Source organism: Xiphophorus hellerii, chromosome 15 (genome assembly GCF_003331165.1).
Source record: "Xiphophorus hellerii strain 12219 chromosome 15, Xiphophorus_hellerii-4.1, whole genome shotgun sequence".
NCBI lineage: Eukaryota > Metazoa > Chordata > Actinopteri > Cyprinodontiformes > Poeciliidae > Xiphophorus > Xiphophorus hellerii.
In genome coordinates, this window is record NC_045686.1 from 23,044,682 (window position 1) to 23,171,257 (window position 126,576).

Genomic DNA, 126,576 nt, shown 5'->3' on the forward strand with positions numbered 1-126,576 from the left:
AAAAAAATCCAATTCAAAACTAAATTCCGTGGCACTCTAATGTGGTCAAATATATTAGAAAAAAAAAGAATGACGAATGAATAAAAAACTTGACAGATGTTGTTCTTTAATTACAGTCATTTGAGACTAACATCTAAAAATCTACTTGTTCAATGTGATGTAATTGTGAGAATTGCTTAAGATTAGTTTAAGTTTACAGTGGATCATTGAATACTCGCGGTTCAGAATTCAAAAATCTTTGAAAAATCTTCCTACTTCCTGATTTTTATCAAATCAGAAGGCCGGAACACCTAGCCACAATGCTACTTGACGCACTATTGTTTGGCACTTGTAAAACAGCCAAACAAGGAGTGAGCTTAATTTGATTAATGGTCCGTTCACACTAGTCCTATTTAGTCCACTTTAATCAAACTCTAATTTGTTGCCTAGAAAGTCTGGTTTGTTTGGAGACATTTGAATGAATAATTAAACTTTAACCAAAAAACAGGACTCTGCCAAGCATACCAGAGACCGCTCCAACCTAACAACTACGAACTATAGTGCATGGCATTCTGGGTAAGGACCACCAAATCAAACACGCTAGCCTAGCGCTACCGAGAGAGAAATAGCTTGTGGCTTTTTATCACGACAAAAAAAAAAAACAACTTACAACCACTAAAATCTGCTACCTCTCCATTTTTGTCAACATTGTGTAAAGAAGAAAGTTGCGCTCAGTGTCTTCTTCATAGGTTTTTGTGTCGTTTCGTTCAGTGGTTGCTGGTACAGCGCCACCACAGGCGAAGGAGGGAACTGGTTTTTCAAAGGGTTTGGATTGTGTGACAGTGCAGCGTGAGAGAGAACTATAGCGGCAGAAAATTGAAGAAATGTTGCCACTTTAATCTCCAACATGTTTTAGATTTTTGCGTAACATACATTAGAACAGATGTATGTAAACTTTTGAATTCAAGGAAAGTTACAAAAAAAACAAATAAATAAAATCTATTAAAAAAAATTCCCGCTACGTTTTACTGGCATTTAGCAAATGCAAATAATTTTGGTAATTCTAACTATGCTAAAACGAGAAACGTTTGGTCAAATTTTACTTTAGACAGTGAGGAAAAAAATAAATATGTATTTTTATTCTGTGTTTTAGCTGTATGTGGTGCTTTAATGCAAGAGGTAAAGATCGCCAGAATCTTCAGTGGGATCAACAGAGAAATAAAATAAAGTGAAATAACAGACCGCACTATATGTCATACGCTTGGTAGAGTGAAACGGCTGCAGGTGTGTTATATAAGCTAAGCAATAAATAAATTATATAAGTGACTGTTTGGCAGCATCGTCTAATGAGGCTACAAATACATACACAGGAAGGCTTGAGGTGGTGTTAGAGAAAGAGAGACTGAGAAAGTGTAAAAAAAAAAAAGAAAAAAGGAAGAAGGTGAGAAAGACAGGGGGTGAGGTGAGAGGGGAGGAAGAAGTGAAGGAAGAAGGTGTGGAGCAGAGGGGAGGGGGAAGGAGGAGAAGGAAGCATGAATAATCCATCAGCGGATTCGCGCCATGGATTAAAACAAGGTGGGAGCCAAAAATATCCCCGGCTAAGGCAGCTTGGCGCACTGACGCTGCAACGGAGCGCAGCGTGACGGCGGCCGCTCCCGCTGACAGCTCAGGAAGTCAGACGTTATGGGGGGATGAGGAGGAGACGCTGGGATGGTAGTCTGTGCTCTACAACTCCTGGTGTCACCAAGACGACGGATGAGACCTCCTATTCTACCTTAACACTAAATATAGTTAATTTTAGACAAGCATCTGGTTTTAGCTATATACTTCATATTGATTTAGTATTTTTACGCTATGTCTCGTTAAAGCCACGACATTCCATGGATTTGATGTAATAGGCCAACACAGAGTAGTTTCTCATCTTAAAATATTTCAAAGTGTGTTTTAAAAAAATATATAAAAATCTGAAAGGTGCGGCATGTAACTTTAGAGCCTCGAAATTAAACCCAGTGCAATAATTCAGCCTGTTGTGTGAAGGTTTTGGTAGAGATTGGCAAACAATGGAGAGGGTTAGCAGGATTAAGTTACAAAATTTCTTGTTAAAAACTGGGCTGCATTAAATAAGAGGGCATTAATTAGAGAAGCAGCCAAGAACTGTTTCCATTAATGTTTTTCTATGTGCATTTTTGAAGTGTTGCATTAGAAACGGTTGATGGAAATGGCTAAATTCAATGTAACTTCCTCAATTTTGCAGGTCTGACGTAGTGAACAATCCCCGCCACCAGTGGGCCTGTGCCTTACCAGAGGCACAAATTAACTTGTAAACATTTCAAAGTCCAAACTTTCAACTTTGGATTGGACAACTCTCCATTTTACTGAGATGTGTGATGCATTCTTGTTTGCCACCTCTGCATCTTTTTTTTTTTTTTTACCCCTCCAGGGGGTCTTTTTTTTTGTGGGCTCTAGTGTCCCTTATATGACAGTAGGCTGACAGGAAACAGGGAAGGAGAGGGGGGAAGACATGCGGCAAATGTCATCGGGTCCGGGAGTCGAACCCACGACGGCCGCGTCGAGGACTCAAGGCCTCCAAATACGGGTCGCGCTAACCGCTACGCCACCACGGCGCGCCCTGCATCTTTTTTTTTAATGTTACATTTAAAAAATTCTGTGAAATTGTTCTATTTAACACCAGGCTGCCTCTGAAACATTTAGCAACAAACATGAATCCATTAGAAAAGATTTGCAACCTAGACGATGAAGTAAAGGTGCCAAAACCTGAGTCCATGAATAATTGTCACTAAAATGTGTACTAACTGATATCTGTGCCATTTAGAAACACTAAAAAAAATTGAAAACAAGAAGAGAAACTACTTCTTTATGGAGACTCCCAAACTGATCCTACCAAAGTAAATGAGCTCTCCCCAGTCGGGAACCAATTGTAATCAAGTATTTATGAAGATAATTCTTTCAGGATCCAAACAGCAGACATCAGATTGGAAAATTAACAGAACCAGGGGGATGGCTTGTGTCATAATCTGGTTTTAAAATCTTGATCTCCGTTTTGCAAGATGCAATAAGCTCAAAGTAAGGCATAAATTAGGAAGTGTGACAAATGAGACAGTTGCTGATGGTGAACTGAGATAGCAAGCAATGCTAAACCAGCCTGTTACATCTAGTCACACTAATCAGAAATACCATCCAGATGAGCTCAGCCAGAATCTTCAAAAAAAAAAAAAAAAAAAGAAAGTCTAGATTTAAAGTGTGTTAAAGTATTGCATAACTCATCTGACATAATCTGATCACTGACAAACAAAGAAAGACGTAATGATAATCTCTATCATGGCACCTGAAACTTGGTTCAACACAAAAGGCAGTAGGAACATTTTGTTCTTAAATGTCCAAAACTTCAGCTCTCATTCATGTCATAGATTAAGCTCATTGATTGTCATGGGATGCAAAGGTTGACCAGTGTGGTCTTATCCAACAAAGGATATTTGTTAAATGGTTTTCTCATATTCAGTGGTTAGGCGTAGACATTTCTGAGACCACAATTACTTCCTAGCAGTAAATGTTAAATAGGCTTCCTCTCAGTCTTCCTACCCTATCCTGTTTCCTCCTGTCCTACTACCTGGTAGCTCCATACTTCACATTCTTTGTCCAACATGTCTGCTGTCTATGTTCTGCACACATTCCAGCTACAAACAACAGCTGCCTCTCTGTTTTTGCCACCAAACCGCTAAACCTGAGGCATCCGAGATAACTCCTTTCTCCTGTCCATTTTAGTTACTCACAATAAAAATCTTGACATCTTCAGTCATGCCACTTTTCAGATCTCCTTCTTGATCACAACATGTCTATTTCACTCTTCTGTATTAGTAAACTTCATTCCCCTCTCAGAATTAATCTCCAATTCATCCATCTAGCTAATCTAAACCTTAAGCTAGGTTACCCTTAAGCTAGGGTAGCTAGCCCCTAAACTAGGTAACCTAGTTTTGCAGATAGCTATTCTAGCCCCTAAGCTAGATCATCTAGTTGCTAGCTAACCCAGCACCTACCTAGTTTAGTCAGATCCTAAACTAGCTAGCTCGGTCTAGTCTCACTATGGATTACAAAATCTGTGTTGTTGGCAAACATCACGGATTATTAGAAACTTTCATCCTCATTGTCTTACATGTTCTCCATTGGATAGTTCTACATCACACCTATAGCTAATATCAGTGGAAATGTTAAAACCGATCCCTTTGATTACATTTTCTGACCTTTTCTTACTTGTGTTTCCTGTGTTTTTCTGTCTTACAGTAGACCCCCAGTTCTCATGGGCATCAGGCACCACAGCCGCCCGGAAATACCTCAAATCTGTGTACCCTTGAGATCCTCTGAAAGACACTTACAGGCGCTTATTTTAACAGCTCAAACATCAAATATACCTTGATATGCATTCATTTGTACAGCGGAAACCGTCTGCAGTCTTCCTTATTTCTGCTCTTTATGGTACAGTCAATCAGCGGTAAGGAAATAAAAATGGCACTTCTGGATTGGTTGATTTGCAAATGCCAGCCAATAACGTGTCAATTAGAATTGCACAAAGGCATTTCAGCTAGCCAGGTTGCATGTTCTTTTTCATTTTGTAGATCTGGCCTACAGAACAGGTGGGTTTTTCGGCAATAATTTGGTGTCACGTTCCACAGAAAAATCCACAAATATTGAACTGTGAACAGGCAGGAGTTCACTGTCTGTTAACGTTCACTGTCTAACTGTTAGGTTCTATTGCAGACATGGTAGGGCAGCTGTGGCTACAATCCAGCAGCTTGTCATCATCGGCGTGTGAATGAGTGTGTGAATGGGAATTACTGATTTCATTGCTAAGCGTCTTTGAAACGTGCTTCATAAGACTGATCTCATTTCATTTCTGAGTAAGCTAAAGTTTACACTTTAAACAGAAAAAGCAGAAACACATTCTTAACTTAGTCAGTGCAGCAAAACACAAACTCATCAAGAGAAGCATAAATAGAAAGCCAATTATTATTCAATGAGCAGAATTTCCTCAGGACACTGGTCATTACGCTTAAATATTAATGATAATTAAAATAACATAATGTACGCAAAAAACACCTCTGGTCCAGGTACAGTAACGTGATAAATCTAGAATATTGTTTAGTAAGAAAAATAATATTTCATTGGGTTGTCCAATTTTTTTCACTGTGGATGGATTGATGGATATCAAATTATATTTCACATGGTAAATCACTGCACTACAAGCTATTAAATACATTTTTCATGAATGCAGGCAGCAACAGCCTATTTCGTGGCTCCACGGCGTTACGTACAAGATAGATGAGTTACAATAAAACAGTGATTTGTCCTCTGAGGCTGTAGTAGAAACAGCTTTGCCGCGTAGATCACTCCGAGAGCAAATTGTGATTGCATAATTTTATTGCCCTGCACTGTGGAGATGCTGTGCTGTCCTTCGGCTGCACAAACTGAACGTGTGCTGATAGTAGATGACACCGTGAGAAATAATATTAACGAAACACTATTCCTTTATCTTCTTCGTCAGTGGTCAAATGTGTTCTCAAATGAAGGTTGTAATGTAGCCTGACTACGACGTCACACAACAAAACGAAAAGCTCGCACCTTTAGAATGAATTAGCCATCAGCTAACACTAGGCGATGATAAAGCAACGATGCAGCTCTATTCCCTCCGCCAGATGTTTTAGTGCATGTTTGCACATAAAAATTTATGGAATAAAGCTTCAGCCTCCAGAGCATCTTTGAGTTGGCATTTTTAATAGAAGACTAATTGCTAACTTTTACTACCAAGAGAGAAGACGAAAAGACGGTGCTACAAAAGCAAGTTTAACGTACTGTGACCAGTACGAATTCATTTCATCTGCCTTGTCTAACCACAATAAAGGTTGCATTTTTGAATTCAGATAAATTCATATTGCTGCAGTGATGTTGGCGCCAGATGACTAATCACCGTCATGAAGTCCAAATGACACGGATCTTTCTCCTATTAACTTGGATTCCTCTTTTAGATTTTCTACCAGGCCAATCAGCAAACATCAGGAGAACAATGACTTTGATTTTCTGTGCTGCTTAAGAATAATAGTCTGCCTGTAGTTTTAGCAACAGCAGCAGAGGAGGTGAACGAAGCCGCTCTCTCCGTGTTGGCCCCATCTGGTGACATGGGGGAACCCCGCCCCCATAAAAACACATGTTGAGATGATATTAAGTTGTGGCCACAACTTGTTATAATGAAGTCATTCCTAAGATGTCCTAAGATTAAATCATGGCGATTATTTTTTTCTCCCGCGCCCATGTCACCAGACGGGCTCCTTAGCCAAGCCAAATACTGAAATAACATTGTGTAGTCAATATCCTGCAAGCTTCGTAGCTAGAATCCCTATTTCTGAGGTTTCCTTTCCTCCGTCATAACCCTATTACATGCATCACAGACAGAGAGTACTAACTGGGTAAAATTTCAAACCTCAACAGAGTCCATACTTCCAAGAAGCAATTGTTTCTCAATAGCTGAAAAACCCAGAACCTCTGTACAAAGCACAGCGCAGAACAAGGGGCTGGTTTTTACCAGGCTAATGCTACACTAAAACACACAATTTTTAATGGGAACAGAATAACACTTAATTATTTTCATTATTATTTAAACAAGGACCAAACTCATGTCTTGCTACTCGACAATACTTGGAAAGACTGTGACTCCACTTACAGCGGCAACATTTGCTTATAATTACCCTATAAAATAACAAAATAGAGAGTTAGGATGGTAAACTTTATATTATGAAAATAAGATGTTAGCTACACGTGTCCCATGCAGATTCCATTAACTTAGATTTTTAGAAAATTATTATGTAACTTTGCTATGCCTTGTAATTCTGTGGCTGCTGCTCTTACTTTGGTATGCTCCCTCTTGCTTTCTGCACTACAAATACAACAATGATCCTGTGTTGTCTCTGGGTTTTTCACCGTCTCTGGCCCATTCGCCCCCCTGGCCATTCATTCCCATATTTCACACGTACATGTCGCCATCGTTTCCCTTCCTACTTCTGTGTCGTAGCTGTAAACAAACCATTTCATATCCTTGTATTTAAACAAATGCCTATATATATTTCTTTTTTTTTTGGTATTTGTGCTTTTGAATATGCACCATGGAGATAAGGAATCATAAAAAAATGTTTAAGATTTAATATTACACCCTGTTCCCAGACCAGCTGACTCTCTTAAAATATTAGCCATTATAATCTCTGATTACGCCAAGATAACTGTTCAGAGTATCTGCAATATTTATCAGTAACATAGAGTAAGCATATTTCCTCACAGAAAACCATAAACAGAATATAGAAATTTACTAGAAATCATTGCTTGTCAAAGAGGCTGCGAAATGATTCCAAGGCAGATTTAAATGTCCCCACAGCAAGAAAAGAATTGGGTATAAAATTTGTAAAACTGCATAATTCTTTCATGGAAAGGTGTCCTTTCTGAACATCTGTCTCATTTTAGTCTGACTTTGAACCAAATGTTGCTACTGACAGAAAATAGTGTTGGAGAAAACGCAAGCTACGATTGTTCTGACGTCCTTAGCCTAGCCTAGCATTACGCCAGCAGTGCTCAAATTAATAGTATAAATGTTTGACTTTTAAAGCTATTCATGTTGACGCTGTCCCACCTGCTAACGGCTGTTTAAGCATTTTTCATTACCAGAACGTGACTTTTTTTTTTTTTTTTTACAGTCAAAAATTATCTGTGAAAAACTGTCTGGGTTTCTGTAGTTATAGTCAGTGCTTAGTTACAGATTAGCTAAGGTTTGGCTAACCCTTCATACATAACGAGTTGTATATCACATTTTATGCTAAAATAATGCCTTCCCCTCATTATATTTTAACAGCTTATGATAAGATGATAATGATTTAGCATTTTTTCCCCTAATCATTTTAAATTACTTTCTATGCAAGTAGGCAAATTTTGCTGAATTCAGTATAACGTGCAAACACTTGGAAAAAATTGTAGTCTACTAGGAAGTAAATGTTGACTGCAAAGATCTTAAAGCAGATAATTTCGGGAATTACGCTTGAGAAGCATTTAGCAACGAGTCTACATAGCTTTGCTACCAGGTATTGCCTGCTATAGAGTGAAATACATCAAAGGTTTATATAATTTTGACTATATTTTACATGTCTAACCTACCGTTTTTCTGCTGTAACGTAGCACAACTGTTCAGATTTTTTGAACAAGCTGCAAAGGGATTTGCTTCCCGTAAATGTTGTGTTGTCAGTTCGTGATGATAAATGTGTCAGGAAACATAATATAGACATTCATGGTGGCCTCAAAATCCATTGAAAACAAAACAACAACAAAAAAATCATTGACACAGCTGTGTAACAAACTGGACGTAGCATACTGGTAACATTCCACTTTTTATTACTGGCCTACTTTGTTCATCTTTTTTTTCCTCTTTTTTTGGTTTTTATAACAAAATTCCGTCGTTAAAAATCTTTCTGTGTTATACTTTTTATAGAAAATATTTTTAAAAAAGAGCAATTTACAGTTATCTTACACTTCAAATGTCCTCTGGCTTTTTGTTTTGGAACAGATGTGACTCGTTTTGTTCTTTTGCAGCACAAGGTGTCACAGAATATGCATCACAACAACAGAAGTCACCATAGCTCAGGGGGAAAAAAAGGAACTTCTAAAAATACGGAGACTTCATACAAGAAAAAGAAGAAAAACAAACAAAAAAGGAAATACATGCATACAAACAACACAATGCCATGCGAACACAGTTCATTTTTGGGAAGTAAATTAGTAAAATTTGCATTTCAGTACCGTTATTCAAACATTTCATGCCATCTCGCTATATATACATGACATGGGTTTTACAGTATGCGACATTCACTGCATCTGCTGTGGCAAATGGCTACAAAAAGGCCTAATTCTTCTGCAGGGGCAATGTCTCGTCGATGAAATTGCAACTTCAGTGAGAAATTCACACAAACGTTCTAACCCCGCTAACAGTGTTCATTCATAGTAGACTATTGGGAAAAAATTTTCTCTCTCGCTGTCTCTCTCTCTTTTTTTTTTTTTTTTTTTACTTCTGTCCAAAATTTTGAAATCAAGTTAAGGTGCACATAAATGTGGGCTCAGTAATAGTCGGATAATTAATAACTAAAATGTTTGCTATCCTTCGTGAAACAATGCATTTTCCACAATGAAATTTGCTTCTGCATGAAGATTGCAACGCCGCTTCCAAATGCGGTATTAGTGGAGCTGTACAAGGAAACCTCACCGTGTTGGTGCTGGTACAAAGAAACAAAACAGGAACTCTTTCCTCTAAACCAGCTTTAGCAGCCCTCTAGGAAGATATCGACTGGCATCAGCTATATCTGCGCACATATGGGGCCCCCTCTATTTATTACATGCCACCAGCTAAGACTTGCCTGCCAGAGGTCATCTGTTGGGGTTTGTTGTGGGAGTTCAACAGGGACACTCATCAAGCTGTGGTAGAGGAAGATAATGCTGTTTACCCTGGGAGGTGAAGGTACCCATTTTAGTATGTGTAGAGGACAATGTAATTATTACTTATGCAATTTTATTTGATGTTTCGCAGCAAAGAGAATTCAGTAGTTGCTAGGCATGGGCTTTGTTCTATGTCAAATATACCAAAGGTTAAAAGTCAAAACGAAGTCGAAAACTGCCAGCCTGGTCATCATTTTCCTTTACCTTCCTATACAATTCTCATCTCCCTTCAGTGCTCCGTTTGGGGTTTCTCCCATTGAGCTGGATTTTTCCGGTAGGATTTCAACCAATCAGCGAACACAGGGAGGAGTCTTGACTTTGATATTCTGCGCTGTTTTAGAATTGGAATCTGCCTGTAGTTTTAGCAATGGCAGCAGAGGAAGTGAACGAAGTCATTCAATTTGCTTTGGCTATGCTCCCAAATTTTTAAATGAACATTTATAGCCGTCCTGTTTGGCTCAGCACTTCTATTCTGGCAGTGGTGGATGGATTTTACAGCCCTGGCAATTGAGCCATAGCATGGAGCCAAATCACTAAACCCCAAATTGTTTTTGTTGTCATGGCCAAACGTTGGCGATTGGGTAAAATTAAAAACTTGAACAGAGTCTACCCTTACAGCAAGAAATCATTTTTCAATGCCCGAGTGTCCAGACCCTCTGGTTTGGTTTTTGGGACTGGTTTTTACCAGGCTAGGAAACTGCTAAAATGTCCTAAAATGTCACGTTCCCACAGTTGAAATTTTGTTCAAAGAGGAGCTAATTACAGTGTCATAGATAGAACTTAAGAGTTTTCTTTTATTCGTTTGGGGTTTAGAGTAGGGCTTCCTGCTCCATCCTGCGTGCCAGAAGAAGAACCAAAATCCTCATAATGTTTAGAGACAAGGTTAAGCCGACTGCTTCTGAAACAGATCAGGCACATTGTTTTCAAAAGAAGGGATCAACAATCACTGTTTTTTTTTTTTTGTGGGGAGGTTCCGAGGGTTTTGAAGATGTTTGGAATAATTTTGAAACAAACGTTAGCAACAGGCTATGTTTTGTTAGCATCTATGAAGTAAAACAAATCCCCCAACAGTAAAGTTATTATTTTCTGTGACGTCCATTCGGGGGGAAAAAAAAGTCAGTCAATATCCCCCAGCTATTTTTGGATGTTTTCAATTATTTTTCTTACATTGATAGTAGAATCTGAAATCTGGTGCTTTTGTCTGATGTAACTGTACCATCAGCTGTTACTATTTCTTCCTTACAAATCCAGGCCTTCATTTTGCTCATTAAAACTTGTTTTTAAACCTTTTCAGTAGTGAAAAACAGATAGAAGCACCAGACATCACTCATAGTCTACACAATAAATCTACACTACTAATAAGTTCAGCAGGAGCATATTCTATGTTACTGCCCAAAATAATAATTGTATTATCATGGGTGTAATATTCACTATGCTATATTAGCAGAAGTAGGAATATTTCAAGTATTTATTATTTTAAATTAATTCAATCCGTTTATGTTAATTGGTTTTTGCTTAAAATTTGCGTATTAGCATCGTTATAACCTGAATCCCTACTACATTTACTTGATGTTATCACACCAATACTGGCCCATGCCAAGTACCATACAGTATATAAATGTTTTATTTAGTTATATTACCCTTTGTCGTTCTTACTAGCCAGCTTTCTTGCTTTTCTCTCTGTTTTTCTGTTTAGAATTTTAATGACGCCGTGCATCAATATTACCTGGTCAAAAGCATAAAAGTAACTCAACAATTTGTAACTTTGGCTCTATTTGTTTTGTCAGTGTAAATGGCTAAAGGGGTTTAGATGTAAAAGTAAAAAAAAAAAAAACATCCAAGAAATGAAATTTGTATTAATAGAAATCCACAGCTTTCAGAAAAAAACCCGACTTCATTTGGAAGGAACAACCTGCTAAATAATTAGAAATTACAATGTGTATTTTGTAGGGATTTTTCTCCAAGGTAGTTTTTTCCCCTCACACTACAAGTCATAGTTATTTACTAGCCTCATTTTTTATTGTAAAACCTGCATCATCATTTTCAATCAACAGCAGTCAGTTTTGGGATGACAGGGTTTCTATTCATGGTCATTTCTTTTCTCATGAATATTTAAACTTACTGATATTTTATTTTTAATTAAAAAACAAACAAACTAGAGAACAAAAGCCTCTGTACACTATTTGGCACCGTTAATAGGAACTGAACCATGTTCGAACCTGACACAGAGACAATCACCAACCGCACCGTAACTGAGAGTTTCTGCTGTGATTGATCCGCTGAAGAGCTCAACATAATAAGCCGACATTTTGGTTTTAATGTTTTCAATGCACAACACTGGAGTTCTGCCGTTAGGCTTATTGCCTTTGAAATGCTGCTGCTGCACAACAGTCCCTTCCCACCGGCTCTCGCCCTCTGCAGCTCACTGCAGCATTTTCTGGCCCCTGCCTAAGAATTTCTACAAACTCCGGAACAAACAGAATTTTCTCCCTCTGCTTTGGCTGAACCTTGACAATTCTATCCTCGCAATTTAATGTGGAAGATAGTTCTTCGTAAAGGACACAGTGTAAGCTATCTGCCAGGTTCAGCTGTTGAGCTAATTTTGATGCTACAGAAAAGCATACAGTGGGCTTTCGGCCTACTGTATTTTTCTCTCTGCACGTGATTTGGTTTTGTCTCCTTTTGCTGATATTGAGGGGTTAATGTAAGGTGTGTGCAGAGCCGTCTTTGTCTGTTTTATCTGCTCACATATCACTCTTACTGACGCGTCTCAGTGTCCGCCCCTTAAGGAACTTCTATGATCCTCATCTGTTTATTGAGAGACGACTGCAGGAGATGAACACACAACTGGTAACATCAAAGCCCAGATATTACTGTATTTCTGCAGAAGTTTTCTTTAGAAATTTAGCAGGCAAGTTTTGGTAACTAAATTGTTTTGTATTTCTAGGAGTTGGGGAAAGCTTAAGTAACCAGTTTGTGCTAATGAGACACACTGTTTGGACCGAGGGACTCAATGATCGACCAGTTGGGGCTGCACTAGAACCCGGTCAGCTTAGCTGCTGTTGTTAGGGAGCAACCACTCGGTGGCGGACACCGTATGCTCCCCTGCACCGTAAGAGATGCCTCACCATCTGAGAGTCTACCAGTAAGCCACGGTTACAGATCACTGACGTTAGTAACTGCTCAAACGTTTGTCACGTGATCAGGATTTTCCCTGACTTCGATGCACTCTATCTCCTCCCGTTCCCTCTCCCGCTCGCGTTCCCTCTCCCGCTCTTTCCGCTTTGCCCGCTTTTTCTTCTTGTGCCTCTTTTTGGACGGCGGAAAGAAAGTCAGGAAGACGGGCAGGATGACAAAACAGTGCAACAAGGTGCAGCCCGCCGTGAGCAGGGAGCACTTGAACAGCGTGTAGGTCAAATTGGAAGGCACAAACACTAGAGGCATGATCCCGATCACGAAGCAGGACGTGTTCTGCAGGATGGCCGCCCCATGCTCCTCCAGTGCTAACTTGATGCACTGCGTCCTCGTGTGCTCAGTGGCCAACACAAAAGTGTACAGGTGTGGTGCACAGTGATCCATAGCGAAGTTTAGAGTATAAATAAGGCACAGGATTGAAATGCTGTCCATGCCGACGTTCCAGAGGGTCATCAAACCCAAGACGCCCAGCTCCACGGATGTAACCGTGAGAATGAGCCAGAAGTTTCCCAACGGGTTGATAACCAGGAAGAACGTGAGGATGAGGATGGTGAGCACGCTGAAGCCTGAGGTCAGGATGGGCGAGATGACGGAGGAACTGTAGCGGTCCATGAAAACAAACGTGGGATTGAAGGCAATGAACTTGATGCTGTTGATCAGCATCAAGGGGCGAAGCTTCTCCAAGAGCTCCACCACCTCCTCTCTCTTCTTCTCCGTGGTTCGCGCTACCAAGTACATGCGCGAGGCGATAATGTCGTACTCGTCTGTGTTGCGGTTTTTCGAGAAGATGATGTCCTCTGTAAAGTGCTGGTACTCCGGGCTGCGCAGGAAAGAACCCTTCAGAATATTGATGAAGTCACTCTTGGTCGACGCGCTGATGTTCACCACCCGGAGGTAGTGGAAAAAGTTGTCCATCCAAGAGATCTTGTTGAAGCCATGACTGAGAGTCTTCAGGTGCTCCTGCACAGTGGAGTTCCAGTACTCGATGGGCTCGTAGATGTAAAACCCAATCACAGGACTGTAGTTACTGAAGTACTTCTGCTGGGTCACGGCGTACGAAACGCTTGGCGAGTTACTGGCCAGCAGGTTCACTATGTTCGATCCATCGCTAATTTGTAAACATCCCATGAATGAAAAAGAAGCATAGATAAGATAAAGGATGACCACGAAAGGCTTGACATAGGTGTTAGTAATCCACTCAGTGTAATGCTCACGCAGGAAGTGCTGGATGAAGTGATTTTGGTACGGCACGCTGTCGTGATGGGTGGACAGGTCGTGGCCGTCGCTCATCATGGTTTTAAACCATGTCGGCTGACGGTCCAAGTATTCCACTGAGGGGATCTTGCAACAGAAAACGCTGTGGTAGCGGTTCTGTTCGAGCTGTCCGGCGAACACCAGGCAGGAGCCGTAAAAAGAGAAAACGTAGAAGTAGTTGACCAGGATGGCCACGCACATGCTCTGACAGAAGATTTTCACCGACTCGATGTTGGTGAAAGGGCTGGCTCCCATGCCGAAGGTGATGATATAGAGCGAGCTGGTCATGGTGTAGCACACCATCACGTCAGCGAAGGCGTCGGCCACGCGCTCCTTGAAGGGAAGGTTTTCCCTTGTTCTCCTCCAGCCTGCCAGAAGTTCAAAGACCCCTTTGGTACCGTGACCTGCAGAGGAAATGAAAGAGGAATGTCAGGTTATGAACATAGAAGTAGCAGAGTTACAGTATTTGATGTGGTCATATGAGTCAAACCACTCAGAAACATGGTCACCTATCTGACCCACCAATCCACATTGCTTAATTTCTACACGGGTATTGGATGAATGGAATATAATAACATTGTACTTTTTTCCGTCCTTTCCATGGTAACATGGATAATTTGCAAAACTGAGATTCCCTGCTTTGTTTGCAGCTCTTGTGGACACAAAGACCGTGAAGTTTTAAAAACCCATTCCAAAAGGACAACTTTTAAAAAATTCAGATTGTAATATATCCATGTAAAAATAAAAAGGAGTGTACTTTAACAGCAATTAATCAAATCCATAGAAGCCAAAGGCGCCACATTAAGTCATTCACCCATTCAAGCACACGCTCACATGGATTGGTGGGAAGCTACTACATAGTAGCCACGGCTGCCCAGGAGCAGTTTGTTATGGCAACTGCGGATGCTGTGTGTTAATGAACTGTGAATGGAAATATTTTATTTGTGCACAGATATTAACAGCTTAAATCTTTGATCTTACCATCAGGACGGTGCAGTTTCACACTGATCGTGATGCGCGTGTTTTGAGAAAAACAATCTCAGGGATAGGACTGATTGACTAGACACTATTGGAACTAAAATGCTCAAAATAATTTATTTTTTTATACAACTGACACAAAAAAAATAATAATTAAAAGACACACATTTGCATGAAAATCAATAAATACGGACCCATTCTTATTTCCTAAATTGTTGCATTTCTTCAAGCTGCTGCGACAGCAGAGACTCTCGACCTCACCAGACCAAAACAACAACCTGGTGAAGGAAGTTTAAGGTTGTTTTCACACCTGATTGTCCGGTAGACTTGGTTCCACTGGAGGCCAAAACTCAAACACTTTCAGTTGGTGTGGCTCACTTTCGCACTACAGTATATACTTAGTATTAGATCAATATAAAAATTCCCAGTACCGCGCACCCGTAATAAATATTGAGTCAAAATGAGTTCCACTTTTCTATAAACAGCCAACAGCTTCTCAAAGAAATAAAGTTTTTTATTTCATTAAAAATAACTAAAAAGAAAACATATATTTAATTAAGAACAGCCAGTGCAATTTGGATGACAAATATTGCTTTTGGCAAATTGCTAAGTGGATCAAATATTTTCCGACAGGATTCTGCATCTTTCTCACATGGATCTTAGAAACTATGTCTCCAAGATTTGCGTGAATTTGGATGTTCTCTCTGTGCAAGCGTGGGATTTCTCTGGGTACTCTGGATCCTCCCACAGTCCACTGTCTAAATTGCCCAAGGTGTGTGTAGGGGTGTGTGTTTTTTGTGTGTTTATAGCTAATCTCTTCTCCTCCATCTATTTCCCTCCAACTCCCCGATTTGATGTCAGTGATAACTATTTCCTGTAGACCTTTATGGTATGCAAATCAGCAGAAAACCTTTGCTGCACCTTTAAATAAATCATACATTTGTTTTATATGCTTTGTAAGCATCTTAGCACCGTTCCTTTCCACCGCCTTCTCTCCTCTCCTTATACGTGAGCCGTAATTGTACTTGGGGGGTGATTACGCAACTGGATCCAAATCCGTCTTCTTCAGGTCCATTCACTGGAATCCAATCTGTGGGCCTTTTCACGAGTCAAAAATACAGACAGAAAAACACGGCGTACAAAGGCATAGTGCAAAACCACCCACGCTGGAACACCCATTCACCCACACGCCGTGCCGGCGTTTGAAAAATGCACGAGCCGCATGGCTGGGAGTAAATGTGCTTCGGCAGGAAACAGCGAATGCACGATCAACTCCATGTTCCCGGGTCGCATGAATGTTTCAGAGCGGTGAACGCCGCCGCATTTGGAACACCCCAGTCATCAGTCTAAGGATGTCCCTGCGTTACGCTCGCAGGCGGACGGATTCACTACCCTTGAGGGCGTTCTACATTTCCCCTTGTTTGACACAGATGGGGAAAAGAGTTAATTAACTATAAAGGATTAAGCCTATGTAATGAGTCAGCTAGATGACGCTTCCTGCTTTTAGTTTTATTAAGCTGTCCTGCAAGTCAATTAGTTAGTGTCACTTGGTTTAGAGAGAAGGAAGAGAGGGAAGAACACCAGAGGCCTCCGCATGCATCTCCCTACTCAGATTATCCAACAGGATGTAAAGAAGCATGTCATTTTGTAGACATGATTGAAAAGGATCTATAATTTATTATGGTGATTGATTTCAGGCAGGTGGAGGTGGATAACAATAAGCAGCCCATCTGGAGATGAATCCCTTGCTAGAGTCATTACCAACAAGGATTTCTGCCGTCGCTGCTGAACATTCAACAAATCAGGCTGTGTCACTTCCAGTGCATCTGGAAAGTATTCACAACCTTTGCTTAATACCTTGTTGAGCTTTTACAACCTCAAGCCTTTCTGAATGTTTGGTTCATTCCTCTTTGCAGTTCTTCTTCAGCTCCATCGGGTTGGATGGAGACCTCTGTCAACCATGTTCAGATCTCTCCAGAGATGTTTAATCAGATTCTAGTCTGGACTCTGCCTGACATTCACAGATTGCTTCTGAAGCTTTAGAGATCTTCGCTATGTGCTTTGAGTCATAGCGACTCAAAGTCCCAGTCTCAGGTCAAGATGCTCTGCAGCAGGTTTTCATCCAGGAAGTCTCTGCGCATGCGCTTGGTGTTTACTCTTGCTGGGAACAACGTCAGAATGAATGAATCAGAATACCTTTACTGTTATTGTGCAGAAGCACAAGAAAGTTTCATTTTAGTACGGCCCGTCCAAATAAAATACAAATAAACAGCATAAGACATGGGTAGACAGGCGCCTGAGGCTGCAGCCATCATGGGAGCCCGACCATGATGCCGCCGAATTCCTACCTAAACTTTGACCTTTAGTAGATGCTAAAAGACATAAACCAAAAACGTCTGCAAAAAGTCAAGCGTGAGGTCGGAAGGAACTGAACAATCATACGGTGAACTCCGACGTACTAACATAAACATCACATTTGATTTGGACAATGGGGAAAGTGGATGTGACACACGGCAACAGATGTTGTTTTCTGCCGTTGATAATTACTGCGTTAACAAAACTAAGCCCAGTCACCATGATGTTCCCTACACAAAGCCACGCAATTTTTCTGCGATTTTATGACCGAACAAGACTCCAACTCCGCAGTGGAAACCCATACTCTCCTTTGATCTTGTTCTCTGATCCGCGCACACACACTCCGCAGAGCAACGCCGAGTACACAGTCAGCAAAGAGAGCAGCCCGACTGTACTCTCCCAGTGATGTCATCTTGTTTTTGGCAGCTGCAGTGAAAAACTTCACCAATCTGACTCAAAATCACTTCTGCACACAACACACTTGTTTATGCTGCATAAAGACGAGGTTGTTTTTTTTAAAAGCCAGGAATTACCATGTAACAATGAGCACACTGCATCTCTGATGACAACATTAACACATTCAGATGTCAGGAACCCTGGCTAACTTTGTTTTCCTTTAGTGGTACCTTCAAGGCTGCCGAGTGAATAAAATATCCACAGTTCCTTTGTACTTCAGGGAATCTGTGTGTTGGAGTGAATCTGAGTTGCTATGGCAACTGGGGATGCAGTGTGTTAATGCACTGTAAATAGAAATGTTTTATTTGTGCACAGATATTTCCTTCAGTCAGCTTATCAGAATGGTGCAGTTTCACTCTGATCATGACGCGTGTTTTGAGAAAAACAATCTGAGGAATAGGACTGATTGGAATCAAAGTGGTCAAAGTAATTGATGTTTTTATACAACTGACACTAAAAAAAATATTAAAAGACAAACATTTGCATGAAAATCAATAAAAATGGACCCATTCTTATTTCCCAAATTGTTGCATTTCTTCCAGCTGCTGCTACAGCAGAGACTCTCAACCTCACCAGACCAAAACAACAACCTGGTGCTGGAAGTTTAAGGGACCGAAATGGTGACATCTGTTCCATTTTCAGCTGCTGTGGTTCGCTTTCACACTGCACTCTGCCAAACGCACCAAACCATTTGAGAAACCTGTTCACCTCCTAGCCTGGGGTGGCGCTGCAACAAGAAGCACAGAAGGAAAAAATACAAAAACCTGAGCGCAACTTACTTCTTCACAAAATGTAAATAGAAAATCTGATTTTATCTGTTGTAGGATTTCTCTTTTGTCTTTGGTAAAAAAGCACAAGCCATTTCTACCGCTAGCATAACACTTGCAGGTTTGTTTTGGTTGTATTTACCCAGAATGCCCTGCGCATTAGTCAACTACCTGTTTTTAGAGTGGTCTCCAGTCCGCTTGGCACTGCAGATATGCATCTGAATCGAATCAAAGTTCACTTCATCCACATCGAGACCGAGGTTTGTAGGTGGACCAGAGTTTGCTTTTTTTTTCTCTCATCAGAGTTATATTATTCACAGCTCCGTATGTGACCTGGACTTTCTAGTCAAATGAATTAACCATACAAAGTGGACTAAACAGCGCTGGAGGAAATGCAGCCTTATACTCTGCTAGCATGGTGAGTACATCCAGAAAAAAAACAGCTGACCAGGCTAACAAGGTTATGGTTCAGAAGTACTTTCTCTATGAGACAGACTAACAAAAGGAAAAGCAAAATAATGTCGCTTGTTAGCTGTGCTAATGCTACAAGGCAATGCTAAAAGCTAACAGTGTGACTCAGACGTTTGAGAGTAATTTACAATGGCCAATACAGCTCCTGTATTTGTAACATTGACATCCTAGAGCTTCTACTAAATAGTGAGATGCTGAAGGTGTGGACTCTGTTGAAGTTTTACATTTTACACAATCGCGAATGATGTACGAAATGCACCAGTTCGATGAAGTGAACTGCAAGTAACCCAGTGGGGAGTCCTTTACAGTTCATCTCCGCATCTTTGACAGCAATAAAATGTCTTTGATATTCCTCTTGCTCTGAATTTAATTGATCCGTATTTGTGAGTGTGGCTAACATGGACTGACTTTGTTAATTTCCTCTGCTGCTAATGCCAAACTACCCCTCTATGTAGAGGCAGAATACAATTCTAAAGCAGTGCAGAAAATCTGCATCAATCCTTGACAACTCTTCCTTCTGCTCGGTGATTGGTCCAGTTGAAATTACAATGAAGAAATCAACCTCAATGAAAAAAACCCCAGACGGATCACTGAAGGGAGATGAGAATGGTACGGCGTAGGAAGGAAACGGCCACAATCAGGCCAATGACGAGTGTATGTAAAGTTCTGCCTAGCACTGTATCAAAACATCCTGTTTAACTGTGAGATCATCATTGCTGGTCACTGGTCTAAGAAAGTTTCCCAGCGTACAACTGTCTGTCCCTTCCGAGTCACACTCTGATAATGAGACTCAAGCGTCAATTTAACTTTGCTAATCTTTGCCGACAACTCTGACAAACTTTCGCAAAAACAGAGCTTCAAAGTTCCCATCCGTTCTTCCGACTCACCTGTTCACCTCTTATCTAATCGAGGAAAAGCTTGATTAAGGACTAATGAAGGTGAAGGGTTAAGGTTGGTGACCCTGTTACGCAACAGGATGTGTGCAGACAGGGAGAACAAATGGAAACTGGAGCTGATAATTAACGGACAAAGAGGCAGGAGGTGCTGCAATCCCAGCATTCTCCCCGGTGCAGGTACAGCGCTGAACGGATTGTAACAGGGCCGTTTGTCTCCGTCTGTCTTGCTGGCTATTTTCTGCCGCAAAGGAAGTCAGGGGGATAAAAGAAGTCAGCCTTACAGTCTCGCACAGTGACCACGGGTCTTCTGTAATGGCGGTCCTTGCCCTCTTTGCCCTCATCTCCCTCCCCAGCCTACAACAGAATTCTACCAGGTCGTTAAGCAGAATTACTGCCCTAAAACTTCTGCGGCCGGCATGTCCCCCTCAACACATCCATCACATGGCAAGAGAGCGTGTGAAGGGGTCCCGTTCGCTGTGGATTCCCTCGATACCGGCTGCCGTTAACAGCGCCGGCCTGTCACACAGGTGATGATGACAGAGGAGGCAATATCGCACGGAGGAGGTCTTGTTGCAGAAGACCGAACTGAACTCAATAAAAACAGATGGGGTAAGAGATATTGAGGACGAACACCGGGGGGACCCAAATGCAATCTTCACATAGCAATCAATACCTGGGTGATTTTGTTCCATTAGAAGCCCAGTGAGCTTTTCTGCAACAAGGAAAGGACATTTTTCCCAAGGAAATCTTTATCGCCACCATTTTACCTAAATGTCCTCTTCTGGCTAATTGCAGCTGTTAGCACGCATATTAGTTTTAGCTGGAGGAGATCTTAACCGAGCGGGGAGGTATCACTCAGAACTAGTCTGTAGACGGTTAGTTTCTTTATCCGGGGAAAGTAGAGGGAAGAATCAGAAGCTGCTCTGGGGAAAAACATCAGACTGCAATCACAAATAGTCATAAGTTCAAACAGCTAAATCATCTCAAAGGCACTCAAGACCCGATTTTTCCAATTTAGCAACAAACGGCAAAAGACTTCAGTGTGAAGTCTCATATAAAGGTCAAAGACATCAGGGTATTTGCAGGAGAAATGATTGTAGGATTGATCTTTCTTTGCATTTTTTAGAGGATATTAGACACAGGCCATATGGCATTAACAAATTTGTCACAATATTTAGTAGCATTTATTAACAGAATGGTAAACATGATGGGAAAAACACTGGTAAACTATGAAACACAATTGCTGCTTTTACAAATAAAACATAGTTGGGATCTGATAGGCCACTTTTTCCCAAACCTTTCGGTGCCATGGCCCCTGAAAACCTTCAGCTTCTTGCTGTGGGAACTTTTTGCGAACCCACAGACAATGATATTACATAAATATAAATTTTTAGAATGTTTTTCATCACTTTTATTCAATATTTACTCATTACATTTGTTAAGCATAAATTCTGCCTCAAACTTTCTGATTTTTAGTCAGCCAGGAGCTATTAGCAGGGCAATTGTTTTTCTCTTCTTCTTCTTAAAAACGTGTCCATTTTGCTCTTGCTGTGCTAGCTACAGGAGCAAAGCAGCTTGATAAAACTGACTGCCGATCAGAAAGAAAACAACATTTCAGGACATTATTTTAACTTAGATTGTATGATAATGAATGAATAATGAAAAAAATATTTAAAAGTACTGATTAAAAATGGTTTTAGATTCAATTTCTTGATTTTTAAATGTTGTTTTTTTCATTTCTACTCTCCCACTTTCTGAGGCCCTCCTAGCGTCCCCTGGTGGCCATGAAGACACCGGCGTCATCATGACATGTATAACCTAAAGCTTTAAACCTTGGGTTGTGGTGCGTGTGCTTAAACCGAGCAACGTGTTGCTTCGTGTTTTCTGGCAGAATCCACTGAAGGAGTAAATGAAAGTGGAGTTAGATGAAAAGCCAAGCAATCAAGCTGATTACACAACATCCTCCTGGGAACCCAAAACCTGTGCAGCAAATCTCATGGAAGTCTGTCCAACACTTGCAAAGATGTTCCAATAACATTGTGGCTCTGGAGGAAAAGCTCCAGGATCAGCAAAGCGTTAAGACTCACAGTAGGATAATGATCCAGAATCATTTAGAACTGAGCGATAATAGAGAAACGGAGGTTTGTCTCTGTTACACTCAAAACAGGAAGACACCTTGTAGGTTTGATGAAGTTGTCTGTGTGGTGTGTCAAAGAAAATAAATAATGGTTTCTGGCACCTCTGGTAAAAATATGCTAAAAGCAACATATGAATCTTGTACTGTACTTGTACTGTATTTAGTGACAATATGATAAAGCCGTTCAGTCTAACATGGTTCCCCAGACTCTTACAGATCTCCAGCATCACAGATCCACTGCTGTACTTAATAATGGGTGTTTCCCACAGCAAACCAACACGGGGGTTTGTGTTTAAAGGGGCAGTATTATGTAAAATCGACATTTTTGAGTTTACATCATGTTGTACTTATAATGTTATTTCTTCATCAAAAACATACCCGGAGTGTTGACTTGGTTCTTTCATGCAGGTTTGAGAAATCCTTTCATCTCCCATGACAACCATTCAGCTATACAAAACGCCTGGGTGCACATAGCGTTTGGGGACAAAGCCCCTCCTCTGAGCTGCATATTCCAAGTTTCTGCCTCACAGAGCAGCCCTTCCTCACAACTCCCCCCACTCAGCTCCTTCACACTAGCCAGCAGCAATTAGCAAACACCTGGTGGAAATGCTCATCAGCTGAGCTCATCATACAAGCACAACACTGGTAAAAACATTGTTAAAGGGTTAATAGAAGAGCCAAGGTGTGATGCCTTCCTGAAAAATGAGTTTCAGAAAGAGCAGGAGTTTTTAAAGAGACAAAGGCCCAATTTTGAAGGCGTTAAATTACAAAGTCAAACAAAGACAAAGGTCATTAATAAATGCAGTGGATTGACCTTTCCGTTGATTGTCAGATGTAATAATCACCTGTAGAATCGATGATCTGAAAGGGAGTTTAGTCTTAACTCCACATGCTTAAGTTTGTGATGCACAGGCTATGAATCTTTTACCATAGAAAAACCTGTAATTCTTTTCCTTTCATGATGTGATATTTGAAAAGAAAAATCACTTTTGGCAAAAAGTGACGTAGGTCATTATTTTTGGATGGTGATGATAAGTTTAATGGAAAATAACCAGACGATGACGCGACTGAAGTTAAACTGTTTAGCACTTTCCTAATGATACCTGCCTCTAAAGCTACATACATCCAGTCACACGCACACCCACACATAATGGATCTATTGTCAACTTGTGGTTACATTCTTCGCTCAGGTAAAATTGTAATTGCACCTACAACTTGGACCACATGAATGATTTCATCCTGATTAAAACAATGAGTCATTTTGCTGATTTTATTTTTTGGGAGGTGTGGGGGAGGTTTATACACCCTGTATTTATTTTTTAATTATTTCTTTCTATATTGCAGCATTTAGTATTTTAAGTGTAAAGATTGAAACTATGTAAATCTGCAGTGACAGTAAACCTTTTCTTGTTTTTGGAGAAACCAGCGATCTTTGAGTGCTTTTCTTTTTAGTGAAACTGGAAAATAAACCTGGAGTGAATGCCGAGTGATTTAAAAACTGCATCCCTGCAACACGGCGGCAACATTATACCAGATTTTGAGTAGGAGTCTGGCAGGGCTTGAAACACATCTTCTGGAACTGCCCTGAGGTATGAAGCAGCAAATTTAGGGTTATTTGCATTTTCAAGCTCTCCTCTGTCCTCCATCCTACCGCTAAGAGAATTTCTGATGCAATGTGTTCATTTAAATCTTTCATAAGCACACATCTTTCCTTCCATTCTTCAGTGTCTTTTATTCTAACCCAGTTGTTCACTTTTTTAAATTTTCTGTACTGTTTTTTTAAGTTTTTTTTAATATTGCATGTATGTTAATCGCTTTCAACAATATCGAAAATCATCATCAATAATGACGCAGTTGACATCAATTACTGTTTCCCACATTTTGATAACAGCAAAAATCCAGCGTCAAACAAGTGTTTATGTGTATTGTACGGCAAAATAAACCAGAAATACTGCGGCAGCCAACTTCACCAAAACTATGTCCAGCCCGTTCAGTCATCCAGCCACCGGTGGCGCTGTTATAAAAATGAATTGCTCCCAAAGCCACTGCTTGATGTGGCTTCTGCACCCTCGCTGCTGGCTAAGCCTTCCACATCCCAAAACCTGATGGAAACTTGACGTGGAGTTATCAAATTCAGCGGTAAGTTGCTTAAAATTCATGTTGTTTGTATCCTTTTTGTCAGTGGTTGTTAATTTTACCTCTAAAAATCTGTTTTTAGTTGCCGTGTTGTCTACTTTAACACTTCCATGATCAGGGAACAGAAATCCATTGTGAAATTTGGCAGTTTTTTGATAAGGTTGTGAATAAAAACATTAAGATCCTGTAATATCTTAATCTTAATGTTTCAGGATCTTAATGTTTCAATTTGGCTTAACTCACATTTATCCACTTATTTATTTTTATAGTGTTTTGGAGATATTTTGAAATGCTAATGCTTGCAGCACTGTTATTGAAGTGCCCATGATACCTGAGGTCATCTTTGGTTTATGCGTATTGAATGTATTTTTAAAGAATGACTTTTTGTCTTGTTGTGCAACATATAATTATTGAATTATTGAACAAGTTCATTTGTAATTAATGTAAAACTTAGTTATAAATTTAATTCCAAGATGTATGGAATTACATCTGAACTATTAATACTAACTTTGTATCTGATTTTTTAACTGCTGGACTTATAATATCATTTATGGGTCATGTTCTTTTTGGTTTTTTTTACCAGAACCTCTGTTTTTCTTTCTCCTTATATTAGATAAAACCAGCCAGTTGGGTCAGACCTGACGGTTTGGGACATTCAGTAGATAAGGCACTCCTGCCGACTTATCTGTTCTTACTCACACATGCAGGCATGTACACAGAGAGCACGGTTCTAATGGTGGATATTTTTCAGAAGCAGTGTCCCCGTAATCTTTATTGATAATGAAGTGCATCCTTAGAGTATCTATTCAGAAGACAGACCAATTATTATTATCACATTATGGATTATATATAATGCATCAGTGATGTATCTATTTAGGACAAGACGACAATTATGTCGTGCTATGGACTGACCCACGGTTGTAATCTTACTGACACATTAACAGAGACTTTTCTGAGCATGTACCTGCCCCGCCCAGATTTCCTCTAATAAATTCACTGAATAGGAATCACCTGATTCAAATCTTCCTTTCAGGGGCAGTATGGTCACTGTAATCAAGTAACTATGTTACCATCAGTTGCTATAAATATGACTTTGTAATTTAACATCTTGAATTTGGGCCTCTTTAAAAACTCCTGCTCGTTATAAAACTCCGCCTTCAGGAAGTCACTACAACATGGCTCCTCTATTAACCCTTTAACAACATTTTTAGCAGAGTTGCACTGAGAAGTAGCTCCTATAATTAGCAGATGTTCAGTTCCACCAGGTGTTTGCTAATTGCTGCTGGCTAGACTGAAGGAACTGAGTGGGGAAGTCACAGGAGAGGGCTGCTGTGTGAGGCGGAAGCTCAGAAATGTGGAAACTGCAGCTCAGAGGAGGAGTTGCGTCCTCGAAGGCGGAGCTAGGTTCACTCAGGTGTTTCACACAGCTTGATGGTTGCCACAGGAGATGTGGTGCTGGATGAGGACAATATTGGAGTGGGTCAGGAAATGTGTGAGGTCTGTGAGACGGCAGTGAGGTGTGCTGTAGGAGTGACAGAGGAGTTGAAGGTGGAAATGGGACTGCATCAAGGATCGCTCTGAGCCCCTTTCTTGTTTGCTTTGTTGATGGACAGGATGACAGATTAAGTCTGTTCATGGAGACAATAGTCTTCATGAGCTACAGTGTTTGCAGATGACATGGTTCTCTGCAGTGAGAGCAGGGATCACGTAGAGGACAAACTAGGTAGGTGGAGGTATGTACTGGAAAGGAGAGGGATGAAGAGTAATAGCAGCAAGACAGTCCAAGCAGGGTGGAATGGGTGGAGAACAGCATCAGGTATCACCACGCATGGAAGGAAAGCTGTACGAGGTAATAGTAAGACCTATAATGTTTGGTTTAGAGACCAAACATTATTTGTTTCCATTAACCATAAAATTGCACAAATCCAGATCAACTTGTTAAATGGAAATGCGCTAATTTCGAAAAGACATGTTTTTTGTATGAGTTTGAGGATAATGTGATGTATCAACTGTATTGAAATGTGTGCGTGTCGCAGTTCTTCATCAAAAATACTTTTCAAATCACATGAGTTATGCTTGTTTGCATACAGCAACAATGTGCCGTTAGCACTGGCCTCCTTGGACAATGTGCAGCTGGCTTTAGAGCGCTCACAGCATCACACAGTTCATAAAAACTTGTAGGTAATTTGAACATTTTCAATCCATAGCTCTTCTGTAAAATCACAGACTACAATTTCCCCAAAATGCAGCATATGTAGCCGCTCTGAAGTAGGCGGGGCTTGTCGCTCTAATGCTTTACGCATACGTCTCCTCTGATTGGCTCAATTATAAATATATCTAAGGTAGCTGTTTACATCTGTCGCTGCCATGATTTTTAATGATTTATTGCATAAATAGACGTTTTCATGTGGGATTTATATTGGAATTAGTATTTAATGGAAACGCCGCAATTGCGAAATTTAGTTTTTTCATCAATAGGCAGGAAGCTGATGGGAAGACCAATAAAGTAGAATAATGGATGTGGTGAAAGAGAGCATGAAGTCGGTTGTTGCGAGCGTAGAGGACAGAGAGAACAGAACCAAACAGTGACAAATGATTCACTGTGTAAAGATACTCGACACAAACAGAACCAGTGGAAAGACAGACTTTTGTGTTTTTTCTACCAGAGCATTAAAAATCCAAATTCTAACATCTTGATGATGCTATATTTAGAGGGGTCCTTTGGAGAGCCTGCTTCCTGCTGAATCCTCCATTAAAAATAAATTACCTTTCCCCCCAACACACACCCCACCGACACATCTGCTCATTGACTCATCAGCCGAAGTGGCTCTCATCCAGGTCAATAATCAAAACACTCGCACAAATAGCTATTCTCCTCCAACAGGAAGAGAGCAGATAATTCAACCTCCTATTATTAATTATGGTTATTTGCATTCACGATCCTCATAGAGAAATATTTAAATTGGATAGAAAACGTACACACAGTGTTATGTGATGAAAATCTTTCAGCCACACAGTCTTTTGGGGTCAAAAACCCAAAACGCTCTCAGATAATCGCATGTTCACTGAATTTTTCTGGACCAAAAGTGCAATGGAGCAAAGCACAGCTGGTTGCCACGGGAGACTCAAAGATTTCTAAAACATGCAGGGAAGAATCAAGGGAACACTCCAGGTATGATTTTGATTGATAACTTTATCATTTGATGTAAAACTTAAGAAAGTCGATTTTACATAAATCGACTTCCCTTTAAAATGAAACATAGTTGAAGTACTTTCAGTCCTTGTACAGGCAGTGGAAAAGTATTGAGCTAATAATGGCTCCTGGTTTCTGGAAAAGCTTCCTGAAGTCCTCAAGATGAAATTTACTGTGAACTGGCGCTATATAAATAAACTGAATTGAATTAAATTTAAATCCAGTCACGTTTTCTTTACGTTGGGAAATCTGTTTTCCTGCTAAGTCACGACTAATGTCATTCTCTCAATTTGAAGCCGTTAGCATTCACAGCATTAGCTTAGGGAAGACCTGATCTGTTTCCTGGGCGCGTGCTGCATCCAATCAGGCGGTTTTCTTACATTATTTTTCTGCTACGTGTGACGCGTTTATGTTCACGTTCATGTAAATCCATCAGCCACCTGCCTGTTTGGTCATGACAAGACACATTGACTACAGCTGATTATATTTATGAGACTGCATCTGGGTCAGCCATCTTCTAAACCTTGGCGCTCTGACAGTAATGTGAACATCAATACCTTTTACATAATGAGGAGGAGGTGCAGCGGCGCTCCGGAACGCGTCTCTGTGTGGAAAGCTGCACACACACACACACACCAACACACCCCCACACACACGCGTTTATCATGTTTTACTTGTTATAGACGTTTTGTTTGTTTCAATGATAAGACCTTGCTGACGCATGGTCAGCCCAGGTTCCACTCAAACTTCCTCAGTGTTTGCAACAAAATACTTCAAACGTTTGTCTGACCATGATTCAAAATGGCTGACGAAGAGGCCGTGCAAATTGCACCAACGAAGGACTCTGCGTTGTTTTTGTCAAATTTTGAGGTTTTCCCAGACTCAGTTCTTTGGAGCTTTGTCGTTCCGTCTTGTGTAAAAACATGAGCTTGTGAATTTACGGCAGATATTCCAACAATAGTCAGGTTTTAAACGGTAATATCAACCAAATACAATTCAAACCCTTTAAAAATCTTGTTCACTTTCTTGCCTGTGGTGGCGCTGCAACAAGAACTACTGAGGGAAACATACAATATCTCTGAAGAAGACAATTTCCCTACTTATGAAATGTAAATGAATGGAGTGTCGTCAGATTTGAGCAGTTGTAGGATCTCTATTTTGTCTTTGGTAAAAGAACCACAACTTGTGTGTTTGTTTTGGTAGTATTTACCCAGAATGCCCTGCCATATAGTCTGCTTTCTGCGTTTGGAGCGGTCTGTGATCTGCCTGGTGTTCATATGTGCATTCGAACCACACCAGAGTTCACTTCAACCGAATCCGAACAAGGTCTTTAGGAGGACTAGAGTTTGCTTGTTTGGTCTCAATCAGAGTTTGATTGCTCATTCACACCTTCCTCAAACGAACCGGACTAGAACAACTACAGTTCAGTTAAAGCAGACTACACAGGGCTGGTGTGAATGCACCTTCAGTTCTACTGTAACAGAAACTCTGATCACTCTGGCATTTCATCTGGAATGCTGTGAAAAGAACCAAAAACCGTAAGAACGACATAAGGCACAATTTATTGGTTTGGTAAATGTAACCTCTTAAAAGTTTGGAATGCATTGATCATGGAAACCAGCCCTCAACTACATGCAACCCAACTAAATGTCAAATTCTAACACTTTATAAGTAGCATGTAACTTCAAAAAAGCACTTGTATCCTCAAAGTTAGAACCTAGGATCAAATTGAAATATCAGAAGGGTAAAAATGAAGTTGAAATAAATCCTGACAATCTAACGGTGCTTTTGAAAAACGATCTAAGAAAATATTGTGTTCTCTTGGATTTACCTTTGAGCCCTTTTACATTACAAACTTAAAGAGATGTTCCAATTATAATCTGAGACACTTTCCTTATTTGCATTTACCTGCAACTTTCTCTTGCTGTCAGTGCAATTACATTGGAACCGTTTTTTATTTTTTATACTCCACATACAATAACGTTCACATTCTCCCAACACCAATTAGAGAAGCAGACATGAGTATTTAACACTGGTTCTATGAGGCATTCAGAAGCTAGCTTAACAGAAAACGAGATGGACAAATCTAGTACACATGACAAAATACAACCTTTTGTTGCACATAGCAACATGATTTAAAGGCAGTATTTAGTAAAGGCTCCAAATGGCTTGCTCTTCATGAAATAGTCAATTTGCCCTTTTAGGTCCACATCATCAAAGAGCACAGCTCAATGCAGTGAAGACTGCTTGATGATTCCTCTGTGTAAGGGATGACAATGACCCAGAAGTTGTCATCCAACCATCAACAGGTGGTCACTAACGGCCACAACATCCACCGATTGATCACCAGCCACCCAACGTAACCTATAGCAACCGGCCGGAATCCCCAACGGGCTCTTCGGCGTCAGCAAAGACGGCCGCTGTTCTTGACTGTCACAGTATGAAGGAATTTCAGTCAGTTCCAACATCACAGCTGAGAGTGGGAAAACATGAGGAAGCTTGTATATCACACAGCACCACTGACAGCCACATCACAGGGTAACACCTATCTGAGAGGAAACAAGAGGAGAATTTATGAAAACATCCCTGCCTGGAACCAAAACCCACATATCAGATGATATGTTCCTATTTTTTCCCCTCCTTTTATCTGACATGTTTTTACTTTTCTCCAAATTCAGAACTTTGCATAAACTGAGGGTGTTTACACACATCATCGTCCCCTAGACTCGGTTGGGGTTGGGATCCAAAGCTGCAGCATTTGCTGCATTTTCAGCCGGTGCGGTTTGATTTCACTCGAGCCAAACCCTTTAAAAAAACCTGTGCTCGGCTCTTGCCTGTGGTGGCGCTGTATGAAGAATTACTGAAGGAAATGACACAAAAACCTCCGAAGAAGACACTGAGCGCAACTTCCTCCCTCACGAATGTAAAGAAAAATGCAGTGGCGTCAGATTTTAGCGTTTGTAGGATTTTCCTCTCATCTTTTGCAAAAGACGACAAGCTATTTCTCCTGCTGTTGACAGTTTTAAGAAATATATGTAAAAAACATATTTTTATAAAAATTATCTCAGCTTCAATTAAAAATTTATTGTGCAAAATGGACATTCGGTTTCTTTGATGAACACAAAGACTAATACACTCATAAAAATGGGAAAATTGTTGCATTTACTGTATTTTAACGAGGCATGGAAAACTTTTAATCGCTATATTTTAGCATTTCAAGCATTTTAACAAGTTCTACTGACTTTCCGATGACTGACTAACCCACAAACAACTCTGTGTGGAAAAAAGGACCTCCAGGGCTTTGAGTAAAATCAGGGATTTAGTTGCTCCTACATTCAAAACAAGTCAACGCTGTGTATGCAGTGAACTCGTTTGAAGAACCTGCTCTGCTGTCTTTCCTGTACTCTGGTCCCCGACTGTTTTTACACTTCTAACAGCCGTCACATATCCAGAGAGAGAAGGAAGTGACAAGCTCAGCTCAGCAGTAATTGGCCAACTGGCAGGCAACACAGCGGACAGGCACCAGGGAGGAATAAAAAGGAACTCTTTATGAAACAGAGGTCCAGAAAACTGCAGCGGTGCCGTCGCCGGACAGAGCCGCTCTGCTTCCCCGACAATTCAGAGGCCACACATGTCATTAGTTGGATTGTTGAGAGGGAATAATGGATTAGTTTGACTGGGATGTAAGTAGGCTTTGATGAACACATGACACAGCTGTATGTTTAATGAGCTGCACAGAGCTGCAGGAGGCAGACGGCTCACTTTTACTACTTGGCTCATCAGTCTGGCTCTGTCATCTAGAACTGCAGCAAAAACCACTTGCTTTGTTCTTTACATGTTCCATATATGTAACCTCAGATTTATTTATTTTTTACTGCCTAGGAACATTTCTAATTAATATCTCGAATTTTTTTTTAATGATTTCCATTTGTAGACAGTTTGAGGATATTTATTTGTACAAGATTAGGTTTAGAATATGTAAACAAAGAATGAATTGACCTAATCTAATTAGGTAAAATTAGATTAGATTAAATTCATTGTGATTGCACAGTAAGCAGTACAATGAGATTAATAGTACAGCTCTGCTTAGAGCTTTTATAAACAGTCAAGACACATAGGATCAGATAGAAATATGATCTGTGAAAGAAAATAAATACAATAAAAACAGATTTTAATCTAATCTAATTATGACTAATTTAATCAGGGGTAATTCGATTCTAATTACCTTTTAACTAATGATAACAGGAAATAATAGCAAAAATGGTAATTTGTGTGAATAAGAATTAAACAGATTAAACTAATTGATTTAATCAAAGAAACGTGTATACACATCAAGAAATACGTATTACTACAGGTTAAAAAACAAAGTTTAGGACAGAATTTGTAATACGCCAATTGATCAATTTATGCTAAAATTCATCGAATCTTTATTTGTTCAGGTTGTTCAACCTGACTGATAAAAACAACCACAATTTTAGTTCTCCAAAGCTAAAAAACAAACTACAACCAATGTCAATCAGTGTGAGAAGCTTCCTGTGGATATTAGGATGCAATAATAATAGTAATATAATATTATAATAATAATACCATGTTCTCTTCTTTTGCTTCAACCTGAGCACTTCTACTGTCATCTTCTAACTTTTCCCTGGAACTTCTGGCAGTAATCAGTTTAACAGAACTTGCGTTCAGCATGAAGTAGGTTAAAATAAGCTCACGACATACCAAACCCTGCCCTCATGATCAAGAAAAAGTGAGAAACAAAAAGGAGAAAACCTTGGAGCAGCGGTGATCCTCCCCAGGAGTGGTTGGCCTGATAAAACAACTCTCAACATCTGGCCAACAACTTATCAAAGAGCTCAGAGAACAATCAGGAACATCTAGAGCACTGCATGCCTCACCTGCTTCAGTTCAGGTTAAGGTTCATGATTCAGCCTTGAGAAAAAGGGAGCGGGCATAAATGGCATCCTTGGGACAGTTTCAGAGGATTGCCAAGCAACATCCATTGAAGGATACGAGGGAGCTTCACAAGGAGAGGACTGAGGAGTCGCCGCGTTCAAGAGCAACTATGATCAGACAAATCTCAGACATGGGTTGCATGTGTCATTTCTAGGAGAAAAGGGAAGTAGAGTAAGAGACTTGTAGTCCAGTCAATGATGGACCAGTAGAGTAGTAGTCATCTACTGGATCTGGTCCACTGTGTTTTCTAAAGGGGGAAAGACTTTTCCCCCAAAGGGTGACACATATGTTCCTGGCTCCACTTATGATTATACTCCTCTACTCCAAGCAGTTCTGTGATTGTAGTCGCCATGTCCGCCGGTCCATTGTAGTGGTTCAGATGTTTGGTTTGAGGAGTTTCAAGGTCTGGCCTTCGTTCATGCAATGACGTAAATCATGGTCCAGTCTACGAATGCGGTTCGCAGTCAATCAAATCGCTTTCTTGCAATACATTGTATTGTAGATGACCTGAAGGCAACCATCAGCCTGGGCTTAGATTACCCCTCACCAGAACCACACACTGACCTCCTCCATGCCACGGAGCACTGATGCAGCAATTCACGCAAAAAGATTCCCAACCAAGTATGGTGTGCATAGGAAGGAAGATACTTTTCAGAGGTCTGAAAAGTATTGATCTCATGTAATATTCTAATTTTCAGAAACAAGCTCCTGGTTAATGAAGCCAGGCAGCATGACAATGATCTGAAGCACACCACTAGACCACTTAATAATTTAACAAATATACCTAGAGTCTTTCAAAGTTTGTAAATATGATTTTTGCTTTTGGCTTTAGTTTTGTCAAAACACAGCAATCATGCATACCTGGGTAGAGTGAGAGGCCAAGAGATTACATTAGGATAAGATAATTAGGTCTATGGTGTATATCAGCAACACAGATGAATCACGGGGATGTGCAGGAAGAGGTGCATGTGTGTGTTGTGCAGCCCTGCTTTAGCAAAGTAACTTGTTAGGATTTAATCACCAGATACCTGTAGCTTCAGGCTAACTCCCAGCATCTGCTGCCTCAAAGTAGTTCACCATGAGGAATCTGCAATGACGCTACTCAGCAGAAGGATTCTAAGGTGAAACAAGGTGAGACAGTAAAGGTGTACAGGGAGACTGCATGAAGAAAACAAAACTGCAGAGGTTCTCTTGGTGTAAGCCTGTAATCCGGTTTTTGTGCCACTGCCGGCAAAGACATTGAGCTATTGCCAACTATCTCAAATATTCATATGGTTTTGGGGTTGGCTTTTACACTGTGTTCCCCTTAGAGGAACGTCCCCTTATTGCACTTTAGTCTATCTGAGAGAAAAACACACAGCTAACTACAGAGGGACCTCAGGGATCCTTGCAAACTGATCAGGAAAAAGTTAGGCTGAAAGACTGAAGCACACATTCATTCTAGTGTTGACAGAAGGTCATGGCAAAGATACAAAATAAAGTTAATCTCTAATGAAAATGTTATATCATGGCAATATTTAAAACCCCTTAAACTTCTGCCACATTAGACGGTTATTTACATCCAAGCGTCTTGCTAGGTAGAAGGAAGTGGGTGAAATGTCCAGAATACTATCAGTCCACTTCAAACACCTGGAACACTTTTGCTGTTACTAACAGGTCTGGGGACACTTCTGCTAATCTGCTAATGCACAATTAGCAAAGCTAATTTTGGGGTTAGCATGTTTGATAACTTTGAAAACAATTAGAGCACTTAGCTTACCCTAAATAATTTTTCCAGATAAATTCTGCAAAATAGAATTTACTTGGGTACACACAGTGCAGAATACACACACCGTGCGAACAGTTGAGATTTTATAGTCAAGCATAGCGATTACTTGTCGTGACAAACACTGTCAATTCCCACAATCCGAACGAATACTAGAAAGTTTTCATTCGGTTGGTGCTCTGTTCATGAGTTGTAGTCTCATGAGAAGATATAATCTGAATTGAAGTTAGTGCTTTAGCATTAGCTTCTGCTAAATACTGTTTATGTCGTGTTTTAGTACTAGAAGAACTAATATTTATGGTTAGCGCAACTAACGTTTTAGTTAACAATGCCCAACACTGTTTGCTAAAAAAAAAATAAAAGCATTTAAACTTAATTTGTTGTATTGGTGTGTACACTGTAATAGTTTACCCAAAGGCAGTTTGTCCAGGTTTAAATAACACTCCTCATTTTGCAGTGGGTATTTCAAATGTGACAGTCATTGTTTCAGACTGTGACCTACCACCACATTACAACCGTGGGAATAATACATTTTCTGTTAATAGACATCTACCTAATGCTAATGTTAAACCAGATTCAAGATTTAGAACGTAGTGTTTGCTCAAACAACTGTAGGATTCTGAGGGGAAAAAAATACATAATAATTTTTCAAATTCAAATTGACCAAAATGTGAGTAACCAGGGGGGTTGAGTCACGAAGGGTATCCAGCAGCAAAACCATTGTGCATTCAGCTGTGTAGTGGGGAGGCTGCAGTAGTGGTCGGTGTCAAAAGGACAACATCAAGGTTTTGATTTGATTCAGTCCGTGGCGGAGAGGAAGGATTGAGAGAAAAATGAAAGGTAAGATACAAGAAGGAAGGATATAAGGAAGAAGAGGATGAAGAAACCATGGGAAAGAATAAAGTATTTGTGCATTTTTCTTTGGAATGCAACTTTGAATTATTCGCGGAAAATTTGCCTGTTTGTACGTTGTTTTATTTCAAAGCGTGCATCTGAAATATTCAAAAAAAATGCAGCATATCTGAAACATTTGCAAGCAGCCAATCCAGGAGCAGCATTTGTTTTGCTTCGTTGACTTTCATTGACTGGCTGAACACCCCCAGAGTGAAGACCAGGAACACGGCGGACGCTAGCTCCTGTCGTAGTGCAGAAACAGTTTCCACTGTTCGTATGAATGGGATAAGGGATATTTGTTTGGATAATTAAGAAAGGTAACAATGAGTGTTTTTAGCGTGGTATTAAATATTTGCCCACTATTCGCAGGCCAGATGTGGTCTACAGCCCAAGTGGACACTACTGGTTGATGTTTTTGTGACAGACTCACATCGTTGTGAAAAAGCCTTTCACCTGTTGCAGATTGCGTCTGTTAAATTTTTTTTTTCTTTTTCAACAATAGTAGTTCGATCTGTGGATGGAGTACAAAAAGACTAAATGAAGGTTTTAGAGAAACCTCATCCAACTCTAGAACCAAACCCGCTGTAGATGCTATGGCGAGACCTGAAGAACATGCCAAAGACAGGTGGCCAGTTTTCACAAACACTTTGACTGTAGTCATTGTAGACGGCACTTGCTGTTAGTTGGGGTGCAACGATGCCTAAAACTCACAAGAAGAAACAAGATTTTAATATTACTTTCAAGAAAACTTCAAATATAAAATGATGCTACAAAAAGGCCTTTATTCTTCATTTTTATAGATTTTGCCACCAACCAATCTTTCGTTTTCTGATTAGTTTTCATCTCTTCAGACAGTTCACTCACTGTGCATGGTCTGCTGTATGACATTTCCCAGTTGCTATTGACAGAGTAGGCTGTGACTGTTGTGTAGCTTAACGTACCCTTACACATCCATCTAGCGGTTGTTATGGCAACGCTTTCCTCCTCTTTTTGCATCTATACTACTTGGAGTACTTACACATTTTTCATGTCTTGTCTGTCGCATTTATAATTCCACCTGGAAACTTCAAATTCTGCAAAACAAATGATCCAAATGCAGTTGGGACATCTATTGTTCCAGCTTCTTCAGGCAAAGCCGCAGCTACCGCACGTGATTTACCTCAACGAGAAATATCAGGATATCATGTGATCTTGTCATACAAGACCTTGCTCCACCCCTGGTTGTTAGGTTATTGTAATTTACAGTTCAAGTAGAGCTCAGGTTGGTTTGGGGAAATGTTCCCTAAAATGTGAAAACCTTATTGTTATGTATTCTTCACTTTTTTTTTTCTTTTTACTGACATTAAAATAAAAACATTTAAGCAAGAACCGAAGAAAATCGGTAAGGGGGCATATGCTTTTTCAGAGCTCTGTAATCATGTCCTCTCCATCTCTCCCCTCCCATCCAGCCCCCCCACTGTGTATCTTATCCTTCATCCTCCTCTCTCCCCCTCCTCGTACCAAAGCATCGCTCCCTCTCATTGTCACACACACATTTCTTTCTCTGTTCTTTTCTCCTTGACATTCCCTTTTAGCGCCTCTCATCACCTTATCACACCTCTCACACCCTCCTTCCTCCTCCTCCTGTGCCTGTAGGTCACGGAGAGCTGATCCAGCCTCCTGTTCCTGAATCTTACTTAAACTTGAGCTGTGTCAGCCCGCCTGCAGCAGAGCTGTAGCAAAACCCCTGGGATCCCGTGACCTTAGAAACGCAAGTTAGACAAGCAAGCATGGTACGGCTAAAGAACGGAGTCGATGAGAAAGGATAATAAGGGGAAGCAGAGGGGAAAAGCAACAAAGACAGCGGATTCAATTAGCCCAACAAATAATAATTGCCATACATGAAGACTTTTTGATTTTCCATTTAATGTTTTTTTTTTATATATATATCTTGTGATATGAAAAACACGACAATGTTTCTTGTCAAAGTGAAGTTTGTCTCAGAAACTGTATAGTTAGGGTTTCTATCAGTGTATTATAAGCCTGGCAGGCCAAAAGCCTACCAGACTAAGCGCTGTTTGTTTATTTTAAACAGGGTTTTTATACACCAGTAACATTAAAAATGATTTAATATAAGTTTATATTTGACGCACTGAACTGGGCGCAAGGGGATGCTCACCAATAGCTGTCCGTTGCCATCACACGCTACTATTTCCAAATTGTGATGCCTGGTCGTGCAGCTCTGAAATTTTGTAACTTTTAACATTTTTTAACACAAAAACATGGGGGGCGCTGGTGGACCGCCCTAGTGCCCCTAATACCGGGCTTAGCAAGTTTTCTGGGCGAAACTCTGCTAATTGCATCACAAATTTATTTTCGACATGTCAAATCGTGCAGTTATATCGTCAATGGAAATGCAGCTACTGAGAAAGTTCTGCTACTAGCAAGAAACCTTTGGCATCCATGACAATTTTATAGTTTTTCTAAAACCACAATCTGCCAGCTTTATGTCTCTGTTCTTCATAGATCCCTCTAGAATAAGGCCACACCAAACCCAGTCTCAGGAAGACCGAGGTTTCCACTCACCCATGGCAAAAAACGGGATTCCCAGCAGTGTGGAGTTGAACTTCCCATCCGATATGAAGAAGATCCCTGCAGCTGTCACGTTGGCGATGCAAATGGTCAGCACGCCCAGGAGGCCGAGGAAAGGCTTCCCCCTCAGGCAGTCCCGCATGGAGCTGGAGATGGTGGCAGCCAGGAGCACCAGAACCAGACTGACCAGCACCTCCCCTTTGGACAGCATGCCGGTCTGGTGGAAGTCCCGCCAAAGGCTGAAGGAAGTGAGCGACTGGATGTGGAGCTGGTCGGTCGGGTGCGGCGCCTCTGCCGTGGACAGTCTGGTGACCAGAGCGCAGAACTCATTCTCCCAGCGCTCTGCGATGACGTCCTGCACCACAGGGCCGATGCTACGGAGGTAGTATGTGATCTGGACGGCCCGGGCAAACTTGACCTGCTGGTCCCGACTGTTGGGTGAGAAGGATACCCCTCCAAGCTGGTGGCCGATGAAGGACACACGTCCATCCTGCAGAGAGTTCAGACATTTCAAATTAGTTGAAATCACAACTTTGGATGTGATACTTAGACATCACTCAGTGTAGCATAAGCCTGGTGGCCCATCAGGCTGAGTATTGTTTGTTTATTTAAATAGTTTTTGTACACCAGTAATAGTGACGGTGAAGATGGATTAAGCTAGTAGTTAGATAGTGGACGGGTTGAACAGGGCATGAGGAGATGTGTACCACTCACCTGTTAGACTCAAGCTATCATTTCCAAATTATGATGCCTGCTCTTACACAAATTTTTTTTATAACTTTTAACATTTTAACACAAAAACACATTGAGCCGCTGCTGGACTGCCAAAGCACCCTACCACCAGCTAAGCATTATCATTTGGAAACAATAGTGTGTGAGGCCAACAGGCAGAGATGGTGCTATTGGTGCGAACCCTGCACTCCAAGTTCAATGCATCCTAAACCTAGCTTAATCCTTATTTACTTTCACTATTGCAGCCCTGTAAAAAACCTTATGTAAATAAACAAATAATGCTCAAATGCTCGCCTGGAACTTTAACTGGAGATAGACACCAGCACCTCCCGACCCAACTAGGGACAAGGGTGTACAGAAAATGGATGGATGGATGCTCAACCTGTGGGGAGAGGGGCAAGTAAAAGCTGGCGGCCCGCCAAGCAAACGGTTAAATCTTGTGCCTGCAACACTATGGAATGTTGAAATGCTTCTAAGTGTTATTCTCATATTGTTGTTATCCACTTCGCATTTTTAATCCCATTAGTGGAATATTACAATTAACGGAACCTCCGACATTTTACCGAGCCGTCTTGTTTACTGTACAACTGCCATGGCAACAGTATGTTTGGTTTGGGATCACTCAGAATCATCAGGGTGGGACAAGTTGGACTGGTTTTGTCAGACTGGTGGACTATTGTCCACCTAAAACTATATACACTTACGATTAGCAACACTGTGCAAGCTTGGGTTTCACTTTTATCTGTGTAATTGTACAATGCTCAATTAGCCTGTCAATGATTTTCCAACAATACTTACTCAAATAAATCTCAGCAATAAAATAACAATTTTGGATGAATATCAAACATTTCATTAAGCTTTGATACGGTGAGTAATAGGACAGAATAAATGTTTCTTCAGTTCTGCCTCCTTCTCTGTTCTTGTTTGTGGAAATGGACATAAAGAAGAGAATGGGGAGCTAGACCAACAAAGTTAGTGTCCAATCAAGACCCATTAGTTCAAATTTATTTAAATAAATTATTCTACAAATAAAACTTAAATAAATCCTATTAAATCAATATATAATCTAGGCCTATTTTTACGTGCTAAGTGTGTTATCAACTAAACAATATTATTTTTGGTTTGTTCAAGACACTTCATACTTAATATTAAAACCTAGTTATAGTAGAAACAGTTTCAACGTCACTTGTAAACAATTCAAATCATTCCCAATAATTTCACTTCATTCCAAATAACACAGCCCATAATACCAGCTTCACTGCGCATTGTTTGACCAATTCCATAGGATTTCTCCGTTAGCATGGCTTTGTTGCTCTGCTCTAATGTATTTTTAATTTACCTGCCAGCTACTAAAGATCAAACAAAATGAAAGTACAGCAGACAGCAAAAACAGCGGTATATATCTGAAGCGCTTTCTCCCAGGAGCAGAGCTAAAGTTGAGCTCAGCAAAAAGAAGCCCCCCATTTTTTTTTAATACAAAGTGTCTCCATTACAAGTGCAGAAATAAATCCCAGTCGTGACATCAAAGAGCGGGACGAGGCATAAGAAGTCAGGCAAACGAATTAGCCCAGACAGCCTGTCAGCCGGGCAGGCGGAGAGAAGCGGGATTCAGGAACACGGCGAAGTGTGGAGTGACTGATTCAGCGTCAGGAGGCCAAGATGAGGGTCAGCCAGGGAGAGAGAGACAGAGACAGACAAACACCACTTCTGCTTCACGGCAGTGGTGTGACAAAGTATGTCACAGATTACCAATAAACTTTTAAAATCAGACAAATTACCTGAGTTAAAATAAAAGGCTCTCTTTCTATTCTCTATATTCTGCCGATGTAAAAAACAACAACAACAACAAAGAAAAACAATTTCCATTAAATAACAAATTAAATTAAAATCACACGTGAATAAGTTTGTTGACGCGATGTGTCATTAAAAATCATGTAAACAGATGCATGAGATATATTCATAATTCAGTCACGTACCTGTCAAGTCTCCCGTTTCGAACAGGAAGCTACCTTTTTTACCCCCCTTTCCCGCCGTGCTCCATTATTATTATTTTCCCGTTAATATCCGGTATTGTGCCGTCAGTTACGTCACCCGCGCTTAGTTTCAGTAGTAAACCCCCACCGCTCTCACCTTAGTTACTCCCTCTCCCATGTTCAGTCATGGCTCTAGCGCTCATCCATCAGCCAATCAGAGAAGAATCGGCGTCTTAATCAGCGGCTGGAGCGACAAGCCCCGCCTACTTTAGAGCGACTATGTATGCAGCGTTTGGGGGAAATTGTAGACAAAAATTTTGCACAACGTCTATGGATTCAACACGTTAGAATGATGCAACTTTTAATGAATTTGATAAGAGCTCAGGTGGAGCCAGCAGCACAAAAACAAACCACCAACGTCCTACCACTTCCTGTTATATTGTTTATCGTTTTCACCAGTAGTGACATCTGGTTGTTCATCATGTGACTCGTAATGCAAAAAAAGTGATTTCATTGCAGTTTTGTAAAATAAATCTAATTCACTACGGCTGAAATATCACCTCATCCTCACCCAAACTGTTCTCTTTCTAAGGTGAACACATTAAACCCGCCTAGTCACGGTTCAGCATTTCATGGATTCATTCACCTATTCTCTCTATACTGTGGTTTCAGCAGAACCTGGGTGAGGTCTTTTGAATTTTCTTTTAACAATAATTGTTAAAAAATAATAATTTTAAGCTATATTATACCAGTTTGTTTTAGCTGCTGTCTGATGTTATTAGTTAATTCTCAAACGTTTAGTAAATGGTAAACAGACTGAACTTATATAGCGCTTTTCCAGTCATTTTGACCACTCAAAGCACTTTACACTAGAGTCACATTCACCAATCGGTAGGCAATTTGGGGTTAAGTGCCAGGAAGAAGCTGGAATCGAACCTACAACCTTCCAATCACAAGACGACTACGCTACCATAGAGCCACAGTCGTCCTAGAATGCAGAATGGTTTTTTGGGGGTGGGGGAGTTTGTTTGTTTGGTTAAGAGTTAAACTATAATTAATTTGCTTGGTATTTTTTTATAGTTTTGAGTATGATTCTGAGTTAACCGTTGACACTGATTTAATGATCTTTTTTTTAAAAAGTTAAAGTATACCATGGCAGCCATATGAACTTCTGTGCAAACATTTCAGCTCAAAGCTGAACATGACGCTCGGCAGTCGCAGTGACTTCACAACTTCTGCCATCACACACACTGTGTGAAAATGCCCAGTCACACCGACTAAATCACACGGCTCAGTGTGTGAACAATTTTCAATGGAGAACACTTTCTGTCATCTCACACACTCGGCACCAAGATCAAATTCCCACTGTACTCGGGGTCTCTCGCTCGCGAATGTTCCGAAATGGCAAAACACCACTTGGGCTGAGACATTTTAGAGATAATAGCGTGTTGTGATCTGAGTTGCTCTGAGTTTTCCATTAGCGCAAGAGGACAGAGAGACAAACAGGATTTACAGAACGGCAAATGAAGACGTGCCGGTCGGCGCCTCTTTTTTCAGTGGAAACACGAAAAAAACGTCAGGCTTCAAAGGGAGCGGATTTAATAACAGCAGCAAGCAGGAGTGACGAGGTACCCAACACCGTACTGGATGTCAGCTATGTGGAATGAACATATGATTGAATTAAACTGACTTTTCTGTAAAGTGCCTAGAAATTACATGTTGTGAATTGATGCTAAAGAAATAAGCTGAACTGAACTGAAAGGATACATGAAATTAAACACAGGCTAATGAAGATCCAAAGTAAATTATGTCTAGCATTTGAACGCCAAATGCCTAGTTTGCATGGCAACATTTTTATGTCGACTTTTGTCCCCATTTCCCTCTCCTGACAATCTTAATGACGCCCCGATTATCAAGATGGCTCTAAAGAGAATCTTAAGAGGTTTTCCTTAAATGTGATTTGTGTTATCGGGGTTATTCAACGTGTTGGATTGTCTTGTAGTGTTCCACGAAGCCAAACGAGAGCCCAGCCTGTCGAATGTGACGTTGAGTCGATCAGAAAGCGAGGTGGCGGAAACACGAAGGCGAATCTAAAATACAGGAGACAAAACAAACTGCCATGGCGCACCAGAATGTCTGGTGAAACATCTTTCTATTGTTTTTTTCTCTGTAACATATATTCTGCACTCTGTTGTCGTTACTTCTTCCCAGTCGGCCATTGTGAACTGTCGTTTGATCGAGAGGTTTCACGAGATTTCCCGTCTGACATCTGAATGTTTGAGTGAAATGGGTGTGTGTGTGTGTGGTGTGTTGTTCCTGTCATGTGGCTCAGCATTACACAGTGTATGACCAAACCTACGATTTCCTTTTTTTCGTGTGCCGTGTGGTCTCTGGGGTTTTGAAAACCGGCAGACAAATTTTTAAATCTTGCCATGTGAACCAGGCGAGAGAATGTCAGCAAAAGTCCTTGGATGGACGGACGGACGGACGGACGGACGCTCATTGAGCTATCACATACCAAATGTCCAAGAGTAGTAGACTGCTAGCCTGGCCGTCACCTTTCTGCATAATTCCGTTCAATTCTCATCTCCCTTCAGTTCTCCGTCTGGGATTTCTCCCATTGAACCTGATTTTTCTGGTAGAATTTCAACCGGGTCAATCAGTGCACAGAAGGAGAAGTTGTAAATGATGACTTTGATTTTCTGCGCTGCTTTAGAATTGTAGTCTGTCAGTAGTTTTAGCGATGACAGCAGAGGAAGTGAAGGAAGCCGTTCAGTGCCTCCATATACTGAATTAACACTGACAGCCATCTTGTTCAGCTGGATTCTTCTCTCTCTCAGTCTGACGGTTGTTTTCAGAGCAGGTCATTTCCAGTAAGCTTCACAGCGTTGCACTGGCGCATGAAATACATTACTGACAAACTTTGTTACCTCATTTAGTAACTTTTTAGACAAAAAAGAAAAATTTGTGTTGGCTAAAATCGGAATCGGCAGGTCAGACTTTTTAAAGATCAGTGATCGGCCAGAAAACTGTAACAGATGCATCCCAAGTTAAATTAATGCAATGGAATCATATGCCAATATTATCAAATGACAGCGTATTTTTTTTGTTTACCATGACTGAACTGATGTTATGTAATCTGAACAATCTGGATTCAAATCTGGGTTAAATGTAAAACAAAAACAAAAAAAAAACACAAACTCAAGCATAAGAGACATTATAAGACTACACACCATGAACAACTGTACTATCTTAATCTAATTCATCTAATTACAGTAATCCAATTACTCTTGTCATGCGTGTGCAGTCGAATTAGATGAAAAATAAGTCAATTAAAAGTATCTCCATCACCTCAGTGTGGGGAGAGCTTGGAATAATTAATGTGTCTGTTCTGGAACATGGGAATATTTCCAGCTTATTTTACCCCCAGAAATTGGAGGAAAAAAAGCTATAAAACTGCTACTGTAGGTTCCATGCTGTTTCGTTGAGATGCTTGTAAATTGTAAGAAAGGATTATTATTACTGTTGATAAGCTGTCCCTCCATTTTGATGGGACTGTAAATACTAAGATAAAGCCTCAGTGATTATTTACATACATAGTACAAAATACCAGCTGTTTACATGTAATATTTGCAAAGCATTTTCATAAAGAATAACACTAAAAAGTGTAAGGACAATTCTTTTTTTAATAAAAGTAACTATTTTTGTATTTTGGTGGCAAACTAAGAGCTTCTTTTAAGTCATTTTCTACAAAACATTTTACGCTCCATTGAAAATTTGTGTTCATTTCCTTTGGTGTGAAAGTTTGATTTTCACTATTTGGAAACCTAAAAACAAAATGAAAACTCAATTTTCAGTAAGCTGAGCTAAATATGTGAATTTGTTTTGTGTAGCTAAACAAATTTTGTTCAGCTGGACCAAAGGCAAAAATGTCTGTCCCGTGTGTAAAGGTCGCTAGGCCAATGTTTTATGTTTCTATGGAAAAATGTGAACAATATGGTGGGATAAACACATCAGTGGTTAATGAGTTACTTTAGTAATAAGTTACAATATGTACAAATGAATAACATGCAGTCACAAACTGAAACTGTAAAACATGGTGTTCCTCAAGGCTCAGTCCTAAAACCTAAAATGTTTACTCTCAATTTAAATATTTTTATAGCATCAAGTATTTGGAAATGTATGTTTGCTGATCTCTGCAAAGAATATGGATGAACTAATACAGATAAGAGAAAAATGAACCTGCTGGGTTTAAAAGTGGTTTGATTATAATAATTTATCCTTAAATTAAAAATATAGATATATTTCCTGAATTTATATTTTCTATAATAATATAAAGCTACATATAAATGGAGTTTAAACTTTCTGGACAACAGACTTAGTTGAAATCCTCACATTGAATATATTAGAAATTAAATTGCAAAAACTACTGGAGTATTGTTTAAAATGAAATATTTATTAAATGAAGCCTTGTATGTTATATACTCCTACTTGGTTATGCACTATTTGTCATATTGCTCATGCAAATAAAACAACTATTGACATACTAAAGTTAGTCCAAAACCTATTAGAATTATTAATAAAGTCATGAACTGATCAACTTTTCACTCAAAGTAACGCTTCGAAATCGAAAGACGTATAAAACACTGTGCATAATGTATAAATCATTGAACAAATCAGTAATTATTTAAGCTCAGTAAATATAACTTATGAGGTTTGTTAACATTTTAACCTGCTAGAGAGAAAAGTAAAGAAAAAACTAGATGTGTTTTAGTAATCAGTGTGAAACTATGGAATAATGAGCTCAAATTATGAGCTTTTTTTTTTGGTGAGCCTTAAAACGACACATTATAAAAGCTTATACTGTTATGTACATGTACATGTATATGAATTGTGTAACCATGTACGCCATGTGTGCAGATTGTTCCTTTTCTGATAAATTACTGGTTCATTAAAAAAAAAAAAAAGCATTTCGTTTTGTTTTGTTTCTGAAAAATAATCTGAATTATTCTACATTATTTAAAGAAAACCAAAAAAAACCAAAACAAAACAATGCGGGGTTCGCGTTGCACTGCCGACTCCTGAATGAGCTGCACATTGTGCAGGACTTTCAGGGCGAAAAGCCTCAAATCTGGTCATCAGGCACCGGAGGCACGCGCCGGCCTGCCCGGTCTGGATGTTCACCTGTAAGCCCGGCGTGGAGCGAAGCAGCTGCGTGTGTGCAGCGCAAACCCAGCAGCAGAGCTGGGAGGGGAAAAAGCAGGAGGGAGACACTGCATCAAAAAGAGGGAGAGGGGCGGGGGGAGGGAAACGAGGATATCCCTATGCGTGTGTGCGTGCGTGTGTGGGGGTGTGGGTGTGGGTGTGTGTGTGTGAGGAGAGACATGCAGCCGATCAATTCACCTGCAGAGCCTGCGACCAGCCGGCTGCTCTGCTCTGCGCTGCACAGAGGCTTCCCTCGCCGATGACAAATGCAGCAATCTGCAGAAGGCGCCCCGCGCGCCGCATTCCGTTTCATTCAGAAATTAGAGCGCGCGCGCGCGCGCGTGCTCAGACAGAGCTGGCCAAGCTGCAACACGGCGGCGTGCACGCGCGGCCCCGGCCGGCAGCAAGCGCTCACCTTTAGAGTGGTGTTGGGGTAGCTGAGCGGCACCTTGTGGAAGCTGTTGTTGGACAGCACAGCCTGCTGGATGTCCTGGAACACGGTGACGATGTCATCCAGGAGGCAGCGCCGGTCCCCGTGGCTCAGCACGCACAGGTGCGCGAACGTGTAGTTGAAGCCCTTGTAGGCGACGCGCAGCTCCAGCACCTGCCGGTGGACCTGCAGGACCTGGTCGGCCAGCTCCAGGATGTTGCCGCCGGACCTGGCCAGCAGGATGAGCCGGCCGTATCTGCCGGGCGTGTGCAGATCCGAGTACAGCTTGTGCTTGGACTGGTCGATGGAGAACAGGCTGTTGGCGAGGCTGCGCTCGATCTTGGCCAGGCTGTGAGTCGGGGCGACCAGCACCTCCAGGTCCCGCTCGGGCTTGAAGCGGCTGAGCACGGTGGAGCCGAAGATGATGGTGAGCACCGCGGGGACGGTGAGGAAGAAGACGGGGTGCCTGCTGACGAACAAGCCGAGCCAGTAGAAGGAAGCCCTGAGCCCTCTGTGTATCACTTGCCGCAGCATCCTCCACAGAATCCGGCTCGCAGATGCCCCGTCTCCTCCGATGAAGCACATGTGACATCAGACTCCTGTTTTCTTCGTCTCCCCCCAAGCCCCCCTCCACCCACTCCTCCGACTCTTGTGCCTGGTGGTACAAGAATTACCACCAGGCTATACGACGGACGCTCGCGCGCGCGAGCACGCTCACGCGCACACACAACACCTGGAAGAAAAAAAAAAAAAGAAGGCAAAAAAAAAAGCAGCACTGCAGCAATGCGGCCGGCCAGACGGGCGGACGCGCTACGGACAGGCGGCCAGTTAGAGGAGCAGCATCTCGCCGCGTCAAGGCGATCCGAGTCGAGCCGAGCTCAGGCCATTCCGCCTCCCGGTCTGCTCCGCTGCACTCCGGCTGCAGTGGCAGCGACGAGCCGCGGCGGTGCGGTGTGCATGTGCGCCTCTCCTGTCTGCCTGCACAGACCCTCACAGCGGCGGCGGCGGCGGGCGCCTGATTTATGTACATAACGGGGAAGCATGTGGCTGAGGGTGGGGAGGAGTTAGGGGAAGGGGTGTTTGGGTGGAGGGAGGTGGGAACTGGGGGATTTGGGGGAGGGGGGCAGGAGGGGGTGCAGCGATATTGCCTGGTTATTTTAGGAACATAGGAGGCAACATGAGACAACATGAGAGTTGTAAAACGCTCCTGCAGGTGGCTGAATGACCACCAGCGCTGGCAGGAATGAGTCAGTGTTGCCTTCATGAATGGGGGAAACCCAGCTTGTGCTGCCTCTGCACGCCAGAGGAGGACTGGGGGGGGGGGGGGGGGGGGTCAAGGAAGCAAGACCCACCTGATTATATTTTCTGAAAGCGTTTGTATGCTTTTGGCCTCATGAGTCACACACAGGGCTGGATTCAGGAGAATAAGAACCCCTGGGTTCAGAACCCTATCTGCGTTCCCATGAAGCATAGAACTGCGCAAATTAAAATTAATAAACACGTCAATTACGAAAAAAAGAAAAATCACGTTTTTCGGAAAAATGTTTTTGCGCTAGCCTGGTTTTTCAGCCCTGCGGAAATAGACGTGTTACACAAAACTGCAAAGGAAACAGTTTTTTTTCCAGCATCACAGTCAAGTGATCAACAACAAACAAACATTTTCATGCGTGATTTCAATTTTTTTTCTCATTTCATGGGAACACCCCAATTGCAAAATTGTGTTTTTTCACCATTTTTCACACATTTGTCATGAAAACGCAGCTACTAATAGGCATATCTACATAGATTGCCCCATGTTGTTCCCAAAAACTTCACAGTTTATAAATATTTAAGTGCTGTTTATTTAACTTAATAAAAAAAATCCAACAACATTTAAGAAAATTGCCACCTGTGGAATGAGCCCATGAGCTTAATATGAGTTGCAATGTTTGTAAATCATGCACATTAAGATGGGGAAAAAAAGCCACCCCCATCCAAAACTTGAGCCCTGGGCTACTGCCCCTTTAAGTTCTTTCTGAAGTCTGTCCCAACTCATATGAACTTCCACCCCTAAACTTTTTGGAGTTAGTGTCCTAGTTCAATCCCAGATTAAATTTCATCCCACTTTTAAAAAAACAACATCTCTATAAAATTCAACTGTTTAGAACAAAAATATGAACTTACTGTTACATAGCAGAATATTTGAAAATCCAGTTCAGAACATTTAAGAGATGTTGCATGTACTGCTTATGATATGGAGTTCAAATTTATAAATCATCTTGCCCTTTTCAACTCTTTTTGAGGCTATGCAGTTCCTCCATGATGTTGCAATGATTTTTGTGATTGTTGCTGAAGGTTGAGGTAATAGAGGTAATATCAATACCACGTTGGTATCAGTAACAGATCAATACTAGCATGGAAAGATCAATACTTTAGTTTCAGATTCCCTCTTGAAATGTCAACCCAATACCTCAAAAAAATATTTAGTTTTTATTTGTTTACAAATGGATTTTTTTGTACTATATTTAGGAAAAAAGCACAAAAAAGTTTTATTTTTCTACTGTTTCTGTTTGTCATGTCAGCATGTTATTAAAGTATTTATAAAAACCTTTGTCTAAATTCTATCCTTGGTTTTTAACAAAAAATAATTCAAACAAAACACCTAAAGGTCAGATGTTTGATGATATGTCAAATATAAATAAAAAGTATTGGCATCCGTATCGGTATCCGTATCAATATCGGTGATACTGGCCCGACATTTAACTGGTATCGGATCGCACACCTCTAATTGTTGTGGAGTAAAATTGCTGATTTTGTGGCATCCTTTTTCAACAATTTTGCAGTCAAAGTTGCAAAAAAAATTTAGCCTTCACTTTTTCCATAACTTGACCTTACTAACGGTTCTCTTTTGGCTGCACATAACCTTCCTAACAAATAAATGAGATTTGTTAGTGCAAATAACATTTTCAAGTACCTTTTTGAAATAGCTGTCTTCATATGAGGCAAATCATTTTTCTATATTCAGTGGCAGTAATATGTCGCTGTATTGAAGCAGCTCCGTTATGTTATTGTTCTTTTTGTCGACTTTTGTTCATAATTATTCTTTTTTGGCTGAGGTGTTGCATGTTTGGACAACTACGCCCTCTGGCTTTGGTTGCTGTGTAACAAGAACCGTAGCAACAAGATGTCATTTTTCCCACTGGGAGCTGCTGAATATCATCTCTAAAGCGTAAGTAATGCCTGAACTTTGAACTTGAAAGTTGAACAGCAGGCTTTCTGGACACAGAGAGAAGGACAACAATAGTCTTCCATCAGAGGGCCCTTTATATTCTTTGTAAGACTGACTGCTACTGGAGACCCTGGCTGCCCAAGGCAGCAGCACCTACAACGAATATTGTAGGCAATCAGGGTCCTACTGCACTCTTGCTAATTACCAATTAAGTTTTTCACTGTTTCTGCCCATACTGCCATAATAAGCCATAGATATCACATCTGCATTCAGATGTTTCTTCACAATCTATGAAATTTGTGGAAATGTGGGTCTATTGTGTAGTTTTCTGTAAGGAATTAACAGGATTTATCCCTCTGCATGTGTGTGTGCGTGTGTGCGTGCCTATGTTTTGTCTTGGGTCTGTGTCACTTTATAAAAGTGATTTTCCGCTTGAGTGCTTGTTTCCCAAATGCTGGTGTTGTCCTGTAATCCTGCAGGGTCCTCCAAAGGTGTCACATCCTCGTTGCTAATCAGAGCCATGCATCAGCACCTTCGTAAACACACCCCCACACGCACACACACACTGCTCACAAGACAGACTCTACACTGTGATTTTTAAATGCAGTTTTATACACTAGCTAGCAGACACACTAAAACATGCCCCATTTGCTGAACACATCATCAAATCTGTTTTTCACTCCTTGGCTCAACAAACGTTTTCATTGTGAGAGTTCATCTAACAGTGAAATGTTCTGATAGCATTACTTACACTGAAGGCATATTATGACGATACTAAACTGATGAACTGTCGCTCACCTCAGCATGCCAAATGCTGGCTGATTTGCTGTTATTAACAACGTATTGGGCCAGCGTTCCTAAAAATGTGATAAGAAATTCAGGTAAGGTGAATAATAGTAGCTGTGTTTCCATTCACCATAAAATTGCACAAACTGGAATCAGACAAACAAATTTGCTTAATGGAAACGAAACAATTTTGAACAAAACGCCCATTTTGAGCTATGATAAGGTGTTTTTATGACTATCTAGATTAGTGTACTTCATAAAACTGCAATGGAGATTCAGCCATGTGATCAACAACCAGATTTTACTACTAGTGGAAAAGATGAAGAAGACAACAGGAAGTGGTAGGAGGATGATGACGCAACTTTTTAATGACTTATCTCGTTAACAATTATATTTCTTCTTATTTAATGGAAACACAACAGTTGGGAAATTGTAGGGGGTTTCCTTTCAACATTAGCAGAATATTGAACACATTTTGCACAAATTTGTAATGGAAACGCTAATGGAAATCTCTTCACAACAGCAACTGATAGTGGGATGTAATATTTTTGGCAGCATTTAGCATTTTGTCAACAAAATTGATGTGTTGAATCAACTTTGCTGGGTAACATGGACAAGTGTAGTTAGATATCCCCCAAATTGTGATCACTCAACCAGAGGCATGTCTAGATTTGTTTTTTCCTTGTGGGGGCCAAGCAGGAGCACAGACTGTAGATGGATGGCACACAAAAATTACAATTTCATCTACATGTACTGCAGTCTCAGATTACAATGAATAGTTGGCCAAAACTATTTAGCAAAACAAAACATGGATCTGTTTAGCATGTGAATACCTCTGTTTTCGGATTTGAGGTATTCCCAAAATATCTCTAAATAACTAGTCACACGATTATCCTGTTTCACTTAGCTTAGCTTAACAGCACACAACTCTGTTTTTAGTGTTGTCATGCTAATTGAACTTATCAACTTACAGTTAAAAGTATTGAGCCAATTTTCCCCATTTCTCATTCATGAAGTTATTTTTGTGCAGTAATTTGAGTTTGTTTTTCCTTATTAATATTAAACATCATACACAATAACCTGCCAATGGAACTAGAGATGGAAATAAGCCACTTGGCTATAATCCCATGCATCGTGTGGCCACACTGCTGAGCTGGGCAACCCGGTCATACTTTTAAAAAATAGCATGGATAGGGGTACATATTCTCGAAATGGATGGTTGGATTTCTTTAACAATGACACGGGAAATAAAATCCAAAAACCAAAATAATTTTCCTCTATTTGCTTCTTCCACCTGGAGGAAGCAAATAGAGACTTCTCCAGATTCCAGGATCCCCATTTAAAGCATCCAACAATTACGCATTGCAACTCCTTGCTGCCTCACAGCTCCCTAAAGTTGCTTCCTGCCACTTTAAGCTGTGGAATAATTATATCCTTGTGATTCCAGAATCAAAGAGAACACATGTGCTGGTTTCCTGAAAATAGCTGGCAGCCGGCACAAAGAGCATCACAGGAGTGTCATCTATCCCGATTCCCAAAATACCTCTAAATAACGAGGCTTTATGATTCTATTCCTGTCTGCGCTCCATCAGCAACGCAGGCAAGAAGTGACAGCTAATGAATGCCTTCTCCGCTCTTCATGGCAGCACATCTAAAACCGCTGAGTCCGCACAATGCGAGACCTCCTGCTGCACATATCAGGTGTTGTCATTTGGTTTGACACAAGAAAGACTCAGTCGATCTGCACTGCAACACGTGCCGCCACGCAAGGTCCACCCAATTATGTCAAGAACAGAAACTCAGATGTTTTGTCACCGAATTCTTTCCTTCTGCTCCCTTCACCTTCTGTTCTCATTAACTATTCATCTTGAGTAAGTTTCATCTGGTTGGAGCTAAAAATAGCCGCCTCCAGGATGATTCTCTCTGCAGAAATCTGAATAAGACAAAACTATTTCATCTTGCCTTGTAACGTGACTTTGCTTAAAAGAATTAAGTCTACAGGCTTTGCCTAATAAGGACAGCTCTGATTAAACCTACTTGTCCTCCACTGCTCCCTCCAGACTGGACTCTAATGGATCCTCTACTGGTCATGGTAAGCCCACTTCACCCAAATTGGGGGTGATTAAGTGGCAGTCGTAGCGCTCTGTTGAAATCATCCCTGATTGTCCTGAAAGCGTCATGGAGCACTACAAGCACCTTCTTTCTTTTCTGCTCTGTTAATCTTTATGATTAATGGGCTTCACTTGAGGTAAATATACCGCAAACATGTTTACGGTAGACTTAAGAAACTGCAAAACAAGCCAAACTTTCAGGAGGCAATGTGAAACAAAATTATTGATCCGAAATTGATACGGACTTGGCATCGATATTTTGGAACGATCCGCCCAACTCAGCTTGAGATCAAATTACCTCGATCTGATTAGCCAGAATTGTACCAGGATGATGAAGCAAACCAAAGAAGGAGAAAAGCAAAATGACTTCTGTCTCTAACTGATTTCATAAGTACTGTTGTCCTAGTTTCATCACTGCTCTGACATCATTTTACCTTTAGGAAGAACATAAAATTCTTCTTACAGTGGAACTAGCCGCTATTAATCGTTTCGTAAGTTGAGGGTTTTCAGCTTCATAGAACATACATTATCTGTGTCTCGCCACCTAAGCAGCATTAAGCTACAGGTTCATTTCCCACCAGTTCATTACTGGTTTCTAACAGTCGCTCTGTCAGTCCTGAAATGAAAGGCCTGTGGCTGCTTTTTTTCACACACTCATGCTGGTAAACCTGCAAACACAGGCCATAAAAACCTCCCACTACCTGCCGGGGTCTCTGCCCGTGACATGGCACACTCTAATCTGACACAGCATCTTTTTTAGTTGTCCTTTTTTACATGGTCTCCATTCAGCCAGGGTACATCTAGAAGGCGGGTTTGTGGACTCATTTTCTCGTCACTCACTTCCTGGTTTCACTACCCCACAGGTTTACTGTCCCTGGCTACCGGGCAACCGCGCCTCCGCAGTTTAAGGTTCAGTGGCTTCCTCAAAGCCTGGTAAGTGGTGCAGGGGGAATTATACCCCCATACCTCATTAACCCCCAGTTCCCTAGTCAGGGCAGGGAGTTAAACTACAGCCATAATTCAGCAGCTTTATCCTCCAGGCAACTGCATTGCCACAAGTTTAGCTCTGCTGCTTTTGCGTTATTAGCGGTGATTACATATTTCAAACGTCGTCCACACCAGAAGTGGTATCTTCCGTAACGGCCATGTTTTGGATTTCTAAACATTTACAGCAAATTACGACTTTTCCCCTTTGAAATTTTCCATCTGTTTTTGCTTTTCTGAATCTTCTAAATGCTTTAAAAAGCTGTTTTTAAATGTTTACAGTCCTGAAACAGCAGCTCAGCTTCAGCAGTGGCACAAGGGGTTTAAAAATTAAATGGACTGAACTTGTATAAATTTGACTGACACTGACTTCATATTGAAGCAAAGGACACAGACTCATTCACAGACCAATTTTTTAATTATTGAACAAATTGGGATTCAGTGTTTCACTAACACCATTATAGCTGTGTTTCCATTGCAAATGTGCAAAACACTTTGTCAACATTCCACTAATATTGATAAAACACAAATTCGCAATTGTGATGCTTCCATTAAGTAACAAAAGAAATTAAAGTCACAAGTGAATAAGTTAGTTCATATGATAAGTTATTTTAAAACATGAGGCGCTGTCAACTTTCTGCCATTTCCTGTCGTCTTCTTCTTTGAATTTTCCGGCAGTGGCAACATCCAGCTGTTGATCACATGACTTCTCTGATGCGAAAAAGTCCATTTTCCATTTCTGTTATTTTGAGATGGGCAAAAAACCCACCTCATCCTTGCGCTAATTGCCGTGTTTCAATTAAGTGAATTTATTTTCAAAATGTCAAAACGCAGTTATTGACAAGAGATGGAGAAAGCTCAAAACAAACTAGTGTTTTAATTGAACTCTCTTATTTCTTAGTGTATGTCTAACAAGATGCTAAAGATCTGATATAAAACTCTTTCCTATTCTTGTCCCATTTTCCTGCAGTGTGTGTGTGTGGGGTTATGCGGGCGTGGGTGCACATGCGTTTGTTTGTAATACCTTGTGGGTACCATTTTCCTGACACATACTATGTTGTGGGGACCCACTGCTCCTTGTGGGGACCGATGCCTGGTCCCCACAAAGGGAAACACTGTTTTTGGTTCTGGGGTTACATTTAGGACTGAGGTGTGAATTGAGTTTTGGAAAGGGTTATGTCATGATTCCAGCCCTTCAGCTCTACCTTAACTGTGCTGATTACTCATTACCCTCACCTGCTCTGAGCTGCTCCCTATTTAAACAGCTGCTCGTCACCAGCTCAGTGAGAGATCATCTGTTGCCACTGTCACAGCTGTCAAGTCTTGTCTCATGTTCCAAAGAGTTTTCTGATCCTGCCTGTTTTTTGACCACAGATCTTCTGCTGTAGGAAGTCCTGTTGCTGAACCCTGCCTGTCTCTGACCCTGCCTCCTGCCTTCTGGTTATTGGATTTTCATTGCCTGAGACCCTCCCATGCATGACTCAGCCTCTGATTGGTGAATTTTGTCCCTGTCTTCTGTTTGTCCCCTGAGGCCCCCCCCCCGGACCTCCCATTGTCCACTCACCCAACCCTCTCCCGGCTGGACTCTTGACCCCTGAGGATCCCCCATCCCATCCCTGACCCACCAGTGTGACCACACCCTTCTACATCATTATTTTTGTAATAAAACTTTTGGTGAACTGTCCTCTTGTTTTGTCTGCGTTTTGAGTTATGGATGATTTTGCTTTTAACGTTACAGGTTAGGGTTAGGTATGTAATGATTAGGATAAGGTTTAGGCTGTAGAAATGAATGGAAGTCAATGGAAAGTCCCCACAAAGATAGTTTTGCAAACATGAGTGTGTGTGTCTGGCCTTGTAAGCTTTGAGCTGCCATGCGTGAATCCCCATCAAGAGGATGGTGAGTGGACAGGCTGGGAGGGAAGAAGAAGAAGTACAGTTCCAGTTGTTTGAGCCGTTTGGCTTTCTATGTCTGAACCTTTGGGATTCCTTTCAATCGCTGACCAGAACACAGCGTGGAAAGTGAGCTAGAGTTGGAAAATACAGGAAAGCACTTTCCTGAGAAATATATCGTCTCTCGTTAAACGACAGGGGGCCAGTTCTGTCTGAGCCTCGTTAATCACCGGGCGCTCGTCAAGGCTGTCTCACCACCATGCAAACGCAGCGTTTCTGGATATATATGGCCCTCCAAGCTGAAGGGGATTTTTCAGCACAACCGTCCTCCATCTTCCTCATGCCTCATCGGTCTTCTACAGGTTTTCTCCATCTGATCATTTGCTTTTATTTATTCTGTCCTTTGATGGACAGTATTGCCTTGTGGTGTCCTAGTGGTGCTCTATGTTGTCAGTAACTGCGTTTCCATTAATCAGAAAATTGTGCAAATTGAAATTAAGAAAAGAAATTTGCTTAATGGAAATACGTCAACATAAAAAAACCCTCACATTTTCGATAAAAAGTTGTCCAACTAGAACGAGGTGGTTCTCAGGTAACTGTTTACATCCGCTGCCGTAATTTTTAATGACTTATCGAATAAATAAGATTATTTGTGTGATTTTATATTCATTTCTTACCTAGTTGTAACAGCTCAATTGCAAACTTGTGTTTGTTGACATTAACAGAACAGTGATAATGGTGCATCGAGAAAGAGCAAATGTTCCCATTGCAGGTTAGAGAAACATATCTATTTACATACAATCGAAAAAACACCTATCCTAATGTAAAACTTTTTTTTATCAAAAAATCTTTTTTTTAATTGCTGTGTTTCCGGAAAATGTGTCTGTGAACCATGTGACCTACAAACTGGACTCAGTTCTATCAGGAGAAATGGGCCAAACATCCAACAAACTACTGTAGTTTTTGACCCAAGTTATAGCAATTATACTAGCTAAGAAACTGAGGTAGACTTCGAAATTTTTGATTATTCTGATATTAAAAAAATAATACTTTAATGAGCTAAAAACAAGAAGAACTTAGCTTAACAGTGAGAAACAATCTATGTCCTTCTGTAACGCCTCTTGGTTTCAAATCAGAAGACTGTAAGAACCTTTTTTTTGGAGGTTATTATTCCTCTTTAACAACTTACCTGAGCCCAGCACACACACATTTACACGCACACGCCTACGCACACACTCACCTATCAAACACACGCAGAATTAAAAAGCTAATGAAAAGCTAAAATCAAAAGCCATTCCCCTAACTGCTCAACACATTATGCTAAAAGTGACTGAAACAAATTATGGCTGTCTAAATAAATGACTTTAGGAACGCTCCCTCTAATCTTCCACAGCTGCACACTTTTCATGGTTTTCATCAGTCTGGCTCATAGAGCTGGGTGGCTTTGACTAAAATGCAGCCATATTGTTCATTATTTAGTTAATATTTAGTTCAAAAGCGTCTTATGGAAACTACAAAGCATAAAAAACTATACGGGAGATCTGGAGGTATTTCAGTAGTTTGTCTTTGATGAAACGTAATGCAGATGATGGAAACATTGGAAGGAAAACTTAAAGCTTTCCAAGTGTAAACACACTTTGTCAACGTAAAACGTGTCCCATTATATTCTCTTCATGTATCCTCTGATGCATTCTAGGAACAAGAGTTTTCAAACCAATCTGGTCCAATGTTGAAAATGTATTTTCCCCTTAATAGCTCATGGATCAACTGTGATTGTTTTTTATTCTTATTTTTTTTTTATTTTTACTGCTTTCACAGTAAAAATACTGACTTTTAATCCCAGAAGATTAAAGTCAGAATTCTTTTTTCATTGTGGCCCTAATCCTCTTCCATAGATGAGGTAAACCTCGCCAACTAAATGTGATCAGTCCTAATTTCTATATCCATTTGAAGGGGCAGCTTTTCTTCGTTCAAAGCTGCATTTCCACCTATTCCATGAAAGATACAACATCTGGTGAAACGTGCTAAACATCTTGACAATGAAAAGAAAACTTGTGTACGTCTGAATGACTGCTGCAGTCCTCAGGACCGCTTCATGTTTCAGGCTCATCATCAAACTTCTGGAGTTTCAAACAGGCTGAACATGCAGGAAACTCCTCAAACGCCTGGAAAAAGAAAACATTTTTGTTTCGTCAAACACATTTGTTTGAGATGAGGCTCAGCTATAAATAGAAGCAGTTTAAAGTTTTTGTCGGCATTGTATCAGAGTGACTTCGCTCTTCCGTTTGACGCCAGCTGCGAGATCAATAACTCTCCCGTAAACCAGCCGCCACGTTAGCGCAGCGTCTCCTTCAGCCTTTGCTTGGTTTCGGGTCTTTGGCTGAGTTTTTCTGACGTCTTCCTGCTCCGCATGCTCAGCCGACGCCGTCTTAATTGCGAGGCGGCGCCGAGGCACAGATGTTGAAATAGTCAGAAGCTTTATTTTTTATTAGAGTGAACATGAAACTGAAGCAAAGTGGGTGAAGGCAGCTTTGATGAAAGAACTGGATGGGGAACTAATCATGTCTTATTTCACTAATGATGCTCTTCATCAGTTCAAAGTGGGGCGGGCGGCATCTGGGAATGAAGAGGAAAAATGAGAAGGAATCGGAGGTAAAGCTCTGGAATGAGGTCACCTTTAAGTTAGTTTTCCCTGACTTGTAGTTTTGTAGTTGTAGTTCCACTATGACTTCCTCCCTGTTCCATTGAAACAGTGCCGTGTTCCTGACATGCTGGCCTCTTTATTTGGATCGAGTCAGCTTTGGCAGCAGTCACTGGCAGAAATTAAATCACAGGTTTCCAGACCCTGTAAGGAGGGGAAAAAAGCAAGCTTATTTTTCACCGTCCGACGTTAAATCCAACAAAACCTTTTCCGTTTTAGGCCTTCCTTTTCCATAAAATGGTTGCTTTGAAGATGACTGTGTTGCTTTTTTCTCTCGGACATTTTGTCTCTGCAAAAAAACTTGTTTTTTATAGTTGCAGCCATCAGTCATTTCTGAACCATCTTAATCCAGAGCAGCAGCAACCTGGACAAGCTAACACTAAAACACACACACACCCCTGCACACCCCTACTCACGCACACACACAAGTGTTTGGATTCAGGTGTTTTTCAGTTGGACTATGTCTTGTATTATTAACTTGTATAGTTTTCAGTCGTTACATCCAGTATTTATGTTGTTTAGCTTCTTGATTCTGTTTTTTTCCTCTCTTTCTGCAGACTGCTAGCGTGTCGTCGTGTATTCTCTCCATCTTTCTTTACTTTCAAGCTTTTCCCTGCCAATTCTCTCCGTCTTTTCCATCTTTGTGTCCATTGCATTCGAAATGAAGCCGATGCAATTTCTAATAGTTTTTCTTTTTAAGTATCTATAATTACACAGAATTACACAGAAGTGTTATTGCAAAAGCCGTTGTGAAAGTAAAGGTTCAAATGCCACCGCAAAAACACCGCAAAAACACTTCCATGGAAGCCAATGGTTCATGGCTGTTCGGGTTAAAAAAATGAAGAGTGCCACACTGACGAACGTTAAAAATTAACGAAGAAAAAAACTGAGGAAATCGGAGTAATGTCTGATAGAACATACAGGCAACGTGGGAAACAAGGAAACAGAAATGAAAACAAACCGGAGACAACCCAACAGGAGAAATGACCGAAAGGTTAGAACACAGACGCAACAAGGAAAAGAAATTAACACACACAAAAAAATGCTTTCCAGAATCGACATGAACTGAGATATGTAGAGAAACATAACTAAACCTTGAATAAAACTATGTCTCAAATACTAGCATACTACAAGGAATCTGAAAGCTGAAAGCTAAGGAATGAACTGAAGGTTTAAAAAAAAATAATCAAAGTCAGACAAATCCTAAAACACGGTGGAACAGTTCTTAACACACGTCAACCGACAGCAAGTACAACAAATGGCTTGGTTTAGGGGGCAGAAAGCGTTTTCATGGTGGTGTTTGGTTTCTGCCAAGCAGCCAGGAGGTCAGCTCTGAGCGAGAACCAGAGAACAATGTGGGTAGCGACTTATTAGCACCACTGAACTCCTCTACAGCAGACTGCAGAGAGTCTCCACACACATTGCCTTGGACGCTTCTGAGTTATTTTTGGCCTGATGTTAGGCTTTTTACAGCAAAACCACATGCTGAGCAAAACTTCAATTCAAATACCCTTTTTGCTGCTAAATTGTTGAATAAAAAGCAATATGAGCTCAAAACAAAGATCTATAAATTGTTTTTAATCTGTTTTTTTTAGTTTACTACTCCCTCAAATTGGTTTAAAGTACTGTTGTAAACATTTCTCTAACTCCAGATTATTCCTGGAACTTATTTGAAAAAAATGATTCTTAAAGATGTGGATGCTAATGTTAGCATTGGCGATGTCGGCGCTGCTGCAACATCTTTAGCATTCAGGTGCTATTTTGGGCTTGAATAGCTTCACTGGTAGGCTAACTCCATTTAGCACAACTTGAACAAAACAGCTGTCTTTTCCAGCAACCAATTAGATCGTTTTTTTGAAGCAGAAATCCCCCCCATCCCCCCGCCTTCTGTGCGTCACATATACGGGCGCATGGGAAACAAGCAAATCCAAAGGTTCTGACCCAGGACTTTTATATTTTAAAAAAAAAATGCTGTAAATTTTTTACATAATTAAGTAATCGCGTCTCATCACATACATTGCGTGTAATTAATTAATTGAAATCAATGCTTAAAGGTCCGGCCCTAGTTTTCAGCGTAGGCCAGCAACAAGTAAAGAATAATTGTGAAGAGAACAGAATTGGATGGAATTTGTAAATATTTTAATTAGATATGGGTCTTAACTTTGACTAGGTCATTCTAAAATATGAATATGCTTCAAATTAAATCATGCCATAGAAGCTCTGGGGGCATTCTAGGGGTCATCATCATGCTGGAAAATGAACCTCCTCTGTGGGGAGGACAACTATTTTGATGGTGGCACTTGACAAAATGTAATGTTGGTTACTGGTTTCCCAATTGTATGATGTTTTTATAACATTTTTTTCAAAAATGTTTTTATGATGTAAAGTACTCGCCTTGTTGCTAAAATGTGCTAGAATTAAATCTCACAGCTGCCCAGTCAACAGATTTTCTCCTCCAAAGTTACGATGAACTTCTTGTCTTCTCCTCTGATGAATTCTCTCCTTCCATGGCCCGTCGCTGTCGGTGGACCATTTCTAGGTCTGTTTCCTCTGTTAGATGTTCAGAGTTTGGGATCCTGCTCTATGATCTAACTCCACTTTCAACCTCTCCGCAACTTTACTATTTGCCTTATATTTCATGATTTTTTTTTTCATTCATTTATGTTGGTACAACTGGCTCTTAATGTAATACACGTGCAGAAGTTGTATGTGTATTCAGAGATAAACCTGTGTTGAATTGAATTAAGGGTCGAAATGTTGAGACATTAGATGTCGCACCTGTTCAATAATAACTAAACACCAGGGGCTATGTTAGATTAGGGGAAGATGGAGAGTGTCAGGCACAGATAAGCAGGAACCAGGGAAATTCAATAAGTGCTTAAATGACAATTCACCTTCCAACCATGCTGTGATTACAGAAAGAGCCAATCCGGGGAATTAGTGATCGGGTGGAAAGGGGATGTGATGATATTGTTTTTGGTGCTGCTAGCGAAGCTGTCAACATGTCAGCAGCACTTTGACAGGGTGTGACAAGCATTCACATCTCCGCTAATCGATCGTGACACTGTAGCTGGGAAAATATCCAAAAATTGCTGCTTTCACGGTCGGTGGGTGTTCGCTCGCTTCCAAGCAGCTGCACAGAAGACAACATATGGTGTCAACATGAGTTTCACTACAGAGGTGCCTGGATTGCGGCATGATACAGAGATAATTTGTTTTTCCAAGTTACTAAAATACAAACTTTTTTTCTTATATATATTCAGATCTTCCTTTCTGATCCGTGCCTTTGGGTATGCTGCAGAGCCGGCCTTAGTCATGTGTGAATGAGGAAGGTAGTTTTCGGCCGTTCTAAAAATCACTAGTTATGCTAATTCTAAGTTATATTTAATTTGTGGAACTGTTTGTCTTTAAACTTTGACAACTTTATTAAATATTGTAATATACCATTCATTTTTAAATGTGTGAAAGGTCGCTCACTGGCATCTCTGATCTGGAGGTTTCGTAACTTAAGGCGAGTCTCGTAAGAACCATAAAGTATCTCTACGTAAAAACTCTTTTGGTCAAACTGATTTTGGTTGCCCAGACTCCAGCTTGAGTGTGAGGTGTAGCTTTACATGCTGATTTGTCCTTGAAGGAAGTGAGGAGATCATGCTTTACTGAGAGCAGTACCATGGAGACCTAACAAACAGGCATCATACACAGGGACTTAGAAGCATTCTGAATATTCTAATCTACTTGCAATGCGACTTTCATCTCAGTGTCACAAGAATATCTTAGTAATATTATGTGTTATTATATTATAGAGCCAGACAGGTAGCTTAGCAGAAGTGAATGGAAGTAGCTGAAAATCCCAATTTGCTAAACTGAGCTACAGTAGATGTCCAGAGCTTGACTGTCACCCAGGTTAATCTATCTACTGGTAGTTTTCTCTCAACAAAACGCTTTTGCTCATTTAAACTCACTTCAAAATTATGCTTCAAGTGTTTTTGGCAGCTTCTCTAGTGTTACAGTCGACTTCATCATCCATAATGTTTTTTTTAAAAAAAAAAAAATTAAACTAAATTAAGCCTCTAAAAAGGATTTGGTGTCAGAAACAGGTTCTAAAGCTCCGCATCTGTGGCATCCTTGAAATATCCCGGTCCTTGTGCCAAGAATTAGGGCTACCGAAGCAGCTGGAGATGAATTTCATGCTGCAGTGTAAACAGCAGAAGAAAGGAGCCCTCATTCATTTTCGCTTATTTCAGACGGGATTAAACTTGGCACCTTCCAGTTCCAAGTCGCTCCTTCTCCACGCTGTTCAGCCGGTGTCATTTCGCCACGATTCTCCGAGGACCTCATCATCCTGTGATGCGTTTTCTCTGGGAGCCAATCCATCCCTGGCAGGGCTGACAGATGTTTGCAAGGACACTGGCTGCTGGGAAATAAATCAGATGAATTCCACAGCATTAATGGTGCACGCCACCTAATCTGAGGCAGATCAAACGGCAATAGGAAAGCCATCATTATCCAATCGGCCAGCAGCCGAAAGAGTTGGCTTTTTTTTCTCAGGGCTTCCCACCTGAGAGGGGCTCAGTCATCAACGGCTAACGGTAACGTTCCTGCAGCAAACAATACAATGTTGCACTCTTTCACCTACTGGCTTCTAACATCTAACTTTAACTTTGTTTAACACTGAAATCAAAGGTGATACTTCGCACAAAACTATTTCAGTTGAGGAAAGGCAGCAGGAGCCCTGCTATCTCTAGTAGTTACTTCTATTTCTTTTAGTTGTTTTATATCAAGTTCCTTGATGACATAGTGAGAGATTAGAAACTACTTTTATCATGAATTTACTTTAACAATCACACCTGGGTATGTTGCTGGTTGTTTTCAATGTTTCCATCACACGCCCACCCCCACACACACTTTAGGGCTACAATGGGACTTGGATGTTTGACTGTTTTCCTTTTTTTTGACACTAAAACCCACAGTGTTTATGCCAACCAGTTTATCAAAAACAGAAACGTAACAGCAACTTTAGAGTCATTTGACTGAGTCTAAATTGGCCTAACTGGCTGAACATTTTCCCTCAAAGGATCAATACAGTATCTGCCTGTCTGTTCAGATTAGCTTGTGGACCCTGTGGTTTGGTCGGGGCCAAGCTTATCGGAAATCTCTCAGGATAAATTGATTGGTTGGAATTCCTATCCATCATGGTCACTCAGGCCGTGCTGCTGCTGTCATTGGCGTGTTTCTGATATTATTGACTCTCTGCTGCCATCCTGATCCTCGTGAGGAAAAAGAGGAGAAGACACATCCATCGATTGAACACAGACTTGGACGTGATGCTGCCAGTCTCTGGCTTTCCTAAAAGCTTTGGGGGTTTTGTGGTTTCTAAAATGTCCAGATGTCTCTGGTTACTTTTTCTGGATGTTTTATTTTCCCCAGTAGAGTATCTTAGTGCCCTCTGGCTGGAAAATGTTCATTATGTTCATCAGAGAGACAGCCTGGGGGGCAAACGGTCTCTGTGGGGACAGCCTCTAACAATAAGTAGCACCAACCAGAGAATTGTGTCCAGAATGCGTGGGGTCTGCAGACATGCGAGTCTTTTTACTGCAAATGTATTTAATCAGGCCAACAATAAACAAACCAATTCTAAATAAACATTACGACCGCCAGTCTCACATGTACATATAAACTGCAGATGGAAACGAGTGGGACAAATAAAATGAGAAAATGTTGTGATTTCAGTTTCACTTCAGTATTCCAGGATCATGTTTTGACAAAATTCTAACATGGCTGAACACGCGACATCTGCCTGATCACCTCATTTCAAGACAGCTTTGTAACTCTGCAATGGTTCACTTCAACTTATCTGAAGTTCTTAATCTTCATTTGCACATTAAATCCAACAGTTTGCTGGGAACATATGAATATTAAAAGCATTATTTCACATTTATCCATCTAGCATTAGGTTTTGGTAAGCTAGCCTTTAAGTCACTTGCCCTGTATGTTGGCATTTAGAAGGTGTTTTAAATGGGTCTAAACATAAAGAAATAATAACAAAATAGAAATTCAGTTTTGTGCCTATTTTTTGTTGTGCAACTGGTAATCTGCCTGGAAATCCAGGCAGATTTCCAGGTAATCTGCCTGGAAAATAAAACCAAGGTCAATAATTTCAAAAAAGAAGAAAGAAATTAAGCAATTTTAGTGAAACATGAAGTCCTGCGATGAGAACCCCGAACATAAAACACAGTTCATCTCTATGACATTTAAGTCCTTTTAGTTTCTTTTGTTTTCATGTGTTCACTATGTTTGTCACAACACGACACACATTGATCTACAGGAGTTGCTTTTAAATCAGTTTTATAAACAATTTCTTCCCAAAACTGACCTGGAATATGAAAAAAAACTCATGCAAAAATAAAGGAGTTCAGTGTGGGTTGTAAAATACACCTTGTGCAGTTCTGTTTTGAAATAAAAACACATTCCACACATTTTGTTCTTTTCATCTTTTATTTTTCTATCCAAAACCCAAGTGTTTTGTATCATACAAAAATAAATGTCTTTTTTTAAATTTTTTTTTATTCAGCGTATTATGGAAAATACCCTTTACTTTATGAAACAATGGTTGACACCCCTGGCAGAAGAGGAAACTCAGGTTTTCAAGAAAATGGACGCTTACCAATTAATCATAAGTCAATAAGTCGATAAGATAAATCAGCTTTAGATTGACTCCAATCAATAACTTGCATCCCTAGTCAGAACCTCTGGATGTGCTGAATAATAGTGTTGTACAATAAAACATAATATTGTTGCACCCACATGAAATCTGCCTCCCTCTCCTCAGCTACCGTGTCAGTTTGTACATCAGGCTGGTCCAGAACTGACAACCTTGACATTGGCAGGGAAGTGGACTATAACTGCCTCTATCAGCACAAACACACAGACAACCATGAAGCCGGAATATTCATGAGGATGACTCAACACTGATGCTGGAGCCCTAATCTCATTACGTCCACAAAGTGGACGAGGCTGAAGACACTTTTGGTGAATCGCACATCGTGTCTCAGGTTAGGAACAAAACCAGTCTGGTTCTGAAGTTTAGCCCTTTTTACTAATGCAGAACATAAACGAGGCAAAATGAATCACAGAGGAGGAATGTTTCACTTTGGATGTATTTCTGTCCACTTTTTTTTTTTTTTACGCTGCACCTGCAGTGACTGTAGCATCAGCAGTGACCGCCTGTCCTGCATGATTTCATTCTGTTTGACTGTCAGGCAATTCAGCCACTTAAATACAAGCTAATCTTATTAAGATCTAATGAGTGAAAAAAATCCCAGCCATAATTACTCATTATAAAAGTCATAAACATTTTCATGTGACCATTGCTTATTCTAATTATTGCCTCGTTTTGTTTGTTTTCTTTTTGCCCCTGGTGTGACCCCTTGCTGTCTGTCCTCCACTGCTGAAAGCCACAGCACCTTTTTGTTTGTCCAGAGGCTCATTGGTAGGCATCAAGAGGGCCAGCTGGATATTACTGCTGCTAATGAGGAGTCACAACTCTAATGCAAGTGTGTCTGAAATGATAATGCACCCAAGCCAAGTGATGGCCGGCAGAAAGGCCGGCCCACAGAGGGGATTTCTCCCCGCCGAGACACAGCGATCATTTTCATTTTATATTTTTTCAAATCATCTTTCCATTCTCTTACTTTGACTCACTTACTCCTTGCCTTTCTCCTTATTTCTAAATCACCACGCATGCCTACTTACCAAACCTACTACTCAGTTTATTATCCTGCAAACCGTGAGCTAGCAGTTTTCATTATTTCCTTTCATCATTATTTTTCTTTCCATGAAACGTTAACTGTTTAAAGTTTCCTCATCCTTTTCCTTCTTAAAAAAAACTTTCATATTCCCCTTTTTGTGTTTCACATTCCTGTCTGTTACTTGTTTTCCTTTATGACTTTTGTTCCAATTTTTAGATAATTTTTTATTTATTATATTTATCTAATTATTCATGTATTTATTTATCTATTTGTTTATTTAGTTAGTTTTTCATTTAGTCATCTATTTATTTGCCAACACACTATTATCACAATCTTCGATTTCCTTAATTTCTTGGCTCTTTCTGTAGTTTTTTTTATTGGGGCCTGCCCAATACTACCGTTAATGCGGCTCGTACCGCTGCGTGGCCCCTCACAATATATATATCAAAACGTGCGGCTCAATCCCGTGGGGGGAGCTATTACTTTTGTTGGCATTTCGAGTAACTGTGGCGACATAATTAACAAAAAACGAGCCAAATTTAACTCAAAACAAAAGTCTAACTGACACAAACAGACTCAAAATAGACATAGGATTTAGTCTGACCGTCTGAGCTGCTCTTTAGAACCACAGTGATGGCAGAACGTCAGAACTACAGACATGGTGGAACAACTGCTATAAACTCATTGCATCTCTGAACGGTGCTGTTTATGTTATATCTTATATGCATATAATCTAGTGGTGGCAAAAGTTTTCTTCCAGAGCAAATAATGTAAGAAAGAAACAACAACATGGGTTTCCTTGTGATAATGAGATATTTTTTCTCATCATCTTGAGAAAACCACATGAAAAGTATTTATATTAGGGAGACGTTTTCTGCTCTCCTTCTAATTAAATAAATTGTCTAAGCTGTGCTTAAAATGCTTCTTCCACTCTGTGTTATGTACGATAGTTTCCCACTACAAAGCAGCGGCTAATGTGGTTATGTTCAATGTGGATGGTGTGTGTTTATTGTGCGGTACTTTGATGGTGAGCACAGTGTGTGTGTGTGTGTGTGTGTGTGTTTCTTGTTCATTTTCTTTTCCTATCAGTTAAGTGATCCATTTTCAAGCAGAAGATCAATTTTTCCCCCAGTGGGTATTTTTGACTTCATAATATTAAGCCTATGACTGTTTCCAAAGAAAGTATTTCATATGCAGATGGTTAGAAGTAGAACTTAAATTAAAAAAAGATCAATCCACATTCACTGTAGAAACACAAGATCTTACCAGGTTTTTTTTTTTTTTTGTCGATTTTGTAGTGCAAATGTCTCCGTCAAGTTGAAATAAGACAAAACTAAAATATCGCCATGAGCCTGTTTTCACTCAATAATTCATTAGTATTGATTCAAGAGAAGTGATAGCATCACTGGTGGATTTCTCCTCTTCTCTTATAATATGAAAAAATGTCTTGAATCCAAAATACAGAAGAGAGAATAACTACCACTGGATTTCAAAAATATGTTTTTTTTAATCGTTTTTTTTTTTTTAATTATTGTTTAAAATATTCTACAAACTGTCAGATTGTGTCTTTGTCGTCTGCCATATTTGTTTACTCTGAAATTACGCTTGATCATGAGAAATTTTGCATTCAAACATTTCAGCCCCAGTGTCTTTATATATATATATATATATATATATATATATATATACAGTACAGACCAAAAGTTTGGACACACCTTCTCATTAAATTCAATTAGAAAGTGTGTCCAAACTTTTGGTCTGTACTGTATATATATATATATATATATATATATATATATATATATATATATATATATATATATATATAATGTGTCTTATTTGTATCTAATTATTATCAAACTAAACGTCTAAGATTTAATTGAAAAGTTGCTGCATGGTTGTAGGTTCTGTTTACTCCAAAATTCAAATGAATGTAGAAATCTGATTAGAAAATGAGAAAACATAAGTTTTGTATCTAGCTTTGTTTTGTTTGTCTGTTTTTTTAATGAAAAGTGTTACCTACTGTAGTCAATGCTCACAAAGGGTTAGAAAAAATCTTTTGGTGATTTTTATTGTTCAGCATCTTTAGTTTCTCAGAACCATCTTGAGCAACAAAAATCTGACTGGTTTTCATCGCACTGCACTTCATTAGATCGTACCAAAATAAAACGGGTCAAAGCAAACAAAATCTTAAAGAAAGAGGAATAAGATTATTAATCTAATTTACAAACTCATCTACAGTACATGGGCTGTTTGTGAGCTCTTTGTCACAAAGGACAAAGTGACGGCCATTGTAGATATATATAAAAAAATAGAAGAGTAAATTCCCACCAAAAACCTCAGAAATATTGAGACTAATCTATGGAATCTTCTAGAAAAAGATTGGAAATTTTTGATTTTTAAAAGTCAAAAATATGGCAGAAAAGAAAAATCAAATTTGGAGAAAAACTGAAATGTCGGAGTTTCAAAAGTTGACTTTTTTTTATTTTTGATTGTTATCAGTTTCAAAGGTTGGAACTTTTTAACTTTTTGAAACTCAGAAGTTTCCAAGATTCCTCCAAAGGATTTTTGAGACTAATCTCAAACCTTCGGGGTTTTTCTAGCCGTTTCTTGAATTTTCAAACTCAGAAATGCCCAAGTAGTTGGCAGAAATTGACTCTTCTTTTCTTTTCTATTCGCAATGACCCTAATACTCTGCCTTAGATTGTACCTATCCTGCATCGGTTAGGTACAATCGATACCTAACCGATCGATTGTACCTAACCGGTTGACCTCAAACCAATGCAGAAAACAGGGAATTTTCTTTGATGCCTTCAAAATGTGTCTACACAAGCAAATATTGACGAATATTGAAAATAATAATAATCCAAACATATCTTGCATTCTGAAGAAGATTTTTTGTATCTTGGGTCAGCTGATAAAGGACATGTTATCATTCACTTAATCATACATGGCCTTAGCTGTTCTAGGTAAAACCCATCATAAACCACTTTGCCCTTTATGAATATATAATCCAAACAAACAGCAGTTGCTGTTTGTCCTGCAGTCAGACGTACAGAGGGAAGACTTGAGGAAACAGCGTCTGTAAAAACCCATCCCCACTCGGAGAGGGCAGCATCTGCTCTGCTCTACAACCTGATAGCTCACCAGACAGCCTGGCTAAGCAAACCATGACTGATGGGCGAGCTCTGCGTCCCATGAAGGAAATTCTCATCATATCAAGGTCAGACTGGGGGTGGCACGGCAGTAAACCATGTGTGGATATTAAACATTTTACATCCAATACCTATGCAGCCGAAACAAAAAAGGATTTGCAGATCGTTATACCTGAATATTAGCTTCACGATGCATGTCAGTTTGGTTAAAAACAAAGTTGCAGATCATAACTGTGGATCACTGTTGCTACATGCTGTTTGGGTGTAATGTTGCCGATCTTTTAATGTTTACAGTACGCCTGCTATGTGGCTAGATGTTATGACCTCAGCTTTGTCTGACTGGCACAATGACCAAACCATAAAAAAAGGCCTTCAGGAAAAAGATCCGATGGCTGTAAGCTGATGATCTCTGTGGAGGCGGGTTGTAAAGTACCTGGTATATGGATGATGTATGGATATCTCATGGGTTTTGTCAAGGTTGCTGAGGTGTTCTCTCTGACCAATGAGCTGTGGGAATAGCCATTAAGCCTTGGAATTACCCACACGTCTCATTTTTCCTCATCCTTTTGTTCTTCACTTGGTTTGCTTTCTCTGCTTGTTTCATTTCATTCATTCTGCAAGGAGAAAGGTTCCACAGTTAGGCCATTTCCTTCCGATCGATCTTAGAACATATCTAAAAGTAGATCATAACATTCTCCCCCTTTATTGTCGTTTTGCCCATAACCAAATTTGAGGCAAAGAAAGCTCAGTCTTCAGCATACCTCGGCTGTAATGGGTAGTTGACCGTCGAAATGAACAAGGAACACAACTACCACTCACTGGATTGTTTCTCTTTTCGTACCGTTCTCATGATACGGTGAGACTGACGCCAACAACCAGGCAGCATTCTGACTCCCTTAAAAGTCGGTGTTGGCTTTGAACTTCAGCAGGTTGTCTTCACCACATCTAAGTGAAAACCACTCCTGAGTTACATCTCTGCAACAATGCAAGTACAAATCACAAATTTACAAGTGCAAACTTGTCAAAATCAAGAGTCATCCTGCGCACGCGTAAAAAAGCAACATTCATGGTCCGAGACGGTGGTCGCTCCCTACTGATTGGTGGCGGTACTGCACCAAATTGTTGTATGTGAAGTGTGATTGAAATCAAGACGAGGAAAGGAGACGATGAAGAAAGATGACTGATGGAGAGAGTGAACAAACTGGGTTGCAAACGTTTTTTTTATCTGCTTTGCACATCTGTCACTTACTTGTATGTCTTTTTTATTGTGTATATTGTAAAGTAGGATTCAAAATTCCATGGCATTTTTTATGGCCTTTCCATTGAGGTAACTAATCTAACATTATGCATTTTCTAGAGGTGGTTAACTGAGATTTTGAACACTGCTCACAATCTGGAAATGCCAAGCAAACGGTTAGAGAAGATAGAGAGAGAAACTCATCCCAGCACGTCTGTTTTTACAGACCGTCCTCTCCTTTGGAGTAACTGGAAGTCTTGCGTAATCAGGCAATGGTTGCTTACTTCTGGTTTCCTAGAAGTTTTCATTGGAGACTCGAACTTCAACAAACTTGAATCCTTATGGTTGTGCCTGATGAAGATTGGAGTGTGTCCTTTCACCAGGGATTGCTCGACCCACCGGTCTGCATGGAGAAGTGAACTATTTGCAGGAAACCAACAGCAGTAGCTACATTTCCATTGACCATGTAACTGGTCAATTGGAGGATGATGGTATGACATGTTTTTTAGTGACTAATGGTGTAAAACGTATATACGTGTGATTTTGATTGCGTTTCTTGTTTCATGGAAAAACTGCAACTGTGTTTTTTCAACATTAGTGGAATAATGACAACATTTGCGTACATTTGTAATGGAAACACAGTTACAGATGCTGATGTCCACATCATGTCATGTATGCTGCCTTTGATCTCGTTGAGGAATAGGTGAAAAGAACCCCTATAAAGTAAAAGGGCAGTTGTTGAAAATAATACAAATGATTAAACTCAGGCTGTTGTGACCAGTGGAGTTTTAAATGTTTAAACTCCTTGCAGGTTTCAGTTGGAAAAATTAATATTTATATGAACAGTACAGTCAAACTCAGGTTAAGAGTGAAATTACAGTTTTTCTGCTCCTGGAAATGACTCCGGCGTCACTCAAAGTGGAAGCATTTTAGTGCTGCCACTTCATGTTTCGGCTTTAGTGCTCACGCATTGACATGGATACATATTAGACAAATTGTTGTAGCTTCTTCGACACACAAAGCATGACTACCTACTAAACGACTGGGATGTAGTGAGGGAACAGCCACTCTCAAGGGGAAGGCCCACACTAAGGGGCCCTAACAGGCCAGAGATGGCCGAACAGAAAAAAAAAGAAAAAAAAAGAACCCAAAGCAGTATGGTTCAGCCATCAGTGTAAATCAGCGTCTAATTTACACATTTCCATGACAGACTGTCGGGCCGCAGTGAAGATGAGACGTATTGACAGGCATCAGTCACAGGAAAGTGCGGTGAAGCTGTAGGTGAAAGGTCTTGTGAAGGACAGAGGCTGTGAGGTGGTGCGGTTACTCTGGACTCCTGGTCCTGTCTAGACGCTCGACCACCCCTCACCCCCCACTGGATGTCTGCTGGTACCGATTTAGGTTGTTTTCAGACATCTGGGTCAGCCATTTATAGACGCTGTCCTTCTTTCTGAATCCTCAACAGGGAGGCAGGATTACTGATGGCAGCCGGCATGCTGACCTTAACACCCTGGGAAAATTGGGAAAATGGGCCAGTTAAGGTGACTCTTGTTCATCTCTGGCTCACAATAGATCTGCTGTCTGTGTATTAATATTTCCCTTTACAAGACCTGATTATAATGGATGAATGAATGAATGAATAATTTTGACAAAGTTGACTACAGTTGCTAACAATGTCATCAAGCAGTCCTACAGTGTAAATGTGGCTAAATGGGAGGGCTGGTAGTACTTCCAGTGAGCTGCTGGGCTTTATGGGCCACAGGGGCTTAGATTTCAATTGGCTTTCATGTGAACCATGTGACTACAAAGAGCCAATCACACGGCCTGATCACAGACTACTGCAGCAGCATTTAAAGGAGAAGTATCATGTATTTTCCAGGCACAGAGTGCCATTTTATAGCACTGTCTGTTAACTTCAACTGTTGTAAAAATTATATATATATAAAAAAAATATGACTGAAGAGAAATGACTAACTAATGTAAACTCCGTTTTCAGGAAGTCATCACAACATGGCTTTTTACCAGCATTTCACTGAGAACTAGCTCCTATAATGAGCTCAGCAGACGCACAGTTCCACCAGGTGTTTGCTAATTGCTGCTGGCTAGTCTGAAGGAACTGAGTGGGGGAGTCACAGGGTAGAGGTGCTCTGAAATGTAATTTGATCTTGCAATTATGTTGAGTTATTGGGATTCTTTCAGTCAATCGATATTTTACAAAACTGAAAAGGTGGCAAAGATTCTTTTTTATGATGAACTTAGCAGAGAGGTGTGACATGGACCAGGTGGGGGCGCCAAAAAGGCTGAACCAAAAATTGTCAGTCATGGGGAATCATTAGATTAATAAGGCTGAATGTTGAGCTTTCTTCTTCTTCTCCACTTTATCTAAACATGTCTGAGTACACAGCCACCAAATTCAACCAGATTGTCAAATTAAGTTTTCCAGTGTTTATTTTGGACCAATAAACACTGGTCCAATGTTTATTTATGTTTTATTTTGTTAATTTCTATATGTGACACCTCTTTGTACAATATCTATCCTACCTTAAGAACCTGAAAAAGTCCAAACTAGATGGTTTGTGGTTTTTATGAAATAAAATAAATGCATGCAAACATACATAGTTTTAACAGCTCATGATTGGATTGAAATTACATCTTGGACAAAAATAACAGAGATTCTTCACTTCATTACCAGAGGCCAGTTAATTCAAATAAAATTCAATTTCAAAAAATACTTCAAAGGGAAATTAAATGTTGTTGTAACTCATTAATTCAAAGACTTTTAGTGATGGCAGGAAGGATCTCTTGTATTACAGTGAATTTGAAGAAAACACTGATTTCCTGAGAAAATAGCATCAAGTGTTTGACTTAGCAGCTTATTTTTTAGAGATTCCGATCCAAAGATGACAACTTCTGTCTGTTCAGAATTTAAAAGCAGAAAAATTACAATCATCTAGGTTTTTATGTCCATGCTTGTAGTCTACCTAACTGATTGGATTCATCAGGATTTGTGGATGTGTCTATAGCTATAGACTATCATCAGCATAACTGGAAAATTATCTCACGTGGTCTGGTAATTTTACTAGTTGGAAGCACTTAAGCAAACCCATGACGTGGTGTGCATCTGTTTAGTAAAGACAGATTAATGACATCTAAAATGTGGCAGTGATGAAAGGAAACAGTCCAAACAGAGGTCAGGTTCTAAGTTACCTTCAGTTCCTTTCACTAACTGAATATGAATTTCAAAATGATATCACCAATACACTAATTGAAGGTTTAAATCAAACCAAGGAAATATTTACATCGCGTATTCGCAGATGTAGCTTGAATGACAAAGTGCCGCCGACCCCAGAGTTGACAATTTCCTCCCACTTCTCCTTTAGAAGTCTATGAGAACTAAAGGTTTGCTATCACATTTAATTGGCCAAGTCAAAATTCCAAAAGAATCAGGCTCCTCTGGTCCCCACGTCTCTGAACAGCAACACAATTAAACTGGAAAGAAAAGGATTACTACATGGACAGGAAGACGCAGAAGATGCTCGGGTGCACAAGAGAGTTCATCCTTAGTTCATTGAAGTAAAAATGAACTGCAGGAAAGAGGCAACCATCTGCTCTGGCCTTGTAACCCAGAAACACCTTTGACACATTTCAGCTTTGAGAACACTTGGGTACTTTTGACAAAAAAAAAAAAAAAGGAAAGAAAACCCTGCTTGAACATTAAGTACTTCCTGACAATTGAGTTGTGTTTTTTGTAAGGCTTGTGAGCGATGCAAAATACAACTTATGAGGGCTCCAGATCTCCCCTAAAGTTTTGTTTTTGTGTTCCTGTGTCCTGAATGAGAGAGAAGTCTAAAATGATGGAGTGGGGCACCAAGAGTCCAGTCTCTTCAGGAGCTCAACTTGGCGGGTCTTGTGGACCATGAAAGGTCTGTGCGGAAACAAAAATCAAAAAAACCACGTGACCATGCGTCGACAGACTGACTTCAATCTGACCATGGTGGATCCTTAAGCCCTGCCTCCTGGCTCTGATTGGTCATTTATGACTGAGTGGTGTGTTTCTGCATATGGCAGCAGGAGTACAGGAAGGATGAATGAAGAGATTATCCGTCTCATTTTATACTTTCTGGATATAGTGATGCTATTAAATGTATATATATATATATATATATATATATATATATATATATATATATATATATATATATATACAGTATATGTATATATTGTTTGTAAATGTGTCATACTGCAGCTTTAAGGTTGTTGTTCACTTTGAAAACCCATTTGCACCCAAGTGTTAGCTTCTTGGCTGATATTATGTGATGCTGCTTTAATATTTAAACAAAGTTATTTTCCTCAAATTGCCTCAAATGTTTTATAAAGTTCAACAATCCCAAAAGCCCCATAACATGATGCTCCCACCCTCTTACTTCAAATATGAAGGCTTGCATGCTTCTTCCTTTTTCTCCCAAATGCAACAAAGGTCAATATGGAGATCAATGTTACATTCAAACCACAGAACATTTCTAGAAAAACTGAAGTATTTGACGCTGAGTTTATTTACAAACTGTAATCTGGCCTTTTATGTTGTTTTTGAAGTAATGACTTCTTCCTCCCCCGAGTAAAGACCTTGTCAGGTGGAGAAATCTACTTTGCCTGATTGATGACACAAATGGATATCTCTGTTTACTGCATGACAAGCACAGTGCAGTGCTTTGTTATGACTGTATGACCTCCAGAAAGGCCGTTTCCTGGTAAGCTAACAATGCTCTAACATTGAGGTCTAACACATTGCTTTGCATTCTGACCTCTGAGTGAGAGTAATGCACTTAAATAACGCAGCCCCATCACTCCCATCATTCACAAAGGAGCATCCAAATAGAACTTACTGAGGTAAGAAATGTCGGTTTACTGTAGCTACCAGGCAGCCAGCTAACTGCCCCGCTGGAAAAAGTGAAAGCAGCAACAGAAAGAAAGGAGTTGCGCTTCTACAATCTACAATGTACTTGAACAGTATTGTGACGTGTAAGCTAACACGATTTTAACAGTGTTATTAAAACAAACAGATGTAATATGTTCTCCTCTGTACAAATGCAGCAGTGGAGGATCTGATAGCACCATCTCATTACCACCAGCGTCTGCTTTTCTAACCAAGGTAACACGTCTGGAAACATTCAGGTGTCACATCTGATGTGCAAACATGGTCATTTCTGAATAAAACGTACTTTCATGTGTTCGGGCATAAACACATGCTAAAATAAATTTTAGTGGGAAAACAATTGTATTTAGAACGCTTACCAAAACATTTAATGTTTTAATCCATAATAAAAAACCCTGAATGTATCCTAAAGGCTTCCTCACAGTATCCCTGGAGCCAGGAGTGAACTCATTGCTGTTTCACAAAGGCTTGACGCCGTCTCCTCAATGGAGCTGTGTGGTGCTGGAGAGTAAGCTTAATTATTGTGTCCTTTGTCTTGATTAGTCTTCTATAAAAAGGACATCCAAGTTGGTTCACTCCCCGTCTACACGTCCTGCGAAGCAAGAAGTGAGCGACTGCCAGCACCAGGCTGTCCAAACCCACTTCCTGCATGTCCTTCCTGTTACACGCAAGGTGAAGGGGAAGCAGATCCAGTACAGTTAACACTCCATCTATGAGCAATACAACACAATCAACAAGGTCTATTACTCTATGGACATGTGCTATAAACACAACTGGCTAAAGTATCTAATCCAACCTTTCAAAATAGAACAATACATAATAATATTGCTATATTATATACTTATTATATTAAGTACTACTTACTATACTTTGTATAGTATAGTCTAGAACTATACTAGTAAGTATAGTTGTAAAATGTATAAGTTGAGCACTTCGTCTCCGTTCAATTGAAGTGAACTCTGGTCTGCAAACAAACCCAGGTGTCCGTTTGGTTGAAGTGAACTCTGATGCAGGTCGAATGGATATGTGAATGCCAAGCGGACTGGAAGTTTCTCCAAAAGCAGGAAGCAGGCTACAGCGCAGGGCATTCTGGGTAAATACATTGCTAGCAGGAGGAGAAATGGCTCATGGTCTTAAACCATCGACGAAAGAGAAATCCTACAAACAGGTTTTTCGATGTGTCTGACACAGTCAGTGTTAGACTTATTATGTTTTGTTATCTTTCTTACATTAGTAGTTTTATATTACTAGTTGTTTAGTTTTAAGGTTTAGTGTTCTCACCCCAGAGAGGAGGAACTTGATAAACTGTGTTTAAGACCTTTCCTTGAACTCATGCATGTTTCCACAAGTGTTCTTTAGGGGGCTTTCCTGAGATACGTTGTAAAACTGTCTGTGTGTAGAGTTTAATTATGTTTATCCTTACTTGTTGTCAGTGTAGCCCCCCCTGTTTTGTTAAGATCAGTCACCCACATTCCATTCACTCCCCTTCTCTGCCAATAAAAAGACAAGTTCTGCAGCAGGATGGCAGAACGCAAGGAGATCGGCTTGTAGGAGCTGATCCTCTGTGCCTTCTCGATTCTTGCGAGAATTTGGTTGAAAACTCAGTAACGTTGTCTGTGGTTCTTTTCTGTAACTTGAGAAAATACGTATCAGTCAGTGTGAAAGTGAACCTCAGAAGAAAGTCCAACAAATGTTGTAATTTTGGTCCTCAATAAAAACCAAGTCTATCAGACTATCAGTATCCACATACACTTCCAACCACAGGGAAGAGGTACACAGTTATACAACACTCAGCTTGGTTAAAGCAGAATTACTAGTGTTTTATTCTGAGTGCTGCTGTTTTAATGAAAGGAACTACCAGCAGCATGGGCGGCGTATTGCTCTACTGTTGGCGTTTCTAAACGAGGCCGAGCTGATGGCGGAGAGTTTTCCTATTAAAAACTGAGCACTTTTCATATATTCAGCTTATTTTGCCAGCCTTTGCTGAAATAACCAATTTGGACTGTCTCAGTGCACATAGTAGTAGCTGCCGTCTTTATAGAGGGAACTGGGCTTTGATTGCACTGTCAACTCTTCTTAATTCATTTTCACAAAACAAGTGGCAATTTAGGTTTTTGCATGCTTGAGATTGGAAGTGCTTTCATCTCCCTCCTTTTGCGTTACTCCGTCCTCCACTTGCTTTGCTCTTCTACGTTCGTGCCTTAATAACAAACATTTGAAAACGGCAAATCCAAATATTGCCCCTCTGTTCTGCCGAGACTTCAGAAGTGTCTTGATGTCTGAAAACTGAAGCTACAGCGCAAAGGCTTGCGTGTGTCCTGCTTAAAACTGTTGACGCCGTTTATTACTTCAAGTTGTTGAAAAGGGCCTTCGTGAAAACTGAAGCGAGCCGCGCCGTGTCCGTGACGCCAGTTGTCCAGGACAGGGCGTCTGCAGCGTCTTCCGCCGCCACTCAGGAAACCTCAAGTGCTTGTCTCACCGGCGGCGTTCATAAGCCCCTCGCCCCCTACTGGGAGGTCTTTAAAAACACGCTGCGTCCAAACAGAAGCACCCGCTGACTGGAATGCCAGACTCACCATGTTGAAGAGATAGATTTGGGTAATGGTCCAGAAACAGTCTGTCACACACTGAGAGAATGGGGAAGAAAGGGATTAGGACCCTGAACTTCATGGGTGTTATATAATAGGAGGATGAGGAGGAGGAGATACTCTTCTCACTCCCCTTTATTAGCGGAAATGTGTGAATCACACAGTTCCACATGTGATTTACATGTGAGAAACATTTTACACAGTGTGAAAATGTGTAAATCACATGTGGAAATGTGTGATTCACATGTCATTTCACCACAAAACGTTCCAAAATCACATGTATGCATGTGCTTTCACATATGATATTTATCTTTCACACATCATTCACATGAAAATGTTGTGTGACCACATATGTGGTTTTCATGGGATTTTCATGGGATTTGTTTGTAAGGCCGACCCATGTGTGGCGGCCTCTGTCGCATCTCTTTCCCGCTTTCACAACCCTCTTAGTGTAAAATATGTTATATACTGTATATATATATATATATATATATATATATATATATATATATATATATATATATAACTTCGATTTTGTTTTGTACTATTATTTTTCTTGGTATTTCACAAAAAATTCTATATATTTATCACTTAATTGTCTTTATTAAATGTGATAAAATATATATTTTATAAATATGTTATTTATACAGTACAGACCAAAAGTTTGGACACAACTGTGTGTCCAAACTTTTGGTCTGTACTGTATATATATGATTATGATATCATAGATATCATAAAACATCTATGATGTTGTAATTAGTGTGAAGTACTTCGGTCAGTTAGGATCATTATAAATGCAATATATAAACTTTAGTAAACCTTTAGTCTGGTCAAGTCAGTTTGATTATTTTGTTAGGGCTTCCTGTTTTTATTGTAACTTTATGTTTGTGTTTTGCATAAAATAGGTCATGTTTGTATTGTTGTCTGCCTTAGGAGAACTGGTGAAAATGATCTTTTGTGCCAACATATTAACATCGATTTTTATTTCTGACAGGTTGTTTAATATGCATTGTCCAATTTTTTAAAATGATTTCAATGTTAAAAAAATTTTTAATTACATTACAGATGGATGTCAGTGTTTACTTGTCAGATGTATTCCATTGTTGACATATAACATTTCAAAAATATGAATATATATGTTGTACATTCATTAAATATATCTTAACTGTATAACTATAATAACACAGTCAAGTACTTAAAAAAATATTGAGAAATGTAATATGGGTATGACAGGCAATCTAATGGTGTTGACGTGTGAAAGAAAATGTGGTGCACATGTGATCACAAGATGCAAGGAACATTGAACACATGAACAAAATACTTGACCACATGTGGAAAATGTGACCCACATGTGATCACATGTTTGCACATGTGAAAGCGTGATTATTTTTTGTGGATTATGTGAACCACATGTGGAAAATGGGAGCCACGTGTGAAAACATGTGATTTTCGTGGGATTTTTTTGTAAGGGAACCTTTTTCGAATGCGACCCAGGCCGCTTGAATATCCAATACGCATCCGATTCAAATGTGACCTAACGTCCAGGTCGCATCCAACCGACTTGAATGTCACTGTTACTCGACAAATGTTCCTATGCTGCGCCCTCACACACCCAAGCAGGAAGAAAGACAACAACTATCAAGTTGTTAATGTGCCGGCTCCAGTCAGATAACCACTTTAAAATCAGAAGATATGCTCCACCTTATTAGGGATTTTGTATAGGTTGGCAGATCATCACACCGACTTTAGTTTTTTCAGGCCCTCTGTCCGTGGCCCCTCCTCCCATCCATATTGGGTTGTTTTGGCATCCAGTAGCTGTCTTTTGAAGCTGGAGGAGGGTAATGTGGGGATTAGGGGTTTTGTATATGTTGTGTGTTACTTTCAGGCTTATGTCCTGATTTTTCCTCACTTATTGGTTACTCAGTTCCCCTGTAGTGTCTTACCTTTGATTAAACCTGGCTGTGTCTTGTTCCCTGATTATGTCCGCTTGTATTTAGTCTTTTGTCTTGTGTTCTGTGGTTTTTGGTTCCTTGTCAGTTACCGTCTGTCATTTGAGGTTTTTCCTGTGCTACTAGTTTACGATTCTGTCTGATCGTGATCACAGTTGTGAGATTAAAGAAGTGTTTTCATCCTCACCGCTAATCTACTCCTTCTCAACTCCTTCTTACTACTAAATATGTAGTAAATTAAATATGTTACTTGACCCTAAACATTTACTTGGGAACTGAAGAATTCGATTCCAAACTAAATATTTAGCTTAATTTGGGAGCAAAATATATTAAGGCTGCAAATTTTATACTTTGTTTGGAATCATGTCATACATAAATAACTATGAATAACTATAGTGAAAATGTGACTTTGAAAAGTGAGCACCCATTTTTTTCCCCCACTATCCCAGACTAAATACACCAAAAATATTGCTGCTAATTTTTGCCGTGTAGCCTTACAAGCTGCCACTGCGTGTAAATGCTGGTACGTTTTGGGAGAAAACATTTTCAGGTTACAGTTCAACAATGAAACGGGAGGGCAGCAAACTGAGCAACTTTTCATTGAGTCTCCATAGCATAATAATTTTATTCAGAGAAGAAGTCCCAGCTACACGGTAGCGTGGCACACACTGGGACAAATTAAACGTTTAGACGGTGGCTTCAAAGACTCCGTTTTGCTGTGGTGAAACATTAAAGAAATTGACGTCTTCAATATTGTTCTTTAGAGAAAACAATTCCACTGCAACTCTTCTGCCATGAATTAACTGGAACTTGTAGCTGCAGCTCCGAACAGTCGATACGATAATGAGACTTCTCTTCGGTCTTCGTCAGCATCCTTTTATTAGAATTTATTGGCCTCATTGCTCCTTTCTAAATATGTAAAATATGTGTTGATAGACCTTTTCAGCACGGTTAGAGGTTTGAATCTGCCTTGAACAAACAAAACTTTTTTTCTTTAATGTTTACGTGCTTCAGAGTCTCTCTGATGCTCCAAATCAAAATGCATATTCTCTCTGCTTTGAAACATAGTTTGTTTTGTTTGTTTTATTATTTATGTTCAAAGACTTTCCATCGTTGGTGTAAAGTGTCAAGGGCAGTCGTAATAACTGTTGGGGGTTTTAACATTACTGCCCTGCTGGTGGTCAGGCAGTGAATAATGATAAGGCTCTGTGCAGTGTGGAATTTGTGTCTGATCCAACTGCTGTATGGCTGACCTTCAGATCAGGCCTGGACTCATCTGAAGGTCAGCATGCATAAGCAACCAGTCTGGACTAAAGAACCGCATTGAGCCGTCCTGATAAGGACATTTTGTCTGCAGTCATCGTAGAGTCCACACCTCTATGCTGGAAACTGTGGTTTGCGTTCGGGAGAGGAAGTGCTCTGGTTTAGAGTTTTGGTTGGGTAATAAAATAAACTTTAGAAAATTAGCAACACCTTCAATCTCGTTTTATTGTAGTTTTATTTTCTGTTTGTTCATCCAATAATCCGTTTCTACACCTGGTGCCAGTGTATGTAATGTTTATCAAAACATATACCATCTGAAGAAATGCTCTGCTCCCGACCAAAAGCAACCGATCAGAGCCAGGAGGAGGGTCTTAGTGCTGTCATTCAAACCAATGTACTCGCTGCTCAATGCGCTACTAGTGGAGAAACAACTTACCGTTGCAGAAAAACCCGTTTAACCGCCATCCTCGGTGGCTAGGGTAACTAGCATTAGCATTCACAACAAGCTAGCTGCAGCCTAGCAAGAGAGCAAGGAGTGTACAGGGAGGAGGAAATGAGCAGCACCAACAGAGGGTGATTGACAGCATTAAGGCCCGCCTTAATGGTGGTCTTAGCATTAAGGCCAGCATTAAGGTCTTAATGCCTTAAGGCCTACTGGCTCTGATTGGTTGTTTCTAGTTAAAACTGGGAGAAGGCAGAGGAGCTCCATTTTTTTCAGATTATTTATCTCATACTGTACTGTCACAACATGGTGACAGTTTCAACTTGTTCTTTATAAAAGTTACATACTGCAGCTCTAACTTTTAAAACAGCTTGCTAAACTGTACTTGCATGATGCTGTAGCGGCATGGTGTTGTCCAACTCGTTTTAAAACTGCAGTGTAGAACTGAACCTGACGGCCCAAACTTTTCTGTCACTACCCTCCCAATCATGTTGATACATTTCATTTCGAGGATGTTGGATTTAACAGTCCACAACTCTTCGTACATTGACCCAACTTTGGAGGCTTCTCCCTCTTCCTCTAACTTTTCCAGTTTTTCTTCACTCCACCGCCCCCCACCTCATCTTCCTGCTCAATCCGCTTGCTGCAAAGTCAAGGGACCCAGTTACAGTTGAGATAAAACCCCAAACCACCATCTGTCCTTCTCTCATTAAAGTTGAGCATATGTTAATGCAGCCTCTCTGCAGCCATCGCATGCTGCTTGTAAGTCAAGGACAACATTTTATTGCTTCAGGAGATTGCATCTTCCCCATATGCTTTGGCAGTTTGGCTACATTACAGTATCTTCCCTAATGTCTCTATTTGCTTTTGATTTTCTTCTCCTGTTACAGCAAGATACATTTGCCTAATAGAGAAAAAAAAACATCCTTAACCCAGTTCCTTATCCTTCTGCTGTACCTTTGTCTATTCTCCAGATCCCTTGTGTGCTCCAGATTGGCATCCCACATTTACCAATTGTTTATCCACTATAATACTTGGTAGGACTACTTAAAGTCAGTATTTATACTTCTTTAGCTCAAGAATGCAAAACAGACTTTATTTATGCATCACTATTGAGAAAAAAGTTCAGTAGGTCAACATGATGTGAAAATTAAAATAGATTAATTCAATTAAAACAGTTTATTAATCTCAAAGGGAAGTCTAATGTAATTCATGTTATACATGTTTTTTAATAAGTTGTTGTGATGGCTGTGGGTGGGGTAAAGACCTCCTGTAGCAGCCTGTATTACAGCATACCTGAAGAAGCTTCTGACTGTAGATACTCTGTTGTCTCGTAATTCTACAATATTTTGACGTTGTTACAAATGTTTGGACTGCTTTCTTAACAGTCAAAAAAACCACATGTATAAATGTTTTTTTATGCACAGTTTGAAGCATCACATTAGAAATGGTTGATGGAAACGGCAAAATTCAAATGAACTTTCTCAATTTCGTCCAAAACATTTGCTGAACAAGTTCTGATGTAGCGAACGTTAATATCACACGACTGATCGGCTGTTTCTATTGGAATTGCGTTTTATTTATTTGTCTCCGGACAAAATACAGCATTGCCAATACCAGTTGACATGACAGAATAATTACAACTTTTCCAATAGCAACATATTCCTGGAAACATCTGTCCATTTTTCTGAGATGTGTGGTCTGTGCTAGCTAGAAACCTCTACTTCCTGTTTATTGCAGCCATGCGTAGCATCAACATCTGACGGAATGACCCTTTATCCAGCCTGACTGATTCTCTCCAAACCAGTAGATGGAAACACGCCTCATTCACTTTTTTGCTACATGGAAGTTTGCTTAAATTTCGCATGACACTTTGATAGAAACAAAGCTAATGAATCAGGAAATGTTCACACTGTTAGCTGAAATGAACTCAAGTAAAATGCGCCACCTTATATTTTATGACTCTGGCAAATATTTATAAAATACGGACTGTTCCTTTTCATGTGAAATTCTGCTGCAACCTAAAGAGTAAATGTGAAGCAAATTAGGGGATAAAATCTTCACGCTACAACGCTAACGCAACTCTTTGTCTTCTTGGTTTTATACCAATGAATATATTCCAATGCAGTTTTGGTCAATAACTTCTCTAAAAGTATGTGGAGCCTGGGTTGTAAGTATTTTTCTTAAACTTCAAAAACTGGTTTTACAGAGCTTTCCTGCAGCTAGGATTTACAGCTCAACACACACACACACACACACACGCCCGCACACACCCCCCCCCCCCCCCCCCCCCCCCACACACACACCATTTGAGAGGTGGAGACAAGCACAGAGATGATCCAGTCAATGAAATGAGACCATCTGCCTTCCAGTCACATTTTTCACTTTCTCTAAACCTTTTGGCTGGTTTTCAGAACTGTTTGGTTTTTTTAAACATAATTTAACTTTGTCGCACAAAACAGTCATTTAAAAAAAAATAAAAATAAAATACAGTGTTTCTGTGTGAAGCATATAATTTGTATTTCACCGGAATGTGAATTCTGCTCCTGGAAGGTAATTTTAAAATGGAAAACAGAGCAGGGGGAGGTGACAGAGTGATTAACCCCTTAATAAGCCCATCTGTGCACACGGCTCATGTAATATATCTCTGTTGAGGAATCATGCCTTTTGAGTAACTGAGAAGCTTATGGAATATTAAAACATTTAATGTAGCATCACCTTTTTGGATTTACGCCAAAAGGTGAATTTTGGCCTAAATCCTTTTTGCCAAAAGTCACCTTTTGGCAAAAAGTAACTATTTTAGGAAGGTGGTGATATTTTGGTATTGATCCAATACCAAATCAATGAAAGGCCAGTATCACTGATATTGATACTTTTATCAAACTTGATTTGATAAAAGTATCAAATCTGCACCACATGTCACAATTAATTGTGATGATTTGATTATCGACATAATTTTTGACTAATTTAGTCATCAATTAACTGATGATGAGAGTATACAGACTCAACAACAAGCCATTTGCTAAAATAGTAACACACCCAGAACTGTAACTAAGCCAAAACGGTACAAAAAAACCCCGACATACCATTTTGCAATTCAGCCACATCTTGTTCAAATTCTGCATAAAAACAAAAGAAATATTCTATTAAGCACCTCTTGCTATTTTGTTAAGAATCAACAGATCAGCCCAAACTGTATTGGTGTGAAATCGAGCAGAAAGCTCTGAGGTTTCCACACGTTGATGTTAGAACGATTTTGTTTTAGCTGCAGACGCATCCACTGCTACAACTGAACAAGTGTTCATTAAAGAAATGTTTTTAATTTGGCAATAAAATCTCTTTCTATTTAAAAAAAAAAAACATATTTCTTTGTATTTTACATATTGCATAAAATAAACTTACAGAGGTTAAATGAAAAGTCAGCAGAGTGCGGCATTAAAAAAATATACAATCAATTAATCGTCAGAATAATCAATTGCTAAAATAACCATTAGTGTGCAACATTACCGTTTGGTTACTGAGGTAGTAATCATCACTATTTCACCTTTGACTTATGCTGGTAGGTGAAAGGGATTGAACGTGCTGAGCCACCGTGACACAGAAACGAGCTCTGAGTTGCAGCTCTGCCCTCATCCCACATTTACAGCTTCTTCTACCCCCACAGAGCATTAACTACTCATTAAATTTCATCTTTACAGAACTGGGGCATACATGATAACAGTTAAAAACACGTTTCTACTTGCTCAAAGGTGAACGGGATTCCTGAGGGCTCTATAAAATTAACAACAGCGATGGTAAAAGGCAGCCTTTTGCACCTTTTATAGCACAGTACATTCGCAGGTTGGAAGAGTGATATGTAGGGAGACTCTTGGTGCCGCTCGCTGAGCAGTTCTGCTTTTTTACTTGATAAATGCACTTGTCACTAGTAAAATGATGCTGCTCGCCAAGCTATTGATTTTTGCTTCTTGCAGCCTGGGTCCCACAAGGCCCCTTTGCTCTAGAATCGGGACGGCGGAACAAAAAGCCAGAGAAACCGAAACAGGACCGTCTCAGAGGAAAACGTTGCATGGTAATAAAACGAGGCAAACAAACTTAAACCGACACGTCCACGTGGCGAAAGGACAACGTAGGCGTGTGGCGCGTCGCGGCGCATGAGCTCATACTCTGAGACTTTGACATGGCTGGCTGAAAAAGCTGCTCCGGCTTCGCTCACGTTGTGACAAAGCCTTTTCCTCATCCTGCTGTGATAATGCAGGCGCCCGTGTAATGATGTGGAGCAGAAAAGGAGACCCCAAGGTGAGCAAGGGGAAAGCCCATGTATCACAGCACAGCCTCCACCTTCACACCTATTCACAGGCCATCAGGCCCCAGTAAAAAAGAAATTGCTGCACTTCACAGTTCAGTGGAGGGAAACAGGCCAGTTGTTTGAAGCCGAAGCTCATCTGGTTATCCAAAACGGTCGTGCACACACACATTTAACAAAGCATCACACATTCAAAGGAAAACACACACTATTATATATCTATATATCAATTTAAAAATGTATCATATTAATCACACTCTAGCACTGTGATTAATCACCATGCTTAATTTTGTAAGCTTGAAATGTAAAAAAATAAATAAAAATAACACGTCTTAAAAATGTAAAAGAAAAATTTTATATCGTCTCAAACCGAACAACTCAATTTTCCAGATTTTTATATTCTGGACGATTCAAAAGAAGTCATTTTGTTACAAACATTATCTAGAAACTAACTATAAACATTATGATGCTAATGGTAAAACTTTACACCGAGTCCGAGTACCAGGACCTTTCCTGGTGTTACGTACGAGTCTTCATTTCCCCATCGATGCCTGTTTGCTCATTTCTTCATAGATAACCGTCAAAGACAAATGTCACATCGGTTTAAAGGTTTGTGAAATCCTGATGTATAAAACTACTATTTAATTGTTGAAGAGAGTTGTTTTCTCTGGAAACCAGAAAGACTCAAATTCTTATTACTAAAGGTGTCTATGTTCTTATTTTCATCTTTCTGCCAATGCTGATGGGCTGATTCATCTGAGGCCGCCGTTCTCTTCCCATCATGCAGTGAGAAACGCTGGTGTTTTGCCACCAGATTTGTTTATCTCCATTCCTTGTTAGGAATCTGTTTCTGATTCACTGAGACCACAGCTCAAGCTTTATTCACTACGTTTCAGCAGGAAATGCTGGATGTATTGATTTTCTGGTGCTGCCACTTATGGGCCTCCTGATCACACTTCGACTTTTGATTCGTCTAGTTTGTACATTGTGGTTAAAGCTCCATAGACCTTCTGCTTAGTCAATATTTCACAGTGCAAAGTTTCCATTTTCAAGGTTAGTTTATTTATCTGACTTCTTGGCCTCTGCATACAGTCTAGAAAGTTAATCCAGTTTATGTCACATGATTTATTTTTAGCTTTCCTGCTCCACAAGAAAACGAATTGAAAGGAAAACTAATGTTTTCAGCTATTTCTGTTGAACTCGTGTTTTATTTCATTTACCTCTGTTTTATTTGATTTCGGTTTCTTCTTTTAACTGATTTCTTTCCTCCTCTTTGCTCCTGCAAAGCCCATCTCAGAATCCATTTATCATTGTTCCCCCTGGAAACAATATGGCTGGACCCCTAACGTGATTAGAACGCTGTGATGTAAAATGAATAATTAGAGCCCTGAGCGTAAATCCTCAACAGTTCAACATAAATACTCTGACCTGTATCATGATATGTTACATGTTTTTTTTCTCTCATAGTTTTAGTCCCTATAACCTTTTATCGCACATTTGTGACATGCTACCAACTCCATATTTGGCAGAGACAATCATTCACAGTAACATGTCCTGGACGAGACCTTCAGTTCTTGGCTAACGCTGCTAATCTGCCTCATTTGCTTTTGCCACTTCGCTTTAAATCTCTGTTATTTGAAAAGTGGATTTTAATCTGGTTAACTTTCATATTAAAATTGGTTTGATCACTGAAAAAACTGAGTGAGGAAAAAATTTTATCACAACATGTAATGTGTAATTAATACTAAGCAAATTTCCCTTGGAAAAGGTAACATTTTCTTCTTGATACGTTGTTGTTAGCCTTCGGTGCACGAGGAGTGTGATGGAGTCTATGAAGCAAACCAATAAAGACTGGTCACACAGCACCGTGTTCATTTTTTCCCTTCTCGTTTTGTTTCTGAATCACACTGCACACGGCTCCAGAAATAGTCCACGCTCCCTGCCTGCATATAAATCACTTACTTACAGACCATGTTTGGTTTAAAACACATTAAACACTGGCTGTTTTTGACGCATCATTTCATGAAACAAAGTGCCACAAAGCATGAGGCATTTCCACAAGCCGTTGATGCCATTTGGATGAGAAGCTTTTCTGTGAGGTGGTTTTCAAGGTAAAGTGGGACACATTCATATTTCCCTTCTGAAATATATATAAAGTGATGTAGCTTCCAAGTTGGGCATGAAAACACTGGAAGAGCCCCGGGGGGCTTCGAGAAGTCTCCAGCACACAGGAGTAGGAGGATGCCAAAACCGTAGAACTCATCCTGATTGGAAGAGATGTTGCATAAATATTAAATAAACATGAATGCAGAGAATTGTGTCCGAGTGGTGCGGTTGGTACAGCCGAGTTAGTTCAGCAGAGCCTAGTGTCAGTTCAAAAAGCAGAGTGTAATATTTGTAGTAATTTTGATCCAAAAATGTAACTATCCATCGATTTGTGGGTACATTGCAAAAACACAAACTCTTACCAAGTATTTGTGGTTTAGTTTCCAGTGGAAATATCTTGCCACCCTTGAAATCAGACAAAATTAACTCACAAGTGACTTTTTTAGCAAGAAATAGGAGCCTGCTTTAAGGAAATAATCTCTTAATATTGATTAAAAAGTTCTAGTTCCATTGGCAGATTATTTCACTTGTAACAAGACATTTTCCCCATGTTTTAAGTTAATTTATCTGCCAATGGAACTATCACTTTTTCATCAATGTTAAGGAATTATTTACTTAAAACAAGTGCTTTTTTCAAGTTGATTAGTTCATTTTAAGATAGTTTGTCTAAGACAGTCTCTCTAGACAACTTGGCAAGATTTTGTACAGACTCCCCTCACCCCCAGCCCTTTGGGCCAGCTCCTCTGGGGGGAACCCAAGATGTTCCCAGTCCCTCCAGCGTGTCCTGGGTCTTCCCCTGGTCCTCCTCCTGGTAGAACGTACCTGGAACACCTTCCCAGGTGTTCCGAGCCACCTCAACTGGTTCCTCTCGAAGTGAAGGAGCAGCAACTCTACTCTGAGTCCCTCCTGGATGACTGAGCTTTTTACCTTAACTTTATGGGAGAGCCCATACGGAGAAAACCCATTTTGGCCGCTTGTGTCTGTAACCTCGTTCTTTCAGTAATGACCCAAAGCTTATGACCCTAGATGAGGGTAGGAACTTACATCGACTGGTAAATCGAGAGCTTTGCTTTTTGACTCAGCTCCCTCTTCGTCGTGACAGACTGTTATAGCAGCCGCTTCACAGCCGACGCTGCACCAATCTGCTTGTTGATCTCCTGCTCCATTTTTTCCTCATTTCCAAATATTTATAACAGAGAAAAACATGATGACATTTGACTGAAAGCCTTGGGCTACTATGCGCTTCCACTGTTTTGCCTTGCACTGAATTGCGGCAAAGCTCTAAAAAGAAACAAAACCCTCATCTGAGACATCTCCACACCATAGGAAATGTTATGAACTACCAACTTTGCAGAAACTGTATAAACACACCTTTTCACCCAAAAGAGAAGTACAGATTTTTCAATAAGTTTCTCAGGATCTCCAGAAAGCAAATTGGGATCTCAAGAAAGTCAGGTTTGCTTCTTTTTTGTTTTCCTCCATGTGCCCTTAGGGGCTCCGTATCGCAGTGTTCAAAGTGTGTGAACACTGCGGAGTAAGCGGGTGTAGATGGATGGATGAATATCCATGTCCAACTTTAATGTTTTAAGTATTCAAAGTATTTTAGGCTAATGTTTTTTTGTTGTTTTTTTGTGTTTGTATGCCTGTGATTTTCATTTTATTTGGATGTTTACATATTTAAATTGTCTCTACTGTCTGCAACACAAATCTACCGAAGGGTGTCACTAACATTACCTTACCTTTTCTCTAAAGAATTATAATTTTATAAGTTAAAACTACAGAGACACATTGTGGCAGCCATAAACAATATCAAATTGTGCTTCTGTGAATAGAACATCAAAAACATTAAACCTTTCAGGAAGACACAAACAGACCTAACATTAATTTGACAAAGTTAATGACCATTAACTTTGATGACCATATTGGAAAAGATTCAATTATCTGAGTTATGTGAACAGTGAAAAAGGGGGGAAAAGAGCTGAAACGGTAACAGTCATGCTGATCGTGCTCGCTACTGTATTATTCTAATCCCTGCAGACAGAGAAGAAGACAGATTTGTTTCTGTGCCGGATCAATGGCTGAGTCTCCAGTGGCACTTTCTCTTTCATTTATCTCCGCCACTTTGATTCCATTGTTGGAACAGAATGGAGGGCGTTGCCACGTGAATGCTGGGGCTCAGCAACTCCAGCGCTTCTTCAGTCGTCTCCTTTTATACGAAGGGTTAATGACATGAAACTGCCGTCTGGCTGTCACAGCACAACATGTAAATCTAATCATGTCTCTTAGAAGTTGGAGTTGTTATGTTGACCATGATTTACTACCACACAGAGTAAGAGGAGAATAAGTCTTTTTTTTTTCTAAAGTACAGCACAGGGAAAAAGTTACAGACCAACTTAAACTTGATGCTCACAATGTCTTTCCCTCTGTTATGTCGTGCTGTCAATCAAGGTCAAGGTCAAATTTATTTATATTGCATGTTTCCAACAGCATAGGCTGCACAAAGTGCTTTACGATAAAAAAAGAAACACTAAAAGGAATCAAAAGCCAAACATTAAAGGAAAGAGCTTAAAAGGCTGTTAAACTAACAAAGACGGCTAGAAAGGAGGAAGGCACAACACAGGCAACATTTGGGTCAATGTGTACTAAAAACCAGATCATAAAAGTGAGTCAATCAACCTCATCGACGCACTGCTCAATGTACTAACGGAAGAGAAACAACTTACCGTCACCAGATAACTGTTTATCCATCATCATCGATGGCCATGCTAGCTAGCTCACGGCAGACATTGTTGTGATGAATTAGCTGTAACGTACCAGAGAGCAATGGGGGAAGGTCTGAGCAGCGTGTACATAAGGATGATTGCTAAGGCCCTCCTCCTGGCTCTGATTGGTTGTGTGTCAGGTCTATTATAAAACTCAAAGAAGTCAATTTTACATAACATCCCCTTACCACCTAAAACTGCATCAGTGTTAATTTAATATGACCATAAAAACAAAAAAATAAATAGTTCTGTATTACCAAAAGAAAATCAGTTGAATAGTTTCAGGTTGTTCATCCAGCCTGTGACATGAGCCCATTTCAGGACCTTCCACCTAAAATAGCATCTCTCATATGTCGGATGCCAAACAGGATCCGCCGGTAAACTTCCTATCCATGCTAATTCCAAGCAGTAACCTCCCAAGAAAGAGCCATTGCCTTTCCCTTTAATGACAACATGGAATTATTGTAATTATGTGCGGGCTCATCACTGCACATTATGGAAGCGCTACCTGCCAGCTGTCCCCCACACAGTGAAGGTCATTGCAAGTGCAGGATTAATCCTTATCATCCACAGGGGCTCCAGCAGACCGCCTTCCTATCCTGAAACCACAAGATGTCTGTTTTTCTTTATTAGCTTTTGGATAACAGAATTTTTTCTCTCTCTCTCACACACACAACACAAAATAAAGCCCGACCCCCCCACCTCGAGGAGCCATGATGGCTTCGTTTCCCATTGCCAGAAGTCGTGTCTAGAAGAGCCCGGTTTACTTAGAAACGAAACAACACAAAAGCTTTGAGCTTCATAATAAATAAACCGAGATGACACTGACGTTTTTATCTCACCACAGACCACCAGGACACCTGTGGCTAAAATCATCCTGCCAATTCACTTACTAGGAATTTCGTCCTGACCAGCAAACCATGAAAGACTTTGTTGTTTGGTGGAAATCCCTGCAGTGGCACGTCTGAGCAGCGGGGCAGGCGGTCTGCAAGAGATGAAGTGGCTGACAGCATTTGCTCCCTGAATAAAGTTTTTGATTTATTCTTTGCTGTCAACTGAGGTTATTTGAAAATTTTAAATCATTTCAAAATGTATTCCACTGTAAAACCCCCATCAGGCATACATACAAGCGTTGTGGGAAAAGTATTTTTCCAAAGACTTTTTGATCATCAATCTCTCTTTTTAATTTCAGACAAAGATAACTTAACACTGTTTTTAATTGATGATTTCCCCTGTATATGTTGGAAGGAAAAACAACAACAAAAACACCCGGACTAGTCATGCCAAGTCAAACAGAATCCAAAGAATCAACAACTAGTCCAAACAAAACCAGAGAGAAATCATGCTTCAACCTGAAGAGAAGGAGGCTAAACAACCACAGCTTTCAGAGCAGTAATAATACTAACAATTATATCAACAGAATATATATATATTTATTTATAGATATAAAAACAACAAACTTCCATCTGAGAAAAAAAAGGGAGATAAATAGGAGGAATTTTCTTGAACCAGATCCGATTGTGAGACGCTGGTTAGTGCAGAAGTTAACGAACTGATGTGGAAAAGGTAATTCAGACTTTTAACTAACCGCTGTTAAACTCAGGTAGAAACTAAAGTCTTGGAAAAAATCTACTTATGAGAGTAATTTTCTACATTGTATTTTTTTTTACTTTGGAGTAATATTACCCTGAAGTATCACTACTTTTATTTGAGTAAAATTTCTGGATACTTTACCCACTTTGACTAACTTCACTAAAGGGAGAACAAATATATTTTAACCCAAAGTGCAGCCGATACACAGTTTATTAAAATTATAAAATGCTATACATAGCCCTTGAAGGTGGGTCCTATGTCTCTTTAAAAAGCTCCTGCTCTTTCTGACTCCACCTTCTTTCTGACTCCGCCTCCTTTCTGACTCCGCCTTCCTTTTGATGCTGTTTTCTTTCAGACACCACATATAGCCCCTCATCACAACATTTGTCCTCTATATGCCACTTAAAACCGCAGCATTGGGATGAGAAGTGGTTTGTAAAATGACCTCAGCAGATCCTCAGTTCCAACAAGCCACTGCTGGCTTTAAGGATTTTAGGATTACTGAGGTTAAAATGTTTTTGTAACTGAGACTCCACCAGTGAGGTGGGAGGACATCAAACAAACACCAAACTAAATACAATATCCAAAGCAATTAAAAGTAATTACAACATACAGTATATAACAGCTAAACAGAGCAGTAGTAAAGAGCAGATGGAGTTGAGAGCTTTTTTGGCTACTCAACATTTCAACATGACAATGCAGATACACTGAAAGGGTTAGGAATAATCAAAAAGAACATGAATCCAGTCTTTATAATCAGCCAAGTAGCAAAGCTGATGAGATGAAGGCTCTGCGTTCCTCATAAGGCACTCTGCTTCCAGTCCTCCATACTGGTTGTTCTTGCAGTAAATACTGGTGAGTTATATAGTTGAAGAAGAAGACGAATGAGTGCATAAAAAGGGAAAGTCTTGCATTAGCAGATGGGTAATGGATCTGAGCTGCCCACTCAGCGCCGGCACATATATCACCCCACGTCACTCTGTCTGTATAAAAAGCACAGATAAATAAATTAACAAAAGCCATTAAAGTGATTTGACTTTAGAATAAAAAGGCAGAGTTCAGAGTTGTGAAGCGGGGTTTTGTGAGATACATGTTAGTAGTTACTGTCTGACCTGCAGCTGCTGTTAAAGATCAATTTATGTCTTTACCCCGGTTCATGATGTGAGCGATCAAAAATGAGTCATGCAGTTAAAATCAACCAACCTTTACTATCCTTGATATGCTTAATATCCAAAAGATATCCTTTGGGAATCAGACAGAAGGTTCAGTCAGATCTGGTATATTTTCTGATTACTCAGTTATGTAGATTCCAGCTACGCCGTAAACAGCAAAGCAAACTCTTCTGGAAAACTACCACCACGCCTGCCCACGAATTTCAGGTGACTTTGAACAGTTTCAGCTTTATGAATCACACTTCCTGAAAAAGGAGTTGCTGCTTCCGAGATTCTGTCAGTCCAGGTGGCGAAACCTGAAACCCGCATGACCTCGGTTTTTGCCTGACCAGCGCAGGAATGTGGGATATAATATCCCAGAACAGTCTGAGCCATGACACTACTACAGCAGATCATACTCAGTTAATTAATGTCAGCTTCAATATCTGCAAACTAACATTATGAGGCAAAAGAACAAATCTAATCCCATATAATATTAGACAAAATATAATTCCACACTGCCAACAGGGTTTTATGTTTGCAGACCAGGACTATTCAAATAAACCACTCCGGGGGCCACAGAACTAGTTCCTGTGATGGATGTTGTGTTCATTGTTAACTTTAAGACCCGACCTGTGAGTTCCAAGGAGTTCCCCATTCTGGCCAACAAAGCTGTCTCAACGTTGCATATACGGTATAGTTTATATTCCATTCCAAGCGTTACTTTGTGAATGTGTTTGTGAAGTTTCTCTTTGATGCCTTGTCCTGGTTCAATCTACCGCGTACAAATGCGCTGCCTTTCACTAAGATCCACTGTGACGAGCCGTCAGCGCGAACGTTTGTGTTAGACTCCACTTAATGCCGAACACAGCCCGCTTAGCTTTACTGCCTTTGATCTCCGTTTTGACTAGCAGCAGGTGGGAGAAGTTTCCTTCCACCTTCCGATCCGTTGCCAGTGATTGATTGCAGCACACCGTCCCACCAAACCACATTAGGAATTGTTTGCAGGTGCAAAATGTTGTCGATGTGACGACGAAGAAATCAAGTGGGAGGAATACTTGTTTCTCTGGGTCGCCTCTGGAGGCAACATGGATCTCAGTCGTGGAGGCGGTTCTTATGTTGGCTGACTGACTGCTGGAAAAAAGATGTGTGTGAAATTATTGGTTACCTTCATGGAAGAGCATGGGGCCATTGTCAGCTTGCATCGAGATGGGGCTAAAACCGTTGATATGAATGTTGCACTTGAAGGAAAAGGTTCTCTAGATCATGAGCAACATCGAGGTGAGAAGTTTAGTTGCAGAGAAGAAAGCGTCAGGTCGCCAAGAGTGTTATTGCTGTCACTCACTTCCCAGTTGCACTCAGAAACATTAGGGTGCATTCACACCAACCCTGTTTAGTCCACTTAAATTGAAAGCTAGTTTGTTTGCTCAGAAAGTCTGGTTTGTTTGCTAATCAAATTCTGATGTGGACCAAAAAAGTGGACTCTGGTCACCTAAAAACTTAGGTTTTGGTTCAATTAAAGTGAACTCTGGCACAGTTTGAATGTATGTGAATACAAGTGAACCACTCCAAAAGCGGGAAGTGGCCCACAGGGCATTCTGGGTAAATGCAACCAAAACAGTACCTTTCATTAAAATGTCTTTTCATTACCTCTGCACCAAAATCACCAAACAAAATCTGATAGATAGATAGATAGATAGATAGATAGATAGATAGATAGATAGATAGATAGATAGATAGATAGATAGATAGATAGATAGATAGATAGATAGATAGATAGATAGATAGATAGATAGATAGATAGATAGATATTTGTTTGTAGTACACTTTTTATTCTCCCAAGGATTAAAAATTGCAAAGAAAAAAAATTTGAATTGGTAAAAAGTTTGTAATCCAATGGTATTTAGAGAAATCACTTCCTCTGAATTGCCTTTTCTTCCTGTTCCACTTCATTGCTCATTTCAAAATGTGTTTTTTTTTACGTGTTAGACAAAACCGCAGCAGCATCAGGAGTTTGTTGGAGAGGGCGGGTGAGAAAGGGACTGGTGTGTCTCCATGGTAACCTGCAGAGAACGCAGACAGTATGGCAAACACCCTTTCACATGACGTGTGCTCGTGAGGGTGTGTGTGTGTGTTTTTAGTTGTTCTCTGAGCATCTGCTGGCTGCAGAGGACTGACATCCAAACATGTGACCAGGTCTGACAGGACAGTCACACACAGGCCGTTCTACACTCCTCCATTTCTTTTTGTCGTCATTCTGAAAAAGAAAAGAAGTGTTTAGCCTCCGTTTGTTTTTTAAGTCCAACTCTTGGCTGTTTCCTGGGATAAAACTGTCATCTGCAACAACCTCCTAGCTAAAGAACATGACTATTCACTAAAGGAAGTTTTCAGAAAATTAACTTAATTCACTGTTTTTACTGTTAATCTTAAATATTGTCTTGAATCGCTTTCAGTACATGCTTCTGCTGCGTGTACTGAGCATAAAACAGCTGCATTATAATGCTGCTAATTTTTTGAAACACTTCACCATCATCAAAGTTCTGAGAGGACAAAGCTGTTTTGTTTCCAGAAACGTTTGCAGAATGTGCCTTTAGATCGGTGGTGATGCAACTCGCTGAGATTTTGCATCCAACTTCCAGTCAACAGCTTTGTAAAGGTCAGATCTACCAATACCAATTTTAGTAAATGATTTTAGTCATTTAGTAACTTTATAAAAAATAAAGATGAATGTTCTGCATACGTTTTTTTGACGACTCTTTGTAAATTTGAGATTTTTCTAGATGTTTTCTAGATTTTTCTAGCTGCAGACAGTTCAGTTGGACTGACCTTTGTCAGTAAGTATTAGTTTGTTCCATAAACTCTGGATTAGGATCTGGACTTTTTTTTTTTTTTGCCATAACGTTAAATTTATCTGCCTATCTTGACAGACAGTTTGAAGTCTATTCCTTGGTGAACAGATGAGGTATCAACCTGAAAAACGACCTTATGTAGAGCTGGACGATATGGCTGAAAAACATATCACAATATAAGGTCCTCATGTCAGTTGATATGAATAATTATTGATTAGTTTTTTGTTTTAAATATCTGAAATACTGCCAAACTGGTGGTGTGACCTTTCCTGTTTTATCTGCAGTTTTCACTCCCTGCTGCTGTGTTTAATTTTTAAGCAGTTATCATCTGATCACTTCCTGTTGTCTTGTTCGTCTTTTTTGCCAGTAGTAACACGTCATCACGTGACTCGTGTGATGCAAAAGAAAAAGGTTTTCCATCGCAGTTTTGCAAAATATACAAACTTTCGATACCTCTGAAAAACGACCTCATCATAGCACAAAAACCTCTGCAGTTTTATGCTCAGTTGAAACGAGGCCGATGACTCCTGGGCTTTTTTCATTTTTTTCAGTTAATTTTAAATTTTTCGATGACAACTGACAGTTTGGTCGTTGACCTCTGTTTGCCTTAACCTTTAACAACATCAATCATCCAGGGGCAATGACTCATGGAGGTGGATGGAAACTCCCTTTAACTGTCGGCTCCTTTGTGTAGGCTTGCACTATGGATATTTGTCTTAGGAATGCAAAATACAATACTTTTTTCAACATATTTTTCTTCCTTTTTCGCCTCCAATGTTAAATGATTGAGAGAAAAAAAAGAATCCTTCAAGACAAGTGACTCCAGATTTTTGTACTGGGCTGTGAAACGGCTACTTTTCAGTTATACTAACAGCGTGTCAGTAAAAGAAATTTAATACCCCTAAACTTTGCTAGCTAAGCAGAAATTGAACACAGAACATTTCCCAGAATAACTTCCTTATTACAACTCATCCCATACAGGGAGCAGAAGACGGACAGACTCTTAGAATCTAGGTTACTCCACTCAGGCGGATGTTAAATTATGAAAAAAGACATCTTCTGTGTTCTGGATGCAGTGAATTATTGATTTTCCCCCCCATATTTAGAAGAACCCCCTTTGACCCCCTGCTCTATCTGTAGATGAAGGTCTGAACCAAACCTGCTTCTTAGAGGAAATCAGACTGAGTCTGACCAGCTTTGGCCACTTCGTGAAAGCGAGCGGCTGCTAATAAAAGCACAGCATCCTGGATTTGATTCCCGCCTGTTTGCCTCGAGAACTCTCGGCAGCGTTACTTATCTGAAGCGACAGATGGGATGGCTGCTTTAATTACCATGTTCAGCTGCCACACAGAGGATAAAAGCAAATCTCGCCGCACACGTTCTGATGGTCGCCGTCGGGAGACGGCCAGCGGGGCGACATTCTTTCTCTAGGGTCGTGTATTTTTTGAAACCTTGCTCGCTGCCTTTTACTTTTATCCTCTTCCAAACAGAGTGAAAAGAGACAACAAAAAACAGAGAGAGAGAGAAAAAGAGAGAGAGGGTGGGAGTGGGAGGCAACCATCTTGGACTGGGTAAAAAGTGTAATCCTGGTCATACTGTATCAGCAGCAGAGAGATAAGAGCGTGAGGGAATGCCTGAGCAGGGAAACCCCCTCTCTCTGCAGAGACAGGAATACTGCAGTTACTGCTGCAGGCAAATGAAAGTGGGAGGAGGTGGAATGAAGAACAGTCTCTGGGGCATCTCCAGCCTCACGCTCGCTCTTATTAAACCCTACTTCATACTGGATCATGTTTGAATACACTACTGGACAACGATAACCACATACAGACCAACAGGAAGGAGCGTAGCACTTCGAACGTCTAACCCTGCAGAAATGTACTGCAAATACTGTACGTTGTCATGAACATATCATGGACTATGTGGATTGGACCAATCATTGGGTGATATTTTTAGAAGTGTCATAAACTCCAACATTGCATATTGGTGCAACGTCCAGCGTGATGGATGGAGTTGACCTGCAGCAGATGGCCACGACTGAACCAGACTGCTGAGTCATAGAAGCACAGATTAGAAAAAGAGGGAACAATTTTCATTTAGTACAATTGATATCTTTATCCTAATATGTGCAGTTGTGGTGTTTCCAATAATGAACAGATTAGGGCTGGCAAAAATAAAATCTCAATGTTTTTTTTTTTTTAATCCAGAATCTAATTTTAATAGATTTTTTTAATAGAAGAAAATTACAGTCAGCAGAAAATATCTTTAAAAACTATTTTATTTCAATCATTTCAATCAGGAACTGACCTGAATTCAAAGTCTAAATAAATAGAAGTTGCAAGACATTCTTAGGAGAGCAGAACTGTCATGTAAAAAACATGACGCGCTTTTTGCGTTAAGGCACAGATATGAAGGCGTTACAAAAGCCCTTTTCAAAATATCCTCGACCAGTGACAAAAAAGAGGGGCGTAATGAAGCAAGTGGGGTCAATAATGCGATAAGCAAATTTTCTTTCACGTTTTTGGTCAACACGCAAACCAAGATTCTTGCGTGTATGAACACTGCCTCACTGTTACTTCAAGCTCAGGACGCGGATATTCTGAAAGCTTCTGCTCTTCTGCAAGATACTCTCAGTGTTTTAATGGAGTTCAGGAAACAATTTGATGAGGATATGTCTGCAACTCTTGCTCTAGCCACAAAACGGGGAAGTCAAAAGCAGTTTGAAACAACCAGGACCAGAAAAGTTAAGCCTCACTTTGATGAGCTCTCTGAAGGCAGCTGCCTCATTGACGCAGAGAACAACTTTCGGGTGGACGTTCTCAATGCCTGTCTTGCAGAAGTTTGCCGATCGATCGGCCACCGATCAAAATTGGCTGATTTCCATGAAAAAGTGTATGAGCGGTGATCGCCGATCACTATCTCTTGTTGCCAATCACCTAAATCGATCACCTTTAACTCACTTCGCAGCCTGAGTGTGGAGCTCATCTCCTCTTTCTTTCACACTTAACACAAGCGCACAGCAACAAATCCTGATTTTAGATATTATTAAGGAGGAAAGTTAATAAGTTAGCTTAAGTTTTGGAAACAGCATGGCTCTCCTTTTCCTCCTGGATGCCCGGGTCCCGAGTGGATGTCGTCACGGCCGGCAAGGAAACGGCAAGGCACGATGACGTCACAGAAATGCAGAGTTTAATTCAATAGAAAACACCGTATGAATTTAACAAGAAAACTTCAGAGTACACAGAAGTACATTCTTTACCTGAGACAAAAGAATTAAAAGAAAAAGAACAAAGGCACCTTTGGAGACAGCTGATGCTTAAAAGCAAAACAGGGCAGTTGTCTGAATTCTTATTATTGAGCATTCCCTTTTCTAGTGAAGGCGTTTCTCTTTGTTAATATATGCAAATAGGGCGTACCTCTGTTTTGACCAACCAAGAGCTACCTTGGAAAATACTTAGACCTTCCCCTGAGTTTTAATGACAAATATCAAGAGTCATTCTAGTTATTAAAGTTATAAGTTATTTTCACAAAACCTATCTTGCTCCTCTGCAGTCAGCTTCTCCAAAGATTTGAATCTTTACCTTATCACAAACAATAATGAGATAGAAGTCTTTTTCATCCTGTAAAACATAACATTCAAACCATTCCCTTTTGGTTTCCGATATTGTCATAGTTAGTACATTTTCAAATACATTCCATTTAACTAGATTAGTACTTGTATCTTGGGTAATATATTTTAATCTAACACACTATTGCTATTAATATTAAAAAGGTGTATCAGAAATTAAACCTCAGTGTTTCCAAGATTCCTAAGTTGTGATCAACTCCAGATGCAACTCTGAACTCCTGAGACACCCCCGACCTCTGACCTGCGAGCCGGGGAAGATATTCTTTATGGCCTCCTAATTTAAAACCTTTCAAGAGCATAGTGTTTTATGGCTGCTCTAAGTTACAACCTTGCCAGAAAATGTTTATCTGTGAACTCCTGCTTGCATCTGCTTTTGTCCAAAGGAATGTTGGTCTACTTAAACACACATGGCATTAGCTTAACTTATATTAAACCATGAAAAATAGCCATGATTCCTTAACAATATGTATTGAAATATGTCTATTATGTCTAAATTCGGTGAATTTATTGCAAAACAAATTTTCCATCATTTTTCTATCAAAAAATAAATTAATAGCCATTCCAGGTGAACGGTACTGATCAGCAGAGATTGGCCTCATGGATGATCGTGTCGGAATCAGCAGCAAAAGTCCTGATCGGCGCGTCCCTACTGTCTTTCTGTCCCTACTGTCTTTCTGTCCCTACTGTCTTGATATTCGACATCCAGCAGCTGTCCCATAGATTCACCAGCTTAAACAGAACTGTGAATATTTTTGAGCCAGTTCAACCCAACACACTTCTGCAAGCAGGAGATGAGGAGTTGCACCAATCTGCCCAGAGGCGTAGAGAGCACTACAGTCGGGACATCGCCCCCAGCTTCCATGCCCAGCTGCTTTGTTTTAGGGACTAGATAGCAAAGCAAAAATCAGTTGCAGATCTGGCAAAATTGCTCGTTGTCAGTCACCCAGCAGTAACTTCTACATTCAGTGAGGTTTGCACCACCCTCCTTTTATTTTTGACTCTTCCCGTCACCGTGGCCAGCTCTGAGCGCTCATCCTCCAAGTTAAAACTCATTAAAAACCACTTGAGGAGCACAATGGGACAAGAGAGACTGAGTGGACCTGCCATGTTGTCAATAGAGAATGAGAAAGCAAAGAAAATGAACATACTAAGCACAGTGGACGACGTCACGGAGCGCAAGGCTCGTTGTATGAGTTGGAATAGATAAAGTGGGTGTCAAAATAATCCGATCACTATCCGCGGTGCTGAACTGTTTGCATTTGTGTTGTTTCATCATTAGTGACCACGTAGCCTGATGTTGGTTTCTCTTGGTTTGTCATACTTTATGAGTAAGGATGTGGATTTTGTGTGTTTTTTTCAGTTAATTTAGTCCCTGTGTTGTGTCTTCCCCTGATTGTTCCCAGCTGTTTCTTGTTCCCCTGATTAATTCCTCATGTATTTTACCTCATCCGTTTCCCCTGCTCCCCTCCATCCTTGTCGTGTGAAGTCCCTGTGCCTACCTGTGTCTCTGGTCCTTGCTCACCTGTGCTTCCTGGATTTGTGAACTTTATCACCTTTAAAACTGTAATTTTTGCACTTCATCTTGTGTCTGACCATGTCCATCCTGTCACCACGAACAACCACAATTCATGACAACATGCCTGTTTGATGGACTCAAAATGACATAGTCGCTCTCCATGGTGCCAAAGCTTGTAAGCCCCGCTGTTGCAGGCATTAGTATTTTATAAAATGATGTTTTCATGAGCTTTATTATTTTGGGTAGAAAAGGTCCGGTCATTAGCCCCGCCCCCTGGCCCGGCTCTCCTCTGATAGAAGATTGATTGAGTATATGTGACTTCAAATTTATTTTGGATCTGAAATAATTTATTATTGATTCTATGACGTTGCTTAACCCTGCTAAAACGCTTATTTAATAAAGATACATTGAAAATTCTAAGATGAGTTGTGGACAGTCAAGTTAATTGGGTCGTTTTTGAGTAGAGTTCTTCTAAAAATCCACGGTGTGTGGTTCTAGAATATTGGAGGTTTTTAAGGGTTACCTTAGCAAATCTTAAACAACACCCTTGGAGCTTATGTTGAGCTATTAAAATAAATCTAGCCTAATAAGTGCTTGTTGTTAATTGGAGAGGGAGATGCAGTCAACAGGTGTGATTTTTAAAGCTATGCAGCTGCAGGACTACTCAGTTGATTACTTCACTAACTGAAAAAGCGTGTGGCACCTGGATGATTCTCTCTCAACACCAGTTTGAACAGATTATCCCACAAAACCTCAAGTCAGGGTAAGACTCGATGAGGGCTATGGGGTTTCCAGACTTGTTAAATGGAGAGCTGGTCACGAGTCAGCCTTGGAGTTTAAGGGAAGTAGGTGGGGTTGGCTGAAGAGCAACAACAATTTCCCTGTTGTTTCCCACTAGACCCGAACTAGGACTCATTGGAGAATTTTCTTGCCTGTCGTCTTTGCCTCAGTGTTGGCTGATTAGGCAAAAATGACTCAAAAACTGCATCGGGTAATGCACTGACTTCCACAACTTCTGCCATTGTAACACTGTTTGTTGGAGGTTTGCTCTACTTCCATATGGGGGCGGGGGGGGGAAAGGCTCACAAGTTCCTTACCCTGTGAAAATGTAAACATAAAATATTGTTATATAAAATATTGCTGTGTGACATCAGCAATATTCTTCTATGCTTTGGGGTCGTAAACCATTCACAGAGAAGTCTGATTGTGTTTGCATTTAATTAGTAGTACACACGAACACGCAATAAAAATAAAATAATACGTTGGAATCAAGCATCAGGACCTGCTGTGTGAACGTAGTCTTTGTCATGAACCGTAGCCTGAGAGAATTTCATTTTAGATGCAAACCTCACTCCCATTTTGTTCATTAGTGGTCATTATGCAAAAAAAAAACAGAAAAAGAAAAAACATTCTGCTTAGACAGCAAAGCTGTGCATGTAAATCTAGATCAGAAATTCCTAGGGTACACAAAGACACAACTTACACGGACACAAGTAGTGCTGCCATTTGTCTTTTCATTCTGGGATACGGTACCGTAAATAACCTTTCAGGTTCAAGAGAATTTGTGAATGGTTTTTGCTTTCCCCCCAAACCGTCTTCATGCACATTATCCCTTCTGTCACCTTCCTGCCTCCATTTTTACTTATTTCTTTTCAGAGCGTGGTGGCAGGCTGATGACGGAGGGATTTAGAGAACAGATAATGGTGTGTGGCATTGGATTCTAATTTTGAGCTGGAGCTGCCTGGACTGGCAGCGTTTACGGCTGTTATTAGCAATTAGCACTTTGACAAATGCCGGCTCCCGCCAAGTGGTTCAATAAATACATTCCAGCAAAGCAGCTAGGTGAAATCCAGACTACACTCTGATTAATACTGAAGTGAACTGCCTCGTCTATGACTGATTATAAATGTTGTGGATCAAAGTAGTCCATAATATGGTTTAACTAACCAAATAAACTATTTTTTGTATTTACTTCTGAATTAGCTGCATTATTAACTTGCAACTCACCTTAGCTAGCTTGCTCTAATTAGAAGCCAGGTTAGCCATCAAACATAGAAAAGAACACATATATCTTATTTTTTGCATGTTTCACAAAACAGATTAGCTGTGACCTGTGGAAGGACGGAAGTGAAGTTAAATCTGCTGCAACCAGTTGCCAAGTAGGTGTTGCTGTTCCTTCTAGGCTAGCTTTATTTATGTACAGTGCAGTGAAACTTGCCTCCTCACACATTTCTTTGCTCCTCTTAAATATTTCAGATCATCCAACTATTTATTTTATTTGACAAAAGTCAATGAAGAGTTAAAACGTTAGCTTAGCTAATAAGTTAGATATCAAAACATACAAAAAAAAGTCCTTCCTGGTTTCGTGTTGTAAAGCACATTGTTTTGCTTTAAGCTGTTTCTGTACATTTTGAAACTGTTTGAATCTCAGTGTATTAAACCAAGAGAAACTTAAATCAGTAAGTATTGGAAATAGATCCCACCCAGAGGGTTTGTAATAATTGAATTTAAGATAGCTCATATAGTCGTCCTTTTAAACCCTCCACCTACTGCAGGATTCAAACCGGGGACCTTTGGAGCAACATACCAACCAAATGAATAAAATGAACTGAACTAATCAGAATGTTACAGGGCGGAGCGTCCCTGCCTCTGTGACATTATGAGAGCCTCTGAATGGTTTTTCATGTAGAATTTGTGATAAGTGCATATTTGTTTTGGGAAGCCATTAATAGTTCAGCTACAAATGGTTTGACCCATTTGCTGCCCAAAGCAAAAAGACATTTTGGGAATCAGCCGAATGCCTTCGCTCAAATAAAAGTTTTAGTGCTTCCACAGAGGGACTGTGGTAGTTTGTGTTTTTATTATTCAAAATGGCAGCAAGCTAAGTTGGACATGCCAACAACAATTAATGGGAAAAACAATTGATGTCAGAAGCTGGGCCTCAAAAGACTGATCAGTTTTTTTTATCTGTGACGGCTCCAGCGCAATGAATGCTGGGGAAACTGTCCCATTAGTTCGTTTGAATAAAGCAGACGCCCAACACCAAGAAGACCCCACCTGGCTCATTCATTTAGTCTTTGTAAGAAAACATTTCATTTATTCCTCAAGCTTGTGTTTGTTGTTTGATTCTGTATGTGTGTTTAATGGCTTCTTCAGAACATGACAGGCATTTTAAGCGTTTAAAATTCACAAATCACTTCAAACATTCCCTGTACATTTGGCTTTTTTTTTTTCAATCTGACTTTCGTATTTATCCTTTTTTTTTCACTTTGCCAACAGTTGGTAATATTAGAAGAAAATATGGAAAACGTTCTGCATTTAAATTATAAAAACTCCTGGCCAAAACACCCCCAAAGGAAAATAAATTCACAGTCCCATGATTTACAGCACGATTTCTGCTGAGGGTTTGGGAAAAAGGGCAACCTCTTACTGAACGCCGCTGCAATCCCACCTGGCAAGCTTTTAGCTTACTGTACAATTCCCATGTGAATCAGATTGCATTCACAGCTAACAGCCAAATAAAATAAAAAATCCCTGCCTTTAATTTCCCTGAGAGGCAGAGCTGGTGTTTGATGAAAGCAGGCGTCACATAAAACCATAGTCATTGATTAAGTATAAGCATAAAGCAAAGCTGCGGTGAACCATATATAACGAAGATGACACTAAGCAGAGAGCTTTTGCAACTAATGGAGTTCAGTGGAGAGATTGCCCAAGATGTTTCCGCCGGGAATAAAACCGTCCAGCATCAGTCACGGAGCACCGGCTTGGGAATTCAGCGAACATTGTTCTGCGTAACGTAACAATTACACTGCAGTAACATACTGACTGATGACTGCTGGATTGCTAATTGCCCTATAGGTTATTAATGATATGAAAATAATCCCCCAGAACTAATATGCGATTATACAGAAAGAAATTTAATAAAATCAACTCTTAAGTGTGAGACAGGGTTGTCACCTTTCAGAAATCTAAATCAGGGGTCAATCAGATATCAGGGGAGTGCCTCCCCAGCACCCCTTCTAGCTCCGCCTCTGGCTGCCATTGAAATGGACAAATGAATAATTAATGGTTAAACATATTCAAGAAAATTATTTGACAAATAATGAATATGAATGAATAATACATTAAAATTCAGCCATCAAAGTTCCAGCAAATTTTCAGAAAATCCACCTGTCCACATATGCGCATCTTTTCTGTTGCCAAGGCAGCGGAAAGCCGCTGCGTCCGTGCGCGCCGCCATGGACGGCTTAAAAAGAAACAAAAACAAACTATTAGTTAAGTTAGAGATTTGAAGGACTCAGGTTAAATGTATCGTCCTCAAGAAATATGGATTCAAAAATACAAAATGGATAACTTTAGGCGATCTCTTTTTATTTTGGGGTTACTGTTGGTGGCATACTAATGGATCACGACCATAGAAACAACAACGATACTGTAGTTGGTAAATTAAACAATATCTTCCACCGGTTTCACCAGTAATCTATGCTGGGTTGGCCTGGAACCGTCAACAATGTGAGGGTTCTTAGGGATTCCTATGTCTGTTCCCTGGCAGAGAGGGAGAAGCTTTTTCCACCAGTAGGAGTTTAACATTCAGGTACTGGTGACAGAAGATAGAGTTGTACTGGAAATTTCTTTTTATTTCATCTACTTTACTATTTTAGGTCACTGAGGAGATAATGCATGTTAAGGTGCATTGAGAGGTTGGCAGAAAGAATCAGAGAAGTGCTCACGCATTTTTTGTTGTAGGAAATGTTGAACTACCAACCTTATTTTAATGTGTTCCAGTGTTTATACTACGTTGCCATATTTTTGCTACTTAACAAAATTATACGTTTAACCGTGTTACCTGCTTTACTTTCTTTCTTTTTTAATAAAAAAAACCTGTTGGCTCTTTTTTTAACCACTGTTTTGTTATTTTTTTAAATAAAAACATTATTAAATAATGTGGTTTGAATGCATAAGTGAATGCAAAGCAGTCCAGACACCGCTCCAAACACCAGGAAGTGGACCAGAGCACCAGGGCCAGATAAACACGTTGCCGTTTCCTGGGCAACAGAGTCGGGAAACTACCATATTTTGCCCTTCTTTCCCGTCGTGCTCTCATATTAACTCATAATTACTCCCACACCCTCTAACCTCTCTCTGCTATACCTACACAAAAATTTAAGGTTCTGAATAAAAACAAGTTTTAACGATTAACTCCACTTAATAAAATTACTCATTGAAAGTGGTTTATTGCAGTAGCTCTCAATTAGGGCTGTTCTAAATGAATATTTTAGTAATCGAGTAATCTATTGATTATTTTTGCGATTAACATGACAGCAGTGTTACTATCGGATATCAAAATCAGTCCAATTTTTTCATATTTGAGTTTCCCTAACAACTATGTTTCTTAGTTTAGAAAATTAACTTGTAATAATAATTTCAATTTCTAAGTTAACATGAAGAAAAGTTATACAAAAACTTTTCTGAAATCTGAATATAATCTATATCTATATATAATCTGAAATTATATTCAATTTAATAATAAAGAGGGAGACTCACAAATACGCTTATAAAAAATGTCTATACTCCAGCTTTTGGTTTATGTATTCATAAAACAATTTGAGATCTTGTTAGAAATATTAGTTTAATTGTGCTAGTTTTAATAATTCAACATCAGCGCAAGTTTCAACATGCACTTTCAACTTTAGTGCATGTTGAAATATTAGACTGATCATGATTGTTTTCAATAGGCCTCAATTTAGGTTAGATTTAGATTCATGGTTTAATCAGTACATAATTTAATCAGCAGAACATTTTTCTTAGATGTAATGATCACGGTTTGATTAAAATTAGTCCTTGTAGTAGAGCTTTTATAATAGATCACATTCTTAAGAGTGTATAAGTCATATTCTTCTGAAAAATATCTTAGTTCATTACGACCAAAGAAGTAGGAAACTAATCAGAAAATATAAAGTGTAACAGATGTTTCAGTATTGAAATTGCTCATGTTTGTACACAAGTTTGAAGACATTATATGAAATGTATGAGGTGTAATTACACGTTTGTCCTAGAAGAATAAAAGGAAGCTTATTGTTCCCCCGAAAAATGACAAAAACCCAGACATTATCAGTCAATAAAATCCTCCCTGGCCAAACTTGGAAATTGGACGTTATGATGCTAACACTCAGCTTCCGTCAACAACTCAGCTGAAAATGATAGTGATACACAACGCAAATAATAACCCGGCCAGAACACGGCGTGCTAAATAACAAAACATAATTTAACAAAGCTTTGAGGCAGATAAATTATCCTCGAAGAATTCTAATGATCTACTTACTCTAATTATTCAAGGAATTGTTTCAGCCTTACTCTCAATGCAAGTCATGTGTTATTTAGATCATAGCTTGTTAAGTTGCTTTATTTGTAAACCTTTTTTGGTTTTGCCATGTCCTGGATGAACAGGACAAAAATTCATCCTCATTTTTCTCTTAGATCATTGGCAGATGTATTTCATTCTTTGTTTCTTTTGCCATTTTATATTTCTATTATTTAAATACAAAGGTTCCTTTTATAATATATTAGAGGGTAATAAATGTACACTTTCCAGGATTGGGGGTGGTGGAGTCCTGGACTCTGGTGGAATATGGCCATTTTAGCAATGTGAGAGTTTCTTTTGTTCATTTTTTTCCGTGTTGTTGCCTTGTTATACCCTTCATCGTTAATTCCTTTTGGATTAGCACAGGTTCGTACTTTAAAGCAGTTCTTTATCTTGCTTGAGGCAATCGTCCCTTAAGATTCAAGTGTTTAATAATGAGGTCAGATGAATAAAGGCGAAGAGAAAAGAGATCTCCTTAACTGAGTGATAAAACATCACCTCAGAGGGGAAAAGTTGGCTGATTTTCCTTCCCATCAAAGGATTACTTAAAAAAATAGAACAAAAAATATCACTGAGAACTAAAGTTAGCCTTATTTACATGATTCCAGAGCACATTATAAAGTAACTTTTGTACCTCCACCTGACAAGCGGTTGAAGTAAAATTGTTTTCTATGTTTCCATCAAAGTACCATGGATAAGCCTACATTAGAAAACAATACAGTGACATATGACAAAGAAAATATGATGTGGCTGCAAATATCTGTGATTCTTTAAGTGAGGGACAGAACGTATTCAGCTGGATAAAATATAGAATTTGATTAAAATATGCACAAAATGTAATTTCTTCAAATGCGTAAAAAATTACTGACCTGGGCAAAGTCAACAAAACAGCGCATGCTTTCATGTTTTATGAACATTTTTTATTTTAAATGATGTGTGTGGGCGGTGCCCTTGTCCGAGAGCACAACATCAATCATTACGATAGTCTAAAATAATGAAAAGAATTATAAAACGTGTTGCCCTGGACTCTTTTTTTTTTATTTTGGGAGGTATCGTTTCAAATAACCAGGAAAAACAAGTTAAAATCATCAGTCAAATTTATTAAAGCCAAATAAGTGCTAACATTGTTTTGTGACAACAGAGAAATAGTTTACCGTTGCAGCACTGGTCCATTATTATGCTTCCTTGTGGGAAACATAGAAAAATGACCCAGGACAACAGTTTCTGGTTCCTTTTCTAGGCTTCTACCGAAGCTCCGCCCTAAAGAGGGCGTTTCCCTATTAGGTTATTTCCTTAACCTTATGTGTGTATACGTTGGTGCGTGTGAAGGGGTGTATGTGCGTGTGTGTACATGCACATACACATGTAAAAGAGACAGAGGAAAACACATAACAGTTTATCCATAAGAAAAGTCAGAACTACTAAGCACAATTATTCAAATACATAATTTCAGAAGTATCAATTAATGCAATTAAAAATATTTTTTTATGTATTTTCCAAGTCAACTGAGTTTTTGTCAATACAGTCAGACATAAAAAGATAGTTTCTTTTTAAATTATTGGGGGCATCAAAACCTTTGAGGATCCCATGAGCATTCTGATTGCATGTTTGAGCCAGTTTGTTTGTCCAGTGCGTTCAAGCATTTAAATCGACATCAAACCTATTACATATTAATGATGGTGAAATGGTAAATTATGGTTTCTAGCATGATTTCTATTTCCTCTTTTAAACCAATGTAGGAAATACTTTTGGTTAGTCAATTGGCCAAATAATGGCAAGTTAGTGTTAAGAATTCATGTCATAAAAAGCATTGTCTTTTGTTAAGATTTGCTTTGAATGACTTACTACTGGTCGTAGGGTATTGCTTTGCTGATATGTATTAAGGGGTGATTCCATGTCAGATATTATAATAATAATAATACATAACACCTTCTGACTCTATCTCAGATGTTACTGAAAAACTTCAACTATTAGTAAAAGTCCTTGAATAGGTACCTTAATCTTTTACCTGTTTTGAGCTGCGTCTTCCGAAGAGCCACTTAAAGTCCACAATCTGGAACTTCTAGACCCTCCCTGATCCATCACTTGAGTCAAATGGCCGAATTACCTCCTCACTCAGTCAAGTTCTTTAATGTCTTGCTAATTATCCCATTATTTGATTCAGGTGATTTGGACAAGGACACATCTAAAAGTTGCAGGACACCGACCCGTGAGACGTGGCTGTATAATATTGGCAATTACAGATGCATGAAAATATGAAACCTTTAATTAAAACTTACATTTGGGATCATATTATGTTAAAGACCTGCATCAGTTTATTGATTTTTTTTTTTTTTTCAATATTTTAGGAATTGACTGCATCACACAACCCTACAGCCAGAGCCCAACCTATCCAGTTCGTCTGACGATGATGATGATGATGATGATGATGATGATGAAGAAGTCACTTCTTTTCTGCTCTACAGTCAGATGAAGGACAAGATGGTGCCAAGGGACTAGATGGATACTTGGCCTGTTCAGTTTCAGGACTGACTGAAATTATTCCTAGTGGTAAACATGCTTGTTTTGAAGCTGAACACTCCTCTACCAGCCTCAGCAGGCAGAAAGCGAAAGGCTGTTCGGCATTCCAAGATTTGTGGAAAGATTTCATTTGAAACAATTCAGGACGTGTTCCTGGACGCCAGATTCTGGCAGGTTAAACGTAACCAGGTGTTGGGCAAGATTTGTCTTCAGTCCAAGAAGAGCGAGGCTGAATTCATGCAACTAAACTTCTGAAGTTTCTTTTGTCATTGAAACACATAATAAATGTTCTTCTGGAAATTCTCTTCACTTTTACTTAATACTTTGACTTTAAGTACATTTCATATGAGCAATTTACTTTTGCCATTAAATGTTGGATACTTATTTACTTTTTAAAGAGACTTTTTATGGTACAATACTTGTACTTTCACATCGGCATCACTTTGAGGTGCTTTATACAACACTGGTGTAAAATTGCATTGAACTGATGTGTTTCAGCTTCCCAAGCTGCATTTTCTTTCCCAGAAGCACAATCTGAAATAATTTAGCGACATTTAAAAGAAAAATTAACAGATTTTGAACAGCGACTAAGCCCAACGTATTTCTTATCCGTTAATTGACAGGTGTTGGAAGATGCTAGATGCATACATTTCATCAGATTAAATGTTATAAACGGTATCTTTCCTTATGTACTACCTTTATTAGATGTTTGAATAAAGAAGTAATTTGTGTCCAGCGGCTAATAGGAGGACATGGCCATAGTTGGTTGTTCTTCCTTCACTACTTTCTCTTCATTAGCAGAGAGTGTCCTGAGTGACTTGTGTCCTTTCGCCCTCTAGTTTCTGGTTGCAGCCTCGGAAGGCGAGTAAACATCCCCATCGGCACTTGAGAAAAGAACCGAGTGGAATTAGAGAGGTGAGTGAAAGTCAAACATGCACCAGCCGCCCTCGTCTGCCGAAGAGATGCCAGCCTGAACAAATTAGTTGGAAAAAGATGGTGCGCTCTGGGATTGGCTAGAGAAACACCAGAAAGATGAAAGCAAAAGAGAAGAAGCGGAGAGGCAAAAGACAATGTAAATTTCTTTTTCTTTTTTTTTTCTAGAACACTTTAAATAGGACAACCAGCAGCGAAGGCACTATTAAATAAATGAACCCAATTCCCCTGCTCCCCTCAAAGGGGGCAAATTGCCAAGCCTTGTTGTTGCTGCTTTAGGGGAATCTATTGATTAGGTACATCAAGGTGAACTCTCAGAGAAATTACAAGCTGGGCTTAAGTGGATTGTAGCTTGTGAGATGTGAAAATGTGGGAAGCAAAAGGAAGTCACTAACGAGCTTCATAACCTGGATGATCTCTTTGTCTTCATTGGCCAAAATCTCTGGCTGCTCACCAGGACACTCTGAATTACCTTCCCTTTGCTGCAACAATAGCCAATTTGCCGCTGGTGTTTGACGGGAAACAGTCGGCTGTCTGGTTCCGGGAAAACTGATTGACATTCAGACAAGTGCAGCGAGCTGTGCAGCCCCATCTCTGCAGTTTTTCCCCCTTTGATTCTCGGCTGAAGAGGCGTCACGCCGTGACTTTGCAGCAAAACTCGCCCGTCCAGCATATCTGTTCGCTCGGGTCGCCCTCTAACAGAGCTCTCTCCGTAGCATTGTCACATTGTGTACAAACAGCAGTCCTGCAGGTGATCCAGAGAATCTACTGAGACTTCAGAGGTTCAGCCGCAGTAATTACAGATCGGAGAGCCCGGATGGTTCTGAGATGTGTCCGCAGGTCGAACCTCTTGGCTGTTTTACTGTGTCTGCTTCCACCAGATAGACTCATTTACACGATGGGTTAGGAGAGCAATAAGCCTCGACTTCCAATGTACATAAAAATTGGCTTGTGCGTAAATACCTTCCCACTGCAAACATACGGATGGTTTACAAAGTAGAGTTTTGCATAAACCACTGAGACATTTTTGAGATTGAAGTGGTTTTGTGAGTGTAGAAGTCCATTTTGTTCTAGCTCGTCCTGCTTTTGGACTAACTTATCTAGATTTTTATTGATTGAAGATATTTAAAGCTACAGTATGTAACTTTCATGAAAAATAATCTGTTTATTTACATATTGGTTAAAACTGTCACTATGCCGTAACAGTATGAGACTGATAATCTATGAAAAACGTCAAGCTGGGGGCGCTGCAGTGGTGCAGGGCTAAAGCACAACTCATGTATGGAGGCCTTAGTCTTTGACCTTGCCGTCACAGGTTTGATTCCTGGCCTGATGACCTTTGCCACATATCTTCCCCTTTTCTCAGACACTTTCCTGTCTGACTTCTCTCAAATAAAGGCTGCTTGAGCTAATAAAACCTTTAAAAAAAAACCTCAAGTTCTTCTGCCCTCTCCCTGACTGACTCTGTAGAAATGCACCGCTCCCAGTCAAACACAACCAATCAGAACCAGGAGGAGGGTCTTAGCACTGCCAATGATCCTCATGGAAACAATTTACCATTCCAGGAAAATGTCGGTGGTCATGCTAACTAGCCAGTTGTGAAGAACCAGCTTTAGCATAGCAGAGAGCAAGGGAGAGAGTCTGAGCAGAATACATGAGCTGATTGACAGCGTTAAGACCCTCCTCCTGACTCTACTTGGTTATTTCTGAGTGAGTGGTGTATTTCTGCAGTTAGTATTGGAAGAACTGGGAGATGGCTAAGAAGCTCAATTATTTTTTTTACTCTCACATATTGTCTGTCTCATATTAAACTGTAACAACATAGTCGTAGTTTTTACAGATATGTGAAAATACATAAAAATAAAAGTTACATACTGTAGCTTTACCTCCTGCAGGTAAGATAATAACTGCATATAACCTTTCAAAAAACTTCATGTTAATGATCCTTAACTTCTATCTTTCAACAACCACTAGTCATTTCTCATAAAATGACTATTTTTTTAGCAGCTTCAAACCAGCTTCCTGTCACTCTCTTTACAAAGTGAAGGAAGAGCTAAACTGAAAAATAAAAGCCTGTATGCGCTGTCAGAGGCTGCAGCTCCACACGTTCTAGCCTGCAGCAGATCGGCGAAGCGCCTGGCATCAGTTCCAATGCAGGGATCAAGAAAGATGAAGAAATGCAGCTTTTAGACACTCATGATTCATCTTGAAACACGCCAGAGTGCGGAATCCTGTGTGGGCTTTTCTATGGCATTTGCCAATAACGGAGCAGAGTTCACATCCACCGCTCTGCATCTGCATCTGGGGCAGCGTCGTGTCAGTCAGTCTGCCTAGTGCCTACATCCTCCATGCTGGACGGCAGAGCGCGGCTGAAAGACAGCAGCAGGAGGACCAAACGCTTTAAATCCATGAAGTACGAGAGGAAAGAAATTAAACACTGACCTCAAGTGGTGATGTTGGAAAATATCTCAGAGAAGTAAAAAAATTATCTGACTCTGCAAGACTCTGTTTTGTATCATTTTATTTTATTTATTGGATTAGGACAGTGCATATTATCAACCGATCAATCAAAATTAGCATATCTGAGCAACAAAGCAGCTTAAAATGCTTTACAGCATAAAAACACAAGAACAAAAAGTCCAAAAATAAAATACAGTCAAGAATTGAGAAACCAGTGACAAACTTCCATACTTTGTTCTAACAGAACTCAGCAAAAAAAAAAAAAAAACATCTCAATCTTCAACCAACAGGACAGAACACAGAACATATAGTTCTATTAAAAGAAACACAAGAAATAACTAATCAACAGACAAACAGTGTAACAACAGGATACAAGACCTTCCGCTCTAAGCAGTGGACGACATTATCAATATAAATGTCTTTTTGCCATGGCTATAGTGTTAAATATTTGATACAAAAACACTAAATATAATTTGAATTTTAAAACCACGTTTGGGTTAAATCTTCCTGAATTCCTTTTTTTTTTTTTTGTTGAAATATTTTTATTTGCATTTTGAACTAGAAAAACGCAAAAACGTAGACAAAACCCTGAATGCCAGTACAGGCTTAATACAGAGCATTTAGAGTCCCCTCCATTGTACGAAAAAGCAGTAGTCTCAGTAAAATGAGTGAGACGGGTCTCTGATCACAAGGCTATGCTAAGTTTACATCTGCCATAAAATAATTTAGCTTTATTCCAGCAGTTTCTGAGGCAGAATATCTGCTCTCCTAATGATGGAATTATGTCAGATTTTACACAGTGGAAATGTGGACTCTATGTAGCTAATTTGACCAAATTTGACCAAAACGTGAATTAAATCTGAGTGGAAACCTGACTGGAGTTATACATACATGAACTGTAAAGGACACCTCCTGCTGAAAAGAGAACTATTCATTCAGTAATTCAGCTTCTCCTTTAACAGTTTGATCAGTATTGACTCAACTTTGACAAACTAATTCCAGGAAACAGCCTGGTGCTCAGTCATGAAAAAAAATACTCTTGATATGTCCCTGCTACTCAATTTTGTTATGGAACTAACTAGAGGCCCAACCAGCCCATCAAACTTGCTAGTATCCATTTGGATTGTGGGAAATGAAGGAATTGGTCACAAGAAATGTAGGGGATGTGTATACTTGACTGGACAGTAGGTGGTCCACAGAATAGGTGGGAGCAGTTTCACCACTGTGGTTCATAACTGCTTAAAAATAAATAAAGATGAAGGTGGAGTGAAAGGAGAAAATGCTCAACAGCTCAAGAGGAAATTGTGGATAAAAGAGGAAAGGTCATGTCGCTAGTTTGGCAGGATATTTAAAACCAAAAACTAATCGGTGATTATCGATATCGACTGATACAAAATGGCTATGTCGTGAAATGTTTTTCAGTCATATTGAATACCCTTAATGTATACTTATGCCTTTGCTGATGGAGGTGGGTTTTTTTGTTCTTTATTCTTCAGTGATGTGTGTCTACTGTTTTAAACACTGGATTCATTAGTAACTAACAAAACTTACTCCATTCCGAAAAGTTTTCTGTGTTTGCACCTAGATATGTTTTCCTGTTTAAAATTGAACAGAACAAGAATCAGCTACATGAACAGTTTCTTCCATTCTGATGAGTGCAATGTGCTATTTGTTGTCTACTTAGTCAAATAAAGTACTACATAAAATAACCTGATCCTCTGCGTCATTTATATATAAAAAGATAAAAACGCTCTTGTTTGATACCATAGCAGCATTACATGATTGATCACAAACTCTCATTAACTCTCTATATTACATAAAATATTAAAATCCAGTGAGATGATACAGCGGGTCTCCAGCAGCAGTTTTCTTTTTTTGCAGCGTTTGTACTGATGGGCTGGAAGTGTGTAGACAGTAAGGTGGTTGGATCAGAGCTTATCTAGCACACCCAGGCCCTGTGTAGTTTGATTGCCACCGAAGTCTCACATCCACTCTAATTATATGCAAATCTTCCAGGGGGTTTACAACCATACTGGTGTGTATGTGTGAACCGGGTTTTTATAGCCTTGTGGGGACCTATTTCTGTCTACATTGTGGGGACCATTGCTCCTTGTGGGGACATTTTCTTGGTCCTCATGAGGGGAAATGCCATTAGAGGTTAGGTTTAGGAGTAAGGTGTGAATTGACTTTTGGTTAGGGTTAGAGTTAAGTAGGGTAGGGTAGTGTTAGGGTAAGGCTGTAGAAAATGAATGGAAGTCAATGAAAATTCCCCAGAAGATACGAAAACACGACTGTGTGTGTGCTTGTATGTGGGTGTGTGTGTGTGGGTGTGTGTGTGTGTGTGTGTGTCGTATTCGTCTTGTGTCTCATTTTCTGCTGTGCAACAACGAAACGTGACAATTAGAAACCTATTTGGGCTGCCTGCAAATGTCACGTTCTTCATTTCCTTTAAGATCAAGATGTGGAGAGACGCAAAGTGCCCAGTCAGGTTTTCAGCCTCCATTTGGGTAAATAATATCTTTGGCCTTTAGGTCGGTGTGAACGAGACTGCGGCGTCTCCTGTAGGGACAGCGCAGTCTCATTAGACAGCTGTGCTTCTGAGTGTGTTCCTCAAATACATGATTTCTGCCTGCAGGTGTGTGCCTTTCTCAGCTCAATTAAAATGTTGACATTTTCACCAAAAACATGCAAAGATCTGACATTCATTAAGAGCTGCTGAGACACAAAGAGAGCAGGTTTGATTTGATGTAACAGCTGGAGCCTCACTAGCACGACAGAAAAGCAAATGTCAATCAGAGGATCTTCGTGAGCCCTCTGCAAGAAGTTTAAAAATATGTTTTAATTTTTCTAAATATTTTTCCTATAAGTGGGTGTCATATGTGTTTAATTCCAACCTCTCACTTACAGTAATGCAACTGCTATGGTTGTTGGTCTGCAGTATTGAAGAAAACAGAGTGCTGGAGAATGTTTTTTGTTGTAGTCTGTAACTTCATTTCCAGCACAAATGTGTGCAAATCTTTGTCTAAATTCTGCTAATGTCACACACCCCCAAGCCGCTACAACTTTACACTTTCTATGTTTCCATTAAATAAGAAGTTAAATTACAATCACATGTGAATAAACTTATTTATGTGATCAGTAATGAAAAATCATGGCAGTGACAGTGGCATCTTATTCATGTGTTGGAGCAACAAGCTCATTATACTTGGGAGTGCCTTCATATGTGGCATTTTGGGGAAATTGTAGTCGGCCATTTTACAGAAGAGCTATGGACAAGGTTAGAATGGTTTTGGGTTTGTCATCTTATATTAGTTATATTTCATTGTGAATTTTTCTTTGTCTAATTCAGTAAGTTTTTATTAGTTAAATATTGTTTAGTTTTAGTTTAATTTTCTTAGTTTTAGTTTTTGCATAAGTTGGTTAATTTTAAGGTACATAATTCTAAACTGTCAAAGGATTATACTGTGATTATGTGTATATTAGGTAATGAATGCTAGACAGAAAATACCAATTCAAGAAATGTATTCAATTACTGTTGAACAACCAACCAACACTCATAGTGTGGCTGCGTCACAACTGTGGCTGAATCCAACAAGAAACAGCATTAAAGCAATGGTTTCCCTGATACCTTAACAGGTAAGATTCCTTTCTAGAAGATGAAATATGTCCTGGAATATTATACTCCAGGACATTCTTGAAGAATAAGCAAATGATCGCTGACCTTCTGTACTTCTGTATTAACTTTTTGCAGCTACATCACCTAAACATATTGAGGCATCATGATAAACATTGAAAGTAAGTGACAGTGGAACTGAATGGAGTGACTGTGATTGTCTTCCCTAGTTCTTTCTGTCAGTATAGCCATGGCTTCTACTTGTTGAAGTCAAGTTAATTTATCTGTGGAAGTAGCACACTTAGTTGGAAGTCACAAACAGTGGTATTTACAAAAGTTGGAAGAAGCTAGCTTAGAAACCGACCCATACCTTCGTCCTTCTGATGTGCTTCGTGATCTAGTCAAATCACTGTCTTTGTCTGAATTCACACTCCATGATTTATACCATTATGTCATTAACTGTGTTTCCTCTCACACCAGAGCAGACTTAGAAGCATACAAAAGTCTAGATGCTAACTGGTTTTCTGTGTACATGCTAGACTACATGATGATTGGGGGCATTTATGCAAATATTCTCCATAATAAACTATTTGCTTTCATGTCACTGATCTTAAATGAAGTAAATGAACTGTAATCTTCTTACCTTGTAAAAGGTGTTTGCTGAAAATCTCTGTTTACACTGATGACTGCCAGTCTTTATGATTTATCGTTGCTATCCGTCATTGTCTTCTTTCCTCTCCAATAGTGTAAGATGAAATAATTTTAGTTTGCATCCTTTTCTGTTTGTGCAGCTGACGACGCAGCACCCTTTGACCATTTCACAGTGAAATCAACTAAATAAAAGCAACAATAGGCTACAACTGTCTGTTTTGTTGCATGTTTTACAGGAGCTAACGCACACAGGTTGTTTTTGACATTCGGAGTAGTGGAGTGAGCAGTGATGACACACCCACAAACTTTGAAGGACATGTGTTTCCAAGCACAACATTCTGGTGCATTTCTAACAATACAACAGTATTTGATAGAAAATGGTTCAAACAAGCACAGCACTGTGAATGATTGCAGGATTTGTCCACACTGGATAAACAAAATGTCAACACAAATAGATTTGTGCAGCACACATGTTAAATATTAAACAGAGGGTTTGACCTCTGAATTCAGCTTTGACAGAGCTTGTGGCCGAAGCTCCCAGTAACTGAGCTAAGATAAAACGCTGTGAAAACAAAGGTTTCTTTACAGTGAAGAAGACGACGAAGAAGGAATTCATAACAGTGTGAACTGAAAGAAATTACAGACCTCAGCTCGGTTTGCATCTGCTTTATTATAAAGAAAATGGCTCCATCTTCTGGCCAAATACCTCAAATGAAGGTTTCAAACCCTTCTTGATGCACTGTAGGTCAATGCAGTTTGATGATGTGTTTAATTAGCTTGTTACACTTTTTCTCATTTGCGTTGGTACGTTTCTCAGGTCAGATTTGAAATTCTCAAAATTATTTGTTTAATTTTCAAATCATTGTGCACATAAAAAAAAATTAATTTCCTTGCACAAGTTCCCAATGCTTTGGAACATTAATACAAGTGACTATCTGTACTTATTTGTTGTTTTCTACATAGCCATCATTTCTGAACTGCTTATGTCATGTTGATCAAAATGCATTTTATGGGTCTCTGTTGAATTATTTAAATCTTCACAATGTGTAATCACAAGTTTGTCACATACGTCCTTAAATGATTGAACAGGTTGTCATAATATGTCAAGCATATTCCTATACATTTTCATCATGTTGGCAAGTATATGGTGTGTGTAGTCAAAGCACTGACAATGGAAGGATGAGAATTTGGATGAGGTCAAAAATCAGAGAAGAATGAGAAGGAAAAGAAAAAGAAGAAGAGTGAGGCTGTGGCAGAAGAGTTGGGGGTAATATAGAGAAAGAAAACATATAGAAATATGATCCTGATAAAGAGTCACACTTGTAGACCATGTTCTCATTTATAGGCTCACAGTGACTGCAATTGTTGTCTCCTCTTTGGAGAATCAGTCGGTGATGTTTTGCCCAATTAGATGGAAACCAGCTGTTTTCAAGAATGCACAGCTTAGACATGACGCTGTCAAGTTGATCTCAAATGAAAAAAAACCTGAGAATTCTCTTTCATAGTGTGCAGCCAACAAGGTCTTTTTAAGGGTCTTTATGTACTGAATGCTTATGTGAGCTGTAAAATAATTAGAGACACCAGCTTTCATTATTTCACAAAGAAATAAAACACCCAACATAGCCTGAAACCGAAAACCTCCAATCCAATTGGTGGATTTCTTTTTATTAAGTGAAGCTTCTCATTCTCTGTCTGCAAAGAAATTCCCAACCTTCATTTTGACAGGAAATTTGTTCCAAGCTAGTGCATGGATGAGATGAGAATGGTAGAATTCTACTGCATCGGGGCATAGTCCATTGCTTTTGATTTGATGGTGGATAATAGTTGTGGATGTTAAATCCTTCTTAAGCAGTCTCAATGTCCAACTTAGCAGGTAATCAGTATCAGATCAAGAGGAAGGTGATTCTTAAGCAGTATATGTCTTTCTTCACCACCGAAATTGATGAAAAATACATAGAGAAGGAGAATATGAGTTACACTTTTTGGAGGACAACATATCGGCTGGCCTTGGTTGCACAAACCATTAAATCATCTGCATGCAAATATTGCCTCTGTTATTACTCTAGAGACTTGGTTTCACAGACTCAGAGGTTCTTGTCCAAGTATCTGGCAATAGTGATAATATACATAAACTGTAAAAAGCTAATATGAGACCAATTTAAATATTGATGAGGTTGAATCAATATTTACGTTGATTGTCCCAAAGGAAATGTCATTACTCAGCCATTTTATTTAGGTGTGTTTGACCAAAGACGGGTCTAAAAGTTCTTGAGGAGCTGCCCATCCCTGGTTTAGCCTGATGTTTGCATTTTACAGGGGAGAGAGTTTAATCTATTTTTCAGGAACGAAGTGCCATTTTATAGCACGATCAAGGAATGTTACCTTCAGTTGTTATGTAAATTTGACTTTTCATCATAGGCACTCCCAAAAGGTCACCACGAGAGGTTCAAGGATTCCTCAAACATGCAAAAGTTTCTCAACTTTAAAACAGCACAGTAAATTGCAAAAATATGAATTCCATTCATGAATGTGTGTACACAAAATCAGCACCATGGAATCAGAAACAATGCGATAACTCAGAAATAACAGCGATGATGCAAAAATTACCTGATTTAATCTTGTTTTATGTTATGCAGACACTTTACTCAGCTTTGATGTGAAAGGATTGAAATTTAGATTTCGGCCATCACCTTTTGTCTGATTAATTTGTCTAATAACTATTTGACCACTTGGGGGCACTCATTGAGCATTGAAATGTAATTTTCTGATGATTTGATCATTCTTCATAAGTATAAAATATATAAATAAAGCAATAAAACAACTCCATCCCTCTGATCTCCAGCACAAAAACGTGTACTTTATTTTTTTACCTTTACATCCACATAAGTGTTTTTCAAAAGCCATCTAACATGGCAAGATAAGAAACTGGACGTGAATACCAATTTGTTCAATTTTACGTATTAGCTGTTACTTGAAATGATTTCAAGTTGACAGGATCGTTATACAGTCTTGAAATTTGCATTGCATATTTGCACTCAAGTGGGGGCTTTTTAGGAGAAAGAGCACAGTCTGCTTCCAATTTTATAAGAGAATGTTGGTGGATAGTAATAAGCCCCAACATGAGTAAAATATGCCAGCTCCTTCTAAATCCAGCAGTACAAGGTTGTTTTAATGTAACTGTCAAGATTGTTGGGTTTTTGGCCTTTTTTTATTATGGGTGGTTTTTGTTTCGTAGTTTCTGCCAGTTCTTTCTGTTTTCTGAATAGTTTGTCTGGGTTATTCCTGTCAATGGGTTTTTATTTTGATTATTTAATTTATGTTCATTTATTAGTGCTGGCACATGACATTCAGACCCTTAAATTTATTTTCAGGTCTAGCCATGCCGGTTTGTTTCTTTATGTCTAATTTCATGGTTTATTTTTGAGTTTGACTGTTGCATTGTTTTATTATTCTCTTTACATTGCTCCTGTGTCTTGGATTTCTTTTTATTATTCGTGCTCATTAGGTTCATTAGATCTATTTGGGTTTGCTTTTTTCCCCATTGTTATTGTCTAGAATTGGTTGCTATATTTATTTTTTGTTGGTTGCTGTTTTATTTAGTCCCAGTTCAGCTTCCATATTTCCTACCTCAGTTTCCCTGCCACCTTCCTTAATTGGGCTATGTTCACACAGCAGGTCTTAATCCTCAATTCTGATTTTGTTTGCTGAAATCAGACTTTTTTTTCTTGGTAGCTCATAGTAATTAAATATGATTTTAGTGTGAATTGCTTACCACCCTAAAGGAAGGGTGTGATGGAGGACCCGTCACGAGCCGGGGCTTAGTTATGGGTCCGTGTCAGCATGCGAGCACGGCCGCACACGCATACACAGAAACATACACAATCACTAACTTACTTTTTGTTTCAGCTTAAACTGACGCGGTTCATCGTGGGTGCACACGCGGTGTTTCTGCTTCAGTTAACATATTCATCCTAATCTGTCATCTTCAGCTTCAAACATTTTCCCGGTTCTATTTTCAAGCAGGGTTGCTTCCGGATTGTGGCGCGCCGGGAGGGAGTCACGTGATGACGTAGTGATGTCATCAGAACGTACTGAGTGTTTTCTATTAAATTGAGTATTGCATTTTTGATTACAAGTTGTTGTTTTTTTCTCTCATTATTATTATTATTAATTTGTATACTTTAAGAGTTTATTTGAGTTAGATGTAATTGCTTTTTTTTTTGCTTGTTTGGACTTTCTGTGGGCGGAGCCTGTGGCTTTAAAATTAGGGCTCTGCTCCACAAGCAGTCAGTCTGTGGTTAGACCGACTGCTTAGAAGGTGATGGACTCTTACATTGAAGGTACTGCTGTTTGTCTGATTTTAACCTGCCTTAGACATCCTTTGTATATATTCTGCACCTGCCATCTTTGTTCATGTGAAGAAAAGCATAATAAATTTCACTGAAGTGATCTCCAGCCTTGGCCAGTCATTTGTCATTGTCCAAGTCATAATAGAACCCCGTCACAAAGGTAAGCAAAAGAAAAACATACATTGAAAAACTCTTGTCAAGAAAAACATTGAGAAGAGTAGTCTAGATTGTAGATCATAACATGAAGGACGCTAATAAAAACAAAGCACAATTAATAAGGACGGCCTTTTGTGGAGCATTTACTGCAACTTCTGCAGACAAGTCTGTTTGAAGCCAGAGCCAGGAGTGGTGGGATTATATAGTTCATAGTTTTCATAATTAGAATTTTCAGCCGTTGTTTACGTCCAGATTTACAGCGTCTGGTCTTTTCTGGTGCAGAATTATGAAGCATGTCTCACTTTAATGATGGAAAAGTCGCACAAAATGCAACATGACTGTTAAGCATGTAAACACTTTGAAAACTCTAGGATGTATATCCAATTTATTACCAAATATGTAAATGGCACAAATATAAATTTTTGGAGTGGTGAAAAGATTGGGATTGGTCCATTCAAACTGCAGTGAAAGTCAGATATGGGTTGAATATGGGCAAAAGAAGTAGATTTTCCATTGAGGTAATACTGGCAATCATAAATAAGTTGTAATTGTTGCCAAAATATTGTTGCTGAGGCATTATTATACATAAATGAGCACAAAGGAATGAGCTTCAAATGTTCAAAATTTGGAAAAAGGCCACAATCAATCCTGCTACAGAGGTGGGCTGTCAAGTAACTGTGCCTAAACATTTTAGATTAAAACTAATTCCAAGAACACCTTGTTATGAGACGCCTTATTTCAGGGATGTCAAATAGACCAGGTCATCTTGCCATGAAAGCCTCCACCATGCGAATGTATTTTGCATCTTGAGATTCACCAACTCTCAATTGTTCCTCTTCTTTATCTCTACATTGCCTCTAGGTTTTCCTCAGTTTCTTCTGATGGATATGCTGAGTAAATGTTTACTTCTGCCTTCTCTTACTCCAAAGGCTGCACAGCGTCTTCCAACAGGTATGTTCCTCAAAGAGTTCACAATCACCTCTAGGCACCCCAGTTTTCTTGGTTGGGTTTGATATTTGGTGAGTTTATATTTCAAGCTGGTTGTCCATGCTCCATCTCTAGTGCGGAAGCCTCTTTGTTAGACAAGGATGCTTCTTGATCAGACTCTGAACAACTTGATCCTTTTCTTTATTACAATTTCCTGCACTAAACCGTACAGAATGACTGACTTTAACTTTGGATATGGAATAGGTACAGTTCTATTCTGATTGTATTCCATACTTGCCTGCTGAGGTTTGATTCAGAATCATAGGGAAACTTGGGCTCATAAAAGACAGCAGGCCAAGAAGACCGTGAGCTTGTTGACTCACTTGATAACAATACATCTAAATCCACATATCCATCCAAGGAAGAGTGGCTAACAGACGAAACGCTGGGGACTTTGGAGTCTTGGACAAGATCAAGAACAATAGAATCTTTGTGCTTCATAATAGTGGGCCTTGACATGTCAATAACTTTAAGAGTCTCTTTGTCTGCTATTTCTGAAATTGAGGTAAAGTTAAGGAACTCTTTCACAAATAAGGAGTCCATAAACTGAAGCCTGAAATTACTCTGAAGACAACACTGTCTCTTGACTTCCCAGACGAGATCCTCAATTGATTCAGGTAGTCCACTGGAGAAAGTGAGCCTTTGACATGTTCCATCAGTCAGGACAAGCTTTAGGATCATTGGAGGCCCCATTTCAAGCAGTTACTGTGTGGACAGAAAATCACAAATCAGACATCCAGAAAGGATAATTTCAGTACATAAAGTCATTAAGTTTACCTTACTCAACAGTGTGCAAAGTTGTATTGCAAAGTCCAATATTAAATTGTATTATATTGGGGATGCTAGCTGGAGGCTCGGGGAACTCACTGGGAGACTTGAGTAGAAGCCGTGGAACTGGTTGCAGTGGACTCGGGGAAGCCGTGGGGACGGGATCGGAGGTGGTGTATGGACGGAACCAGAGGCGGCGTTCCGTGGCTTGGCCAATCCTTGCGGAGAGAGTGCAGGGCTTTGGCACTAGTACCCTTTTCAGTAAGCCTCTGAAGCAGGCACCGGCTCCTCCCGACCCTCACAGAGAAAATGCAATGCTTAAGGAGTACACTGTGCAGAAGAGAACGAAGACGGTGTCTTCAGGCGATGTGGAGCAAGCTGCGGAGGAAACATTTCAGGGCTAGGCCAATCCCACGAAGGAAATGTGAAGCGTTGACCACTTGAATGCCCAGGTAGGCCTCCACAGCAGGAATGGGCTCCTCCCTCCTTCACCTACCAGCAGCATTACATCATTTCATGTTATCCCAGACTCCCTAACAGCTGGTCTTTATCTGCCAGCATCTCATCGTGTTATGCCTTCTAAATTTCCATTCATACTCCAGAGAATGCCAAAGAATTTTAATTAATTTATGTAAATAAAACTTTTTAATTGCTGTTTTTCTCTGTGTGAGTTTCTCCAGATTAAAATGACGCCTAGGCTCTTCAGCCTCACCTGCATCATCTAATCGCCGTGTCAAGTTCATCTGCCGCCAGCCTGTCAGCGTTGGACCATCCACTTTCATAGCCAATCACCAATCAAGCTTCCATTTCTAAGGACCTTCATCCATGGCAGCATCCACTTTACAGCCGTGCCCAATCCATCTCTGCCCCTTCTGACTGAAGGGGTCACAAGGGGCGGAAGGCTTCTTCAGCCTGGCTCCTCCAGGTTTCCATCCTTTCTCCGACCTCCACGGCGGGAAGACGTCTCAAATCAGCTTCGAAAATGCTCATTCAACCTTATTGCAATTCACAGCACAATATCCTCTGCCGGGATCCGAGCGACAAAGAACTTTAATTCATTTATGTCAATAAAACTTTTTGATCGCTATATTCTCCGTGTGAGTCTTTCCTGGTTGAAATGAGTAGTTTCTAATTACTCATTACTAATTATTGTTAATTAATTAAATTCTACTTTATTCTGAATTTCTTTTTACGTTTTTATTTTTATTAACCTTCTCTAAAATCTACCTTACAAGTGGCTGGCTACGTTTTGGCTCCGGTAAACTAAACCTGACAGGAAGGCAAACCAGGTTCTTTTTTTTTTTTTCAGAAAATGCTGAGCAATGACGCAGACATCCAGCACATTCATCTTGAGTCTTGTCTTCACCTTTCTCTGTCTGCCTCTTCTCCCAAAAGGCCAACTGACTGACTCTGCCAAACACTGACACGATGACTTCTTGACGCCTCACAAAGTGGCGGTGGGAGCTGTCATACCACCTCATGCATCAGGGAGGAACAACAATATGACAGCGGAGTGGTTAACAGTCACGGAGACTGTGTGTGTGTTTGTCATGAGGTTAAGAAGAGTTGAAGCTTCCTGAGAATAAAAAACTCTGGTTTTAATAATCTGTCATGTCTTTTAAAGACGGTTGGAATGCATTAGTTTTAAAACAGCCATACACACGCTTTTTGTCTTTATATAAATCAAAACGATTGTTTAATGTGTGAAGCCATTCATATTTTCATATTTTGAAGGCAGGATGGTTTGCAACAATTTCAGTGACCAGGGCTGCTCTGAGTCCAGCTGCAGGTTGTTGCAGGGATTACCTCATTAATCATCATGTTAGTGGGTAGGGCATATTAGACAGCAATCATTTTATTTTCAATTGTTTTGTGTTAGAACTAGGGAAAAAATGGACAACCGAATAGATTTGGAGGAGTTTGAAAAGGGTCAGATTTAATGGGTAGATGATGAGGTCAGTGACTTTCCAAAACTGAACCTCAAAGAAGAAACCAAAGGGCCAAGGCTCATTTTTGCATGTGGGACCCCTCAGAAAGTACAAAATGGCTCCTGCGAACAATTGCATGAAACAGTCGGAGGCTCGGACAAGGATGAGGACAATCTCACACTGAGTGACCACAGATCAAGAATTTATATAGGAAGGAGCACAGGTGGAAGAAATCAGTAGCCAGTAGAAGTGAGAGGAATTTTGAGCAGTTGCAACATGAAACAAGGGGAGGAGCAGGGAATCCATGACGAGAAGATAAAGGGCAGTGGTATGTATTTTACAGACACATTGTGCAGTTTTATAGCACAATCAAGTTAACTTACCTTCAGTTATTATAAAAATGCCCTTTATATCAAATAAGACTCAAAAGGAATTTGTAATTTAATGCCTTGAAATTGGGCATCTGTCTCTTTAAGAAACTCCTGTTTTTTATGCTCCTCTATTAACTGTTTAGCGTTTTTACCAGCAATGCACTGAGAAGTACAGTAATTCCTATAATGAGGTTAGGAGATGCAGAGGTGTTTGCTACTTGCAAACACCTCTGCTAGTCCGAAGGAGCTGAGTGGGGGGATCGCAGGGGAAGGCTGCTCTGTGAGGCGGAAGCTTGCAAGCTGCAGCTCAGAGGAGGACCTGCGTCTCGGAGGCGGAGCTAAGTCCACCCAGCTGTTTTTCATAGCTGAATGGTTGGCATGGGAGAGAAAAAATTTCTCAAAAATGCATGAAAGAATCAAAGCAACACTAAAGGTATACATGTGATGAGGAAATAACATAATTTGATACAAAGCTCAGAAAGTCAATTTTACATAGAGCTGGCCCTTGAATTCAGGCTCTGATAAAAAGGTGACCGAATTTAAAGTGCACAAGAGATTTCTGAGTATGAGGTTAAACAGAGTCAGAGCAGTCAGGGTGGCCATTGTGGTCATAATGTTATGCCCACTCAGTGTTCTGATAATACTTTTTGGATAAAAAAAAAAAATCCTTAATGTAGTTGCAGTTTACAGGACAGCCAGATG

General features: G+C 39.8%; 1 protein-coding gene and 1 long non-coding RNA gene across 2 annotated transcripts; one reads left to right on the top strand and one right to left on the bottom strand.

Annotated features, from left to right (window-relative positions):
• The first annotated feature begins 2,614 nt into the window (after positions 1-2,614).
• Positions 2,615-10,615, top strand: LOC116734606 (uncharacterized). Its single transcript, XR_004342245.1, has 2 exons — positions 2,615-3,483; positions 3,571-10,615. It is a non-coding gene; the product is annotated as an uncharacterized LOC116734606 (long non-coding RNA).
• ptchd4 (patched domain containing 4) lies at positions 8,402-46,923 on the bottom strand. Its single transcript, XM_032586093.1, has 3 exons — positions 45,863-46,923; positions 37,532-38,027; positions 8,402-14,366 (listed from the first exon to the last, which is right to left on the bottom strand). Exons 1-3 carry the CDS (start codon positions 46,460-46,462, stop codon positions 12,697-12,699), a joined length of 2,766 nt encoding a protein of 921 aa, XP_032441984.1. The 5' UTR covers positions 46,463-46,923; the 3' UTR covers positions 8,402-12,696.
• Positions 46,924-126,576: the final 79,653 nt, after the last annotated feature.

Excerpts from the sequence above, each read along its gene's own strand:
- ptchd4 (XM_032586093.1), bottom strand. The coding sequence starts at position 46,462 with ATGTGCTTCATCGGAGGAGACGGGGCATCTGCGAGCCGGATTCTGTGG. Across the intron at positions 38,028-45,862 it reads ACCCCAACACCACTCTAAAG|GATGGACGTGTGTCCTTCAT; the intron begins GTGAGCGCTTGC and ends AACTCTCTGCAG. Across the intron at positions 14,367-37,531 it reads AATCCCGTTTTTTGCCATGG|GTCACGGTACCAAAGGGGTC; the intron begins GTGAGTGGAAAC and ends TTTCCTCTGCAG.